This window comes from Nyctibius grandis, chromosome 5 (genome assembly GCF_013368605.1).
Source record: "Nyctibius grandis isolate bNycGra1 chromosome 5, bNycGra1.pri, whole genome shotgun sequence".
NCBI lineage: Eukaryota > Metazoa > Chordata > Aves > Nyctibiiformes > Nyctibiidae > Nyctibius > Nyctibius grandis.
In genome coordinates, this window is record NC_090662.1 from 39,363,518 (window position 1) to 39,492,422 (window position 128,905).

Genomic DNA, 128,905 nt, shown 5'->3' on the forward strand with positions numbered 1-128,905 from the left:
AAGATGAGACAAACTGATATGGTGGGAGGAAAATGATACAAGCTTTTGGCTTAAAACCTTGTAAGTAGCTTGTGAGTTTAACTTGCTTATTTTAATCAGAGCACTTGAGAGAGAAGCTTTATCTGTGGAGTAGAGGAAGTAATTGTAGAGAAGTGTGATCATCTCTTTGAATAACACACACAAAGAGCCCCCCTACATTCATACTCCTGTTGGTTTTCCCATATCGTGTTAGCCTAGACCTTGCTTGGAAAAATCACAAAGGAGCAAAGGATCTGGTTTGATTTACCAAAGTCTCAGTTCGAAGGTTGTAGATCAGAGCTTTAATATCTGATAACTCAGTCTCCTAATGCGCTTAATTCTCCCTTGAAAATGCAGATATATATATATACATATATGGGATCTTATATTTGAAGGAATATACTTACCTACTAATAGTTGGATCATCCAGATAGAGTTTAAAAGGGTATCAATCAAAGTAATGTTTAGTTAGGAAAAAATTACGTAGATAGTTTCTAATTTTTTTTTTGTTATTGTTAATTTGGTTTCCAAGATTACACACACTGTAAGCTTCCTAATCAGATATAAAAATCAGTAACGTTTCTTTATGACTGTCCCAGAGGTTTCCGGGAATTCAGCCAAGTTATGAGTTTCATAAAACTATTACGTATTCACACATAAGATATGATAATTCATTCAGGGTGGACATGCTTAAAATTAAATCTACAGAAAGCATATTATTCTTTATGGTGTCTATCAAAAAGTTACTGTCACTCAACTAGTCATTTATATAGAGAAGAAAGAGGGTCCTATCATCTCTTTTTATGAATTGTGTCTGATAAAAATCTACAGCATGCTTGCTTTTTTCAGTTACATTGACATGTAAGCTTTTTGATGGCTATAAGTATCAGCATAAACCCCAAAATTAAAAGATACAGTTGACCTTGTTAATGTGAGAGTCACAGAAACAAAACAGAGTAGGAGGCAGAAGACAGCTTGCAATTCCCACTTACTCCACAGATTTTGTGACAGCAATACATCATTTAAAGCCCGGCTGGGAGGGAAGGAGAGGTGAAGAGATACTGCCCAGGACCTCTTGCTTTAGTTGGCTTCAGACAGTGTGCTGGATGCTTCCGTGCAGATCAGTTCCCTGATCTCTTCTATCATCCACTTAAAGTCCTACCTGCCTTCCTGGCACACTGAAGTGAAGTTTGCAACTTACAGTTGAGATGACAGACAAGAAAAGCTGTCAGATATTACCCTGACAGATGATGAAGAAACATCTCCTGTGTCTACAGCTAGTTGCTAATGGGAAGGCCACAACCCCTTCTAGCTTTCCCAGCAAGTTAGCACTGCATTATGGAGCGCAGTGTGTTTTTTAAGCGTTTTGAAATCTTTAGAGGGAAGTCAGTATGGCAGGCAAAGAAATCAACTGGCAATTCCACTAGTTTTCTTCAAAAATTATGCCTTCTTCTTTGATGTCAGACTCTGTAATTTCAGGGTATGGTTTCTTATTATTTCTAAGGACTAGTTAATTTGACAAAGAAAATCACTATAAATGTAGTGAAACAATTAATACAAAAGCTATGTTTGATGGAATAAGCATATTCTTAGTCTGCAGGCAAATTGCTCTCTTCAGATTTTTTAGTTCTTTTTCCTCGGGGGGTAAACAAATTGTGAAAACAGTTCCACCGTCTTAGTTCTAATGTTGCATGCTTTACTGGCACCGTGTACTCCTGAGGCATGCAGAGAGACCTGTTTTACTGAAAATAAATCTTGGAATAGCATGGAAACCCCAAAAGAGTCCAAATGTGTCAAGTTTATGACCAATTATCCCGTTAACTAGGGAATGAACTGGGTTACTATATGCCAGGTAGCATTAACATTCATCCTGGGCCAAATAATGTAAAAGCCGATACAGGACTCAAATGATAAAGAATTCACATCAGTCAGTATGGTTTTATGAAAAGTAAGTTTCATTATTTGGGAGGGGGCAGTAATTGAAAAAGAGAGTTGATAAAGATTATAATATAGGTGCACCTAGAATTATTTAAGTGCTTGGCACCTAATTGTCACCTTAAGTATCACATTACTCTCATCAAAACATGAGTGTTATGCCGTATCACCTGATACAAAAGTTTAGGAACCAACCAACAATCTCAAAATAGTTTCCATTAGGAAGTCATTGTGGAACAGGGGTGTTATTGGAGAAGTTAGTGGCACTTGGTCTTAAATTAATGTTTTTATTCAGTGTGTAAAATATTCAGATTATAGCTACAGAAAGTGGGAAGTAGTAAGTACCCCTAAATCCTATGCAGCCCCAGTGGACAAGCAATTTGGCATGAGCTCCCAATGTGAAACAGTGGCATAAGAACTTGTCCTTTGGATACATAAGGAGAAATAAGAAGTTGACTTAATCTTCCCAGGTCTGCGGTAAGGGTCCTGGGAAAATACACCATTTGAGTTACTACCTTTTAAAAGTTAAGACTGTAACCTGGGAAACACTACAGAAAAGAAGTCACAACCCCAGAGTAAATACATTTGCTTTAACAGATATAGAGAATTGTTTTCTCAGAAAGACTACTCAGAAGTGCCTCAATTTGTGTGTGATACCTTACGAGGAGGGAAGTAACTGGATGCAGGGGGTATTGGAGTGGAGAGAAACATTCAAAGAACTAATGGTTCAACACTGAAACCAGACAGTCTGAAAACAGAGATATGTATGGGAGTCTTCTAGGCAATTACTTTTTCACAAGGAGAAGGAAGACACCAGTGGAACAACCAGCAGAGGCAGGTGGTGGGTGCTAAATTAACTCTGAGCTGGGCCCCTTCCCTGGGCTAAGGAGGGAGGCAGCCCAGACCAGTGATGGCCCTTTCCCTGAATGGAAACAGTCTGAGCCATCTGCCTGGGCTTTGAGATCTATGAATCTGTAAATACCCTGTTCTTTTCAGAGGAATGTTCCTCGCTCTTCAGACCTAATGGCACCACTTAAAAATCACTTAAAAGTTTTGAAGGGAGGCTTGAATCTGTAGATAAGTGCTCTGAGCTCAGCATGGGGAAAGGCAGGCCTTCACTCGCTAGTGTTACAAGAATTCATTAATATGGGAATAAAATCCATGCTCTTGTTTCAGGGTAGAAAACAGCATGATTTTTCATCCCTCCTTGCACCGCTGCTACTAACTTAAATCAGGCTCATGAAGCTGTACCAAATCCTGTCCCAATGACCTCTTTGATTTATTTCCATTTCCTCAAAGTGATTCGTCCCCTCAGTTACCGCCTAAACTGAAGCACAAGTCTCCTTTTTCCTTCTTTCTTTGTGATGCTCGAAGACCTCCCTGCTTTTCCATGACAATTTCTGTTAAAGCACAATGGCCGGTTCAGACATGCCCCTGTTGGAAAATGCACAATTCCTCAAAAATGAAAATTAAAACCTATAAATTGTGCAATTGAAACGAGGTCTGCAGCGGGCTCTCAGGGCACAAAGGCATTTTCCAGAACACAGTGAAAGGTGTCTGGAAAGAATGCAGATGAGCTACGCTTGTTTTCAACATCTGTCAATGTTATAAAATACATACTGCACCGTGGGTGTTGTGAAAATGTGTGTGTCGGCTGAGGAGAAAGTCTGCAAACAGAAGGGACATTAATTAGTAACTCTGTATCATCTGTACTTATTAAAAGTAAATACAAAGAACATCCCTTCTGCCAACTCAGATGAATGTTTCTCAGTGGTACTCAAACATACAGTTTAGGGCTGCTCATATAGGAACGGTTTCCTTAGGCAATTTGCTGAATAAGAGGAAAAGGTATTTGGATGCTATTTTACTTCTGCTTCCCCCCCCGCCCCATTCCAATGGGGAAACAGGAGCTTCCACAAACCCTAATATAATTCAGCTGCAAGTGAACAGGTCAGTTAAGAGTTGCACAGCATTGCTACCCTACAGTTGCATTTGCAAAATCAAATAAAATGTATTAGTCATGTTGACTAATTTTGCATGACCTAATAGTTGCTCAATGAATTAAATGCAGTGTCTAAACAACTATTTATTTGGTGAGACTGATGTCCTCTATAATTTTGCCATGTATGATGACGTGGATCCTAAATACAACTTGTAGCGCTGAGACCTAGATTCAGACACATTTTTCAAAGGTGTACTAGGACTGTCAATAATGGCAGTTTGATTTTCACATCTTTTACCAATGAGTTTCTGGCTAGTGACACTATGCATATGTTTTGGGGTTTTACTGTATAATAAAATATTTATATACTAAAAATGTTTTGTTTTCCAAATTCTTAATTAACAAAAATATTGCGAGCATTTTAGATTAATCAAGTACACTTCTGGGCAATAAAGTCAATATAATAATAAAATATAATAATAAAAATATTTGGATTTCTGATGCCTACAATACACAATCATCACAATCAACTGATGGGATGGAGACAGTAGAACTTTCTTCATAAAATATTCTGAATTGTTGAATTAACTTATTTTTAAACCATTTGAGGAAATTAGATGTACATGTTGATTGTATAGGGAATAGGTATAAGAAAGAATGCCTTAGAAGTTGTCTTCAGGAAGTGTAACCTCAGACATTTCTGTAATATTTTTCAGATCAGGTGGCAACGATTAAGAGATAAACAAAAAAGTTTGTAGAACTACTTACTATGGGAAGCATTTGGTTATCCTCTCTATAATCCTTGGATTTCTGTTTGGTTAACGTCATGCTCAGCCTGAGATTGTCATTTAGAAAGCTCATTTTTATGATGTAAATTGATCCCTTGATATCAAGTGTGATGGATTATAATGTCCCGATTTTCCCAGTAGCATTTGACAATATTATTAGAATTTGACAGACATCGTATTCTTTCCTTGAAACAAAAAGCCCACATAGACATACCAATTTATTTAACCAATAAAAATCTTTCCAAAACTTCAGCGAACAAATGTGCAGTTAAAAGCAAAAGGAAACAAACCAGATTTAAGATTTAAATTTCCATACTCCATTCCAGACGAAACACATCAATTAATCCAACATGACTCTACACCCATACGAGACAAAAGCAAAAGAACTGATGGCAAAGAGGAAGAAATTGTGCAGAACTGTGAATGTATGTAAAAATGATGAATCACAGCTAAGACAAGGGCAGGAGTATGGAAAAGCCTATACTGCATGAATAGAAAAGATGAATGTAACGAGAAAGTAGCTGTAGGATACTAATTAGGTGGTGGTAGAGGATTTCAAATACATTCTAAAAAAAAGCAAAGTCCTATGATTAAAAAAAAGCAAATACTGCAAAAGTCACTAACAGGCAACTAAGAATTAAAATCTTTGATAGATGTGGGTTGCCTTGTAGGGAAAGAAAACAAAAGTAATTTGGGTCCTAGCAATGGATTTGACTTCTTAGTGAAAGATACAGAAAACCACTAGAAAGAAAACAATCTAGAGGTGATTCTAGCACATTATTAGGACATTTTGAAATAAGACAGTAATAGAAGAGCCATACTATTTTTTGACATGAGTCCTCACCTAGTCATTATCTAGAAAACTGCAGTTTATGTGTCCAAGTACTGGAAAATGTCTTGAAAGCAGTAGAGGTGTTAATAATGTTGAGGAATAAGTTTACAAAGGAAGGCTCCAAATGTCCTGAAGGGAAAAAAAAATGAAGTGTCAAGTTCTTTGAAACCCTACTGTAACTCTGTCGGTAAGGCTGGTCCTGGGTTTCTACAATCCTGCCTTCAGCAAAATAAGACCTTCAAGCCCACCAGGCATTTGTAGCCCCCATACTAAAGTGCAGCTGAGCTGGTCAGGAGCACAGACCTTTGGTAAAGGACTTGTCAATACTTAGTACATGTTAACTGCTAATTTTATAATTAAATTGTTTACCAGATCTTCTTAGATCAAGCATGGTTTTGCTAGTTAAGACTGGAGCAGGGACGTAATACCCCTGGAAATAAACAGCTATAGAAATCTACTGATGACCATGCTGCCAAAGGGAAATAAGGTCTCAGACTGGTTGAACAAGTTTCACATCCCATTTAATGATCCACTCAGTAGCTCCAGGGCTTGGCTCTCAGCTGGAACAGCAAGTGTTCAGACCTGGAATTTCCTGTGCTCCAGCCAAGAGCGGTCAGCCAAGAGCACATCCATGCATCAGCGTGAGGAGACGGACAAGCTCATCCACCGTGCCCTTGGAGCGGGTTCCAGAAAACGGCTCTCATTTGTGAAATACTGAATACAACTACTAGAAATGCTCCCCAAACGCCAGTATTAACTACGAAATTGCCACATCTATTCATCCTTGGATATGGACGTACCTGCTTGTGATACCAGACAGTTTCGTAAAAGTAGGCCTCAAAGTAGGCCCTAAAAGGCCTACTCTGTGTAACCTTTAGACAGAATCAACTTTCTTTTCAGTAATTTTCCTTTCAGATAAATAACTGCACTTTCTGAAGCTAACTGCATGTTTTGCAGACAGTGATACAAAAATCGTAGATCTCCAAACCCCCTTGCTTTCTAACTTTCCTCACTGAAGTGGGAAGCTAGGTGCGGCTGAGTAAGGAGTCCGAAAGAAAACTCAATAACACCAGAATGTGTTATTAAGCAGGCATTCTTTATTGCAGCGCTGGGCAGCACTGGGGATTATCCACCATGAGTGCTCCACCGGTTTGGCATATTTTCAGAGAATATATACCATAATGTTATACATAGTCATAGGATTTCCGAGAAGTCATTTACATAGCCATGAGATATGCAAATGTCCGTTCGCATGCGCAGTTGTTTTCCCTGGTGGTCGTCGGGGGTCTTCAGATGAAGGCTTGTAGTCTTCCTCACTGTGTTCGCTGATTGACCCCTGCTTCTGCGCAAACTCCGTCTGAGGATCACGTAGGCCACGTCCTTCAAGGTAGCTGTTGCAATTCCCTTATCTCATGCATCGCCCATCCTATGGCCCAGCCATCTGAAGTGAGACCATCCTGGAGCCTCCTTATCTTACAGTCATTACCACTTTTCAAATTGTAAAAACTTCCCTTTGTTTTGTATATCTATGTTAATCGAGTGTCTAAGGTATTTTCAACATCCCTTGCTCTTGGGGACCCCAACTGTTTCAACAGTGTCTGCTTCTGGGACTGATAACGCTGGGACTGATTCTTGCTTGGCTTATTCTTAGAGAATCCAAGGTCTCTGTTAAATTCCTCACTAATTACAAAGAAGGCCCAGAGATAATCAAGACTGTGAACAACATCTTTGTAGTGTCTTAACTGACTTGATTCATAGCTCTGACGCCAGGGGAAGAGAGAAACCTTGTAAGAACCAGAGCAGGATCTTTTCCTCAGAGCCACCTGCATGTGTCAACAGAAAGGCATCAACCACACTTGCGCATAAGTGGGGTCATACAGCGGACAGCATAACTATGGGGGCATTACAACCACCAGAGACCACCCAAGACCCCTTCCCCAATTTAGTACGCATGCGCAAAGACGTTACATAATATATTAGCATATGCATAATGTTTCTTGGAATAGGCGGGCTTTTCTCAGGAATTGTATGAATATTCATTTTTCTATAATGTATATAATGAATGTGCTTTTGTGCCTCGGTGGACATGTTAGGTGGAGCAATCCGCCATATCCCTCAGACGAATAAAGTAATGCCTGCTCGTTAATGCTAAAACCTGGTGATAAGGAGTTTTATTCCTGATTTTGGTGACACTTGCACAGGACCCAGGATGTAGATACATACTATGGTATAGCCCTGCTTTACTGGGAATACGTATTCACATGTGGAGGTGATCTGTATAGTCATTTTACTACGAATGAAAGCATTTGGCTCTTTACGATTGGATTTTTTTGGCTGTCTTCCAAATTCCCCAAGAAGTATGTTCATTCTGTTTATCTGTTTTGAGTCAATCTCAGTAACAAAATTTCTTTCAGACTGCTGCTTGTAAACACAGCCACACATGCAGCCATACAAATATTTATACCAAGGGCAAAGTCCTCTGAATGAAATAAGAGGTCTATGATCTTCATAAAGCAGCAAAGATGAGCGCAACGTATAAGGTAAACCAAGGCCTCTATACCAAACAGTTCTTCATCACTATCTCTTCCATAAGAGATCTCTAGTCCTTATGGTTTACAGAGGGAACTGCCTGTAAAATAACGGAGTGGTCACACTTCAGTTATCTTTGCGAACAGTTGTGCTGGAGGCTTTCAGAAGCACATGGCCACACTGAGTCTTTCCTAGGCTGGTCTGAGATAGCTACAAATTAAGTTGGTCATGCCAGCAGTGTAGCCATGGCAGCATGAGAAAAGAAGAATAGCTATGTAGTGCGCTGGCCTCCATGCAGCTTACATGAGTATAGTGAGTGTATCTATTTTTATAATTATTTTCTGCATTTTGTAGATACACCTGCAATGCTTGCTGTGTAGACAGAAGCCACCCCTAACGCAAAGGACCTAACATCCGTTCAGTATATGGAAACTCTCCTGTAGTAATGGTATCACCCAGCAGCCCCAGGGCTGCAATCTGGAATTATTACCTTAAAGAAGGATTCACCAGAGCCTGGGGAAAGCATCCAGCAGCTTCTCCTCTCTGCTGCTGCAGCAGCCAAAAAGAATTATTTTTACACAGGGGAACACCCTTCTCCTCTCTGGTGTTGCTTTGTGATTACTAGATTGTCTGTAGGCTACTAGGTGTCTGGAAATATTTCCATAATTTTCATACAAGCTGAAGAAGAGATAAAAAGAAAACAATTAAAAAGGTGTAGGGAGGTTTTTGACAGAGCAGAAAAATAAACAGACTGCAGCACAATGCTTATTTCTGACATTCTTGATGGGCATTTTTATGTTACGCATCCTGCAGTCAGAACAAGATACTCTGAGTGTAGCTGATCCACTGTCCACTGCAAGAGCTCTGGATCGAATAACACTGCCTAAAATCACAATTATTTTGCTTCAACACATCTATGCCTTTATTTCTAAACCAAAATTCCTAATAACAGACATGAAGATTGCAGTAAATTCTGATCAGAAGTGCGACATCACTGAAGTTTCTTCATCCTCTGACCGTGACCTCAGACTGTGCTGACTGTTAAGATGGTAGTAGGGACACTCAGCATGGGGTTTTTTAATGTAAACAACTGTCAAGTAAAATCTCCATCATAGTTTTGGCATTTCCTACACTTGGCAGAAAAAAAACGTATCATGAACGCAGTGTGTTACATACCACGCAGGGAAAAATCACAGGTGCTGCCTGAATAGATAGTAATTCCGTTATCTAATAAATACTATTTATTGTGTAAGGGAATGAAAGACAGATTCAGTTTAATGCGCAGAGTAAGGTTTGTTTCCCAGGCCAGCCGCATGTTTCCTGTGTGAGCTGGAAAGGTTATTTAATCTGTCCTGACTCACGCTCAGTTATAAGTATGAAGGGAATGGGAGCTGCTGGTAAGATTTTGTGAATATCATGTATCTGTTTGTCTGTTTTTACACTGCTAGCTCTGAGACAGCAATAAATTAATTCAAGCAGTGGATGGCAGTTCTTTCTTAGAAAAGACATTAACAGGTTCAGCTGATTCAATTACCAGTACTTGAAAGGGCAATGCAAAAAAAAAACCCCACTGCTTTGAGAATCTGTTTGGACAAGATTCAAGCATGAAAAATTGGAAAAACTGCTTTGCTGGCTGGTTACACAAGAGTCATGGAAGCATCTAAGCCTCTGGTTGAGAGATTTGTGTGTAGGCCCTGAAGTGATCGTACTGTAACTCTGTAATAGGGAGTCATTGCTGAGTATCTAATACATGTCGTAGGTCTGACATTTTGGGCATTGCTACTTAACATTTTTGTCAGTGACCTTAAAGATAACGTGACATAATTAGTGATAGTTTGCTAATGAGAAAGAGGATGATTCACTGACAGAGAGCAGCTGGAATTGATTTTTTAGTTGACTAAACAAAATGTGCATTAATTGCAAATATACAAACAAAATGTGTACTAACATGTAAATATACGTTCACACCTACGCAGAAGGGAACACAGGCTAAATTCACGAGAAGAAGAGTTCACACTGGAAAACAAAATATTTTTTAAACTGCTGATAGATCTAACTTCCTCATACAGCCACATCCTAAAGGAACAAGGGCTTCACTTCTATTCCATAAAAAAGAATACCAGGTACTAGAGCGAAGGTTATTACTTCTGCTTTTAACCCATTTGTGGCCACAACAGAAATACTGCCTTGCCCCATTTCTTGTGTCCATAATTTAAGAAGGAGCTTTTGAAGTGTTCACATAGTAAAGTATGTGTGTGGGGCTTCTTTGTGGTTACATAGACCAATACAATGCACAGGTTTTTATAAAGGACTACAGGAATTATTTGGTATTAATTAATCTCTCACTCTCTTTTAATTTGAAATTTAACTTTGCCTTTTGATATCAGTATCTATGTTCAATCTACTATGAGGCAAAATTTTCTCCATCATGACCCTTAGATCTACAGTACAAAAAACCACCAGAGATGTCTGCAAACACCTTTATTTGAGCACACAATTGACGATATTTCATATCCTGAAGTTTGTTTAGTACTATGTATAGAGTCATATCAGTTACAAAAGTATAAAGGAGTGTTAGTAAACTGAACTCCGAGGAAAAGCCACGATTCTTCCCATCAGTGTGAAACCAGTTCATTGCCACAGTGAAATCTGGTCATTTTGCCTCTGTGTAACGTGATGACATAACCCTCTTCTTATACTCAAAGCCTCCAGCTGCATCCATCTACCAGGATGGACTGTAACGAGGAGTGAACACCTGAAATGAATACAGCCGAGTGCTATCCCATGTTTAATGAAATCAAAAGGACTGATGCGCATCATTTGGAATGAACATGAACACTGGTTCCAAGATGGAATTTAATGAATCACAATAGGTCTCATGAACAATTCTATTGGTAATTAGGGCCATAAAGCTACAAGGAATTTAAATCACCCACTGCCCATCACAAAATAACATAAAACTTAATAACAAAGCAAACAACAATATAATAATTGCAGCGCAATACAAAGTTAGCTTAACAGCTAACTAGCGTTTTTAGCTTGCTAGTCAAAAACATGCCCTCAGAGATGTCCACACACACTGCTCAACTTTCTGACTCAAAAGCAACTTGAATTGAAACTGAGGCATTTAAAACATACCAAAAAACAGGCAAGCACTTTTACTCAGGGTTAGGAAAACATGCAATAGTATCTATTGCAATGAAATGCAACTACAGTAAGTCACATTCACAATCAAATCAGTGTCACTTAAAACAATGCTGGCCAGTTTAAATAGCTTAACTGCTCTGGTTTAGCTTAACGAATAAATCTGCTGCATTTACAGAAGGTGTACATCAGAACAGTGAGAAAGATTATCTTGTGTTTAAGAGATCTGCCTGAGATTCAAGCATGTGTATAGTTGCCAATTCTCGTATTCAGTAGTTCTGAAAGAGTTTTCAGTTCTGCAACCACTTGTACGACTCATTTCCAAACCCGTGGGCAATCTTGCTGTATTTGGCTGGCAATGTTGAGCAGACTGAGTGTCAAAGATGGTAGTTGAAAAGATATGTATTATAAGAATCGGCTGGATGGTGGCACTCAAAGAGTTATGGTCAACGGCTCAATGTCCAAGTGGACACCAGTGATGAGTGGCGTTCCTCAGGGATCGGTATTGGGACCGGTCCTGTTTAACATCTTTGTCAGCGACATGGACGGTGGGATTGAGCGCGCCCTCAGCAAGTTTGCTGTCGACACCAAGCTGTGTGGTGTGGTCAACACGCTGGAGGGAAGGGATGCCATCCAGAGGGACCTCGACAGGCTTGAGAGCTGGGCCTGTGCAAACCGCATGAAGTTCAACATGGCCAAGTGCAAGGTCCTGCATGTGGGTCAGGGCAATCCCAAGCACAAATACAGGCTGGGCAGAGAATGGATTGAGAGCAGTCCTGAGGAGAAGGACTTAGGGGTGATGGTTGATGAGAAGCTCAACATGAGCCAGCAATGCACGCTTGCAGCCCAGCAGGCCAACCATATCCTGGGCTGCATCAAAAGAAGCATGGCCAGCAGGTTGAGGGAGGTGATTCTGCCCCTTTACTCTGCTCTCATGAGACCCCACCTGGAATACTGCATTCAGCTCTGGGGCCCCCAATATGGGGGGACATGGAGCTGTTGGAACGAGTCCAGAGGAGGGCCACGAAGATGATCAGAGGGCTGGAGCACCTCTCCTATGAAGACAGGCTAAGTTGGGGCTGTTCAGCCTGGAGAAGAGAAGGCTCTGGGGAGACCTCATAGCAGCCTTCCAGTACCTGAAGGGGGCCTACAGGAAAGCAGGAGAGGGGCTTTTTACAAGGGCAAGTAGTGACAGGATGAGGGGGAATGGTTTTAAACTGAAAGAGGGGAGATTTAGATTAGATATTAGGAGGAAATTCTTTACTGTGAGGGTGGTGAGACACTGGAACAGGTTGCCCAGAGAGGTTGTGTCTGCCCCCTCCCTGGCAGTGTTTAAGGCCAGGTTGGATGGGGCTTTGAGCAACCTGGTCTAGAGGAAAGGTGTCCCTGCCTGTGGCAGGGGGGTTGGAACTAGATGATCTTTAAGGTCCCTTCCAACCCAAACCATTCTGTGATTCTATGATTCTAAATGTAAATGATAAAAAGTGAAGTACACAAATAATAGAACAAAATTTAAACTAAGTCACTGAGATTCAAGTATCAAACACAGAATGGCCTTCAAGGAGGATGGAGACTGCGCTTAACCTAAAAAAACCCTTTTAATTAATAGATATGTTGCTTATTAAAGTAATTTTATACCAAATTTCCTAAGATCCTGAATTACAGAAGGTCTCACCAAATTCACAAGTGCTCTGCTTGGTTCAAAAAGTGCCACAATGTATAAACAGAAATTATGTGATACTAAAAAGTCATAGTAATCTCAACTGTAGAAGCAGATGAAATCCCCCAGAATGCATTGTTACACTATTCTAAGACTAATTTAGAATCCCAGTACTGTGAGTTGGGTACTATTACAGTTGTATGTCCAATTTTGTCTTGACATAGTTAAAGAAGGGTGCTGTTAATCTGCAGAGAGGACAGCGGATGACTGAAAACTAAACACTGGGCTTCATAATAGACAACTAAAGAGCTGCAGTAAAATTTTTTTCATGCATCTCAACAGACTAATAAATCTAAGACTCTATAATGTAATAAGAAAATTATTTTAAGAATCAAGAATGTTAATATTTTTTGCTTATGAGAGGAGTAGTATACAGTCCTTTTTTTCGTGATCTACAAAACAGAGCATGGACCAAACTGAGATTAGTGGAAAGGGTGGAACGTCAGTCAGAAACAGCTTTAAAAAAAATCATGTATGTTACACTTAATAGAGGTGGCAGGGTTGCTATAAAGCTGTTACAAATCTGGAAAGCCTGTAGCATGCTCCCAGTTCTATGCCACTACACACCTGGCATAAGAGAAGATGGATAATCAGCAGGTACAAGCTAATATAATAAAAATAATTAACATCATGAAATGATCTGCTTTTTCTCAAGAAACCATAATTTTACACAAACAGTATAAATTACAAAGAAACAAACAATACATAAAACCTTTCTTCCTAAGAGGTGTAATAGATATATTCCAAAATATTTATCACTACTTTTCTTAAATATTTTTACAATTTTTTACACAATCCTTAACAAAAAAAAAAACATACAGCACAAGTTGTCAATTTTATTTAAATGCAGTAATCATCTATTCCCTCAGTACTTTTACTTCAGAAGTTGGCATTAGTCTGTGAGGAAGAGTGGCCAAATTTACTGCTATGGCTTTGATTAAAGAAAACATCATCTATCTTTCGTATAAGTTAACTTATCAGGCATTCACAATATAAGAGTAGCCCCCTATCCAAACTGCATGTTTACAGTAATCTTGTTTGATCAAACAAAACAGTAAGATTTGCAGGAAATTAGTATACACATACAATCTAATACATACTAATTTGCTTGTTTTAAATGTGTTTAAGCTCAATTCTTTTCACTTGTCTCACCTGTCTCACCATTGTTAAGAGGGAAATATGGCCATATGACAGTTTTCCTCATCTTCCTAATTTTAATTACAGGGATAACTCAAGATGTCCCATTCAGACAAATTCTACCCAAAATACTTGCTCCCTTTTCATAACAAAGGCAGTGTTATAGAACAGTTTACTGACTCGCATTTCACAAGAAATTTCAATCGTTTTAGTTCAGGCAGACAAGCAGATTCAGGGAGTACCAATATGCCCACAGCTCACCACGTACAGTAAATAGGTGGAAAAATCCAAACAACAAAAAGGAAGTAAATCATTAAAGCTTACCTAAGAAATACCTATGCATAGTCAATAATTAATTGACTCATTCTCCTAGCAAATCACCCATGTTTCTTATGAAGGTATTTGGACTGGTCTGTCAATTGTCATCAGGACTGAAGCCCAGAATGGAAGCACTTAGACCGGAAAATCCTTTGGAAAATGCTTATTGGTTAAGCACATAACTAGTTCTACTGAAGACAACAGTCTTGTGTTTTTTTTAAGTAAGCATATAAAAATCAAAGCTTTTGGTAATACACAGCCCAATGCATCCTGAAAGTGTTAACAATGTTACAGAATCATGGGTTTGATTTTACTGAACACAGGGGTGAAATCCTAATTCCTTCTCTGAAGGCACATAAAGTTTGACCACCTAATTCAATTGTGCCAGTATTACATGGTTTTAAAACCTCACATCCATTTATCCAGTTCTGTCAAGTTAAGAGCCAGTAATCTGAAAATGATGTAAAAACAAAGATCTTAAAATAATAAATTACTTAGAAAGCAATCCTGCACTTTTTGCCTCATAAAGCACACCTAAAGATTTATGCCTACAGGTACAGTGTACAATGCTGTGCCAGGGGGAGCCCGTTTACTATCTGACTTGCAATGCATCTCACAGTAAATGAACATACAAGTAGCGATGCTCAAATTTACGAGTTTTTTCCCTTTTTCATTAGAAGATACACACACACAAAAAGATAAAAAGAGATCTTTTCTCTGAGTAAGACTGAAGATTTTCAGGAAAGTCTGAAGAAAAGCCATTATTTAGAATAAAATTATTTCAAAAAGTAAGGCAGTAAAAATTTATTCTCTCTTCTGATTCTTTGTAATTTTTCCCAAGTTTAAAACCCACAGACTGTAGAAACTCAAGAATGTTTTCCAGCTCCCTGGGTTTATGGAAGGGCAACAGAACCATGCTGCATTACAGGTAGGCAGCCACCACAGTACAGGATTTACAGCAACCAGAATATGGAAAAATAATTATTGCAGAGGCCAAAACCTTCATGAGATGTTAACCGTTCGACAATGAACGGTGTCCTCCAGAAGGAAGCTCCCAGGCAGCGTTCAGGCTGCCTAGGAGGGAAGCCTTTGCTATGGCTGAGGTTACACAGGGAGCATTACCACAAGCAACAGACACTGGTTGAAGAGCTCATGCTCATTGTTCCAAGTGCCTGCTTCTGAAATGGATTAAAAACAGCTGGTTGGAAAGCTTTTGGATTTCAGAGGGACACTGCTGAGCAGCTGCTGGTGACAAGGAAGGTACCCGGGACCCCACTGCCCCCTGTCCCCTTGTTTTTGCCCTGTGTTTATCTTAAACTTCTCAACTTTGGCTTTGCCTGGAGAAAACCACGGAAAGCTCCGTACGCACACGGGTGCGAAGGGCACAAACCTTTACTCCTGCAGAACGCAAAGAACTTCACGATTCACAAGGAAAACCTAACAGCCTGCCACGTTTTTTGTGTTTTTTAAACCGCATTCAGCACCGACCTCCCCCCGAGAGCCGGACTGGGAGAGACGGAACTCCTCTCGCCGCTCAGAGGGTCGGGGGATGCTGAAGACCACCTGCAGGTGACCTGCGGCGAGGCCAAGGATCTTCACCACACTCTTCCCCTGCTCTTCGCCAACGCCGCAGTTTGTCCCCCCCTGCTACCCCGCCAGCACCTCGCCGGCGCCAGCAGCCCCCCTCTGCCCGGGCCCCAGCGCCGCCTCCCACCCCTTGGTGCCGGCCCGGCGTGGTTTCAGTGACACAGCGGTGAAGGGTCAACACTCCCCGCTCCGGCCTAACTCGGGCCCGGGAGGCTGGGGCCGGGTGCCGCCTCCCGCCGGGCCGCGGCCCTCCCCGCCCCCCGGCCGTGTGTGCGGAAGCGGCCTGACGCGCGGCGCTGGCGGCGCCCGGGATTGTGGGAGGCGGGGGGCCGCGGCGGCGGCGCCGCGGAGGGGAAGGGGCCGGGGCCGCGGCTGACGGGTTCCGGTGTCGGGCGCAGACGTGTCGGCCGGGGCCGCGGAGCGAGAGGCCGCTGCCCTGCCCGCTCGGAACAGCGCCCGGCCCGGGGCCGGCCCGGCGGCGCCATGTCCGGGACCAGCAGCCCCGAAGCCGTGAAGAAGCTGCTAGAAAACATGCAGGGAGACCTGCGGGGCCTGAGCCTGGAGTGCCGGAAAAAATTCCCCCCCGTCAAGGAGGTGAGCGGGGGGCTGAGCTGAGACGGGCCGGGCCGGGTCAGGCCGGGCCGGGCGGTGGACGCCGCTCCGGAGGGGCTTCCCTCGCCGCGGGGCCCGGCCGGAGCGGAGGCTGCCGGCGTGCCCGTGCCCCCGTACCCTCAGCCCGCTGCCGCTCCCGGTGAAGTCGCTCCTTCATGGCTGCGGGTTGCCGAGCGCTGTCTGTGCCGAGACGTGGCTTTGCGCGTCGTGTTTGTGGGTGGTTGTTTTTAATGCGTTATCGGGGCAGGGGACGTGGGCCGGGCTCGTTCACCTCAGGGAGTGGGGCTGGGGAGATGGATCATCTGTTGACAGGAGCAAAATGGGGGCGGCCCCGCTTCACCCCCAGCGTCCTGCCGGGGCAGAAAGACAAAGTTTGGCTTGTCTGTCTCGGCATCTCCTCACGAAACTCGCCCGAGGCGGGCTCGGTGCTGAGGGTTTGGGCGCACCGGCGGGCGGGCACCTTAACAGGTGCCTGACGGGCCGCGCCTCGGTAGCGGCTGGCCGGCGGGCGAGGGGGGGCAGCCCCGCTGGTGAGGGCCGCGCTCTGCCCCCGCCGGGGCTCGGCCGCCCCTCCGGCCGCGGTGGGGTACCTGGGGGCGGGGGCCTCGCAGGTCTCCCTCCAGGTCGGTGCCTTACTCGTGTAAGCGGCGCACACGGTTTCTGAAGCGCGGCTCCCGAGTCGGCGGACATCTGTGTCGGCCGGTGTTAACTCTGTGGGTCGCTGGTGATGGCTAGTGTGCTCTGTGGTGTGGGGTTATGTGGCTTTCCAGTGGTGTGGTTACAATCGAGGAAGCTTGGGAGACAGAGTTTAGGGTACTTCTTTCTTCCTTTTTAAAAATTCCATTAATAAATTTATGTCAGTAGGGTTGCATGTTTTATTTTTCAAACCTTGGTTTACTCTGTGCAGCTTGAGACTTCAGTAATCTTCATGAGCAGTTTTACTGTAACTGAAGGGAAATTTTCTCTAATTCAAAGTCTACATTTTAACTGTGTATTTCTCTAGTGTATTTACAAGGTCAGTTTAACTTTTTCCTTATCAATAGTTTATCACTTGCCATTTTAAAAATATTTTTTTTCTACACAATAGTGGGAGGAAAAATACTAAATATATTAACTCAGATTAAGCTGCAGAACTAGAAAGGTACCCGGGAAAGTATGGTACATACTCTGTCAGTTTGGAAGAAAGGAATTACATACATAATGTGACTTTAGTTCCAGTTAAGTGATAGTATATTTAATGTTGTATGCAGTATTATACACTTTAACAGATTAATTGAAGCTAATGACCGTGCTTGTTTTGAAAGGCGTGAAGCATCATGCCGTAGCAAAGCAAAGTTGTATACGATTATAGGTTGCAGTGTGTGGAGGAATGGCAGTGTGTTTGAGACATTGTATGTGGTCACAGAAAAACACGAGAAAGTTGTGATCAGTTCTGAGAAATTGTGTGTGGTTACATGTAAATAAGAAAAAGTTGTGGTCAGTGGAGAAGAAATCTGTGTGTGTTTTGGAGGGAGGAGGAGGTGCCGCTTCCACTTTCTTGTGTGCATTACTGTGTGACTCTGAGTAAGTTGTTTGGTCTCGAACAAGTTTCCCCACTGTTTTAATATTTACTTTCTTCAAGATCTAGAAAGGAGATGGGCCATGTAATTCTTAAGCTAGTATTTTTAGCCATGTTTCATTATATTTGCCATGCTGAAGGTTAGAGGAACCACTGCATGTGCAGTTCTTAATACTTGTTCAGCATGTTTATCATATTCTTGCGCAGGTATGACTTTTGTGTTGTTCCCTTTTACATCTCAACAGCAATGTGCATAGCTTCATTGAAAAAACTTAAGTTTTTCACAGTTGTCTGGAGTTTGGGTAGGTTTATGGAATAGTACTGGAAGGTGTTTACAAAGAGGTGAGACTCTTTCTGCTATGAGTTGTGGGCTCTTACAGAGAGGTCTGAGGTGAGAGCAGTCCTCTAGTAGGATGTATGGTACAGTTGCAGGAAATGATCATACTTCCTCACTTTTGGAAGCCATTTTTTTTTGTTCTAGTTTTAAAGGAAACAACTGTCCTTTTCTGTCAAATCTCAACTGCTAAACAGGTATTTTAATTGTGTGCATTTGGTCTGATCATGATTAGATTTGTCTAGAGTGATCAGAGGAAAGGCATGTTCTTCCTACTGATTTGGAAGAGCACCAGCTTTTTAAACCATGTTTAAACATAGGCTTTTTAAAACAAATTCCTACTACTTATAATCTCACTTTTTTACTTGGCAGTGTAACTAGACTATCCTCATCATTACGACATGCAGTGTAATTTGTGAGTTTATCTTGCAGCTGATGTGTATGCTTCCATGTCACTTAATAAACTTATTGTACCTTGATAAAGCTATTGAAAAACTCCATAGTCCAAAATTAATAGTGATGAGCTGTATTGTAGCTGTTAGATTTGGTGGGTACTTTATGAAGGTAAACTGCTTCTAATAATCTTTCCAATTTCTGATGTAATCTAAAATTTTGCTCAAAGCTATTTATTATCATCAGACATTTAAAAAATGATTTATCTATTCTGTTTTTTTGATTTTTATATTAATACTGTTAAAATTCTGCAAAATGAATTTAGCTAATAGGTTTGCTAGTGATAAAAGTAGTAGTGTAGTTCCCAATTCTACTTATTGCTGAAATGATTAATTTGAGTGAATCCTTTTTTAATCAATACTGTAAGGAGTTAAAGTGGTGTGATCAGAAAAATAGAGCCTGTTTTTTTTTTAATTAAATAGGGTTTTAGTTTTCACTTTTTAAAGATTTTTCTAATGAATGTTATTACAAACTAATGCCATATCTATTAGTTACAGAGAGACCAAAACAATATTAAATGATTATTTGAACAGGCAGGTAGATGACACAGCTGAAGAACTTTATCAGTTTGTTGTGGGTTTTTTTGGGGGGTGGGGGGGTAGCTGCAGCAGAAAAGGGGACAGCTGGCTGTGGGACCCCACAGACTGTGAGGTTTAAACCTTATCCTCAGTTAGAAGCTGAAAGCAAAGTCTTAAACCCTTATTGGAAATGGAACTTGAACTCTTCACTGTTTTAAGCACTTTCATCTCATATTTTTCTATTACTTCTGAGCCTGTAAAGTCTTAGTAGGTCACATTTATGTGGAAATCGGGTAGTTGTAAGTTCAGTCACTTACAACAGTGGATTCTGAGGTTTTTGCTGACTCTTTGATAATCTGTTAAGAAACACTGAAATTACTGAGTTTCTCCCAATGTTAAACTTAGGACACAAATATGTGGCAAACTTCCTTCCTCTTAGTTAGAAAGAGCTTTTAACTAAGAAATGACAGAATGTATTGTTAGCCCCAAAGCAATCCACACCTCATCTTTGCTCCATGCGACAAATGATACCTGAGTAGGATTTTCCAAGGTGGTGCCACTTAATACATTGAGAATGGGAACTGCAGAAAGAATCTGTGGGTTTGAAATTGTGTTGCTGATGATGTTTGGGGATTAACTAATGTGCTAGACTTAATTTTCTTAGGAGTGTGGGTAATACCAGTTACTATTAGACTTCAGACCTGTGTCTGTCGCTAGGTGGTTTCGACTGTTTCTTTTTGATAGGTGGATGAATCCTGCGTGATACTTCCTCATATCAGCCTCGACTACAGAAGTATACTAAGCATGAAAGCTATATACTATGACCCAAGGATAATTTGGTGGTTATGTCTGTGATATGCCAAAACTGTTTATATTGGCAGATGTACAAATAGTGACATTGCTGAAAAGTGTATTATTATTTTCCCAATTTATTTCCATTTCCCGATCGTAAAAAATATACACCAACCAGGCATGTGATAGAAGCTCTCAGGGCAAGTGTAAATTAAACAGTGTCTTTTGGAGCTTGAAATTACAGATGATGAAGCAATCTTTGGTACCGGTGTGAGTTGTGCTCATGTTAACTTAAGGAATCTGACATTTCTTCTAGAAAACAATACCACTTGGCCGTTATACCCTTGTTTTTAATATGATGGGCCCTAAGCTTTGCTCTATCATAGAGCATTGTAGTGCTTAACTTCTAATTCTGGACGGAATTGTGTGGCGCACACATAAAGCTCTATAGACTATCTTAACCTGCTTGTGAGTGGAGTTTCAATATCCTGTGCTGGGTGTGTGGGCAGCTGGTGGTGCTCTCTTTAGTGAACTGGAGTAAGAATTTTGTCTTATCACAAAATTGAAAATAGTTCAGTGTGCTAAACAGGTTACCTGCTGTTTCTTATTAGTGAATGAAAATACTGTTCTGTCAGCTGTATCTGATTTGGTTAGATTGTTTCACTGTGTAAGAAACCTTAGAAATACAAGAGGAAAATATTTATGATTAGCAGAAGTAATGGAGTTAAAAGGGAAAATACCCAAAAAGTTGTTCTTAGCCTGAATTCCAGTGATATGTAACTCCTTGTTGTTTACACAGATCCAGTCCAACAGTCTCAGCTTTCTAGTAGGCTCGTAGTCTCTACGTTGACTCAGGTTTTTTCTTGACTTTTAAATAACAGTAAAGGCAAAATTAGCTTAAAAAAGCACATGGAAAAACTAACTCTTACCCATCTTCCTACACAGTTATAGGCACCCTTGTGCTGGTAGGAGGGGAAGGGAGAGGGAGGGCAGGGACTGCATTGTCCTGTGGCAGGATCAGCTTGGCCTGGTTTAGACAGGGTGTGCCCTCTGCTTGGCAGCTGTGTAATGGATTGCAGGTGTCTGGATGTTTTAGGATGTTTGCTGCTGTAGTAATTTGGAATAGTAGTGCTGGAAAAGAAATAGTGTTCAGCTTCCCTCAACCTGGAAGAGCAGCACAGTTTTAGCTTTGAATACTTTGGTCAGTTGAAATGCTCTCTTGAGACTCCTGAAAGATAGCTTTTGATAGCCTCTCTGTACTGTTTCTTTTCCAGACCTTTTTTTGAAACAGCAATGTTGCTTTTGTTCAACTATTTATTGAGTTGTGTATGCCTTTGGCATACAGACATATTTTTGAAACTGTGTTGTAAATTAATTTGATGTATCTAGGAAAAAGAATAGAATCCAATTTTGCAATCTTCTTTTCCTTCTTTTATAAGTCATTCTACTTGCAGGCAAGAAGCCTTCCAAAATTATCTGGGCAAAAGTTAAAGAATCCAGATTTGAGTGACTTTTTGATAAAGCAAACTTTAAATTATTTGATTACAGTAGAAGTGATGTGGGCCAACTGAGCCAAGAGATAGGATTTGCCCTTTCTGAGGGTCTGTCTGTTATGTTCTGTGAACATAGTTTTTATTCATACATTTCTTCCTTTGGAGTCCACTGCTGTCTGCACTGAGTGACATGCGTGACAGTTTATCCCCTGGGTTAAATCATTCTCATTTTGGAGTAATATGCTGATCCTGAACACATCTTAGGGCTAATGCCAAAAAATTAGTTGGGAAGCTTGTCCTTTTAGGGGACACCTCTGATGTAATTGGGTAGCTGTATGAAACTAAATATGAGGATGTATTGCAAAATTTAAACGTATGTTAAAAAGATACAGATGAGTTAATTAGGTTTATAATGTCGAAGTAATTGGGATTCCTAATGCAACTGGCAGGAACAGTTAAAAAAAATTATGTGTGAATATTAGCTGTTCTGTAACAGTAACAACATTTCAAAAAATCTATTGAATGTAGTGCAGTACACAAATTGGAGGAGGCTAAGAAAGAAAACAACATGCTGAAATGCCTTGTGACTTGGGCATTTGAGTCACTTGATGTATTGCTATCATTGAATGGTTTCTGAGAGCTCTGCGTTCATGCTGCTCTTGCAGTAAAAAGATGAGCCAAACGGACCTGGCAAACAACAAACATTTGTACGTAGACCATTTTCTGTAGGAGTAACCAAGTTTTGGGGTTTTCTGCTTTACTTTTTGATTAAAATGGATTAAATAATTTCAATACTATAGCCTACAGGGAACTTAACCTACACTGAACTTTCCAGGTTGGTTAATTTTCAGGTCTTCACAGTATTAATTCAGGAGGATGCAAACACTGTAGAGTTTCTTGTTCTTTTTAACGGGTATTCACTTAACTAATAATTAGAAGGTTCTTTTGAAATCCAGAAACTATGCTCTGTAAAATCCATATTGCCATAATTAGGCAGCTTGCACTCAGGCATGTGTTTTGTGCATGTGACTGGAGATTATTCTGTAGCATTCTTTAGTTGCCAGCCTGTAGCTGAGCTGGTAACTTGAAGCAGGTGATCCCTAGTATTTCCTGCAGTTCCTTTTATAATTCCTGGTCTTTACCAATTGCTGTGTCTGCTAGCTTCGCATTTGGAATTCATTTATTTTTAAAAGTGTACTGTTTTGTTTCTAGGGGACTGTCATCTATTCAAATGTGTTATAAGCTTCAAGATTTATTATAAATCCTAAATTTAATGTCATCATTTTAGTCTTTGATAAGAAATGTCATGTGTTCAAAAATGATTCACATCATGCATATAGACCCAATTTCTCCATCATGTAATACCGTGCAATTTAATGAATAAAAAAATGAATAAAATTTTTGTATCTTAGTCTATCTGTAAACTTTTCAAGTTAGACTTCAGTGCAGGATAAAGGTGCTGAACTTTGTGTGTCTAAGGTCCCTTCATTGATTGTGCAGGCTCAGTTTGTTATGGAAATACTGTCAATAGAGCCACATAGCTATTCAGAGGATCTCATAGCCAGGGGATTGATTCAGTCTGTCACGTACACATTGGATCTTTGACACTTGAGATACATTAGTGTTTCTTCTTTGGCTTCCAGCAGCTGGTCCAGAAGACCATGGGGTCTTCTGCTGTTACCATGTAGTTGTCTCAGATACAGAGGTCTAAGCTTAGACCCCTGTATTGAGCCCCTGCTAGTGGGTCAGCTGAATTAGTTTACGGAGAGGCTTTAAGAATTAAGGAGCATTCAGTAGAGACTAAGTCTCCATTGTAATGGGAGTCTAAATATTTACATTTGTGCATCTTAATCTCTGATTGAATCACCTTCTGCCTCCTATGGTTTCCTGAAGATTATACACGAAACCTGTGGCAGAAGTTGGAAATTCTTGGTGACTCGAGTTGTCAACTAGTGCCCAAACTGTTGACTGTTGTTTTGTTTTACCAGGTGCCAGGCAAACAGGCTTTGCTGTCTCTTGACTGGGTGACTCTGCATATAGTATTTGTGGCAAAGCCTCAGGAGTTTCCTGGTCCTGTCTGTTCTGATCAACAAGCCGAAGGTGAAATTAGTTTGAACTTCAAGTGTAAAACTCCTAAAGCTCTGAAACAGGGTGTTGTGGTTTTTTTTTAATGTAGAATGATGATTGTTGTGACAAAAGTATGTCATGAAAATTCAAGTGGTCTATTTCAGTGATTTATAATCAGTTGTGTTGTACTTGATGGATCAGTCAGAAATATGTTAATGGTAGACATGGACTCTCTCAAGATATCCATACACTACATATATATGTAAAAAAATTTATATGAATTTATGTATATATAATATAGCGTGTATATATAGTTTATATATAATGTAATACGAAATACAGGGTACATCCTGATTCTATCTGACTGTGGAAGAGAAGGATAACTTAAGAATTTGTTGCTAATTGGCTGTGTTTCTTCTGTATCAAGTCTTGGTTAACTTTTTTCTTCACGTCTACATCAGTGCTGTTCAGTAATGAGTTGTTTTATGTTATTCATTCTGATTTGTTCTGTTCATTTATATGTGATGTTTTTTCCAGCTGAGGTGCAATATTTTGATTGCCAAATGAAAACTCCTGATATTAAATCAGGTATTTCGTTATCTTTACTGTCACATTCATGTCAAGTGAGGTACCTCCAGAGGCAGCAGCTCTAAAGTAATTTAGATAACACTGGCACCTCTCCTGGCATTACTGACTATTAACCTTCAGGATTCTGAATTGGCTGCTGATACTGCAAACTGACAATTTCAGAAGATTAATGGACCAGAGAAGTAGTCACTCCTGTCAAGTGAAAGAGCACTTTTAATATGAGGGCAGCTAATATAGTTGCACTAAAACTGGAAATGAATAAGGCTGTGTGTTTTTAAAAAATACAAAAAAAACCAAAACTGCAAGATCATAAATCTTGAGTTGGTGGAGAAAGTGTATAATAGAATCAGTTAATGCTTTTATTTTTTCTCAAAACATTGGAGCTCTGGTAACTGAGAATGGCATCATCCTTGAGTAGAGTCAAGTCTAGCAGCAATTAGAGTTCTGTGTCTTCAAGTGTTGTTGTGATCAGAAATGTACACTATTTATATCCTTCATTGAGCACAAGTAGATCATGATGTAGAATAAACCAGAACAATTTTGCTTCTGTCTCAGGTAAAGTGTGAACAGCTGAAGAAACTACTTTGTATATGAATAGAGACTGACAGTCTGTTTGCAATTTCATGTCTTGTATATGCTAAATAAAGGTAATACAAAGTCAGCAAGTATTTTAATTTCTTGCTTAAAAAAAAAGTTAATCAGGCTGTTCAACAATTCACATAAATCACATATTCCAAACTTTAAAAATTGGAAATCTGTAGCTGGTTTTGTATTGAAGGTTTTGTGATAATGAAAGTGGTTAACCAAAACACAATTTTCAATTTATAGAAAAATTAATACTATTTTACCATGATTGCTAAGATTCTGTGGAGCAAAAATTAAAGTGAGAAACTTGCACAGGAATTGTAGAATATGAAGTGATTTGAAAGGAGCATTATTGCTGTCAGTGTTCCCTGCTTTCTTTCTCTACTTGTACGTATATCCGGGATGGAGCACATATCTGAACAGCGATTGCAAACTGCTTCATGTTCACGACAGCCGCCCTTTAGGAAGCTGTGGACATTAACAAGCCCTCTGCTTAGTCTTTTCTTCAGGCTGAACAAGTGCAGTTCTCACAGCATCTCCTTATCTGTTGTTCTCCATCCCCCAGCTGTCTTAGTAGACCTCCAGTGAACTTGCTCCATCGTGTCAATGTCTTTCTTGCACTGGGGAGGCTAAAACTGGTCATATTACTCCAGCAGCAGTCTCACAAGAGCCAAAGAGAGGGAAGGACTCCTTTCCCTAGACCTGCTGCCCGTGTTCTTGCTAATACATCCCAGCATGCAGTTGGCCACCTTTGTTGCGTGGCTCACTGCTGGCTCTTGATTCCTCTTTGTTGTCCACCAGGACCCTGGGTCCTTTACTGCAAAGCCAGCCCACAGCCTGTATCGGTACATGGAGCTGGGCTTTGCATTTGCCTTTGTTGAACTTCATGAGGTTTGTACTAGCCCATTTCTCAGCCTGTGTGTGTTCCTCTGAATACATACATCCACATGCCAAAGAATGTTGAACAGTACCCTGAATTTTGTATTTGTCCACAGACTCTATGCCTTTATCCAGGCTGCTAATAAAGATGTTAAATGGTATTAAGTCCAGTAGCCATCCTTGAGGAGCACCACTGGTTACCAGCTGGACTTTGTACCATTTGTAGTGACCCTTTCAGCCAATCTTCCACCCACTTTACTGTCCATTTGTCCATATCTCACCAATTTTACTATAAGGATACAACTAGAGATGCCATCAAAAACTTTACACTAGTCAACATATAAAGTATGTAGTGCTCTCTCCTTACCCACACAGCCCATCATGTCATTGTAGAAGGCAGTCGGGCTGGTGAGGCTCATACTAAATTCATGTTGGCTGTTCCTAGTCATCTTCCTGTCCTGCGTGTGCCTAGAAGTGGCTTCCAGGACGATTTGTTCCATAACCTTCCCAGGAGTGATGTGAAGCTGACTGGCCTGTAGTGCCCTGAATGCTCTTCCATGCCCTGCCTTGAGATGTGTGTGGCACTTACCTCTCCCCAGTCATCAATAACCTTCCCCAGTCGCCATGACCCTGATAGAGGGTGGCCTTTCAATGACATTGGCCCTTGGGTGCCTGGGTTTGTATGTGTCCAGTTGACTTAAGTACGTGATTCATGAACTCCCTGCGTCTATCTGCCTTTGCAGCAGGTGGTGCTCCATTCGCAGAGACTGCTGGTGGGCTTTGCTCCAAGCCTGTAGAATGTGAGCAAGCTCTAATCCAAATACATTAAATCATTCAATATAATAAATCCCTGTGAGTGCACACTGCTGTCAGATCAGAACTGGCATTTCAGCAGTTTAAATCACAGGTACAATGAGCATGTATAAAAGAGAAGGGTCTGAGTAGGGATTGTATTCCTGGGGAGGAAGATAAAAATACAGAAGGCAAGTACAGTGCTTTTTCACACAAATGTGGTATACTCGAGTGCTTTCACGAGGTTGATTTAGTGCGGAGCTTTTTGTGAGTGTGTCCTTTTCCAAATAATAGTTTAGCAGTACAGTAATGGTCCAGAATGTGCTTTTGCAAAGCAAGCAAGAATAACAATGAAGTGAGACTGTACTTTACACAGAAAGATCTCTTCTCTAAACTATTGGATATAGGGTTAGTGTTCCAGTTGGAAAGGCAGATAATGATGAATGGGAAAAAAATTGCTCTTTTTATTTCATGTAATAGATGTGGAAGTGACCATAGATTACATGTATTACACTCATCCAATTTTAGTAAAGGTTGGCAAGCAACGTAATGTAAATACCAACACAGACCATCATTCCTGAATGCTTTTCTTTTTAGAAGAGAGAAATCAAAAGCTTGTGTAGTAAGAGCTGCAAACCTTACAGCAATTTTGGTATCTCTGGAGACAGCAGTTTACTCTGAGCGTACAATTGAAACACAAATGGTCATTGAAAGCATTAGTGGTGGAAAGTCTGTATTTTATTACTTTTTTTTTGTAACAATACTATCACATTTAGAAGTTCATGCTAGAACATATATAAAGTTAGGTCAAGCCTTAGCAGAAATTATTACATACCTGCTTGTTACATTAAATATCTTTATGTGCGTATATAATTTTTGGTTTAAAAAAAAAAAGATGCTGACTTCTGGTCCTAATTGTGGGATACCAGTTTCTTTGATGATCAGCAAGTTGATCCTTTTAAAAACCTTTTAAAAATCCCTTTGTTGAAACTTTTAAAAAATTGTTTATACATTAGAGAGTGAGTGTTCTTTTTACTTTCTGAAAAGGGTCATCGCTAAGAGATTTTTGTTTCATATTTCCCTTATGAAAGGTTAACTATCTTGTTATTTTTCGATGAAAGAAGGGAAGCGCTTTCACATTTACCCCAAAGTAAGGGCAAGTCTGTAGGGATTACTATAAAGCAACTGATGTGCTGTCGGATCACATCCCAGCTGACCCTCTGGTACATCGCTTGCCTGTCCGTATGCATTGCCACGTTGCAATAGAGCTTCCATGATGCCTTTGCCTGTGAGAAGTAAACCACCAAATAATTATAGTTACGTGTTCAAGCATATGCTATGCCATTATTCCTTGTGGCCGTTCTTGGGCTGCCAGGTAACATTATCATCATCATGGAGGTAGCTATAGTGGTATCTTTTGGTAATGTAGGCTGCCCGCTGCAGTTGGGTTTGAGAGCTTTCACAGCGTCCTTGAAAGACAGGTTTGAGGAACTGTTGCCTTTCAGATGCACTTAATGCTCTGCTGCTGATACAGGTGTCTTGCCATTACATTGTCCTGACCAGTAGCTAGTAGAATTGGATACCACAATTATCTTAGCACCTCCATATCCTATTTATGAGTTATAGATCTTTATAGGCTGTGTGCACGTACTTTGCATGGAGAAATTTAGCTCTGGGACTGGAATGTTACCTGCTTGTTGGAAAATGTTGATTCTGCTTGAGGATGGGTTAAGTCTTTGCTTGCTGAGTGCCTGAGCAGAAATTACCTCTGTTACCCAGTTGGTGATTTTGGCCCTACACAAGGGTTACAATTTCCAAAAAGTTGGAAGATGTGCACAGTGCATCTAACGACAGGAAGGCTGAAGTTCTTCCTGGTTTGAACTGAGGACGGAGAAATCCGTGAGGAGGGGAAGAGTTTTGGATCTGAGAAACTCTTAAAGCTGAGTTTGAAAGTCTCTGTGAATTTCCACATCCTGGTCTCTTGTGCAGAGATCCTTTGTCTATAAGGTAGCTTTAGGGTCAGGGTCTTGGGGAGCTGTGAATGTTGTCGTCAGACTGTACCTTGAGAGAGGAACTTCAAGGTCAGGAGGCAGATATTATGCCTTGGCTTCTTTTCAGTTTACTTGCAGTGGCACTGTGTGTGTTTTGATTTTTTTTGTACATAAATTCTCCATTTGCCTTACTTTGATTTATGTGAAGGGTGATTTCCATGTAATCAGCAAACACTTGGTAAGTTCCAAGGAAGCAGAAGGATGATGGGGCAAGTGCTTGAGCCATGAGGATCCTGTTGAATTTTGCTGTGAGGTTATTGACTGTTTGTTTAAAGGCAAATCAAAGTATCCAGAAGAGATTGACTTGAATATGTGCTGAGAGTCGATTTCTGTTCTTCATCAATATTTCCCCTCCACAAACTGGGTGCTATAGTTACTTCAGGAGAAAGATGAAACAAACCCAGATAATGACAAGTGTGTGTTTGAGACATGTTATTTCAGTTAATGTCACAGTTATTAAAGTAGCAGAATAGGAAATACAGTTGACTGAAGGTTTCAGGTACACTTGAGCTTTGTTATGTTACAGGAATTACGTGTATTTGCTTCTTTTTAAAATTAAAGAGATAACGTGCTCATTAGGCTACTATTAACTGCAGTGCTAAGGGAATCTCTGATAATGTTACTTTTAAAAGTGGTGACTGCTTTAAAAACATGATGCCTTATATTTGTGTGAAAGTAAATTATCATATTTATGCCCATAAATGCATAGTATGATTCTGGGCATCTCCTTGATGAGCATTTTTATAGGATCCTTTTCTAATGGGGCAATGTCCTGGAGAGTGCTGTAGTATTTCAGATTGATGTAAATTTGTAAACTTAGTGTCTGTTAATATATCTTGTAACTTGCCAAGTTAAATTGATGCAATGCAAATACACTTTTATATTGGTGTATACAGAATAGCCAGATAACTGTTTATAGTCTCATTTTTTTTTCCTACTGGTTACTTATGGTCAACTGAGGCAATTTTTTGTAAATGTTAGTATGTGGTCTTTTTTACATGTATAGTGGAGTACTGGGGTTTTTATTGGTAGGATGTATGCAGTGTAATTAGTTTTTGATTGTAAACGCTTTTAATTGGGATTCTAAATAGAAACCAAAGCATAATGCAGATAATCGTAGAACTTCCTGTATCCCATGGAGAAAAACTATCTGTTATATTCAGAGTGGTAGTAAAAAGTCTAATAGTTGTTGTTTTGTTTTACCTTAGTTTTTAAAAAATATATGCTATTTTATATAAAGCTAGCATGGAAACAGCTAACTGGGAGATCTTATGTTGGAAATAATTTTTTGCTTCTTCGTGTCGAGTGCACAGTGTTTGCAAACGTCACGCGTGTGGGAAGGCTTAATATTTCTTTGCTTCAGAGAGTTCATTCGTCACTCCTGGCAAGAAAGAAATTGATTGCCAGTAGATGTGATGGGGTTTAGTTAGAAGATAATTGAAGTTGGACTGTGACAAATTCTTCATATTCATTAATAGGAGCAATTTGTTGTGACAAGACACCCCCCCTCCCCCCCCAATTAGCTTACAATTTATAACTGAAGAAGAACAGGGATTGACTTAAATTTAGACACTTCAGCACATTAGCGTAATTAAAATAAATGAGAACTGCATTTGGCACTCCTCATTTTAATTATGTGGAAGATATCTTTGCATGTCGCTTTGTGCTCATTTGAGCATATTGTGCGTTAGTTCAGGCACTGTGGATATTATTCTGTCTATATAGAAGCACTGTGTTCAGCAAAGCTTAAATAATGCCCCAGAATTTAATGAATCTCTTCAATGATGATAAGGCAGTATTCAGTCTTTCTGTGTTTGTGTTGGGAAATGAAAAAAAAACAGTAGTTGAAAATTTCAGTTCCACATTTCTAATTTAGCTATTATGAGAAATATATTTATCAAATCTTAATGAAAATATTTTATTTTGAATTTGTACAGTCATCTTAAGCTGACTTTCTAGGAAATCTTGTTGGAGTAATGTTTTGATGGAGGGGGAATATTACTGCTTGGTTGAACTTCATGTACTGTTGCTTTCATATTTCTGCTGCCACAGCTTGTCTGCTTGTCTATAATATGTTTCATATAGTGACAGCACACTTCTTTAAATAGTAGTATCAGAGGAAAAACAGAAATGTTTAGTGTGGGCAGTACACAGAAATACGAAGCTGAAAGAAAAGGGGAAATGTACTTTCAAATTTGGCAGAACAGTATTTTCCAGCAAATTGTGTCCTATCATCTGGGAAAACCTGTTGCATTTATTTTGGTGCACTTGATTTCTTTAATTGTTATTGAACATGATTTCTTTAATTGTTTCCAGAGGTTTGTAGTGTATTAATGGAATTAAAAAATGGAAAGGCATAATTTGCAGTGTTTTTTTGTGTTTTGTACACAACTTGTCAGAAACCGTATTTTTGAAATGCAAATCCTCAATGTTATATTTTCAGTTTGGCTTGATCTCGTTAGAGAACATGACTTTAGTGATTTATGCTGGGAAGCATTCGTGGACAACTGAAGAGAGAATTTCTGTTCTCTCGCAGCAGTACGTGATCTGCTCTGCGGGCTGCTCAGCTCTGCAGCACCTGGTTGGTGTCCAGCCGGTCTGTGCACATGCATCCCCCAACCTGCACGTCTGCAGCCTCGGTCCCGCTGAAGGGGTGCGTGAGGGAGAGGAGGATGCTGATGGTCTGTCAGGTCATACTGTCGGGGAAAGGGGAGGAGCTGTTGGTGGGGATTGTATGACCTGTCGGGAAGAATGGAGAGTATTGTTAGGAAGGCTTCTTTATGGTACTGCCCTGGGACAATTTGTACAGGCCATTTGGGAAACAAAATCCATGGGAAAATGGGTTTCATTCAGATACTTGTTAGTGAAAGTGTTAGCTTTTGAATGGAAAGTACTGCTGCCCGACTGGAAGAACAGTGGTAACGTTCAAGTGTCGTATACCACATCCAGTTTATTAACTGGATTTCATTGCTTAGGCGTTAAGTATTAAGCATTGATATAATTACTGATGTTCTCAGTTTCTTCAGCATTTCAACCCAATGAATGTGACAGATTATGTATCGTGGTAATTGTTTCACAGTTTGACACTGTATAGAGACTATGTAACAGTTTTTTGTTTACTAGTGATTTTTCTTTGCATTCATAGGACTGGAAAGTAATACAATGAGAATCATGATTTCTAAAAATTCTGAACCACAGAATATACCCATTCCTGTGGAATTCCGGAATTCCAGAAGCTACGAAGATTTCACTTCTGCATTAGCTCTGCTTGCTGAAAACACTACAAAAACATTTTTGCTCTGAGACTATACGTTTTTATTTATTTTCACTATTCTTATTTCTTTCCAGATATTGATGTACAAAGTAGCATCTAAACTACTTCTTTTCTTCTCTTCCAGGCTGCTGAATCAGGAATAATAAAAGTGAAAACAATAGCTGCACGGAACACTGATATTTTGTCAGGTAATTATTTGTAATGCAATGGGAAGAATAAACTTGGGTTACGGATCAAAATGTTAAAAAGGTGTCCCAGAGATGTGTAATAATCCTACATGTCTGTTAGTGTGTGCTATATCAGTGATGCTTTACTTGTGGGCACATAGCAAAAAATCCAGTAGCCTGAGGATTTTTTAATACTACTTCTGTTTCATGTTAGTGCTATAGTGATGCTGAGGAAGGTCTCCATTTTCACTTTTGGCTCTACAAAACTAATCACCCACTCTAGAAAAATAGCATGAAATGCTTAGACTCCAAATTCCCAATGTTTTATTCACTGTCTGCATTCACCACAGCTGTTGTTAAATGCTCTGTGTGGAGTTCTGCAGTATGATACTCATCTGTGTGTTTAGTATGAGAGTTTATCTAGCCTTTGGAGACTTGTACCTGGCAGGCAAAAATCAATCTGAGACAAGGTCATTCAATTTAAGATGTACTGTTGCCTTGAGGGACAGGAGATATCTTGTGAGTTGCAGCTTTTTAAGTGCCTAAAACAGTATCTCTGACTTTCTTCAGCTTTATTAAGTAGCATGTAAATTGATGGCTTCTTGACAATTGCTGGTAAAACCTTTGGCCAGATTTGAATGTCCCTGTATTAATACTTGAGTGTCTACCTCAGCTGTAGTCAAAATCCTTAAAATGCTAAATTATTTGAAAGGTTCAAATGAAATAGATGTAAAACTGTTTCTTGTTTTGAGGTATGTAAATCAGATATTGCTGAGGAGGCACTTTCTAGAGTTATTTGAAGTAGCAGTCCCATCCCTCAATATTTCACTTTAATGCCTCTTTTTTTATTTGTTTATTTTCTTTGTTTTTACTGCTGTCATGAATGCTGACATAAGTGGGAAAACTATGCCAGGTAATGTCAGCTATATCAAAATACACAAAGGAACAAGAGAAATCTCTAGTTAGTCATTTGGGAAGCTATCAACATTCTTTGGCATATTACTGTGTAAAGGACTTTATATTTTAGAAAGCTAGTTTGTAATCCTGCAAAATTCTTTGTTTTTTTAATCTTCATTTCAAAGTGAAGAGATGTGAAAGGTCATTGATTTTGGCCATGGATAGGCAGTCTTTACTCTTATCTTTTTAGAGGGAACACTTTCTGGTAGTTGGTCAAATTTTGTAAATACTTGTCCTTTGGAAGATTTAAACTAGAATGTAGTCAGTATTTATTTCGTTCATCAAAAAAACTGTGCAGATTTGTTGTTACGGGGTTTGGAAAACCAGCAGGTCCTAAAAGTTATTGTGATTAGTTAATCTTTGCTAATAGGATAATAACTTTTTTCCCAGTAAGAAACTGCAGAATGGAGGGGAACATATACTTTGCCTGCACATTATGCTAACGTTCCACAGTTTAAACATAATGCCACTAAACAGTCCAAATCCTTTATGGACTTTTGTATTTTTTGAGGTATCAGTTGTAACCTAATTTTGTAGATAAGTTAATGTCACAATCTCCATTGTCTCCTGTCTGCTATTTAAAATTTTTTTTGAGGAAGATTGTATGTACACTTTAGTAATAAGAAAGCTGCAGAAGGCTACTGTAATTGTGAAATCTAGTGAAGTAGGTACTTTTTGACTGCTAGATGATTTAGGAACATCTACTAGACATTCTAGTAATCCAAATAAATATTTTGATCAGGATATGATTTTTCTTTATGTTTTGGTGTAAACTAAACATCTCACTAAAATAGATGAGAACAACTGTATCAGATTGTTTTCAATAAGCTGACAGGATGTTTTCTTGAAGCATTACACTGTGTAGGATTGTAATTATTAGGAAAATAGATGTAATCTTAGAATGACAAATACACAGAGGTAATGTTATGTCTGGCAAGGTATGTTTAACTTGCCAGGACTCTGAGGTCATTGATCTAACTTCTTTCTTTCTCTTGGAAAAGTTAAGTTGAGCAGTTTCAAAGACTTCATTCTTGGCAGTCTGTATATGCTTTATAATTTATTTATGAGGATTTGAGTAATTCCAAAAGAGAAGTCAGCTTGTGCTTTATATCGCAGGAGATATATGTGAGAAATTATTTCCATGTGGCTTTGAGATGTGCAGTTCATACTATTGTTTTAGAAGTTCTTTTAAAAACTTAGAATTATAATCTTGCTGATGGAATAAAGGAGTAAGTTTTACTTTCCCAAAACTTCTTTTTTGATGCAGTTCATTATGATAAATTTCTTTTTTTTAATATATTCTTACATAATTTCGGTAGCAATGGAAGCAGACCTGGATATCAGAAAATTTTTGTGTGTTTTAAGACTGAATCTAATATAATGATCAGTACCAAACCCAATCTACGAAACATTAATTTTTCAGCTTCATAAAGTAAAAATCCTTGTATAGATCCTGTTATGAGATTATTATTTTTAATTGATTATAGGAAAAATACTATAAAAGGTTTAAATTTTTCTTTGTCTTGTTATTTATGAACACTCATGCCATTTTTGCCATTAAGAACTTTATCATGAGTATGAAGGATAAATGTTTTGTGGTATCTTTTTAAAAATTTTGCTTTCTTCTTTCTGCATGATGGCTAGAATTGAATGGTAATTCAGAAATTTAGTTAAGAAACATTTGTGCCCGTGTTAGAGTGATCTCTCTAGGCTCTGTTTTGTTTAGGTGTTCATAGACTATAAAGGCAGCTTAGACATCTAGCTCACATGTAGACACTCACAATTAGATGCCTAAATTACATGTCTTAATTGGGAACAAACTTCCATTTTTTAAGAAGAAACCAATGTTTTGTTTTTAATTTGAAAATCATGGAGTGTTTCATAAGAGAATGGCATTGGTGGATGTGGTTTATACTGTACTTTTTAAAAACAGGTTTATTTGCTTCATAGTTAAGTTAAAAAAACCTATTGAAATCCAAGCATATTGTTAAAAAGGCAGTGAACCTATGTATTTGTTCACAGTTATGCTGACATTTTAATTGTTTTTGATTAGGCATTTGGTGCAACATCAACCTCTGTCAAATGGCCATAGAGCCTGTACTGGCTCTGAAGAGGCTGACAAAACTATTTGCTGTATATGTGTTAATACCAACTATTGCTGTATAGAAAGCTGGCATCTATAATTTATACTAGCCTAGTCTTTTAATAGAAACTTGTTAGTCATGTTAGTGCTTCAGTTGAAAAGTATTACTAAAATATATTTTTGTAGCTTTTACCTTGATGTTTCATTTTTTTTTCCAAATTAGTTGTAGTGATACTTTATAATAAAACCTCTTGAGAGCCAACTTCAAATTGCTCAATAGAAAAAAATAAAGTAGATCATGTTTGCGTTTTTGTGTGAGAATGTATTTTTTGTTTGTGGTAAGATCTATGCTCTAAAAGTGTGTGTGAAACTTTTCCATGAACACATTTCTCTTATTACACATAGACTAAAATACGGTGTATGACATGCAGTGTAAGAACACACACTGAACTTTCAACTGTGAGGAAATTTTTAATAACTGAAATGGTGATGAGCAGATAAAATCTTAAAAGTTCGCATGAATCAACAACCACGCCTGCAAACAGAAAAGCACTCATTGGTCAGAGTCATGCTTTGCTTTCAATTTTCAGAAATACTTTCTTCCTTTTTAGTTTTATGAAGTTTATCTTGGATTTCTAGAATTACTTTTACAGGGAGAAACTTTTTAAAATGCCAGTGTGGAATGTTGTATTCATTGTGAAGTTTTTTCTCCTAAAAAAAAAAAAAAAAAGGTAGTTAATGAAACTTGTGTTTTCTCCTGACGAAGCTTCATTTTAAAAGCTGCCCTTTTTGTCTTCACTTGGCTTTTTCCTGTCGTGCAAGACTAAATCCCAAATTTCCAAGACTGGAGATTGCTTTTTATTAATAGGTATGATTAACAAATTTTCTGTTGTATTCTTCAAAGTATTAAACATTGACTGCTTCCATACCTCTTTTTGAAAGCATTGAAAGAGAACAGCTCAGAGGTAGTTCAGCCTTTTCTCATGGGTTGTGGAACAAAGGAACCAAAGATCACTCAGCTGTGCCTAGCAGCCATACAGAGGCTCATGTCCCATGAAGTTGTTTCAGAGGTAAGATCAGTCTTTATATAAATACATAAATATTTCAGTGTGAGAAATACAAGCCTCAAACTGAAGGTGAATGCTTTTTTTTAGGAGGCTGTTTACATTATAATGAACACAGTCTGCAAAATATTTTACTCAGATCTGTTTAAAAAATTGAAAAGAACACCTTTTTGACCATGAAAAAAAAAGAAAAAAAGAATTGAGGAAACATCAGTAACTTCTAGAAGAAAGTTCATGAGAATTCAAAACAGCTCATCTAGTTTGCATTCTTATAGTGCAGGAACAGAGCATGTAATGGTCCTTGATAAATATAATTCTTAAGGTGTCATCCACAAAATTTATTCTGTGTGGTATCATTATGTATTATGTTTTTATTATGTTACTTTTAAGAATAAGATAAAATGGATGCACATTTCCTGTAACTGTAAATGTCATGATATGTTATGGTACTGCATATATAGCGTGTTAAGAAGCTGGTGAAAATAATACTCTTAAAATATACCTTCAGTTGTGCTTGCATAATGTAAAATTACACAGTTTTTTCTCTGATATGAATGTTTTTTGAGGGTAGAATGTCTTTGTACTGTCTCTTCTATATTTCCAAGTAGAAAATTAAGTGTGCACTTAATTTGGACTATGCATTATAGTTTTCTGCCATGAATTCTTTAAAAATATTTTGGGAAGCTTGTGACAATGAAATTGGCATTATGTTCTCAATGTAGTCCTATGGCACAGACAAACAGGCAAATTCAGTTGTTATATGCATTTATGAGAGTGCTATTCTTACATGTGCACACATGATATACCAGTATGTAAACATCTTAATTGTTGGCAAAAAATTATGTCTTTGTAGGCTGCAGCAGGAAACATTATTAATATGCTTTGGCAACTGATGGAAAATAGTCTTGAAGAACTTAAATTACTTCAGACAGTTCTTGTACTTTTAACAACCAATACAGTTGTGCATGATGAAGCACTGTCCAAGGTAAGAATTTTTTAGTGCCAACTATGTACTTAAAATATCCAAGAGGAAAAACAGGGAGAAATTTTACATATGAAGCATTTGGAAATAATGGAAGAGGAGGGGGCTTTTTTGATTCTGTTGTGTCCCTGTTGTCTTTATATCTAGACTCTGAAAACAGAATTTCTTTTAGCTTCCTTTTCAATCTGTTTTTTAATTTCTCCACAATAATACATTTCTGACTTAATGGGAACTTAAAATAAAAACATTGGGCTAATGTCTGTCCTTCTTATGTGCTAATTTTGTCCTATGCAAGTTTTCAAACTGAAATCAGAGCACATAGCGCAGTGTAAGAGTTCCCTAATAAAGCAAATATTAGAAGCAACTGCCTGCCACCCTTCCTTAAATCTCTTTTGGAAGCGGTCCAGTTATTGCTCTTTCAGTCAGAAGTAACTTTATTGTGTAATTTTAAACATGTACCATTTTGGATATTATGTTTCAACTAAGACAAAAAATAAGGATTCAGATCTATTTTAATCTTAAGTTACAAGATGCTTCTCCTTGAAGGAACAACGTTGGTTACCCATCTGTGAATTGTGAAGTTCTGTTTAAAGTAAGTTCCTCATCTAGATTACATTTTATAATTTTTTCTCTCTGACTTAAGAACAATTTTTTTTGCTTTTGAACAAATAATTCTAAATTGCTGTCTTTATTATGCTCTGACGTCAGTGTATTGGTTTAATATCAGTGGTGGGTGGTTTTTTTTGAGAGAGGGAGAGTAGAATTGAAGAATATTTTTGAAGGCATTCTATTCTGGTAGAAGGTTTTCAGTTTTTTTTTTTGCTTCTGGTTTTAATGAAATAACTTCCTAGCTGGTTAAATGTGTGCATATTAAAATCATTATTAATCTACTTAACCAAAGGAAGGAAAAACACAAAAGGAAAACAAAACTTAAGTTACAAAGGTCTGTTGAAGGCCGGAAGATAATGGAAAATTTGTAAAACCTGTAAATGGCAGAATAGAAATTTACTGAGGATTGAATGGTTTGTCAGGCGGTTCTTTTTTGACTTGAGTAGTCAAATTATGTCAAAGACTCTTCAGCACTGTCTTGTTTCTTTTGTTCCAAATAATGCTAATTTTCCAAATGAGGTGCTATGTTCTTCGGCAGAAGCATGATTTTTGAAGAAAATGGAAATAACCTTAGAAAGCAGGATTGTTAGTCATTAACAGGGTAGCAGACGTTCTTTAACAACCTGCAGTGTTGTTGTTTGATCAAGTTTGAATCTAGGCTCTAGGAGGAGACAGTTCCTGTTTAAGTCCACCATACCTTTCCCTCCTGCTTCTTATCACTTCTCTCATTTATTCTTCCTCCCCTGCCTCCATATACCCTCTCTCTCTCTCCCCCCCTTATTCTTAGTATCTCGGTATCTACATCCTATTTCACTTATGTTTTTTGCGTGTGTCTTCCAAATACATTTTTCAACATCCTTTATTTGTTCATCTCTCTAATGCCTGGAAACTTTCTACTTTTGGACACCAACCACAAGACCATGTGAGCACGGCAGTGTCAAATAAGTAGGGAAGGTCTTACCCAGCATGGGTTTCTCTTGTCTTGTATCCTGAACCAGAAGCATGCTCACGCAATACAATTACTGGAGAACCTAACTGCTGTAGTTCCAACAATTTCCTCAGTGCATGTTAAAATCTAGTACATTTAGAAATGTGTAGTCAAATTTGGGCAGGCTCTGACAAGGTTAAGAAAAAAACATTCCTGACAGAGCAATATCCTGTAAAATTTCTTGGTGTTGTCCAAGGCCTAGAATTGCTAGAGTTTCTCAGTTAACCAAGTATAAGCATTACCTGGCATGGGTAAAATGGTGCAATGGTTTATTTGGGTTTTCCTCCCCAAGATTCTTTTGAGAAATATCTGAAAGTTGGTTTTTGTTTTTTTTTTTTTTTTTCCATGTTGAAAGGTTCTTAGAGAAAATCAGTTTGAGCCAGACATATATTGCATATTCATGTTTCAGCTTGACTGATTTAAATTAAGAAAATTACCGATAAACCATCTTGAAAAGCCCCTTAATACAGGCAGTGTTGTTAGATTAACCTAGAGAATCTTGCAGTATCTTCTGGAAGTCCAGAGGTGTATGATTGTGTTGTAAAATTTCAAACTAATGTGGGATACCATCTGAGCAGAGTCCACAAATCATTTACAAGAAAGAAGCAAAAGAAAATTCTGAATCTTATATGGCTTAGATCATGTAGTGCTATGGCTGGGTGTGGTTGAGGTTCATGCAAGTGCCAGAACACAGAATAAAGGACAAAAGAACAAGAAATACAGGTTTCACTACACATATAGATGTTATTTTTCAAAATTCATTATAGAATAAGTAAGTATTAAATTATGTGTTAGAGGTAAATCAAAATCCAATGGGAAACAGTATTTAGGTCACTGCCAGCACAATGACACATTAAAATACGCACCTTGAAGAGGAATAATAGCAGTTGAGGCAATATGGTTGTGAAAGTATTCTGATTTAATGTAGGAGAGGAATGGCATTTTAGCTTTAGAGTTGACTGACCTTTCTGTGATTAACCGTATAATCCTAATGTTCTTTTGACATTAATATTCATACAAGTTGGTTTATGTGGTTGATGACTGTGTATTCTCCGTATGGTGATTGTAGTTTTATTGGCACATAATACCATGCTTCAGTTAATACTGCTTCTAGATTACCTTTGGGGAGGATTACTAAAGAGGTTTTTGGCTGGGATTATCCATAAAACTTATTCGGGTTCTTCAGATTTAAAATGATTAAACCAATTTTTTTTCAGGCAACCTTTTGACAAACTGTAGTGGAAAGCATTCCTCAATCGGCTATCTTGACTCTTAGCTAAAAGATAAAAATATATTGTTGTAAGGTGATTTTTTTTTTTTTTCCTTCCCTTTCAGGCAATTGTACTTTGTTTTCGATTGCACTTCACAAAAGATAATATCACAAATAACACTGCGGCAGCTACAGTGCGGCAGGTAGTTACTGTCGTATTTGAGAGAGTGGTTGCTGAAGATGAACGATACAAAGGTGGGCATACTTCTTACTCTGCTTGCTTGTATTAGCCTGTTTTTTGGACACATATCAAATGTTTATCTTTCTTCAGATAAAGAAGTAGTAAAAAGTCTATAAAAGTTATAAAAAAAATCGGAGACTTTATTAATTTTTACTGTCTTTTATACATTTACTTGTATTCAAAAGAGATGAAATCCATAGCCATTGTGTCAGTCCAAGTCAATACAGCAATACATAAAAGCTAGATTTTTTTCAAGCTGTGAGAACTGGTCTTCAGATTAGTATTCTGAAGGAATTTGAGGTGAGGGTGTCATTTTAGATGAAGGTAACTTAGATTACTGAGTGTGAAATACCTGGCAATAGTAGTTTTGAAGAAAACATTTGTTGGAAAGAAGTGCTTGGTATTAATTATCTTTGGTATTCAATCTAGCGTTTATTTCTGTAGACATGATAAGTTGCAGAAGAATTACCTGGCCATTTTCCTAGAATCTTTTTGTAAGAACACTTAATGCGTATTTAATTTTCAACAGCTCCTTTGTTCACAAAACTATTTTTTTGTTTTTATACAGATACTATGGACCAGCCAGTTGCTGTTCAAGGAAATAGTAACAGAAGATCTGTCAGTACGCTGAAGCCATGTGCTAAAGATGCATATATGCTTTTTCAGGTAGTTGGGAAGCATATATTTATACAATTGCAGTTATGATTGGGTGCTTCTACATCTCTGTAAGAAATTTCAAAAATTTGCTGTTGGCATATTGACAAGGTCCTTAACCAGAGCCTTGGTCTTTCTTATGTGCATTTATTGTAATTGGCAATGATATGCTGCATCCTAGGGGAATGATTGGAAAATGAAGACAAAGTGACCTTGGAAAATGTTTTACTGTAAATCTTAAATAATAGCTAAGCATACATGTCTGCATTAAATTCGAGATTCTTTTTTCTATGAGCCAAACACTGCTATTATAGTTCAGTCTTGCTTCTTGTGTTTGGTATTGTATATTGATGTCGAGTATATAATGAAAGTAATAGTTGTATTCATCACACCAATAAAAATCTTCTTGATGTAGCAAATTCACTGGTCTTGAGATACTTTTGAGGGCAGGAATGAATACAATTGCTACAAGAATACCAGCAAAGTTTAAAATTTCTTTTAAAAAGTTTTTTGCTTAATAATTCATGTAAAGGAACTATTTGAGGAAAAATTATGTTGAAATTGGAAAATACCCATTACAAAGGGGAGAGAGAGAGTGTAGATTTTGTTGTAGACTCAGAAAACTTACGCCAGTAAAGGACTATGCAGAGAATGTAAATGTTATTGTATTTCTTTTTAAGGATCTTTGTCAGTTAGTTAATGCTGATGCTCCCTACTGGCTCGTGGGTATGACAGAAATGACCAGGACATTTGGCCTTGAACTTCTTGAGTCAGTCCTCAATGACTTTCCACAAGTGTTTTTACAAGTGAGTAGTTCTTGGAGGGAAAATAGGAAGACATTTGTTCACACGTGTAGTAAAATTTACACTTCATTAATTGCTCTTTAATTTAGCATGACTACTGCTTTTCGAAAGGACTGGTAGCTTTTACATGCTAGATTTTTATGATAGAAAAGTACTGTGTGCTTTTTGTCCACTTTTTTTCTATTTCCATACACTTTATTTTGTTTGTGCATATTGTAGAGCGTGTTGTACTCTGTTTCACTTTGTTTTGCCATTTATATCTCCTCCAAAGATGCATTTTCTTATCTTGCATGATTTATGACAGCTCTGTAACTTACTTTGTGGCATTGTTACTTCTACAAAAACATTAACTTCACCCCACTTGCAAAGCAGCAGGAATCATGAATATGAACTGTGTGGATCTACTGCATATAAATGCACCATGATCCTACAGTAACACATTTTAGCAGACAGCTAAATTAAAAATATTAAATATATAATAAATGATGTATTAGCAGCCTATTTCAATTTGCAAAATACAAGAAGAGAGGTGCATGGTATGAACCTGACCATGTCATTTCATCATGCTTCTTGGTAGCTTTACAATGGTGTCTGCTGTTCTTACTTTTTGTTTCCTGAGAGTGTAATTTATACCAAGATTTACATGACTTCAGAGTGCTTGATCATAACAATAAATGTAAATAAGATGCATAATCAGAGCTACTGGTAGCAATTAAATAATATCTGCTTATAATTTGTTCTGTTTTCTTTTTCAGCATCAGGAATTCAGTTTTCTTCTTAAAGAAAGGGTATGCCCTCTTGTTATAAAGCTATTCTCCCCAAATATCAAATTCAGGCAAGGTTCCAGCACGTCATCTTCCCCAGCACCAGTGGAAAAACCATACTTTCCCATCTGTATGCGTTTGCTGAGAGTAGTTTCTGTTTTAATTAAGCAGTTTTACAGTTTACTGGTAAGAATATGTTCAAATTTTCTTTATGCAATTCTGTTTTTCTATGTATATGCCAGTACTGAGATCAGTAATAGTATTAATTAGTTCTTGGGAACGGTTGATGTATACTGAGGGAAGTCTAAATATTCTTTCCTCTTAACGTCTGTTTGTGTTTACATGTTTTCAACATGTATGCTTTTATTAAGCGTGGGCTTCTATAAATTCTCAGAGTAGATTAGCTGTTTTCTTTTCTGTACTTGTCTGCTTTTCAGTTAAGGTTTTGGGAACCTTTTGATCTTACGTTGTTTGCGTGGCATTAGATAATGTTGATTGCTGTGCCTTGTTAATAATGGCTCAGAGGCTTTTGACTTGTATTGCTAAAGCTGTTGACAGAGTGTGCATAAAAAACACATCTTCAGCTGTTCTTACCTCCCAAATTTCAGATATTTTTGCTAAAAAAGATTTTTTTCCATTTCATTTGTTTACTGAAGCACGTGTAAGAACTTCACTGCAATGTCTGTGAGTTTAACTCCTTCAATACAATTGCATATGTGGTGTAGCTTGGAAAAAATACTATGTTTATTAGGTATGTTTTTTATATAATTTTGAATAAATGCTTATTGAAGGGATTTTTTTTTTAGATCCTGTGCAAAACTTGCTAGGATAGGACTCCTAAAGTGAAACAAGTTTTTTTGAGAAAATATTTTGTAGGAGGCTTTTTCTTTGAATCTAATGGCTATAAATTATATCTTCTAGGTAACAGAATGTGAAATCTTTCTGTCATTGCTGGTTAAGTTTCTGGATGCAGACAAACCACAGTGGCTAAGAGCTGTTGCAGTAGAATCTATTCACAGACTTTGTGTGCAGCCTCAGCTATTAAGGTATTAAATATATTGAGTTTCACTTTTACATAAAATCTAAGAAATATTTTTATTTTTCTTTGCTGGAAAATGCTTCCTGAAACATAAATATTTAAGAAACTTAAATGCAATAAACTCTTCAAGATAATTTTTTATAAAGCATTAGGCAATGCTTATTATTCAGGAAGGGCTGAATTATAGTTATTTGAGTATTCCAAACCCTGTCTGTCTTACCAGTGTCAACGGAGCATTTACATAAAACTAAAGTTTATTATTCACCTAAATATTTGCAGTTAAAATGTGCTTTTAGTCTGTAGTTGGAGGCGGGGGGTGGGGGTGGGGGAGTTGCTGTTAAAATACACTTTTATTTCCTAATTTGTCAAATATTTATTACATTTTATGAAATACTTCACAGGTCCTTTTGTCAATCATATGATATGAAGCAACATTCCACTAAAGTTTTCCGTGATATTGTGAATGCACTGGGGTCCTTCATCCAGTCACTGTTTCTTGTACCAAGCACAGGGAACACATCAGCGACACCAAGCCAAACTGGTAAAGCCTTGTCCTTACTATCATTTTAATTTTCCAGCATTTTCTTGTAATAATAAATTCTGATTTGATTCAGTATATACATTTGACTTGATACAGTTCTGTACTTCCATGTTCATTGAGGTGGAAAGCTAGCCTGAGACAAACTAGTGTTTTCAGGTCTGGTACAACATGTGATTTTATCTGCCTGTATTGTGGGGAAGACATAGCCCCCAGTCAGCAGAGCAGTGCTTCTGCATTTGTATCTCTTTCTACAGCTCCTTGGTCACAACTTTTCTGAGGAAAATTCTAAGGGAATTATTTCTGACTGTAACGACTTTGTCTGATTTCTGTCTCCTTGTACGGAGATGTGATTTATGGCAGTGTGCAACTGAAGTAGTAAGACAGTGTGTGTTTGCTTCCTCCTGGGAGGCAATAGCTAATTCTTCTTGATGTTCAGGAACAAAACGGGACTGAGGAAGCCAAGAGGTAGAAAGATGGATCTGTGTTTTACAAGTGATCTTTGCTTTTTGTGTAAGCTGAAAACAGTCACTTACTGAAACTAAACTTGATTGTCTTTTCTTGCAGCCAGGGTTTTGTCATTCCACTAGGTATATTTTTATTTCTATAAGAAGAAATGGTCCTCCTGTTAATGCCTTTGCAGATGTTTACATCTGAGTTAAGGCTCTCTGCTTCTTCCCATGGTTCTGGAAGCAGAGGCTGCAGCAACAAACAACATAAAAATAATTTCTAAGGGTATCTTTTGACATGCCTTCTTAAAAGAGATAATAAACAGTTAACCAAAGTATAATAATTATCTATCATATCTACTATTAAATTAATAAATATTAAAATGTCTGGTTTTAGACTCACACCTTCCAGGGCTCACTCATGAAGTCTGAATTCCAAGTTGATGTTAGCACTGATAACGTGAAGAAATTTGTGTCAATAGCTGTTGTTCAGTAGCTGTCTGTATGGAAGCTGATAGAGCATTTCTATTAGTATTATTTCTGGGTTAGTTTAATCCACTTAAGGTAAATCAGAAAAGCACTTTTCATTGTGTAACACAAGCATATGAGAAGACATTTGAAAATGTTAATTCTCCTGAAAACTTAAATGTTGCCTTCATGTGAAACAGCACTGTGGCAGGGTCATACCCTTAGTGCTGTTACTGTTTCTGTGGCTTATTGTTCCAGTTTGTTTTCTCCTTTACCTTTTCACTTCTTTCTGCCTGAGTGTTTCTCATGTCTCTTTCTCATGCATTTATCTTTCTGCCTCTTTTCCTCCTATGGCCATGTCTAACACTCAAAGAGCAGATCAATGCAACCTAATCTTCAAATTGAGTCATCTTATTATAACCATAGTCCTGTTGTAGCAGGCTGTCATATACACCTGTAGTTGGTTTTTGAGCCTCCGTTTTGCAACGTGGTAGCTGTTTCAGAAGTTGAAAGCTGCATCTACCTAAGTTTTGTGTCACTGTGAGCCTTCTTACCACTTTATGGAGTTATGTTGATACAAAAATAGTTGTATATGTCTGACTGCTCAGTGGGATCACAGAAAATGACACCAGCGTAACTGTGTGTGTGTTAGTGGTGGTGTTTGGTTAACCATTTCCATTTCGCAGTATGGTTTCATTGTTTCAATCTGTTAAGCTTTACTGTGTTGAAGTATATATATAGGCTTCTGAGTGTATTCATATTGCCTAAATTAGTCATAGAGTCTCTCTACATATTAAAAGTGAGCACACCAAAATGGCAGTTGTTATACTGATGTATCAGGTGCTGTGAATCGCCTTCTTGGCGACTCTGCTCTTCTCTCCCCATTGTACGGAGAGAGTCTGAACTTGTGGTACCTACTCCTAGTAAGTATAGACCTCCTTCTATATGTAGGAAGTGTATATATACAGAATTCCTTGGGTTTTTATCTGCTTTTTTTTTTGGCTTCTTAAATTGGAAGCAAAATTTGTTCCCTCCTAGCTGTTGGTTGGCACATTGTCAGCTCTTCCATGATGTGATTTATTTTCTTCTACCTTGGCATGGAACAGATTCAAACATTGCAGTTCTCTTTGAGTTTCTTCTTGTGGCTTTTGCATTTCTGAAATCTTTAAAGTTTGTGATGATCTTTGTTCTTGGAAAGATTAACCTCTCTTTCCTATTACTGGGTTTTAGATGCAACTATTCAAATAATCTTTAACTTTCAAATATCTGTGTGACTCTTCACTAAAATATATGTTGTTTTACTGAGACCATGGAAGTTTAGTTGGTTCACAGAATGTTGTGAATGCTACTATACCTTTCACAGAAACATTTTATTCCGATTGAAAATAAGGCAGTTGCCATCAATCAACTGTGCCTTTTAAACTAATTACTTTGGACATAAGATTGTGTTTTAGACAGCAGAGGGAGCTCAAAAATAGTTTATTGTGTTGGTGGTGGTTTTTATTATCGAGCAGGGCATCTCAGATTAATCCATGTGTCTCAACTTAAAAATTAAATATAGAAAAAGGATGTTAGCTGATCACTAAAATTAGATTGGTTAATTTTATCACTTTGTTTTTCTCAACAGGAAGCAATGCATCAGGGAATACTGGCTCAGTGCAAACTAACCCGGGAGTGCTTGGAATGGGAGGAGGTGCAACTGTATTACCTGCCTTTGAGTACAGAGGCACTTGGATACCTATCCTGAACGTAACAGTACAAGGCAGTGCTAAAGCTACCTAGTAAGTACCTCTATCTTTTTGAAAATGTATGTAACAAATATTTTTATTTCCGGCTTGGTGGTTTAAGGATTTTTTTATTAGTGAATATTGGGGTCTTCATTTCACTGGCATTGAGATATGTTATGGATTTTCTTCTTGTCGGTGCCATGAGCTGTTCTGATTTTTCGCTGTTTTGTCTGAATGCTCTGGATTCTGATCCAAATATCCCCTATGGGTTTAGCATCTGATGGAATTTTTTTTTCTACCATACTTTTGCTGTATTAACTCTTCACTTTTAGGCCTCACTGCAGTATATAATAATTTTAGAATATCTTTTGCTGGTTTCTGTAATGGCAGACATTAGGGGCGTTGAGCAAATGGGACATCAGTGGGAGTGAAAAATAGTTTTCTTACACCAGCTTTACTCTATTTACAGCTTTTATTGAACAGGATATCGTGGTATATGACCTATATATGAAGGTTAGACTGTGAATGCTTCTTAGAATGACCAATTATTTTGTCATGACTTTATATAATGGAGACCGTGCTCTCAGTTTAGAGCTGTGAATACTACCTTACTTTCAAAATAGTGGCAGTTTTTTCATGTCGGTCATTACCATTGAGGGTCAATCTCTTCTAAATTGGAAATTATTTGTACAGCCCATGAAATTTTGGTATACTAATACTCAGTGAAATCAGCAAATAGCCTGGATCTCAGTACTTTTTGAAGGTAGGAACTCCATTATCTGCCTTTGAGATGCAGAAGGACAAATTCATCCTCAGATCTCAATAGTTCAACATGTCTGTGTTGACTTGAATTTTTGTTCCACCAGTGGGCATGAATGTTATTTTCGGTTACCTGACCCCAGGAAATGCAAATTTTTAGCAAAAGTGGATGAAAGCTAGTTCATGCTTTGGCCAGCTACTACAACCTCCTGCTTTTCTTCCTTTTTTCTTACTTTCTGTTCTTAACTGGCTCAAGAACATTGCAACCACCGTCATAGTCTCCTGTGCTGCCCTGAACGTGCTTGTATCTTACCTTTGGATCCCTCCAGTGACTCCATGATTCCCTCCTGAGTAATTTTTGCATTCTTTTTTTCTTCTGTGTAAGATTACGGAATTGTTGCTAGTATGTCTTGTTAGCAGTTTTTCTCCTATCTTGTATTTTTATCTGTAGTCCCTGCATGTAAGGAGATGACTAATTCTAACTGTAGATTTGGGTCACATCCTAGCATGATTCTCTCCTACTGCTGCCATTAGATTTTCATACAATGGCCACATCTTATACTTTTACACTATGATTTAATTGGAGGTATGAACTGTGAACAGAGCTAGCAGAGGTATTTTTGCGGTGTAGGCCTGTCTCTTCTCAGACCACTATGCCTTGTCTTCCTCTTTAAGTAAGTGTTTTTAAGAGGAATAGACAAAGACTATTCAAGATTTTTCATGGCCATTCCCATGTAACTGTAACAACTCACTTCATTTATTCAGTAGTTTGTTTTCCCATCTTGGAAAGTGAGTCACAGGTACATTGTTACTAGAAAACCCTTTAATAATTTTAATTAAAGCCATATATATATATACACACACAGTTATTTGTAGATAAGAGGGTGAAATGTTGACCATTTGATTTACCTATACTGCCTATGCCCCCAGATATCGTAAGGCAGCCATCTTCAAGAAATGAGAGGTAGTAACTGAAGTGTTACATGTTTGGGAGAAGAAAAATCCTTTGTGCAGAAGAGAGAGTGGTGACACCACAGTATAAAAGTGTCTTTGGTATATTGTAGCTGGAATGCCTAGCCTTTTAAAGAGTAGTTTGTAGAGCAAATGATGAAATAGTGGTTGTTGGGGTAGCAGGTAGTTTTTGTAACTGTTTCTCCTTGTGTAGACACTGCTGCTGTGGCAGCTACAGTCTGTTTCCTGTTGGATTTGTAACTCAGCAGTTCTTTATGTGCTTTTAAGGTAAAATATGAAGAAAAGTGGCAATGAGGCTGCAGTTCCAGCATAGTGATGTTTTAATTGCATGGTTTTCAGCAGTGAATCATGTAGACATTTGCTCTTTGTACAAATAACTTGCATTGTTCACCTATGCATGTAGGTGATGAATATTTCATCATATATTATCTAGCTATGACAGGCTTTTCCGGCCATATGGACTCACAGATAACGATAATGGAACGTCTGACTTGTTTTCAATTTGTTATAACTATATGCACACTGTCATGACTTTCTGATCTATTTCCTCTGTTGTTCCTATGTACTTGTGTTCTTCTGAATGGGTTCTTTTGCAGTGGCTTTAAGTAAAATAATAATAAAAGTAGAGTAATTCATTCAGTGATGCTTGCTTGTATGTGTTAATTTTAAAAAATATTTATTTGCACATCTAAATACTGTACTCAGGGTTTGTACCATTTCATTTACTATTTTATTTAGTGACTCATTTACTCTTTTACTTAATGACTTATTCAAAAAGGGTATTTTCTGGAGTTGCTATAAATCTTCAGGGATGATATTTAGGGCCTGTTTGTATCTAACATTCATTTGGAATCTTGTTTTTTATTATTGTTTTTAATCACAGTGGTAGTGTTATACACTAACTTGTCACGCTTTCAATTTTTTAGTTTGGAAATGCTGGACAAAGTAGAGCCACCTACGATTCCTGAAGGCTATGCCATGTCGGTGGCATTTCACTGTTTACTGGATCTTGTCCGTGGTATCACTACCATGATTGAAGGGGAGTTGGGAGAGGCAGAAACAGTTATTCAAACCACAACAGAGACAACTTCGTTACCAGCACAGTCTTCAGAGCAGCAAGACTTGCAGTCTGTATCTGACCAATCAGAGAAAGAACTAGGTATGTAAAATACAGCAGTTTTACATAAAGCAGGATTGAAATAGTTCATGCTTTGTTGCTTAAATTTATTGTTTCTAAACTGTATATAAAAACTTCTAGTGAAGTGGCTTTTTTTTTTTTTTTTGTGATGGAACAGCAGTAGTCTCTAAAAAAATACTTGATGTACTACTTCTCTCCTATAGCACCTTAGCCTTAGACTCCTTCTGGTGTATTAATGCTGTTCTACATGTATGTATGTGGGATGTGAGGGAGAGATAACAGGCATTCTGTTCTCCAGAACCACTGTTTTGCCTTCCTGTGTCCTTGATTCTGCTTAACACTGAAATCCAAGGTCACAAGAGACAACCTGACTGAGAGAAATGTGGCAGTTACGACCACATTGAAAGAAAAATGTATTTCTAGTCACAAGCCAAAAGATGTTTTAATGGAGAGATTTTAAATAAGATGGAGGTAGTTAGGGAAGAACTACTTTAACAACAGAAAGAATAGGAACTGAGGCTTGTATTTGTGCAACATGTGAGGAGTCTGTATATGTATATACAGAAACACCTGGCTCTCAAGAGTGGCTTTGGCTTGTGTACTAGGAAGCGGAGGCTGTAGCACTGAAGGTTGTAGCGAGGCCTCGACACTGCAGAAGGGCGAGGAAGGGGGATTGTCCCCAGCGCTGTCCCGAGCCGCCCCGGGAGCACAGAGCTCTCCGTGGTGCTGCAGGCAGCCCCGGCCCAGCCCATTGGCGTGGTCGAGGGAGGGAAGGAGGGGTGGAAACGATACGGGCACGATTATAGGTCTGTTAGACCTATATTTTTTTCCTATTAAATTAAAGAAATGAAAAAAATACGGAGAATTATAAACACCAGGGGAGAGTATTTTTTCTTTGCTGGAAAATTTCAGTGAGTTTCTTGTCTCACATCTATGCACTTCTGAATCTTTATTTTTACACAGGTTAAAAATAGTTATATATACTTGTGAGATTTTTTTCATGTAATTTAGAATAAGCATTGCCTTGGTGACATTTTTTACTTTAGCAATGTTACTTTAACTGCAGCTGTTTAAATGGTACTAGTGTGAGTGTGTTTGTGTATATGCATATATATGTCTGTGTAAATGTACATATAAAAACACTTTAAAAGATGCAGTTGCAAGCTTTTTGTTTGTGATATAATTGAAAGTTATTAAGTAAAATATTGTGTTTCTGCTATAAACAAGTATATGTATTTTTTTCAAGTTAGCAGAGCTGTCTGGGAAGAAATGGTGAATGCTTGTTGGTGTGGTCTTCTGGCTGCTTTATCCCTCCTACTTGATGCAAGGTATTTGGTCTTTCATTTCTCAAAGATGACATTCCCAGCTATATTTTGAACTGACTTTTGATACTGGTTCAAGTTGACAGTTGTATGAGAGAGTGCTGTTCATGGCACCTGAGCAGACAGATTTGTGGGTTAGTGATGGCTAGACTGAGCGAGGATCTGTTAAGTGTAAATGACACAGAAGTCTTTAGAAGTCTAGTATCAACCTTTAATGTATTTCAATATAGAACAATTAATTACATTTTCAAAGGCTCGCATTTAAGCTATTTAAATTATTTTTATTCCTTTTTACTTTGACTGAATGTTTCAACACCTTGAAGTCGTTCTACCCGTGTTCTGATTATTGTTGATAACAGACTAAATAATGTGCCAGTACTTGTTAGTACTGTGCAGTCTTTGAAGTGGAAAAGCTGTTTACTAGGTAATAACTTTGGTAACTTAATTGTCTATTTGAAAGAGTCTTTTGTTGTCAAACACCATTTTCTGAAATTAGTGTTAAGTAACTCCTCCTAGTCTCCTTTGCCAAATTATTCAGAAATAAAGACCAGTTTTATAGGAAATGTTTCTGAAGGGTTTTGTTGATTGGTTATGCTTGCTCTTCAGTATTTGTAGTGTTGACAGGTTTAAACTATATGTTCTCATTGCTTTCAGTTTTGGTTAGCTGCCCGATTCTGTGCCGTGAATTAATTCTTACTAAACAATGTGTACTCTTTCAGCACTGATGAAGCTGCCACTGAAAATATTCTAAAAGCAGAATTGACCATGGCTGCACTTTGTGGAAGACTGGGTCTTGTAACATCAAGAGATGCCTTTATCACTGCCATTTGCAAAGGATCCTTGCCTCCTCACTATGCCCTTACTGTATTAAACAGCACAACTGCAGCTCTATCCAGCAAATGTAAGTAAATAGGTTCTCCTTAATTGTGTTTCCATGTATTGTCCTCTAAACCCAAATCTTCTCAGGATGTGATTGCAAAGATATGCAACTGTAGTATTTGGCTATACTAAATTATGTTAGAATCCTCAGATAGGATCTAGACTGCCTGCTTTCCAGAACCGATTAGTCTTGCAGCATCTGCTGGGCATCTTTCTAGTCAACCTAAAACTTCCTGAACGCTTAGCATATGTCAGAAGCTCATGTTCTAAGGAGATCTGTCTATCATCCTAAAGATCTGTTAGGATATGTAATTAAGGCATTCAAATTCTGGAAAGGTCTCTGGACAACTCAGATACTTAAAGAGTTGGCTAGAACATTCTGCATTTGTGGTGTACTACAGTCTTTCCTACAGTTGTCTAGTGATGGTAGTACTTACTGCGTAAATGGAAGATCTTAAGTTCTGGGCTCTGTTCGGCTTACAAGAAGTTGAATTTATGCTTCCCACATCCTGAGAGAATGTTGTAATTCGTGGGATATGCCAGTTGAGGATGTACTCTGATTCTAATTTTGAAAATGAATTACTATGTACTGAGAAATGTAACTACCTGGAGCATATGCAGATGGATCTAACATTAGACCTCTTAATATAAACCAAAAATACCTTAATCTGGAAACAAGGACCAGCACCTTTTACTCCAGCCCACAAGCTAAGTGTATTGTTAGATCATAGTCTGTGAAGCAATATGCATCACTGAGCTACAAGAATCTCTACGGAAATAAAGCAGTGAACTTAAGTTATTTTATGTGTTACTCTTTTCTTTACAGGTGAGTTGTAAAATGGGTGTCCTGAAGTCCTGTATTGGAAAAACATCACAACATAGCATTTATGACACCTTCGTTTTCTGAGTGCACTAGTACAGTGGTAGCACACAGTGATACCATTTACGCACACTTACCACAGATAACTGAGTTTTGAGACATAGTCTAATGCTTGTATCTTAGTGCAAGTATTTCAGTCTCGACATAAAAAGTATAAATATATTGCGAGCAATATCTAATAGTGAGAGTGAGTAATTACTGGCTCCTTTAACTCCGTGAGGCAATGACATAATAATCTAAATATAACTGAAGGTCTCAAAGTGAGCTACCTTAAAGCTAATAGTGTGAAAAAATTCTCTGGACTGTCTTTGCCAGAAGGTGGTTGTTACTACAAGTAAGGACTGGATTTTAAATTTAGATTTTTTTTCTTTTTGATTTTCCTCTAGCATACTCCATTCAGGGACAGAATGTTCAAATGATCAGTCCCTCAAGTGAGTCTCATCAGCAAGTTGTAGCAGTAGGGCAACCCTTAGCTCTTCAGCCACAGGGAACAGTAATGGTAAGTACAACTTGTAAATGATCTCATCCTGCTTAACTGCTTCTTCCTGCATCTCACTGTGTCTCAAAAATAGGCACCAGATAAACAGCATTCTTACAAATAATGGTTATCTGAAGTATTATCCTAAGCTTTTAATTTGGAACAGCCCTGGACAGCAAAGTTCTCTAATTGTAAAGAAGACTTACTCTTGGTTTTTAACTTAACTCAGCTCAGCAGCTCCCATCCATTCCATTTGAAAAACCCTAGGTCTCAGCTGTGTTACATGCCTGTGTGTGAAGGTTCACTTATAGGGTTTTTTTAAGGTAGACTCTGCTTTTGTGGAGAAGATGCACTTAAAGCTGGAGTACTTGAACTTGTGTCTTAGATAATAATGTGAAACTGGGAGGAGAGGGCAGTGAACAAATTGTATTGAACCCCAGCAAGATAAGACTGAAAGAAGGAGAGATACTGAACTACTTCTCTAAAAAAGATCCATTGCACCAGTACAAACAAAATGTAATGTTTAAGCTATTTAGTAAAAATTGCAAGTTTCCTAGAAATACTATTATTGTAGAATAATAAAAATTGTGTGGTCATTTTTCTTTTTTTTTTTTTTTTTTTCTTTAGCTGACTTCAAAAAATATCCAGTGTATGAGGACATTACTCAACTTAGCTCACTGCCACGGAGCTGTTCTTGGTACATCATGGCAACTTGTCCTGGCTACTCTTCAGGTATAATAGGAAATATTTATGCCTTTTTTGCCATAATTTGGTTTTGCATTTTTATGTGAGCAATAGAAGAAGCTTTGATTCTACTCATGGTGTACTTTGAATTGTCTTGAGTAAGTACTGTAGCATTTCCCTTGGATTCTGTTTGGCTGAAAGACTGCCGGCTAGCCGGCAGTACAAAGTTAGTTTCCTCTCTGCCTGGAAATAATTTTCTGCTGAAAATGATCCTTTTGTATTTTAGCATCTTGTGTGGATTCTGGGACTGAAGCCTGGTGTTGGGGGTGCATTAAAACCTGGAAGAGCTGTAGAAGGGCCCAGCACAGTAAGCATGATTGTTCATTTTACAGTTAATGATTATGCAGTATTTTCTATTGCAATCTATAAGAGACATTTCTGTCTCTTTTTCAAGGTTCTGACTACAGCAGTTATGACTGATCTGCCAGTTATATCCAACATACTTTCAAGGCTTTTTGAAAGCTCACAGTAAGAAACCTTATCTTATAATTAAAATAATGTGTGTATATAAAACTTGGCAGTGTTATGATAGCTGTTATTTTTCAGGTACCTTGATGATGTGTCTTTACATCACTTAATAAATGCCCTTTGCTCCTTGTCTCTGGAAGCCATGGATATGGCCTATGGAAACAATAAGGTATAAAAAGAATTCTTTATTTTCTTTTTAGATGTTTTTTTGAAAAAGACTTGTACATTTACCCTTTAAACTATTTCTATTGTTACGACAGTAATACATTTGATACTCCAGAGTGAAAAATACATTATGAACCAGAGAATGTCTTGTTTATAATGGTTCATACAGTTACTAAATTCTCTGAACATTCTCATTGTGTTCCTGCTGTGTTTTTTGTTAACTAAGGAATGTCATGTGTTTCCATTAATCAGATTGTGGGTGGATAAAACTTTTAAAAGCCCTTGTAATTTCAGAGGTTAGGGATTCTGAATATTATAGCGAGATGCTAATTTTCGTTTCAATTTTCTTTTATGATATATTTGAGAAAAAGCCTGACAGTTTAGATATTAAAAAACTCCTGATAATTCGTATTTACTTGGGAAAATGACAGTCTTTCTGTCAGCCTCTGTAAACAACCTTTAGCCCAGAAAGGTTAAAGACCCTGTAACTGAGTAAGATTGAGTATACATTCTCCTACTTGTAATCTAATCCCAGAGGAGAGTTTCTGAAAGTTTTTCCTTGATTATTTCTAGTTTTCACTAGAGATAATGAGATGATGATGACAGAAGATATGCTTTATAATATTTGACAGTTACAGCAACAGAGAATGAATTAAAATCATCAAAGTTCGTGTTTAAAATCAGTTGAAAATAAGAATAAAAAATCAGCAGAAATGGGAACAGAGAATGATTCCAGCACAACAGTCATTTTGACTATATGTTGATTTAAAAAATTAAAAGACGCTTATCACAAATATTTGCATATGTATTTGATGAATGGGAAATTTATCATATTCCTGCAGGGCATTTTTGAGGATGATGGAAGATAAAGCATAAGGGGATTCTTAAATGAAATCTTACATTGTTTGTTCATATATAATTTTAACTTTAAAAGTTGTGATGGGAAAAAAGGCTGTTAGTAAAATATGTTCTAAAACTAGATGGAGGGAAGACTATGTAAAAATGAGAGTTTTGAAAGCAATATCAGTGCTCTGGTTATTGTGAAACTTGGAGAAAAGCGTATGAAAAATGATGAAAAAAGTATTCTTCATGGTATGCTGTTGCTACCCCCTTGTGGCTTTTCGTGAAGTGCTGCAGAGGCTGTGGAAACTTCCCAGCCATGCTGCCGAAGCTGTTGTGACAGTACTCACAGCCTATGAAATACTTGATTAGTCGCACCTTAATTTATAAATCATAATGTAGCAAAAGGCTCTGACATTATCTGAGTTACCTCGAAGTCATGTGTTCAAATTCCATTTTATTAAGGAACCATCGCTTTTTGCTGTTGCTAAATTACTGGAAACAGGACTAGTTAACATGCACAGGATTGAGATTCTTTGGAGACCTCTGACCGGTCATCTCCTGGAGGTAACTAATTGCTTTTATCAGTTGTACTAGAACTTAGTTTGTATTAATACAGATCTTGTGGAAATGCATTTTTCAAGTGTAATTTAAAAAAAAAAAATCTAAACTGTATTTGCATGTTTTGGTTTATGCACTTTGTTTTTGCAACTTCAATGCATCAAAATTTTAATCTAAAAGTGAATTTATATATTTTAAATTCCAATATTTTAATATCTTTTACTGACTTTGTCTTTATGGTGCTGTCAGTCTTTATACGTTTTAAACACAGCAGTGTTTAAAATTATCAATTTATTATACTTCATATATGTTTTATAATTAAGGTAATAGAAACAGGTTTCACTTTGGATTCATGTAGTACAAATATCTAGGAAGATTTTAAGATATGTTTTTGTGTCCTTATCAGATAGATTGAAGCCATTAGGTTTCTAACAAAGGGTTTGTTTGTTTTAAAAATATTTAAGCTAATGTTTTGAATGGTCTCTTTAAGAGAATACTGTACAAATATAAAAATAGGTTTCATAACCCTATTTCAATTTCTTAAGTATTTTAACTTCAATATGAAAGAGATGCTTCATCAAGGAAAAAAAACCTTTAATTTTGAATTTGAAACTAAAAACAGGTGACGGAATGTAATTGTAAAGTTTTAATTCTCTACACTGATATGTAGAAGAGTGAAATGTAAGAACAGGGTTTGATTTTAAAATGGATAAAGGAGAAGACTTTTCTTCCTCATTTTCCAGAAAGTATCAGACACTTCCTTAGAACCAGTGCAGTATTTCGGACAGTATTAAGGATTGGCCACGTCTAACCTTATTTATGCAGATCATCTCCACATAATGTTTTATCTAGGAGAAGGAATTTGGATGTTTAGGGGTTTAAAGACTTAAAGCAGAAGCATCTCTTTCTCATGTCTTTTTTTTTTCCCCCTCCAAGACAATAAGGTTCACATCCATTTTCATCTAGTAAGCAGTCTGTTTCAGTCTGTTATCCATTGTGGGTATTTGCCACTGTTTTGTAGGAAATACACAGTCTATTTCAATTTCTTTTAAAGTACTGCCTTATTTCCTTTTAAACCTAAGTCATCGAGGTACAATAGGGAAGGAGAAAACACCAGCTGCAAATTCAATTAAATACAACCTGAGGGAAGAATTCATTCCCTATCTCTGGAACTGATTATCTGGTTAGATTCAGAGCATCATGAAGTAGTTCAAATTCTCTCTTTTTTTATATAGGTAACAAAAATATAAGTAATTCAGGATAGTAGATATTTCTTGTCTGCATTTTTTTAACATTTAGCTAGCTCTTCTGCATTATCCGCCTTTTCAATTTGGCTAGCAGCTGATAAGGGAATGGTCCACCAACCCCAACGAAAACCATCAGTCTTCCTTGGACTTTGGTTCTGGATTCTCACACCTAAGGCTGGAAGGGTGGATGGAAATAATTATGCAGAGGTCATAGACCTTGAAACTGTAGACTTACCTTTATTTGTTTGAGAGTAATGTATTAGATATGGGAGTACAGTACATACTAGGTATCTATGCAATGGATTTTGCACAATGTTTTTAATTTTTCTGTTAAAAAAAAGCAATTAGCAAAACAGGTTTAGATAATTAGGAGACAAAGGGAAAGGAAGACACGCATTTGAAACTTAATCTTGAAATAGTGTTTGCTATTGTTTTGTCAAGTTTTTGAAATAATGGAGTGTAAGGCTTATTGTACATTCACTATGTAGTTACTTTTTGTATTTGAGAATACAGAAGAGCAGACACTTTCTGTGTTGGCTGCTGTCATGCTTCCTCACTTGATTATGTTAATCAGTGCGTGAAAGATGAAACTTTGAATTTTGTAGTAGCTTTAAGGCTAAGTTAAACCTGAGAGTTTCAGGCATTCATTGAAGAGTTGTTTGGTGCTTTTTAATCAATCATTATTTGAATTAGCAGTTAGTATATTCATTTTGGAAAATGCACTGGCTTGAACTGCTGTGATTTTCATTATGTTTCCTTCTCTTTCACTGCTTCCTATTTCTTCCTTATACAGAAGGTATGTCTGTCCAAAAGATAAAAGTTTTTTTACTATTAAACCTAATTTTACCATCTAGAGATTTATTGTATTGTTGTAAAAATTATTATAATATTTTATGTAAATTCTAATATAATTAAAATATCAATTTTTTATATGTGACATATTTTCATATCTTAGTTAAATAAAAGTGACTTTAAACAACACATTGTTGTGTTTTCAGGTCTGTCAGCATCCGAACTCCAGAATGAGAGAATGGGGAGCAGAAGCTTTAACTTCTCTCATTAAAGCAGGACTGACATTCAGCCATGATCCTCCATTATCTCAAAATCAGGTAAAGTAAGTTTAAGAGCAGCTGCTTTCCTCCTTTTCTGGAACTTAAAATGAACAGGAAATCAAAATCTTCCCTAGAGGAAGTTTTGTACAGTTCAATGAATAGGAGGCATTCATAAAGGAACTTTACTATTGAGTTTACAAAGCCTACAGCTGGAACATTCAGAATTAACTACTGAAAATCACCTCATGCATTCTAATGAACTACCCTCCTTCCTTTTTCAAATGGATAACAAAGAGTGGTGATGCTTGCATAGTGTGTCCGTTTGTTAGAACAAATTACAGATCACCTTCATGAGTGCAAAACAATTCCAGAATGTTTAGAAGTATATATGTGATGTGATGGCAGGTAAAAAATAAACTGCCTAACCTTCTAAATCACAGCTAGTCAATCCATTATTAATAAAACATTATAATATTTTCACTGAGGTTCAATGGATAGTTTTTTAAGGTCTCTTCAGTAGGAAGCTGAGTCTAGCCATGCTGGGTGAGCATGAAGTTGCATGATGGTTTTTATGCAACTGTGACAGCATGCTGTAGCTACTTCCTGGGGGACCTGGAGAAGAGGTTGGGGTGGGGGCGGGGAGGAAGAAAAAAATGTAGATTTCCTGCTGAGATCCTTTATAAACAGTTTTTTAGAACATTTAGAACAATTTGAACATTTAATGAATGAGTTACTGAATTCATTTAATGAATCTTCAATTGGTACTGTATGTTTTCACTTATTATACATAAAAATAATTAAGGATCAGGTAAATTTTAGCATCCTTAATATGCTTTATTGTTTACTTTTAGAGACTGCAGTTGCTTTTATTGAATCCATTAAAGGAACTGTCAAACATTAGTCATCCTGATATCAGGATCAAGCAGTTGGAGTGTGTGCTACAGATTTTGCAAAGTCAGGGTGACAGCTTAGGACCTGGTTGGCCATTGGTGCTTGGAGTCATGGGGGCAATCCGAAGTGATCAGGGGTAAGTGGTGGAAATAAAATTTTAAAATCATGTAAGATAAGAATAGTAAAAAGAATTCTGCTTTTATTTTCTTACTTTAATGACCACTTTGATAATAGCCATAATTTTAATTGTAATTTTTAGTTTATGAACAATTTTACTCAACAGAAATACAGCTTTTAATTTTTCCTGTAGCACACTTCTATTTTACTGAATTAATATTTCAGAAGACCAGAGTATTGTTCCACTCTACCCTCTGCTGTGGTCAGCATGCAGTATACATTGAGGAGTACTCCTTGTGCCAGTTCATTTGATCTTAACCATCTGCTGGATGCATCTCTGGTGCTTGCAGATAATTCTGTATGACTTAGCTGTTGCTTACAATTCCTCTGTTGTTTCTTTTTCTTCTTAAATCTTTGGGTAGTCTCTAGTGTGTGCCATCTTCTGAATGCTCTCTCTTTTTGTTGAAGCCCTCCTCCCTAAATGGCTGCTGGTAGCACAAGGATGGGAGATTATTTACTTGCTGTGGGTGAATCCCTTGATTGACTAACACAGGGGACTCTATTGCCAACACAGGGGGAGTGTTACTGGACTGGTCCTCTTGCCCACAAGGGAAAGTGAGAGGTAAAGTTACAAGGAGTTTTTTTGAAATGAGCAGTGAAATTAACATCTGGCCCTGGAATTGTAAGCACCAAGAACTATATCCACACACTTAGACCATGTTATCAAGACTAGCACCAGGATAGGTCAGCAAATAACTCTGCTATCAGAAGAATTCACCTTGGTGTATCTCTCCTTTTGCCCCACCTTAGGTTCTGTCTTCTAGACATATGAAGACCTCCTAAAGCCCCTTCAAATGCTTGAAGGTTTTTGCTCTTGTACCTGTATTGCTTGCTCTGGCAGTAGTTACTCACCAAAATCCCCAAGGGTGTTGGCATTCTTGGTTGTGAACATCCTCTTTTTGGTAGCCGTGGTTCCTTTGGTACCTGCTTTTCCACACTTGGTGCAATGCGTTCTGTGGTTCCTACATGTCTTTTGATTTTCACTGTAGTTGTTAATGGATGAGAACTAACACAGATTCCTTCTCAAGACAGTCTTCAGATCCTTTTACATCTCAAACCCATACCTCACTGGCAGATATCTCAAGATGTTACTAAGATTTTGTGTTATATCTTAAGTCTTCTCCTACAAAGCATATAGAATAATCTACTTTTCTTCAGCTACATAGCACTGTTTGCTCACATCATATCCACTACTGTGGGAAAAAAAAATGAAGCAAGCCTCCTTTTCCTTGGGAAATAACTGAATTTCTTGCCTCACTTAGAACTGTGAGCACAAGATGCAGGCACTATTATCATACTTTAAATATAAACTTATCGACCATGAGACTTTCTTCACAAGTGTCTTCCCTGTGGTCAGTGAACATCCTGGATTCCAGGATAGAAATCCATTTACCTTCCAGGAGAACTTCTTGCCAGGCTGCTATAAATACAAAATGCTATTTTGAGAGCCAGTGATACTTCAGTCACTTCTTGATTGTGCGGTTCTAGCCTGCCAAGCAAAAGGAAGTCTGTCTTTGAAGAATTTTTCAATGGGATGCCCCTGTTTATTTTAAGGATAGATAAAGCCCTATATGATCATAAGTTTTCAAGCTAAGCTTAAGTTTCTTGCATTTATATTTACCTTTTTGGTGGCCACCTATAACATTAAAGACAATTTTACATTTTGAAATTAGAAAGAGAGGTTACTTTCCCATTAACTCAGCACTTCAAAATGAATACTATAACTACACTTTCATTTCCTGCCTCCTTCCCTTCTCTCTTGGAGTCCCTGAAGGTCACATATGTCTGGAACTTTGTAGTGAAGAGGGAACTGGAGCAGTTTTGGGTGTGTTTCACTTTACAGACTCCTGTAACAAATATGAGGGAAAGTAGTGTGTGAGCATTTCCTCCATGAGTATAGCAATGATAAATCCTTTGCTCTTATGTAGTAGGATGGATGTCTCTCTGCAGTGTGCATCATATTAGAGAGTTGTTAGTTATACCATTATTGTCCATGTGAAGTTTCTTGTGCTTTCCTCTGGCTTCCATGACATGCTGGCTGTTATAATACAGTGGAAATGGCCCACCTATGATTTCCTTTTGAATTAATTGAAAAAAATATTATTTTACTTAGGATTCTGAAATATGTAACTGATATATCTGTATTCTGAATTTTTTCCTGGGATATATATTCTGAAGGACACTAAGTTTCTGTATTACAAACCTTTGGAATTTTTTCTTACGTATATTAAACATTAAGCATTTAAAAAAAATATGGTGAAATTTAAATGCAGCTTCTTCATCTACGCTCCACCACTCCATTTGATTCCTTCATTTTGTCTGTCACTAAACAGGGTTTTAGTTATAGATGACCTTGCTGCTTCTGACAGCTCCTTCTCACAAACCTTTCCTATATGACATTTTTATTTTATGTTTATATTCAGAATTTAATTCTGAAGGCAAAGTATTTATTAAAGATGTATTTAATGGCAGATATTTTGAAAAGATTTTGTCTAACATAATATAGTATTGAAGCAAGTAAGACTACCATTACGTACGTTAGCATGCATCTTCCCTAATAAATCAAAATACATTTTGCCCACCTGTTTGGCATACTTTAACTAATTTGTAACTGCTGATACAAGAAATTGTTCAGAACAGCTTACTCTTGGAAGATTATAATGTTCAAACTTAAGCTTTGTTTTGTCTGTTTTAGAATGTTTGCTTTTTTAGAATGTTTTAGCTGACACATTTGAACTAACAAGTCCTAGAACTCTAGAACGGAGAAGTGGACTTCACTATATAAAACTAACCAAGGACCACTGGAGAGTCTAAACTTCAACTTCACTAGCTAGTTAACATGGACTAAAATACTTCATCAGAATTTGAAGCTTCAACTTATATCTCAAAAAACTCTCTAGTTGAAACATTTAAAATGTTGCAAATTCATCTCAAAAACATTAAAATTTTTTTTAATAATTTTATCTCCTGAAGGTATTGTGTTCAAAACATTCGTGTGCTCTTGAAGAAATTTGAAATGAGTGTGTGTGTGTGTGTGTTTTGTTTTTTTAAGAGAGTCCTTAATACGAACTGCATTCCAGTGTCTTCAGTTGGTTGTGACAGACTTTCTTCCAACAATGCCATGTACTTGTCTACAGATAGTTGTTGAAGTTGCAGGAAGCTTTGGACTTCACAATCAAGAGCTAAATATTAGCTTAACTTCAATTGGTTTGTTGGTGAGTTTTGTATTAACCTACAGTGATGCTGCTTCTGCCTCGCCTCTCCTCTCCTCTCCTCTCCTCTCCTCTCCTCTCCTCTCCTCTCCTCTCCTCTCCTCTCCTCTCCTCTCCTCTCCTCTCCTCTCCTCTCCTCTCCTCTCCTCTCCTCTCCTCTCCTTTTTCTCTTTCTTTTCCGCAAGTTAATCTGTAGTCAATTCTACAAATGAAAGCCAAAACCTATTTTTTGAGTCCTTATTGAACTTCCATGCTGTCATTTGGAATCATATGTAAATTGAGTGAGCACAGTTTATCTTTTAATCTGCATGACTCCAGGGTTAGGTAAAGAAATAGTATTGTGTTATAACCATGTTCATCAGTATCTTATTTTTAATACGTTGTTTCCCTTTCTAGTACTTCATGTATAACTGGGGCCTAAAAGCTGCGGCTAAGAAAAACACTTTCTGCACCTTGCAGTATTTATGTGCTGATCTTCTTCCATCAGTGTAGGGAAATTAATATCTTTATGTACTTCACAAAATACTTTTAAATGTGAATATGAGAAACAATTTATTTCATGATCATTAAGAGCATTATAATATTTTTATTGTACAATAGCATATGTCTTATTTATTTTGTAGTGGAATATTTCAGATTATTTTTTCCAAAGAGGTGAAATAATTGAAAAGGAGCTAAACAAAGAAGAAGCAGTGTTGCAGAAACAGGCAGAAGAAAAGGGAGTGATGCTGAATAGACCTTTTCATCCTGCACCACCGTTTGACTGTCTTTGGTTATGCCTGTATGCCAAACTTGGAGAACTCTGTGTGGATCCCCGACCTGCAGTTAGAAAGAGTGCTGGGCAGACATTGTTTTCTACTATTGGTGCTCATGGAACTTTATTGCAACATTCAACGTGGCACACAGTAATATGGAAGGTATGATGTGTAAGCTTCCACTGAAGGTTTTTTTAAATTGCATTGACATTTTGGTAACCATTGACATGCTATTTTAATATCAGTTAACTAGTGTATTAAGACTTTTTAAAAGTAAGATATGGTGGCAGAAATCTGATGTCGTCTTTTGTTTGTTCTTTTTTTTTTCCACACTTTCTTTTCTCTGGCCCTTAAAGCCTCTTATGAAATGTAGTTTTTGTATCTTGACCATTTCTTAGTCAGGAGTTGTGTAAAAAGGCTGCTCCTTTCCTATGAAGATGAATGACTCCTTTGTGTGAAAATATGGTGGCATTTGAGGGTCATATGATTGGATTGATCTGATACTAGATTGAGCTTTACTTTGCACTCTGTTTTGGCTCTCTTATTTGAGAGGATCCGTCAAATGCCCTATTTTAGATCACAGTCGTGTTGGTTGTGGTTTATGGAAAAAGGCTACAGTTGAGTCTGTTGCCTGGTATACTTGTGAGGTATCTGAGATCCACTGGGTTTAGCCTTCTGTTAGTGCTAATACTGTTCTCAGTGGTTTTGATCATGCTGTTTCTAACCCTTCTCAAGTGAACATCAGTTGGCTGATTCTTACTCTTAGTTGTTGCAGAGACTGTTTAGAATAAGGGAATTCTCAAGGTGACACAGTGACAGAAAGGATAATGGAAAAATTACTATTTTTTGTTGTTTTACCATGAATACAACTACGTTATTTGAAAAGTTGCTTTTTTTCTCTTTTTCTGACTATTACAGGTTTTATTTCACCTGTTGGATAGGGTTCGAGAATCTTCTACCACAGCTGACAAGGAGAAGATTGAATCAGGAGGGGGCAACATTCTCATTCATCATTCAAGGGATACAGCTGAGAAACAGTGGGCTGAGACATGGGTATTAACACTGGCTGGAGTTGCAAGAATATTTAATACCAGGAGATACTTACTGCAGCCTTTAGGTAAGATTTATAGTTTAAAGTTATTGACAGATACAGTAATAAAACTTCTGCTTTTGTATATTTTTTTCAGTTAAAGTACTGGGCAAGAATCTTAGCTTAAAAGTGTGTTCTGTTGTTTCTCACCTTAAATGACATGAAAATTATGGAGTTTTTAATTCATACTCCTTAGAGGCAAAAAATGTAAGTACCAATTTCATCTTCCGTATCCCAGTACTTGAGATTAAATCTCACTAGTCACAATTCTGGGTGCCAAATACTTCAATTTGTAGCAGCCGGATAACAATAATAATTTTTCTCTTCTATTGGTTGTCAGAACATATTTTTCCTCTTGTTTTTCTAAGGTTATGCAACACTTGCCTAGAACTCTTCCATGGCATCAGTGGGTCAACTTTTAACAGTGCTCTTACAATGTAAAGAGAATTCACTTGTAAAGTCAGTGAAGTATATAGCTTGGAAAAGAAGAAAGAGAATTTTTTTAATGAACAGATTGGACTTGTTATGACATGAAAGGTGTTGAGATTACCCACTATTTCAAGTGATTCTTTTTCTCCGCTCATGATACTCTTCCACTGTTTGTCTTGTACAGAGATGTTAGTTTGAGTTACTTTACTGTTGTCCCTAATGCAGCTAACTGAAGTGAGTTCCCCTTTTCTTCTTCCTTAAAATCTTACCTTTCCCATTTTGAAAGTTTTTATTTTTCTTCTATAACTCCTTGGTATCTTTATTTCTTTGTCTTCCTTTTTCTCAGGCTCTGATTTTTCCCTATTTCTTTTTCACTTTCCCCTTCTAGAAATTAAACATTAGGTCATTTACCAAGCTATTGTAAAATATAAAACATTACTACATACAATTGAACAATGTAAATATATTGAACTAGATAATATAATTCAGCATTCATGCCTGTTTTGTACAGAAAAAATGTTTTGTTTCAGTTTAGGCTTCTTAACAGAGATGTTCTGATATAATTTCAAAACAGCTTTCATTTCTACTTTGGTTAACTAGAATTACTTAAATACATTACTTTCAAAAATAAAAATGTGATATAAAGAATGTATAGCTTGCAAAGAAAATTCCCCATTACATTAATACACCTTCACCATCCCATAGTATGCAATTAATATATGTAACTGGAAATAAGTTGTATTTTGTTTCATTTTGGTTATTTATGATACAGATATTAACATATTAATAGCTATCAAGAGTATTAGTCATTTGCAGAAATGTAGTAGATTTTAAACTATATTAAACTTGAGTTGAAACTGAATAAAAAATTAAAATATTACAGGGTTATTTTAATTATTCAAACCAGTAATTAGTAACGTAGAAGACTGAAGGTTAATGCTAAATTTAGTGAAAAACTTAAACTCCAAAAATGAAATCTTTCTCCACAGTACAATTATCAGAGCATCTCAAATCAGTTCTTTATAAATGCATATATAGATAATATATATCTATAGATTTGACCTTTAGACTATAGATTTCACCCTTAATTCCTTGTGTGTGCTTAACACTTTTTGAAATCAGCAGGCATCTGGTATGTATAAGAACAAATCTGTTTCACTATCCTGAATGAAGAAAACTTATTTTTCTGGTATGGGATGTGGTATGTCCTTTTTCGCTAGCAAATGCAACATAAACATTGATATATTGTTTCATTCATCATATTTGTGTGTTTCTCTGTCACATTCTTTCTGGTTATGGTTCAACTGATATGTTCTGAAAGTCATTCAAGCCGTCGCCTAACCTCATGAAACTTCTCTCTATTAGAGTAACAAGTACATGAACAGCCTTTTAGAGACAAGGTGGGTGGGAAGCGGAATAGGAAGCCAGTTCCAAGCTGATTTTTTTTTTTTTTCCCTCTCTTTTTTTTTTTAAATAGGAGACTTTTCCCAAGCCTGGGATGTTCTTCTTGATCACATCCAATCAGCAGCACTCAGCAAAAATAATGAAGTTTCCTTGGCTGCTCTGAAAAGCTTCCAGGAGATCTTACAAATTGTTTCTCCTGTCCGAGACTCGGAGAAGCCTGACACACCACCTGCCATCAATGTTTCTGTACCTGTGGTGGTAGGGACAACAACTGCCACTAGTCTTGGCAGATCATTCATGAGAACTGACTCCATAGGAGAAAGAATAGGAAGATACAATGGAACTGAACCACCTGTAGTAACAGATGAGATAGAAGATTTGAATCTTTGGTGGGCAGCCTGGAACAGCTGGTATAGGATCGGTTCAGAAAGTACAAGGCCTCCAATTACTTGTGATAAATTGACTTTCATTCCCAGCCAGCCTTTTCTTACAGCTTTAATTCAAATATTCCCAGCTCTTTACCAACACATCAAAACTGGTTTCAGCATGGATGATCTCCAAAAGCTGGGTGTCATTTTGCACGGTGCTGTTTCAGTTCCAATCAGTTCTGATGCTTCTCCTTTCATCCTTCCATCTTACACTGAAGCAGTTTTGACAAGTTTACAGGAAGCAGTGCTTACAGCTTTAGATGTTTTACAAAAGGTAATAACATGACTTCAAATACATGGTGAAAGGTAAACTACACTGTGTCTCAGTTCTTCTTCTCAAAACTGTAGTGTGGTGACTTAAACATGAATTTTTAAATTCTTTACAATTGCACAGTGTACTGTATTAGAACAAACACATCTCCATTCCTGGTGCAACCTGAGTGCTCTACATTGAAAGGAATGGTGTAATCTTTATGAAATGCACTTTTGCTTGACTGCAGAAATACCTTAAGTGTGGTGCTGTGTTTGTAGCCATTTACTTGTCTATCTAATATTACAGTATTGTACTATTATGAGGGTCTGTACACAGGGTTGGGGAATAGTCCCCCAAACAGTATTCCTTATGTTGCCCAGGTGCTGCCATAAACAAAGTCTAGAAGAATAGTGATCACAAGAACTTTGAGTTCATGCAAAACAAAATATGAGAAGGTCTCTGGCAGATCACCTACCTTCTTGCCTCTTGTTAATCAGTTGTTTAAGGAAAATGCTGCATCTCTGCTTAAGGAATTCTTACTATAGAACTCATCCTCAAAGAGCACCCTTCATGCAAGTGAATCTGTAAAGAACAAATTAGGGTGCCTTTTTTCTGGATAGTTAAAAAAAAGAAAAACGGTATTGCTGCTTTCTTTCTGGAGTTGTAAAACATCTCCTTGCAAAATACATTTTTCATTCGGAAAACTTATTTATTCAAACGAAGCAAAGTTGATAATGAGATGCATTTATATTAAGCACTGCTTAAAAAAAAACAAAACAAAACAAAAAAAAAAACACAAAAAACCTACTTGAGAAATGCCAGAATTAAAACTGTCCATGTGACCTGACTTCATTCCCTTTGGGCTTTCATGTTATATAACTACTTTGCTTAACTATGTGGTCATACCTTTTCTTTTCCCCTTCCCCCTCTCAGGCAGGATCCTGCCTGATTTAGCTCATAGAACACGTGGTGCCTACTTAATAAGCATCAATTCATCATCTTGTTTTCTTTTTCCTTAGTGTGGGTTGACTCATCTCATACTCATTTAAACCCTCCAAGCAAGGCAGAATCGTTCCTTTAGTTTATGAGTTTAACAAATATTCATGAATGTATTTCGAGAACAGAGGTATAAGATTAGAAGTTGGTATTAAATCTCAGTTTTGTATGTGGGGATATAAATAACATGAAGTTTTAACACCAATCATATCCTCTACATTTTCATCCTTTTCCAGTCAGGCTTGACCCTTTTGTACCCTGCCCTTTCCAGCAGCTCAGCTCTGCCCAAGTCCTGTTTTCCCCACTTAATCACTCCATATATTCACCTCAGATGTTTCTGTTTCTTTGCTAGTCTCCTTATCCAGGCATTAGTGCTTTTCAAAGAAGGAGTTACTAAGAGTTTTTAACATGAGGAAAAACTGCAGCTTTTTTTTATACCCTTGTTCTTGTCAAGATGTTAAACTGTGAAGTTTTCTTAAACAATAACAAAAGCAATAATTCCCCATGAGAAACAGAGACATCCCCCTTCCCCTCTCCCAGTCGAAATGGTTAGCATGGCAGTTACAAGCCTTTGCAAATACAGACTTACATAGGATGTCTTAGGTAACTCAATTTATACAGTACCTCCCACCCCACCTATAGTTATATTACTAACAGAACAGTACTGAAGTCACTGAAAAATAAGTTAAAGTATATTTGGACATAGTAAGTTCTGTGAAGTCACATGATCGCTCCTATTGACTATATAACACAGTACAATTCACAGGATAAGGTAGCCAGCCAGTGCTGATGTGGAGCAAAGGCCATCCATCAGATGGTTTTGCTGGAGGCCACAGTATCTTCTTCCTCTGTTAAAATGAATTAATACTCTCAGGAGTACAACAGAAGCTAGTGGAACAGTTAAAGAAGAGTATGTAAATACTTGCCACCTTCTTTTAAACAAAATGTTTCTTGCATGTTTGCATTGTGGGATCAGATTAAGTTTTGTTCTTTGCCGATACAGGAAGATTGGGGTCAGTTCTGATTTTCTAAGAAGTTCTGGAACAACCTTGTAATTGGAATAGCATGAAAAAACCCTGACATTTTTAAGACTAAGCCCCTAACTGGTTTAATAACGAGATTTTACGATGTGATTGCACCAGCAAAGGACATTCCAACTCAAGAACATAGGACTGGAAGGGAACCTTGGTCCTCCTTTCAGACTTCTGTGTGTTGAGCCCATTTTACACGCTTTGTTTTGTTCTTAGTTTTCTTTTTATTCCTCATTAGAAGTTGTTTTCTAGTCTTTCATTGCTGTAGTATAAGTGCCTACTTTGTCACTGTAGCTCAGCTAAAGATTGTACTCCAGCCCAAATTCTCTGATTATTTTCACTGCCTCCCTACATTGACTCTGGGTCAACTCTACAGCGAGCCCGTGGGCTCATCAGACAAAGGAACACAGATACCTACTTGGGGATCAGATACATTTGAATTCTGCCTCTGCAGGCAGTATGGATGCAAACCTCTTGAGTTATCAGTGTGGTAAACTCAAGGCTATATTTACACACACTGGCAGAGATGGTAGAGAATTAGCTATGGAGAGCTGTAAAAAAACCACCAGTAGTCCATGACAATAGTTGCACTGGGAGTTGTTAAATAAATCTGAACTACTAAAAAATGTGAAGGTTAGTACCAGGATGCTTTAAAGTATAAATTTCTGAAACTAAAGTACTGTGTCAGTTTTTACAACAAACGACGATCTGCAGAATATTTTATTTTAGGGTTTGTTTGTGTTTTGTTGTTGCCTGACCATTACTTTTTGATTTATACATGTCTCTTTACTTAAGTATGTATAATAAGTGCACTTATTGCAGTAAATACTACTCTGTTTTATAAGCAGCTCTTGAAGATACTTTCAACATCCTTTGTTGTACACTTTGCTAGGCTATTTTTGAATTTTTCATAACACTTAGATAAAAATTACCTCAGTCAGAAGCATAAACCTCTTTAAAAAGCAATTCTAGTTAGATCAGTTTTCAAAACTAAGTGACCTAATGACCTAATTCTTTTTTTTAATATTACATGGATAATTTTTAGAGTTGAAAATACCCCAGGAGACTGGATAGAAAATGCTTCTATTTGCAAAATAAAAATTTTACAAGAGTTTCATAAAATATGAAGAATAAGAAGCTACTCATGCGCAAACTTCAAACAGGAAGTAGTTATTGCTTTTGTTCACCAGTACAGAAGTAGTGTCTGAAATTATTTCCCACTGATCCTGAAATGAATTATTATAATAATAATAAAAATCTAACAATGTGGAGTGAATGGCAAACGTATTTTGAAGTTTTGCCATTATAGATGTTAAAATAGTCTCTGTGGGTAATGTAAGTTGCATCAGTGCAAGTAAGTTGCATCTATACAAAAGTTATCCAGGGGTTTGTGGATGCTCTCTTTCCCTTTCTAATCCATGTGTTGGTACATAAAATAATTTTTTTTATACCTTTTCTAATAGGTATGTAATCTTGCATTAACCTGTTAAAATTGCAACAGCGTATCAGCTGAAATTGTTTTACATGGTGTTGAATACTTTTAGATCAGCAAAGGTGATACAGGTGGGTATCTAGCACCAAAGCATCTTTTTCAGAGTTCAGTACAGTCTTGAACTTGAGCACCACAAAAAGAGTATGGCTTTTTAGAAGGAGTGCTGCACTGTATTCATAATGTTGATTAAGCTTTTTGAGCATTAGACACACATTTTGAATTGCAGGAAGCTGAGGAAAAGGGAAAAGCCATTGATGACTCATGGACTGCTCTGCTGCAGGTTGTAGATTGCCTGAAAGTGCAGCTAGGTCTTAGGGTGATCTAGTGCTGACAGTGCCTGCAGCCCGTGTTGGCTTGCTCCCTCTCATGGCTGGGGACTCAGGATATTTGCTAGCCCATCGACTGCCACCGCTCATGACGCAGCCCCAGCATGGAGGCTGCACTCGAACAGCTTCAGAGCTGTTGGCACCTTGCGTGAGTTCAGCCACAACTTGTCATGGATGATCTGTGGTTAATGAAAAGGGGGTTTGATTCCTCCCCAGGGAAAAATGACAGTACCAAGCGCAAGGTCTTTTTGTGGAGCAATAAAAAGACTGTTTCTTGAAGCTTTGGGAGGAAAAGCAAGACATTTAAAATGACAGAAAATAATTGGAGTAACTTCATAGAATCATTGTATCTGGCTTTGAAAATAAACGCCCTAAGATTGCCTTGAGATTTATATTGTGACAGGAAATCATTAGCCTATGACAACATGATACTTCATTGACATCTTCTAAGTACACCTTCCTGAAATGTTTTCCATTTTAAAGCAAGATAATGAGTTTCAGCTATACCAAAATCATACAATTCTCATTTTATTTATGTGGCTTTCCATAAGACACAATTTTAACGACTTACGAAAATCTTGTTTGAATTACTTCTGAGATATAAATGTCCCTTGAAGTAGAACTTAAAGAAGATGTGGCTGAGATCAACAGACAGGACTTACATATTTTGCTGTCATGTCAGAGCCGGGTATGTAAAGAAAAGATATCTTTTATTAGACAAAATGAGATAGCTGTATTTACTAAACTATATATGCACAGGTATCTTGCCACTTAATTTACTTCAATAAAATAACAAAACTTGCTTTCCTTAAACTGTTAGAACTATACACTGTCTTTTATACAGCATGACTCTTGCATAGTCTTATATAGGAATTTTTCTTTAGGAGCTCCTTGTACTGAGGCAGATTTTTGTATGTGGAAGCTCAAGATATATATTAAGCTTTTGTATTTTCTTTTGGTGTAGGCTATATGTGTGGGCTCAGAAAGTATGCAGATAATGTATCCTGCAATCTTTGACCAGCTGTTGGCCTTTGTAGAATTTTCCTGCAAGCCTCCACAGTATGGACAGCTGGAAACAAAGCACATTGCAAATGCGAAGTATAATCAGGTAATTAATTAGAGATCTCACTTATTTCACTTAGCTGGTGAACCCAATTCAGCTTCAGATATAGGTTGTTTAGCAAGATGCATTTATTCCATCTGTAAAAACTTCACTGTGCTTGTTGAGTAGTAAGTTAATTTATTAGGATTTTTTTATGTGCTTTCGTTATCTTTGTTTGCTCCCTTTGAATTCTACTTTGCTTTTATACTTTGTATTCCTCTGTGTAGGAAAGGTCTTGCCTGGACACCAGACATAGTGAATGTGTCTGAATTTGTCCAGTGAATTAATCTAAAATACCTTGTCCAACATGTGATACCAAATTTAATAAAAAGACACAATAATTGTGAATGGAGAAAATTCCCTCAAGCTGCAAATTTTTAATTGCAATAATTCTTTTTATCTGTGTACTCTGCTGTTCACTAAGCATGAGCATCTGATTCACTGTAATCGAAGAGGTAACTATTATGTATGTATTAATTCTTCTTATTCTATTTGTCCTGCAACACAATGGAATCACACTAGATACAACTATTTGCACCGGTGAGTTAAATTTCCTTAAAGATTGTCCTAATGTAGTTGTCTTGCCTAGACTGCGACATTTCTCCTACGTAAATGTACTTTACTTCAATGTAGAGTACATTTTCATAGTCAGACTACGTTGTATTTGCAGTTTTGCTGCTTGGACCATGTTCTTAGCAATCCTTGCATGCATTAAACTGAGAGTTCAATGCAAAACATACATTTTCTGTTCCTTAATTAATATGTTTTCACATATAGTTCAGTAATTCACTAATTTCTTTTACTAGGCGGAATGGGTAGCATTGAATTACGTACCATTTGCTGAGAGATCATTGGAAGTTGTTGTGGACTTATACCAAAAGACAGCTTGCCATAAAGCTGTGGTAACTGAGAAGGTTCTTCACAACATTATTAAGGTAAAAGTTTGTCCTGCGTATGCTCTGAATTTAATGAGCTTATATTGAAAATCATGAGTTTTATTTTGAGCTAGTGTTGATAAACACTTTCTGGGAAGCTTAAAGCTTTAGTAAACAAATAGATATTATGAAGATGAGCAGCAGGTAGTAATTTCTTTTGAAGCTGCAAGGCTATTGATTAGGCTATATGTATTGTTCTTTAGCTGGATAATGTCAGCATCAGTATTTCAATGTTAAAATAAAATTAACAAACGTGTTAGGCCACAAAATATTAATCTTTGAAAGTATTATGCACCTGAATCTGATATGGAGGCCTCTTAGTAAATATGGCAATGGAGGCTAAAGACCAATTTCTGTACACTGGCATAAATACTTCGGGGATGTCTGCTCTAGCTATTACTTTTGATTTGCTTTTAATGCCTTTGTGTGTCGTTGATGTAGCTATGAAATGTTACAGGTGCAGAAATGTGCTGTTAAGATGAAATTGCCAAACTCTTAACTTTTTTTGACCTTGTTTCCATTTTAGCAAATAATTTTGGTAAATAATAGTAGTAGAAGTAAATATCTGGAAAAAAGTGTATGCGGCCTAGGTTTGTTTGTAATGACTTGGCTGACATAATGTTGTTCCTGAATAGAAATTTAGAAACCTGAATATAACCACATTATTTGGAATCTGTTATGAATTAAATATTTGTATTTCAAAGTTAATGCAGTTGTTTTCCACTTCTGTTTTAATGGGATAGGTGAAACTGATGTAAACACCACTTTTCTTTAACCTTCACAGTTGATAATAATGTGATTTATTGCAATAGATGAAAATGGTTTTAAAATTATTTTTCATGTCTCTAAAGTCCATGTTGATACTGGAATTAGATTTGACCCCTATGAACAATAGCAGCAGAAGAAAATATTCTGTTTATCTGTAGGGTTAGATCCTAGCTCTCATAACTTTTGGCAATAGAGAGTTAATCACAATTGATTCACTCTTGAGAGCACTCTTTCCTCCCTTTGCTTTCCTCACATCAGATATTTCACTGAAAGTATTAGAGGCATATGTGTAATACCCAAATTGATTCGCTATGTATTTGAAATATAAATTAAATAATTAGTTTTCCAAGATAACTTGGTATCAGATTCTAGTTAGTGTGACTAACAATGCTAAAAGGAATACATATAATGTAAATAGTACATATGCTTCATGTTTTTAAACTCATTAATGACTTTCTTTTATAGATACTGAAGCTGTCTTTCTATCTGAAAGACTTAAAATTTGCTGTGTTTTCATCTGCTATACATTTGAGTTGTATTGCAGCCTTTATCTTAGAATTTCACAAACACTTTTTGCTTTTAAACTTCATGTGGTTTAAGAGTCAGCACTGACCAGGTGTCTTGCAGTGCTTATGTATGTAGTTTGACTTTTGCATGTTAGGAAAAGTTTAAATTTAATGAGGTTTTTTTTCTTTACTGTGGAAGCACTTGGGATAACTTTCTAGGAACAGGATAAACTCCAGAATACACTCATGATAATGAACTGCCTGCAATCTGTTGAATGTTAGGAAAGCCCATTTGTCAGGTGTAGCAGAAATGGTGGATGGCAATACAGAAAAAGAAAATTAGTATGTAACTTGATAGAGTAATTGGTAATGGATCAACTTGGACTTCTAACATTGTACTTAGCAGCAGACCTGTGCTTTGGCCAGCTGGTATATGGTAAATCATCTTTATAATTCTATTTTTAAAAGAGCATCTCATATACCATCAGAAAAGGTAGGGATGTGTACTATCATCTATGACTGTATCTGCCAAGATCTTCTGCAGAAACCAGTCGTATTCTTAGATTTGTCTGAGCAACTATAAATTTTATTTTAACTTCATTTTGCAGACACTAAGAATACCTCTTAGTCTGAAATATTCCTGTCCTTCTGAAAGCACATGGAAGCTAGCTGTTTCTTCTCTTCTCAAAGTTCTCTCTATTGGACTACCTGTTGCAAGGCAGCATGCATCTTCTGGAAAATTTGACAGTATGTGGCCAGAGCTAGCAAATACTTTTGAAGACTTTTTATTCACCAGAAGGTAAACACAATTTCTCCCCCCCTTTTTTTTTTCAAACTGGGAAATATTTTTAATTTGTTCAGTATATGTGTCGGTAAAGTTCAGTAAAAATAGCATTTTTTTTAGAGATATTTGATACCGGAAAATTATTTTAATGAATGAAAGAAAAAAGGTAACCAGAAAGTACTAGAAAAAACTTCATTCAAAAGGTGGAATGTCAGAGCAAGAAAGAGCTCAGCTGACTTCTGAATACAAGGCATAGCCTTTCTGACCAGGCCAAGGAATTCTGTATGGACTCCCAAGTACATTTACTGTAGGTTTGATAAAGAGTTACTGATTTGTACTCAATTTGTTCCTTTTTCACTTTGAACAGGATTGCAACAGTAATTATTTTTAGTTAAGGTGAACACCATTAACTATATGTATTTCTCTTGACTTCTATCTTGAAATATTCCACTTACTATGAATTTTGGAAAACTATTTCTTACATTGCCGTTCACTTAAAGCCCATCGTTATCTTGCGTTTGTTTCTACCCAAGCTAAATTGACTGCACCTTAATAATTAACCATGCTTTATTTATAATACTTTGTGAAAAGTGTAGCTAAATAGTCAGATTTATAACTAGACAGACAGGCAGATATATAAGTACATGCATAAACCCTCAAGAATGGGACACTGTAGATGTGGGCATGTTGAGAAAGTCCAGAAGTGAAAAATAATAACAATCAGAGACACAGTCAATCTGATCTGTTAGTTTGTTCAACCAAAAGAATATGTCATTAGGAAGACATGATAAGTCTTCGGAATATGGTAAAATACTGCTCCAGAAAAGAATTTTTATTTTCCCTTGAGAATGGGTAAAAATTGATTTCAGTACAGCAAAGATTATCCAGGTTAGACATTAAGGAAACCTTTTACTGTAAGGAAGGTTAGGTATTGTAGAAGATTGCTTAGGAGCGGTATGGAATTTCCATCTTCTGTGAACATCTGTGGGTAAGCATCTTTTAGGAGTAATTTAAGTATAACTAATAGTGTCTCAGATTAAAGGACAATGGGGAATATGAAAAAATTAATTCCCTGATTTTCTGTGTGTATGCTGATTTCAGTAACAAATTAATCTTTCTTTTTAATAGAAAATGATAGGGTTCATCTGTACTTAAAACTAGTATGCGATGTATTTGTGTGTGTATATTTTTCAAACACACAAAAATCAGCAACCAAACACAGCTGTATTTACTAATGATGAATAAATAGCAGCTTGCCCAAAACAGACAAAAAATAAATACCCATGAAACTTAATTTTAAAGACACATCCGTTAGTGAAAGTGTTTGTAATAATGAATGGTTTTGGAATTTCATCAATAGGGTTACAGGACAATTGAATGAGAAACCTCTCTTTTGTTTTTGCATTTACTTCAAAGAAATATTATTAAATAGGAGGATCTTAAAGTAAAAAAGTTCATCAAGACTACATAAAAGACACTTTAATCATTCAAGTTTTTGTTTCGATGCTTCACTGTTTCTTTAATTTAAAATAATTTTTGCAGTATGTTGTTTGGGTTTGTTTTCAGCTGTGGTTAGTAGTCCTGCTTCCATTCTGAGGCAGGCAGTCCAGATCAGCCAACACCCTATAATCAATATCATTGATGGGTTTAGAAAATTAAAATTAAGGTTTTTCAGGTTATTGTAGAAGAACGTATGTTCACTTAGAAGTTACTTTGGGAATACATACTGCTATTTGCTGTAAATGAATTATTCCTAGATATCTGCAAACAGATGAAACCTATCCGTTTTGCATGTTTTTAGGTGACCTAGACCAGGCACTGCTACAGTTTTTGGGTATTAATCATTCATAAATCCAGGGAAGTAAGATTATCACAGATCTTCAGTGTAACTCAACATAATCCACTATCATCTGCGTGACCTTTTTGGCTAAATATGTTGTCCGTTTTTCTTAATTTACAGCGAGTGATTTATACTTTTCTTGAAAGTTGTTCCAACCATAGAAATTCCATCTTAATGTGTTGCTTGCTAGAAACAATCTCTGTTGGCGTTAATTCTAGTAGCTTTTGCCAGCTGTCATACATGGGTGAATATTCTCTGGAGGTAAAGGAAAAATAGTACTTATGTGAATATTTATGATGCCCTAAAATTTGTCTTGTCTTTGCTTAAGTCTGTTTTGCCTCTTTAGAGACCAGAGCGTATTCTATAATTTCACATACAAAATGTGTTTTAGGGATCAGCATTTTCATCAGAATGAAAGATGTTCTCAGAAAAGTTATATGAAACTTGTCTGTTCTCTCACTTAGAAGCTTTAAGGTTCAAAAGAATTTAAAATATTAAAAACAGGCTGGTGGTTTATAGAACCATATGGCTACAGCAGGATAATTTGGCCTGTTATTATAATTAATGGCCATTATCATTACTCTTTCCTGGCTTGTTATGAGTAGATGATTTTTGCTTATGTAGTTGTACATTGTATGGCTATTGAACGTCTGTTTTTTTTCGCCCCCTAATGTCCATCTTTTTCTGAAGAGCAGTTTGTCTTCCCAAGTGCATGGCTCTCCTACTTACAGTTAGAGCCCTATCCCTTAGTAGCTTTAGGATAGACAGCCTCTCCATTCCCTCTGTCAGCCTGAGCCTTGTGGTCCTAAAAAAAGTTAAAGCTAAGAAGGGGGTACATCTGCCTCATGCCACTAGTCAGGACAATTAGTAATAGCAGTCATTTCTCCTTTTCTTCATCCTCTTCCTCCTCCCCACAATGCTCCTGAAGCGTGCCTCTCTGGCTGTGATGCAAGGAGGGCTCTAGAGATAGCTGTGGAAATTCCCCACGTTGAGGTAATTCTCTTCTGATTTCCTTTGGTTAAGTCCTTCTGCACTTCTGTGCAAGATGCTGTAAAACTAGCCTTGGCAAATAGGGCAACCTGTCCCTTTTATGTTAGAATTTTCTAAATTGTGTCTTTTAGTGGATTGTAATTGCAGTATAGTCAGTCTCTTAGATTTGTAGTTGTTCCATTTCTAAGTAAATTGAATTCAGAATTTTCAAATTTACTGTGTTGTTTCAATTTTTTTTCTTTGTTATAGTTCTAATAGAAAATATATGTTAATCATAGTGGTGTCTTATTCCAGAGTAATTTGGGAGAATCTATTCACTGTTTTGAAAGTAACAGCTAAAATTTATTGCTGAGTTGAGGTACATGTCAACCTTCAGATTATAGGAGAAGGCAATGCGAATGTACTTTCCTTTCCAACTGTCTATGTTGGTCGTTTATTTTAGGCCAGCTAGGTGGTATAAAAGCTGTTTTTCAGTGTGTTCCCCGATTTATTTATATTAACAATGAGTTGTGTTTTTTAAAACTTTTGGTAGTACTTGGATTTTTGTCTGTATCAGCAAAATCAATTAAGCAAGCCACAGATGAGAAGATGAGAGCCCCCTGTGCTCTTAGATTAGTGACTTGTAAATTTGACTTGGTTTTAGTGACTCTACTGACCATAACTGTGGCTTACTGCAACTGTGAGTCAGTCATCCCTGGTGGCTTTCCAACTTGCAAATATGCCATGCAGGACAGGGGGGTTATTAAGTCAGGTGCAGAAGTGTACAAATCTGGCAGCACTGCTGAAGACCAGCATGGATTGAAAAGGTTCTGGAGCACAAAGAATTTGGAAAATGCAATTCAGAGACACCACAGGAGGCTATCAGTGAGACAGAGTAACAGCATTACTGCATTATCTGGATTTTTACCATTATCCAACATGTCACCCCTTGTGAGAGGAATACAGCTAGATACATTCAGTTGGACCTGAATGCAGTTAGAACTGAAAATTTACTTGCTTATGCCAGCATTCTGTAATTTTTCCTAAGTGCTCTGCTCCAAGGAAACTGAAATGTTTTGTCACAAATAAACTTACTTTTCTTCCTTCACTCCTGTATACCTTTTCATACTCCACACTTTTCACTATTTAATGTTCTACATGTTCCATGCTATTATCTGTCCAGGCTTCATGCAAAGCTAGGTAAATATCTTCCTACCTGCTCTTCCAACCCTTATTCTTCAAAGCTGACTTAGCATTGCTGGGATGGTTCTAAATATAAAATATCTGCATCTCTGTAAATCTTGGAAATGTCTTATTGCGGTCAGCAACGCTGCATAACAGATTTGGCTAGTTTTTCCCTTTAGCATTGTTCATTAAAATATCCCAGTGCATATTGTCTAATTTTTGTACACACATTCTCCAAGTCTCTGCCTGGCTGAGGATAGAGTAGAAAAACAAAACCCTTTCTATTTCATTGATATTCTAAATTTTCATAATTTTAAACATTTTTCTAATCTAACACATAATTCTTCTAATCACTGGGGTTCTAGAAATGGCATGTGTAGATAGCCTAATATTGCTTCCACCAGTGAAACTGAGTTGGCGTTGGTTAGGTAAGAGGTCACTGTGGTTAGAACCCTTAAATTAAAGCTCTGTGAATCTCTGTTTAAAATAGTGAACCTCCCCTGCATGGTCTTGCCTCTGTCTTTTGGAGAGGCACAGGTTTTCAAGCCAGCTATGGGGCTGAATGAGAGGAGGTACTCACTGATGTTTAAAAAGTACAAAGCACAGCAGAAATGGTCTCTGCAGCTTTGTACATAAAGACATTTCAAGTATAGCCAAAAGAGCACAGGTAAATAAAAAAGGAGAATGCTACTCTCACAGAGAATTAACAGCTTCTAAGCAATAAGCTTCGGCTTTTTTTTTTTTTAAAGCAAGCTACAGCTGAGGAGGCTCAGTAATCTTGATTTTTATTATAAATCAAAATGACATTTAAAAATTAATACACTTCATGTAACTTAATTTACACAAAATTGTCTTCTAGTAAGAGCCTGGTCTGTTTATTATTTCATAACATTCTTCTTTCCCAGAGGCTTTCATGGAAGCATGTCAAGCCGTTATATAAAATAATATTCAACCAAAGTGTGTATATATATAATTTACTAGAGCAGAAGTCTGTGCTCACATGAGGGAATTAAATCAATACTCTCCAAAAAGATGCTTCAGAGCAGAGCGCTGCTGTGCACAGCAGGGCTCTGGGTGGCTGTTAGCTCTTTGTTGTTGGCCTCTAAAGCCCTCCTGAGACAGTGGGCAGTGTCTGGGAGCTCTGTACCTAGGAAAGCCTGCACATAGCAACAGTCTGCATCGCTCTGCCTCATATCTCCCCTGGCTCTTGATCCTTCCAGTACAGTTTGGCTGTATCGCATCAGACCAGCAAACCTTTTGGCCCCTAGACAGATGTTTCATATAGACACCTTAATTACAAAAATCTATTTACGTGAGAGTAATTTGCTACATGAACAAGTATGTAGTATAATCTGTAGCATATATGGCAGATCAGATATGGATGACTGGACAGAAAGGTCTTGACACCTCTTTAAAGTAACACTCAGCTCAGAAAGTCAGTCAGCCATAAATGAGGAAGTGTCAAAATTAAAGTTTCCCAGGTATTTCAACATGACCTACATTTGTATGCATCATAATGGGTTACATTACTATTTAAAGGTTTGCATAGTTAACTTCTTCATATGTTACAAAAGGTACTGGCTGAACAGCTACTTATTATTTTATTTTATTCTTTTTATATAACTCCAAAATTCCTGACTGGCTAACACACAAACCAATAATATAGTATTTCATATTTTCTTCTTTGGGTTTTTCCTAGTCATACATGTAACACTTGAGTGTTTCACAGACAGTGGTGAAGTTATCTATATAAAGTCCCTTTGAGGAAGGGAGATATATTTGTTTTTCAAGCAGGAACATTGGCACATACTGTCATAATTGTCAAAACTGAAAATTAGCTGTAGGTGTGCAGACTGAACTTCAAGTGTCTCATGCTAAGCACCCAGAAGTTGGGAGAAAAAAGCCTGTCTTGGAAAAATCTTACCTGACTTGGTCAGCATCATGGAGGAGCACTGGGTGGGGGGACGACACAACCCTGTTAGCTAAACTACCCAGATTTGAATGAGATTTAGAAGCCTCCAAAGTTCTGAAACCTTTCATTAAAATTGGCAATGGGATGGAGAAGACCGGCCCAGATGAGTACCCGTAGGAGAACAAGGCTGGTGCAGGTCCACAATCATATATTTGGCAGCTGCCTAGCCAGTGAGCATGTGCTTTGGTCTGAACTACCTACTGCATGTCTATTGTTTCCTGGGGAGGGATGTGGGGTAGAGGAAAAGCTGGGGGCTGGGGAGAGAGTTTGGAAATAAGCCAAAGGATGCCAGTCTGCTTGTCACTACAATACTGCACCGATTCCTCTGCTTACAGAACAGCTTGGTTCTTTGTTCAGTCCAGAGCTCTCTTTTCCTTGCATCTGGCTATTCTGCCATAAATTAGGCAGGGAATGTTGTGGCAGATTGACCCTATCGTTTTCCTTCCTTCTCAGTAGTGACCATCGTGTGTACTTAATTAGATGGTTTCTCTGGAGAAAGAAAAAAAAAAAAAGCATCGTCTAATTTAAGATGCATCATAACACACAAGCATACACAACAGCAGCAAGTTGAAGTACCACAGGCAATCTTAATTCCGGTATTTCTAACCATTCCTTTCAGGTGGTCAAATTTCCAAACTGTTCCTCAGCTTGAAGATGTTATATAGTTATTTTAGAAAGACAAAAAGTAAAATTATGGGAAAAGGAGAGAATTTAATATATTGACCTTATATGGCACCTTGTCTCTGATTTTTGTTGTTAATGCTACCAGTTATTCCATTAGCTCCAGTAACATGTTACCTTCAGTGCAAATCAGACACTATGGAGAAACTGAACCCGCAATCCAGTGGGTTTTGCAACTGTCTTTAAGTTTTGGAGGGACATAGGCGTGGGGATTCCGACTTCTGCTCTATGTCAGAGAAATGAGAATGGCGTAACTGGATCAGAACAGACACATCTCTAGACCTATGCGCTGTTTCTGATGGATTAGTAGGATACCTAAGGAAGAGTGCAAGGTGACCACATAGTGATATCTTCATGATACGCTCTTTCAGCATCCCAGTTTACGTAGCTCAGAAAGTTCTTGTACCACAGGTTATCATTGGCTCATAATGGATTTTTCTTCTAATAATTTTGCTAACTGTATGTTGAATCTGTGTAGATTTTAGCAGGCAATCCTATGATTATGGGATTATAAGCAAAGTATTTCAGAGTTTATCTATTGTGTGAAGTACCTTCTTTGATCCCCCGCAAGCGCAGTAGAAGCAGATCTGTAAAGCAAAACAGTTCATGATGAGGACCCATCACCCGCAGAGTGCTCACTTTAGGTGTTTTATTTCAGAGTAGCTCTACTCTGGCTTCCTGTCATGCAAGCATCTACGAGAGCTTGGAGTACGTTTTTTTGGTTTAATTTCAGACATGAATCGAGGTTTATAAATGGGGATGTCTAAAAGTTTAACTTGAAAAGCCTATGTCTGATCCAAACTAAAACACTGATGTAGGCACATCAGCTGAAGTAGTTGATTGCTGTCTAAGTAGGAGGCCTTTACTCTTTCTGTCCTGCTGAGGAACTTGGCCCTATTACTCAGCAGAAGCATAATGCAGCAAAGGGAAAAAATTTGAATTCACTGAACAGGTAGTCCAGTAAGTACAAGGAAGAACTCAATAAAGGAGATAAAACTTTACCAGAGAAAACTGTGTGACTGATGGTTGACATAAAATTTCCAATCAAATGATACAAGATTTCCAAATTTACAAGCAGGTAAGGTAGGATCTTGTAAAGTATTGGGTAATTTTCACGGTTGAACCACTTCTGGGACATTTCATCTGTAAAGAAATTTTTATATACAATGGAAGAACTGCAGAAAGTTCTGAATTTCTTCAAAATTATTGTTCGTAAAATGGGTTTGTCTCTTCATAAAAGTCATTAAGAATGAGAAAAAAATATTATCAAGGAGAAAGACAAAGTAGTGTCCCATTAATGAAAAGTGTTTCATTAATGCAGAAGAAAATGTAAAATTAAAATTAAGTTTTTTACAGATGTACTGCTTAAAATCAAAAGTCTCTTATCTTGCTAAGTGAGAGAAAAAAGTAAAATGCAATAAACTGTGTTCCCCTGATGATACCTTCACAGACTCATCTAAACAGATATTGTGACTTTTGCACATGTAAGAAGAGAGATTACTTTGCGATGCTTTGAAAAATGGTGTTGGCGATGCAAGTCCTTAACCAGGTCCATCAGTTGTAACTCTTTAATTTTAGTGTTTGACTACTTTTTTCCTTTGAATCATTTTTATCATCATTATTCGTAAGATTTTATTCTAAAATGTTAATCATTAATATATAATACTACCAACTTGCTGCATGTAATAACTGTAAATGCAATGCATTTTCCCATACTTATCGCCTTACACATTGTGAATTTAAAAGTATAATGTAGTATGTTTATTTTTAGTACACCTCCCGAAAATCTCTCAATTCAAGAATTTCAGAAGAATGAGAGTATTGATGTTGAGGTAAGGAGACTGTAACAAATATACTGTTGAATGTAACAAGATAGTGACGTTCACAGATTGCATTTGGTTCTGAAATAATTTCTTTTAAAAGTTACCCATTTGTTATTTTTTCTGTGATACTGTTTTCCTTTTTGAAAACGAAACAGGAAATTCATAGGCTCAGAATTCGGCTGCTTCAGTTATGCAAAAAGTAGGAAGCGGCACGCCAGAAACTACTCCTTGTCCACTCAAGTTCAAAACAGCGTAGAGTGGCTAAACCAGAATGTGTTTCTGCCTCTAACCCATTATCTGAGTCTTACTTATTATGTTATTGCCAAGCAATTACACAGGTAATTGTAAACCATGGAGGAAGCTTACAATTAAACCTAAAGTGAGTGCTTTCTGTGTTGAGGGGGGGCGTTCAGTCAGCAATGACATTGTTGCCCTCCAGATATGCTCTCAATACTGCAAAGCTTGTGCATAAATGAAGAAACAATGTCTTGTTTCTGCAGTACAGAGACCGCTGTATTTGTAAAAGAGATCACGTTTGGTTGGATAAGGCCAAAGAAAATTAAGAGATGGTGATACTTGGAATGAAGAGGGACTGGTCCCCTTTCACTCCAGGACAAAGAGGTGTGGCAGACCAGGGATTAGGGGTACAAAGGAAAAGGAGTTGCAGAGAAGACATGGAAGTATCTGTGGGTTTGATTGCCTGTCATCTCTCCAGAGTGGCAGCTGGGACACACAGAGTTCTGGATGAAAAGCGGGAGCGGTTCTGTCTGCAGTGAGCAGAACTCTGAGATCTAATGCATTAAGTTATGGAGATCTGACCCCACTTTGTTCCTGAACAGGAGCATCAAGACCTTGGATAGAAAGCATTCCAGTTAATGTGTGTTGCCTTGAGCTTGTTTAGATAACTTACTTGTTCTGCTTTGCAGATGTCACATTGTAAGCATGTGATATATGTGTTAATGTCATAGTGAGGATATTGAATTGGGTGGAGAGAGATTCCTAATGTTAGATCTTTTCAGAACCATAAATTTGGTTTGAAGAATCTACTTCAAATGTCAGTGGAAATCTGAGTGATAACTGCTTCAGAAACTGACAAAAGTGAGGGGAAAAAGTTTATTATTTCAGGTTTAATATTGCATGCAAGACCACAATTTTTGGACGTATCTGCAAATTTTAAAAGCTACCGTTGGAAGATTTTGTGAAGTTTCATTAGGCATGTCTCTTTTGTTTAATGTTTCTGTCTTCTTCATACTAGAATTACAACTTCAATATTCAGAAAACCAATATAAATATATTTCATTTATTTTAGGTGGTGCAGCTTATCAGCACAGAGATACTGCCATATGCTAATTTTATTCCTAAGGATTTTGTTGGTCAAATAATGACTATGCTCAATAAAGGCTCTATACATTCTCAGTCCTCCTCCTTTACAGGTATGGTACCTGAATGACAAAAGCTGCGGTGTTTAAATCTAATGGAAAGTAATGATAATGTTGAGAGTACTTATTCTGATAAAGACTTGAAGTTCCATGGCATGTATTCAGTATAGACTGATATCCACCTTGTCTTTATAAACTATATCTTATTTCATGGAAGTTGCCGAGAATTCCTTGCAATTTTTAAAAAATTATTTCCTTACTTCTTGGTCAGTATCATATATAATATTGTACTTGTGTTACCTTATATTTATACTTTCTACATAGTTTGTTTTGCATTGTGCCAGCTGAAATAGTTCTAACAATAATTTCAGACAATTGTAAGGCAGACATAGTATCCTGATCTTAAAAAGTAAATGACCTTAACGTGACTATATAGTGTACCTAACCAGATACCTTCTCTGCCTTTAAGAAAAAATATTTATAGTTTTATATAGAAAGATGAAAAATATGGACATTAGCCTTTTACAGAGAAAAATGTTTGGATTGTACAGTACCAAATATTAGTACTTACGATGTAGAACTGGAGTTGCTGGGTATTTTTAATTGAAGTCATTTATTTTATTATTAAAAGCAATGTCAAGTAGGTAACACGTTACTGAATGTGTTGCATATTTTTTCTTTTGTTTTTGGAACTATTGTGATTGTTGCACAGTCACCTTTTCTTAGAATGTATTCTTTATATTTGTTCACATCACTGTTAATCTTTTTTAATACTAGAGGAGCGATAACCTTTTTGCAAAATATAATAAACTGATTGAAATGCAACATTTAGCGTATTGGCACACACGCTGCACAATTAAATATGACATTTTACTTTGACAGAAGCCGAAATAGATATTCGAATGAGAGAGGAGTTTTCCAAGGTGTGTTTTGAAACACTGCTCCAGTTTTCATTCAGTAATAAAGTCACAACACCTCAGGAAGGCTACATCTCTAGAATGGCACTTTCTGTGCTCTTGAAAAGGTCACAGGATGTATTGCATCGCTACATAGAAGATGAAAGATTGAGTGGCAAATGTCCTCTTCCACGGTATGTACGTCTTCCTTAGGAAATGAAAGGCATTACCAGTACTTTATGAAGAAGGTTGCATTCAAAATATCACTCAATCATTAAAAAAATATTGTGTGTGGGGGGGTGAAATTTAAAGCCCAGGAAATGTTTGTGGGGAAGACATTTCAAAGAAAATGTTGATACCAATTTTTATATTTTATCAATTAAATAATAATGGTTGTATTCAGTGCTGTTACATAGACAATAGGATGTTACTTAGTAACTAACATTTCAGTTACTGAAACAATGTTTCTGATATGTATAACATTAATATTTCTGAAATGTGATTTCCCTTTGTTCCGAGTAGAGCTATGTATAGTTTCCAAATTGAGAGGCAGAGTCTCCTCAAAAATAAGATAAAATATCCAAACAGCAACATTGTGAATCATTACTCAAGTAATTGTTCTTGAAACAGAAAAATTGACCAAAGTACCAGGAAATTCTTTACAATGGGAACTTATTTAAATTTCACTTAACTTTTGAAGGTTTTGATCATGAATGATGATATTATTTTCATGTTACAGTTAATCATGTACATGAGTATTTTCATATTAAGATGTGTATGCTGTCAGTGTTTCCAGTATCAAAGTTAAAGCTGTCCTAGGTGAGACAACAGCAATGACAGTGGGGAAGGTTTAAGACAAATGATAACCTTAACATCTAAATAGCCTTTTTTTTTGGTAGGCTTCATTGCAGCTGTTTCCATTATGTGTTTTTTTAATGTAAGTTTCATAGAAAACTTATATTCTTGAGACAAAAATGAGTAGTTGACTGTTTGCATTTTTCCCTTTGTAGGCAACAAGTAACAGAAATCATATTTGTTTTAAAAGCTGTCAGTACTCTCATAGATTCACTTAAAAAAACTCAACCTGAAAATGGTAAGTTATTGTTAAACAACATGGTTCTAAAAAAGATAACATTGTATCTGCCACAAAGACATATTTATTCTTTCCTGTAGTAATTTTCACACAAATTGAAAAGAAAAATGTAATCTGTAAGATTCAGTATTTTGTAATTCTCTGTATATGTAAGTGTCAGGTAGTCTGAAAAAAAGCCCACAAAGTTTTTGCAAAGATACATTTAATAAAATAGAAGATTTCAATTTATGATGTCTTTTATTAGATAGAGCTTGGTGTCTTCCAAAAACAAACCACCAAACTTCCATTAAATGTTAATAGAATTCTTAAATATATGTAGTCTTGCTAGATCCTTTTTCTTCTCATTATACCTTTATAGGTCTCTATGGATCACGTTCACATAGGTGCACTCTGCAATTAAAGGGGTGTACAAGTTAAATGCATGGGCAGGCTGTTAGATACTTAAACTTGTGGTCTTGCTTTCCCTCCCTTTCTGCTGTAGTACCTCCTGAGAAAGATGTCTTAGCTCAGTGATGCCCAAGTAAATGGTTAACAGGTGTATTTAGAGGGCTGAATTAAATGGAACACCTCAGCTTCACTTATAATCATGCATCCTGTTCCTCCTGTAAGCTGCACCTACTGTATGCATAGAGAGCTCCCACCAGAAAACTTAGTCAGGAGTCTTAGTTAAACCAGTTGTATTGGACTCTGAAACTCTGACAGAATTGCATATACAACACTTCCCTCTACCTCCCTGCTTTTGATATTATGAAGAACAGAAAAAAACTTTTCAGTCCGGAAACAAACCAACCAACCAGCCTTTCCAGAAAAACACAGGCAGGAGGGTTTCTGGAAAGAGGCAGTGCCTCACTTGCATCATCGCTGAGCAGCCAAATTTATGATAATGTTGTTTCCAAGGTGCATGGTAAAAGGCTGAGGGCAGAACTATGCCAGGATACCTAAAGCCTTTTGGAGAGCCCTGAAGGCAACTGAAGTGCTACTTTGGTGGACCCTTGTCTTAGAGGGGTAGAGTAGCCCACTCAGCTGGACTGTTCCCCACACCCCTCCTCCTGCAATGAGAGAAATTCTTCACCTGGTCCTTATATGGCAGTGATTGCCAGACCTCCTGCATACTTTCTTCTGAAGAGAACCACTGGACAAATTAGAGAATCACTTCACTCCCACTTCTTCTAGCTTTTAATAATTTTATTTCTTTAAGAAAGTTATTAATGTTGTCTGAAATGAGGGTTTTGTTCTCTTTTGAAAACAGAGCTAAACCAGAGATAAGCAAGGAAGTGACATTATTAAGAGTCATGCTACAGTGTTTAATTCCACTTGTTGGACTAACAAACTTTAACATGAATATTTTTGTTTCTTGATCCAGTGTTTCTCCCTCTGCCTTCTATAGCTCTTGTAATCTGGATTGATTTGAAATTAATAGAAGGCCTCATTGCTGACAAGTTTCCAAAAGTGAAATGTGCATCCAATTCAATTTTCTGTCAATAGCTGAGAAAAGCAGGCAGAAAATGTATGCGTATTACAGATTTAATAAAAGTAGTATCTTTAATTTGTCAGTTCTTCATCCAGAAAACACAGTGAATGACTCATATGTAGAACCACAGGTGTGTAGCACCATTTAATGGATATACCATCTGGCTTCCAGCTGCTGCTACTGCAAAAAAGGGTAATGCTCTCCTGCAGAAATCCTACATGATATCTGACAGCCCTGTACAGATGTCATAGTGTCTGTATAGCTCTAGGTACCTATGTTTAGGCAGCTGAATGCGCCCTTATTTATACAGGTATTGAAAAAAATCTATTTTAAGAATTTGGACAGTAGTAAGTGATTCATTCTGTTCTTTTCTTCATTGCAGTTGATGCTAACACATGGGCACAAGTTATTGCCTTGTACCCGACTTTAGTAGAATGTATCACCTGCTCATCCTCGGAAGTGTGCTCTGCTCTGAAAGAGGCACTGGTTCCCTTTAAGGACTTCATGCATCCACCAGCATCCAAGGTACAGAATGGAGAGTCTTGACCCCATAAAAATTTTTTTAATTCTTGAAAGAAAAAAAAAGAATCCAAAAAACATTTGTTACTGGGTGAAGTTTCTCTGAGGAAATCTCTTGTGACTAGTACTTTGGCAAGCAGTGCTGACTGCCTTTTAACTGTACTAACAAGAGCTCAGTAATTCATGAATACAGGCTATATCTCAAAGGTTCCAGAGTGAGTAGCAGTGCAAACCTTTAATAAATTTAACTGAATAGTTGGAATCATTTATAATCTGATGTACTTGCTACAGTATCTTGAAGTGGTGATTGAAAAGTGGGCTTATGTACAGCTTGTTGTGTATGTGTTAATGATGTAATTAAAAATATTTCAATTCAGTCAGATTTATTAGGCTGGTGTTTTGCACCCTTTTTTTTGAAGTACGAATTGTACTAAAATTTTATGCAAGATGGTACTGTAACATTCCATATATCTGTAACCAGCCTTTGTAAACAAAGGGAACTGATATACTTGTGTGTATAATAAATGGTACAGTTCTGTATAAAATAGTTGCATTTATTATTTAAATTCTTTTTAAAATATTGATAATGTTAAATGCTTGAAAATGTATTTATTATGAATAAGTTGTATGCTTGCATTTTTACTTACAGCCTGCCTTCTAAATTGCCAGATATGCCCATTCATATCTGATCATGTTGTTAGTTTTTGCTTAATTGAATGTACCTTCTCTGTGGCCATCAGACATCTAAGAAACGGTCATACGACAAAAGACTGCAGCACGCAGCCAGTAGTCTGGTGGTCTCAAACTTCAAAGTAGTTGACCTGAAATAAGTTTGAAGATGCAGAAATCCACTGTAGCACTTCAACACTACCATACCTCACTTCATAATATATTTGTTTCAAGATGTTTTTTCTACTCAACTCTATCCATTTTTGTAGTTGCAGCCTTGCTTTAAAAAAAAATACCTATTTGAGGGTTGTTAGCCTTTTTTGACTTTCTTGGCAGGTATCACAGTGTTTGAATCATGACCCAAGAAAGGTGATTTCAAATATCTGAAATACTTGGCTGTAATATTTTGTTCAATAATTTTAAGTGCTTTGTTTTGTAATGTCTTTTCAACCCAAACAAATTGTTCTAATCTTTGAATTATAAACTGTGTCTGATATAAAACCATGAGAAGTGTATTTTTGAAGATAGTTATTCATTTAGAAGTGCATTAAAATTTGTCATTAAGTAAATGTGAATTTGTTTCACGTAATACACAATTGAGGCAAAACACTTTCAATAGTATTGTTTTTTAAGTTTGTGACTTAGCACTTAAACTCTTATTATTAAATCCTTAATTGTTATTTCAATAATGTTTTACCTGTATTCACATATTTTTAACCTGTGATGTGAAAGCACAAAGGCCAAATGTAAAAAAAAAAAAAAGACAGGTGCCTTTCTATGGATTTCGGAGCTTACCTTTAGGTTTTTGTTCCTTAAAGTCTTTTGTAGATATTAAAAGAGATTATCATGCATAAGAAATGGTATTATAGATGTTTGCTTTACACTTTCCTGGCTAAAGGGACATTGATTAGTACATGTGAATAGACGTAGAAGTTATAGAGTTGAAGGTGTGATGAACTGCGCAGGGTTAGAAATAGCCTGTGTGAATAATGTTGTACAAGCACGGCTTTCAACAGCTTGCTCCCATAAAGCTCCAGTTTATGGTCCTTTTTAAAAGCTTTCTGTTTCAAAGTGCAGTAAACATTAAAGAGGCTTCAAGATTTTGCAGATTTCTCTGTGACCAAAGTTGCGTGGAACTTGATCGTCAAGCGTGGATAGTTTTTAGAGAACACAGAGTTTACATTAAGGAAACAAATGCTTCCCATTAATAGAATTTATGTCCAAATAGCTTCTTTGGAGGAGCTGTTCCAGTGTACTGCAGAACTGGGTCCCACATACAGATGACAACACTATCTGTACTCTGAAAGTAAAAACCTGGCAACTGGTCTCCTAATTAGTGGAAGATAAATCAAGGTCTATGAGGTCATTAAAGAAACAAAGTGTAGGACAGGAAAGAAGGGTATTTATTTGGTTTAGAATATATTATCTTAACGAGAATTTCTGGAAAGAGGTGTAAAGACCAAACTGTGGGTGAGTTTGTTTTGAATTGTTTTTTCAGTGATAACACAGATGCATTCTGTCCAATGAAGCGAATCTTCAGCTTCATCTCTATTTTAAAAAGAGGGTGTGTAAGTCTTCCCTGACTCTAGAACTTAGAATACTTTACTGCCTATGGACATTAATCTTCAAAAGGTTTTGAAATAAACTACCAATGATCTAACTTTCCTTCCTTTCCTCTTAATTGCAAAATGAATAATATCTGTGCGATTTGAGGCATATTTTGGACATGCAAGCTGAGGCTGACCATATTCAAACCGCTTTCCTGTATTTTGTGTGAATAGTTTGACAACGAAAACCAAAGCTACCTAGTTTAGAAAAGTTTTTTCATTGACTAATTTTGTCTGTGAATAAGAATTATTCCCTTTGCTGTGCCTTCTTGTTCAGCACTCAAATATTTCTTCCAGCTTGAAGTATCAGTTTCTTTTTTCTATTTGTACTTTTTGCTAAATGTTCTTAGGGCTTCTTTGATGCAAACAGCATTTTTGAATATTTAAATTTCACATTTTTACATGTTTCTAGCAAGGTAAATCTTGTTCCTGAATAAATTTAATTTAACGTTACCTATTGAGTAGACTCATGTCCAAGTTCTTCCCAGGTCTGTAGAGTTGCTTAGTCATGAGAAGTAAAACGTGGACATTTTCAGGATTGGGGTCTGCATCGTGTCACTGAAATCAGCTAGAAAAGGGGTACACCTGACTGTATAGAAATGTGTCAGCTGGAAGTTAGCAGATAAGCATTAATTGTTTATTGAATGTAACCACAATCTTCACCTTTTTTCTTCTTCCCAACTTTAAAAAAGACGTGGATTGGGAATCCAAAGAGAAAGCGTGAGGGTCTTACAGATTATTATAAGGTTCATATTGAGATTTTGGATTACTTAAGAAAACTATGTCTCAATGTCATGACCATTGCCTTAATGTACACAAGGATTTAAGATTACACAGTAACTCTGATTAAGAAAAAGGAACAGATGCCTCAAGCTGGGAACTTCTTATAAAAAGTCTTATTCTTAGAAGTAACCTACAGTAGTGGTTTGTTTTTCATCAGAGATGCTTATTTAACTGGACATCTGTTTTGTTCCCTTGTACATGTGCCTGCTTCCCTACCTGTTTTATTGGTGAACTGTGGAATGTTACTGGACATTAAGCTACATGAAATACATGGTCACTGTTAGTTATTTACAAGGGCAAGCAGGAGTATGTCTGTGAAACTTCAGTAGTTTATCATCGTATTCTGCAGATGGGGTATTTTTTTCACCCAGGCTGAGTTGTTGTTCTTGCCAAATGGCAAGCCTTCTCATAGCTGGCCTTGAACTCTTCAGGCAAGATATTTTTAGTGAGGTTATGCCTGCCTTTTCCTCAGTCCATGGCACAACGTACTCTACAGAAATTAATTTAGTAGTTCAGGATACTGCTGTTCTTAGGGGGGTAAAAAGCATGTTTTCTCCTCATCTGTTTCTGTATGGCTCAGTTCTTTGTATTTCACTAGTTGTTCACCTCAAAATTGTAGCTTGCTACTCATTTCCTATGTGGGCAGGCATCTTCTACAACATCTGGAAATTATCATTAGCAGAAATGCCCCTAGTTTCCAGGGAAGCAGAAATTTCACAAAACAAAATCTACTATGTGTATTTTCTGTCCATCTGTTCTGATCTTTCATTCTGTCATTGCTTTCCATGTCACCTTTCAAGGGGTAAAGGGAATATCGTTTGCGTACGTGTGCATAGTAGGTGTATAGCGTTGTGAAGGAGTCAGCTATGAAAATGTGACTTGTGTGGTACCAATGAATAACATTTTTCTTCCCCCTATAGCTTGAACAGAGACTGTGTTGCTTTAAGAATTCTCAGGAATGTCTTCCAGTTTTATTGATAAAAAACGCTAAGATAATGTATGGTTCTCATTATGAGCCTGGTTTGGTACAAAAAACCATTCTCTCTTAATGACTGGTGCTTGCTTATGCAAGTGAGATTCAGAATTTCACCTCTGCCTCTTTAGGTAAAAATGCTTAGGTAGGGATGTAAACTGTTTGAGACCTCACTGATTCCTGCAGCCTACTAAATAACTCTGTTTATTACAAGGCTAACAGGATATGGACAGTTTTTCCAGCTGCAGGTTATGAATAAATTTAGTGAGTGAGGTCTGTGCAGTATTTAGTTTATCTCAAAGTCTTCAGGAAAGAGCTTCTCAAACAGAGAGCTTCAGTAGGACTTTGCCCTTGTAAGCATGCTTCCCAGATAAGAATACTTTCCTCACATGAAGGTTGCGTCATATTTTAAGAACTCATCAAATGTAAATCTTGTTTCATAACTGAGTTGTAGTGTTCAGATTTATGTCATCTTCAAAGTATCTGACTGCTGTCTAATTTAGGACAGACAATGTTTCACTCTCTAGGAACCAGCTCCTGGGATCAAGAATGACTACATCAGAAGTAAGGGAGGAAAAAAAATTGATGGTTTAAGACAACTGCTGTAAGAAAAATAGTGAAATTAAATATTCATGATTCTTAGGGTGGAAGGAGAACATCAAAATAAAAATCACTGGACTTCAAGAAGTGATCACAAAAATTACAGACTTCAGAAAATTGGTAGGTAAGATCTCACAGAAGACAGGTCTGAGGTAAGAGAGGAATTGAGGAGATAAGACAGTTCCTTGGAGATGCAAAGGTCATGACTGAAAGTATATCCCAGTGCAGGTGATGGAGATGAGCTGTAATAAGAGACCTACTCAGTTAAACAAGGACTTTAATTGACTTCAAACACAAGGAGGGGAGGCCTACAGAAGGTGGAAATTCAGATACCACCAAAGAACAGTGTTAACAGATAAGGATGAAAGTAGATGAGATACAACTGTCAACTGACAGAGAGTAAATACATAAGTAGTAAAAGATTTGCACTAACAAAAGTGCTGACTATTTAAGAGGATGGCTGTTGACTTACCAACTGATCATGTGTTTAGTTCAGATTTGCAATTTGTGTGTTGAATTTTTTGGTTTGTTATAGTGATGACTGATGCAAAAAGTCAAAAATCAGCTGCCGGTGTATTGCTCGTGCAATTGATATGAGTGACGAAGATTGAAGAAGCTTACCTAGGAAAAGGAAAATAGGATAGAAAATCATTACATGTTGTCAAATTGACTGGGCCTATAGAATTTCTTCCTGGTATTTAAAGAACTTATCTGAGGAACTTCAGCAGTTTTAAGATCATCTTTGAAAACTAATGTAAGACGAGACGTACCAGATGACTGAAAATAAGCAAAACCAGTGCTTTAACTTTTTAATGACAAAATGGAGGAGAAGATGGAAATTATAGATCAACTGGCCTGCCACTGATTTTTTTTTTTCTGACAAGTAAAAATTAAAATCTGTTGTTAGCATCAGCAAGATATCCATGACGTGCATAACAACCGATAAGTGTTTGCTATGATTAAGTCACATAAACCCAATGTAATCTCTATGAAAAAGTGACAGATCTTGTGGATGGGGATAAGAACTAGTTGCTAAATCTTGATTTTAGTAAGGCTTTGGACACTGTTTCACATGACTCATTCATAAGCAAACCAGGCAAACAAAGTCTAGCCGAGCAGACAGGACTCTAAAAGCAAGTATTAGCTGCTCAGGGTCAGAGTGTGCAGACTGGGATTCTACATGTAGCTTCTCTGAATACCATATAAGGATAAGTGAGCGTGCTTACTAAATCGGTAGCAAATTGACAGATGTATTACAAGTATGCTAGAAAACAGGATTATAACTCAACGTCTCAACTGGCAAAATGGTCTCCCAAAACCCAGTCAGCTTTTTCTGTTTAATTTTGCCAGCTTTCTTGAATAGGAATGCAAACAGCTGTCATTAACACCATCAAGAACTAGATCTGAAAACATGTTTTGCAACAGTTTCTAAAAATAGAAGTATAAAACAAGTCTTAGTGTCTTTTAAGCAATTGAAAATTAAAATTTGCTATCAACTTTTTAAACTGATGAATTTCTGTGCATAATTCATAATTTTATAACATTTAATCTGTACAATGATTGTGTAGTTGTCTTTAAAGCATCCAGTCAAAACTTAACTGAAAAATGAAGATTTATTTAAATAATGTATCAAACACCTGATCTCTACTTATACTGTTTTAAATGATTTCAACTAACAATGTATGTTATGTCTTAAATTCTTAAAGAATTAAGGTGTATACTAAAGACAGGAAGGAATTCTTGCAATAAAAACAGTACTGAGTGGCATTACCAGCAAAATAGGATTTTTGTATTGCATTGTAGAATGCATGAAATAGAAGAACTACAATGCAGTAGTTACCATCCACTTTTCTGATTCAGAATGTAATAGTCCTTGTGTCCTAAGAGTTACCCATTAACATGCTAAAAACTGATCCTTGTATTTGAGGGCCTTATTTAAGCATTTATGTCTTGATTATGAAACAGATTTGATAAAAAGGATAAAAAATGTTTACTGTGCTAGCTGCAGTGTTCCATTAGCAAGAGATGAGTGTGTTCATTGCTCGAATTTCCTTTATAATCTATGTTTAGAGGACTTCTCAGATAAGCTTATTTTTAAAATCAGTATGATATGCTTTTCTCTCCATGTTAACATGTTTATTCCGACTGGTGGTCCACATGCCTACCTTAAGAACTTCCTAAGGAATCTCCTTTGTCAGCATGGTAATACTCTTTTCACCTGAAGCACCTTCCTTACGGAAGGGATGAGTTAAATACAGCTACTATCTTTTTCTTCAATCAAAAATACTGCTATGTTGAAACATACTCAAAGGCCTCAGCCCGTATGGCCCATCAGCTTAATGTTGTTGAGGGTTTTTTGCTCTGTTTTGTTTTCAGAAGGGATTGCCAATGGATAAATAAGAAAGAAAATCCCTTGTAAGTCAGGTATTTTTTTGGCATCTTCACAGTTTTGTTATTGAAGACCCTGCTCTTCAAACTGGAATTGTAACTGCTGCTCTCTGGGTACAGAATATCTGCCTTAGACTTGGTATGAGTCTCCATGACCAGTGATATTTCCGAAGTTAACAGCTTCAAGACTGCAGAGGCTGGTGAGGATGAGAGACTGCTGGAAACTTGAAACTTGGCATCGCCTGGTCTGTTGTTTTTAATGTTAACTGTTTCTTACTTGGAAGTATTAAAGTTCCCAAGGAATTGCTTATGTTTCTGGCTTCCTTGCCGGAAGACTCGCACTTCTTTCCCCCATCACGTCACAGACTAATGCCTGGTCATGAGGGGAGGGACTGAGCAGCTCCATAGAAAAATTGCAGCCAAAACTGGAGTGGCACCAACAGAGGGCCTTTAAAATCACAGAGAGCAGTCTGGTTTTGATCAGCCTCTCTTATGAGAAAACATGGAAGGGGACAGGAATATTGTGTGCATAGTACTGCTGGCATGTACATGTACAAAAAAGTGGATTGTGGCATACATCACAACTATTACTTGCAGATCTACTTACTGAACATTTGTTCAAGCCTCAGGGCTTGGCCTTGTAGCACAATATGGTACTACCTTACCACTAAAATGAGCCACAGAGTTTGCACATAGTACTGCCCTAGAACAAATGAAGAAAGATAGACATTTATTTTAAAAAGACTGATTTAAATTAAATATTTTCTCTTAAAATATGAAATCAATAACCTCTGTTACAGCTGTATGCACTGTAATCTCTTTAACATTTTAAGCGGTTATGTGTTGCCAAAGTCTTGAGGAGAATGCACTGAACTGATGAATGGAGTAGCACAAAACCCTTCCTCTTTACAGAGTAAGAATCAGGAAGCAAGTTTTTGAAGTGCTAAACCACAGTCTGATAGCAGTAGCTGCTTCTTGCAGTTCTATTTCACTTCAACCAGCTCAATTCAAACAACTAGTTCAAACTTGGAAACAGATTAGGAATGGAAAAAGTTTGGGTTTTTTTTCCCCTTCCATACATAGGATAGATCTGTGAAGGTAAAATCTACTGTGTCTAAAAGCTGAAGGCAGTGCCAGACAGAAACAATCAGTTCTGTCCTCTTTGTTAACAAGATGTATTTCATGAATGTATCCAATACATTTAAAACAGATCAGTCTAAGAACAAATTATTTGAATGCCATTTTTTGTATTATTCTACTTTGCATCCAAAGAGAGCTCTATGGAAACTAATGAAGTGTTAAATAATCACAAAAAAATGTACTCAACCATTTTCTGATAAAATAAAATGTAACCATTTAGCATCCAATAAGGTATAGAATTGTTGATTATGTAAAATGAATTCCCCAGTTATAAAAGGCTGCCAATCTTAATGCAATGACTAATTGCAAACAAACGCTTAAATAATTGCTAATGAAGTAATAAAAATAATGTTTTGGGAGAGATAAATACAGATGCAAAATAAGGTTTAAAACATAGTTCCCTGCTTATTTAAATCATTATTAAAAACAAGTCACTTTAGACAGAAATCATTCCTCCTGTAATCAAACTTATGGAGGCAGTATGGAGTATTTGCTTTGAGAGGCACATGTTGGATTCCTCTTCTGAGATTTAGGTAACTAAAATTTTGAGGTCTACCCCAAGATTAACTAGCCTGGCTTTCATTTGCAGTTGGGAAAGACAAATAGGCAGGCCTAGCAGGAGATCCCTTCCATCCTAAAAGAGGTCATGTAAGTTGCTATGTGGAAGTGCTGGTTCTTGCTATGGGAGCAGAGGACAACTGCTTTAGGCTTAGGCATCTGGTATTTTGTGGTTTCTTTTCAGTTTACTTTAGACATCTCAAAATGGGGAAGATGAATCTGTCAGTGGCTCAGCCAGCCACAGTAAATACAACTGACTTTGCTATTGCAATGTGTTGATGGTGCTGTAGTTTTTCTGAGCTCCCCTAAGAGCATTTTCTTTGTGTTTTTTTTGCTTGCTTTTTGTTTTTTTACATGTCCTTTGCAGGGGCCTACTCTGAGGTGTGGCTGGGATTTTTTTCCCCTCATCGAGATCATATTCAAGTATTTATTTGTTGCATCCTGTCTCTGCTAGAGACAACATGCTATGACTGCCTTGTAGTCATAGCATTCAATACTTAGATGAAGACTTAAGAGCTCAACAGTTAGTGTAGAAAATAGTCTTTTTTGAACCTTAAATTCTCCTTGCTACTGATCTGTCTTGGTTTTCCATAGGTTCCCCAGTTTGGGTGGAGTACATGATGTTACTGTCTTCACGAACTCAGTAAACTGAACTAAACACTTCCAGTCCTGCTACACTTTTGTGCACTCCTGATCAGAGAATTTTTCTGTTTGTTTTTTATATAACATTTAACTGCTGCTTTCTACCCAATTGTTTCAGGTCAGCAAGGTTACAGTTGCTTCTGATACCTGTAACTTGGTGCCTGAATGCTTATTTTTGGCATTTGAACTTCTCATCTATGAGGAAAAAGAGAAAATGTTTGCTAGTAAGCATGACTTCTTCAAAAGTTGTTGCACATTCACATTCTCTGTAAAGAAGACTTGAACTACTGAAAGTAACTAAGGGTACCAATCCCCGAAAACTTTCAGAGCTTTGCATTACAGGGTGTGGGACAGCGTGAGGGAATCAGCAAGGTGGGTGGCTACAACAAACATTAGGGTCTGGAACCTTTCAGATTGGTACCTGCATCCATCTGCAGCCTTGCACATTTCCTAACCTTTTAGTTCCTTTTTCATTGTTTTCCAGGATCTACTGTAATAACTTCTTGGACTTCTAGTTTTTAGATAAATGCATATCCAAAAAGAAAATATCAGTGTAGATGTTCTGATTTGCCATATAATAAATTGTGATGTATGCTGAATATCTGCCATTAGTTTTTAGTGATGACAATTTAAAAATAACAATTTCTGCCTATACATGATAGACTACAAATATTTCAGTTAATAAAGTTACCAAACTTCCAAGAGGAAACATCATCCTACTATTGTTTATCTGCCCCTTCTGATAAATAATTAAATTCATCCCGATGATGCGGTTTAAATTTACATTTTACTTTCATCCAGAAGTGCTGATTTTCCTCATATAGAAATTGCAAACTCGTTGTCCAAGAAATTTACTAAATGTACTCATGAAGATAGATTTCAATCTGTTAAGGAATATGAGAGACCTTAATTCAGGAAAACAAGTCATTGAGACATTAAATACTCAGTCTTATGTAAAAGTTGCTTTACATTATATAGTCCAAGTGGCCTTAGAACAGAAGGGAGCACAGTAAAAAAAAAATAGGGGTAAAAAGTAACCCAGAATTAACTAAAATTTCAATATTCTGACTAAGCATGGAGGATTTTTTTCCACTACTAATACCTCTTGTAATATAATCTTAGTTTAAATAAACCAATCTGAAATTTCTGATTGGAAAAAAAGGTGTGAAAATACTGGCTTTTTGCTCTTTTTTTATATATAAACACTTAAACGTTGCCAATTTTAGATTGTATTTCGTTTTCAGAATTGGGTTTTCACATGTACGCCAACTTAACTGAGTAGGAATGGAGCATACATTTCCATGGTGAATCCGTCTCTTTGTAATACTTTGCCTCTCCTGAGTTGACCTCACATAGCAGAACAATTAAGTCTTACTGTCCCTGTGAGAAGTAGTATTACATGGCTTTACAGAGGAAAAAGTGGTCTGAAGGAGATCAAGCAGTCCTTTCCAGAACCAGAAGCAAAGGACTCGTGAGTTACTGGATGCTTCCATTTTCTCAGCTGTAGAATGTTCTTTTAACTTTTCAGTCAGTATCAAAAACATATGTACTTTATAAGCGTACAGAAACTCTTGGCACGTTTCGTCCAACAGAATGTCCCTGATTTACATGTCTTTTAAACAAGCAATCAGTGATATAATTGTGCTTGATTCTTAATAAAGGTAGCAACTTTAAAAACAGGGAACTATACAATCATAAAGCATTTTATCTTTGTCTCTTCTTTAAGGTGGCAATGTTTTGGCTGCTTTCTAGTGTGACTTTCTCAACTACAAGTTTGTCCCAAGTTGTCACTAAAGACATTGCATTTTATTCTCAACCCATGTTGTAGATAGTTTTGCACTGGGAGGTCCAAGACTATTACGTTTACTTGAGGTCTGGCTGCAGGCTGGGTTATTTCCATATTCTGCATCACTTAATGTTAACAGTCTTTGTAAACTGAACTATACATTTTTTTAACTCTTGCAGCCTAATTCTTCTTGCGTATCAGTAGCTGTTTTTTCAACAGTTTTGTTCATAAGATCTGTTGATGGTGAAGACTAAAACAAACTTGACAAAAATGCGTTTGTAACTTTTGTGGATTTGTAATGAGGTTTAATGTCTTTATTTCTTCGAGGTCAGTTTCTGATGTGTAGTAGTTGTCCTGGGCTCTACTTGCACTTGGAAATAAAAGAGCTTCCAGGTTTTGTATTTGTCTTTGGAGTGCAAAACCGGATTAATTTTAAAAGTTAAAGCCCAGAACCAAAGAATGCAGTGTTTACTTTGTAGTTTTAAAGCCAGTGCTCTCTTCTTTGCCTGGCACGTTGCAAGGAGGGGCCGTTAACTCTGCCCCCGCGCCCAGCGGTATCCCCCCTTCGCTCGGCGACCGTCACGCTGCGCGTACGGAAGAGCCGGTGCGAGCTGCGTCTTTACTCCTGTGACTACAAGCCACATGTTACCAGAACGCAGGCTGCCATTTCAGTGCCACCCTGCAGCTTTCAGAGCCTTCTCCGCCTCGTCCCGCCGGCCGTGGCTGCCGGCGGCGGAACCTCCCCTGCCTCACCGGGCGCGCCCCAGCCACCCACTGCCTTAAAGGGACGAAAAGCCCGTTCCTGGTGTTGCGCTTGTCTCAGAACGCTTTTCCAGTGAGAAATCCCCAGTTTAAGGGCGCCTGTTCCCCCGTCGCCCCGCCCCGCCTCCCGGGGGCCCCGCTGCGGCCGCGGCGTTTCCCGCGGCTGTTTCGGAGCCCCGGATCGAGAGCGGGAGATTCTCCCCCTCCCGGCACCCCCCCGGACGAGCGTAACACCCTCCTGCGCAGTCCGGTGGGAACCGACTGGAGAGCTGCAGCGGAGTGGCGCAGCGCCCGTCTGTGAATAGCAGCCTGCCGCCGTCCCGCGCCATCTTGAATACTAGCAGGGGGCAGCGTTCCCCCTCCCTCTTCAAGATGGCGCCGGCCGGGTGAGTGACATGTCCAGTCACGTGGGCAGTGGATGAGCCCCTCTCTCCCCCCGCCTTAAATGATCTCTATGGTTCAGCCGGACACACAGGCGGCGGCGGCGGCGAGGGACGGAGCCGCGGCGGGAGCGGGGTCCGCGGCGCCCGCCCGGCGCCTCCTTTGTCTGCGGCCTCGGCAAGGCGAGCGCTTCCCCCTCCCCGGCCCTCCGGGCTGCGCCCCGACGCCCTCGCCTGAGGGCTCGGCTCCCTCCTCCCCACCGGGAGAGGTGGCGGGGGCTCCCCGTTGGGGCGGCCGGTCCTTTCCCGGCCCCCTCGCTGCGGGCGGCGGCACGACGCGTCCTCGCGCGAGCGGGGCTGCGTCCGGAGCGCCCTGGCCTATCGCCTCCGCCTCTCCGGGTCGCGGGCGGACCGGCCTGCCGGGGCCCGGCGGGCGGGGGCGGCGGGAGGTCGGTGGCGGCGGCGGCTGCCTCGTCGCCCCGCACCCCTTTCCTCCGCGGGCTGCCCGCTGCCGGGGCCGCCGTGCTGCAGGGAGGGGCGGCGCGGGCAGGTCCTGGGCCGCCGCGGTTCCTGCGGGGGGTGGGCGAGGAGGGCGGCTGGAGCGGGCTGGGGGGGGTCGGGGCTGTGTGTGTATGCGGGGGTGGGTGACTGTCTGTCTGCTGTGTCTCTCTTCCCCCCCCACCCCGTTTCTCTCCTTTCTCCCCTCCCTCCCTCCTTCCCCTCCCCGCCCCATCTGTTAGAGGCTTGCGGAACTGTGGCTGCTTGAAATTAAACGTGGTCTTTACTGTACCAGCTGGGGTCTGTAATGTATCTGAAAAATGAAGCTCTTCCCGTCGGTTTCAGGTCATGCAAGGAAAAGGGCAAAGCTGGGGAGGGAGCTGGGCGGGGTTTCCCTTTGCTTTTCACAGTCAGGCGAGAGGAGTCTGGTTGATGTCTGCAGCAGATAGAGGAGACAAGAGGATCATCAAAAGACCCCAGAGCCCTTTTATCTTTCTGCTGTTTTTCCCTCTAATTTCATTTATCGTTGCTGTGTTGTCTGTCTGCTTGTTTCCCCCCTTCAGAAGGGGTCGGGTGCACCAGGGCCCTGGCTGAGGTAGTAGTTTGTGCTGTTGGTCGGGTTGTGACATTGCCCGCTGTGGAGATAACTGCGCAAGCTACTGCCTTGCTAGTGCTGGTGATGATCAGCTGCAGATGAAGACAATGGCAATGGGAATCCCCTTTGTTTTCCCGGGATTGCATGCTGCTGAGGTGGCAACAATTCCTTCTCCTCCTACTTCTGCAGAAGGAGTCTAGCCTTGGCCATTGAGATGTGTGGGGTTTGACCCCGTCAGTAGGATGCTGCTTCTTTCGCAGAGCTGGATGAAAACCCGTTAGTTTTTCACACTGTTTGGAGGGCACCTGAATTTGGGCTGAAGAGCAAGTGTCTGCATTTCTTCTCATGCTCAGACGTTATTATTCACATGGCACCCTTGAAAGAGGTGGATTTTCTATTTTGTGAAGACGGAGATCAATGACTGACTTGTATTTTCTGTGTTCTGAATATGCAAAACTCGTATGTGTGATTTTAAGTGCTCTTGTTTGAATGGTAAAAAATGCTGAATATTTATCTAACAAAAGCGAAAATATGTAATTACCACTTTCCTTACATTGATAAGATGGTCTTTTTACAGTATAGTTGACTAATTGTACTGCTTGGTGCTAAGGATTTTTTAGGTGAGCTTCTGAGATATTTTTCCTGTATCTTTTGACTGATTGTGAAAAGCAAACCCATGAATCTGCTACTGTGAATTAATTAAAATTGCTGGTATATTTATAGTGATGGCTAAGGGTATCTTTTTGATATGAATTTTAGTGTGTTGATCACTTGTTACAATGGCTTAAACTTGGAATATATTAAAACATTTACAATAAATGCACATAATTGTCTCTTACATTTTTTAAAATGAGAGTTATTTTTTCAGTCTTTATAAGACCTAATTATGACCAGGTTGTGGTTAATCTTTTGAGTTCATAGTGAAAGTTAAAGCTCTAGCTAAACACTTGAAAATAAGTTGGTGCCTTAGTACTGCTTCTAGTTCACAGATCTAATGTATTTATTGGGAAGAGTTGGGCAAACTTAACAGATGTTTAACCTTGCCTCTTCTTGTGAATTGTTTGAACTCATTACGTGTTTAGAAGACATGCAGAGGTTGCCCTTGTTCTTGCATGTCTGCTGAATGTAAAGTGCCTTGCAGAACATAGGGAATGTCATACTTGCTGACAAGTTAAATCTGATGATACTTCATTTCTACACTGTGCAATGTGTTATTCTGGTAATTCAAGCTCTGTCATAAACTAAACTTTTTAAAAGCTGAGAATTCTTATGATCACTAATAAACTAACACATTAAGTGTTCTTACTAGTATATTTTCTTTGAAGTAAAATAGTGATCATAGTTGTTGACTGTCCACAAATTTAAAACATACCCTGCCTTTTTTTTTCCCCCCACCTTAATTGGAAGGGGCAAAAAGAATGCAACAGCTGCCTGCTTTTCATGTCCGCAAATTGGCACATGTCAAACAGAGCCCCTTGAGGTGTAGTCTGGAAGTTAGGGTGATACTTTCACCATCTACCTTAAGGCATCTATTTTAGCTGGCTGATCCACTAGTCCCTCTCCAGTGGAGAAGGCAGAGATGGATCCCTGCTGTAAATCATGCTTTCAAGTGCCTTAGCATTATTTGATCTGAATTATCCTTTCAGGGAGCTTGTCTCTGTATGTTGATTGTAAGGGAGGTGAAGGAGCTTCAGCTAAGCTAAGTGCCTGCAGGTGGGTGGTGTGAAATTGTCCTCTCTGTTGCTTTCCCTTCTTATGCTCAGGCAACTTGGGTAGAATTAGAACTTGGCTCCCATCCTAGCTTTTTGGGTTTGAGGGAGAGAATCGATGGGAGAAGATGTGTTCAAGTATACTACCATTAAGCATTTAGTTTTTTATCTCCTGTGTAAAATATCTCCCTTAAACTTCACTTGCCACCTGAGCAATCAGTTCTTCGTGCTCTGGATGGTGACTTCAGAGTTCAGAAGAATGTTAAGAGCCTGTACTAAAGAAAGATAGTGCTACTGAAACAATGCAGGTAGTGGGGCTACTGGTGAGATGTGTAATGCACGAGCTGGTTTGTCCTCATGTCCACATAGGTCTTGGTTATGTATTGCTTGGTAGGTTTTAGGTGCGTACATGTGAATTACTTCCTTGAGGAGCTGCATTGAAGATGCTTAGCTTTGCTTTAGGCATATCCATACGTTTCTTAGTTCAGAACACTTCTAAGTCTTGAATTCAAAGTATAGAAATTAGTACAGAAAAGTTCCATCCTTAGCATTGTCCTAGTCTCAGTCCTTAACTGCTTAACTGTGCAACTTACATGCTTACTTATATGAAGAAGGTTGCAACATCATGCTTTGAGGCAAAAAGATTAATTCTTTAGTGAAATGGAGAGCCTTATCTTAGTGATGTTGTAAAAGTCAAAGCTGGTATTTCTGAAAATACTGTGGAAACCTAAAATGGAAAGAGTAGCTCATATCTTGTAAATTCAGTGATCCTTTATTGTGATTTGATGAATTAGTTTGGAAAGAAAAATTGCATCATGCCAATTAAAAAGCTGTACTACTGGCATGTTATTGTCTATGGCATTGTCTCTTGCTGAAATTTTTTCCCCTTTATTCTTCAGAGGTTTTACTCAGTCAAACTTCTTGTGTGAATTTGCTATAGAAACATTAAAATAGGCACATGGCTGAGTTGATGGAATTTCTGTGCAAAGTTATTAGTTTATAGTATCCCTATTGTGGATTGTTTGCTGTGCTGGGTGAGAAAGTACAGCAAGAAATGTTCCTCTGTAGCTTTTCTGAGCACTTCTTTTGACTCATGGAATAATAAAAATGCATTGAGATTCACGGCATAGTCGATTAAGCTTTAGATGCTCTTATTCCCTGGTTTGATGTCTTTTTGCGCTATTGTCTTACCTATTTTGTGAAGAACAGTCACCAGCTGCTCACCCCTCCAGCTACTGTCTGTCAATGCTGCTTCTAAAGATACTGGCACACATCAACCTAAAATCTTAGATTCAAGATAGTTGCTTCCCTGCAGGGTGCAGTTGCCCTCTCTGTCACCAAGGAGAGTGCTGTGTTCCCATGCTAGAAAAATTGGTATTTGAGAACTTGTCTTCACTGGGGGCTGGTTTGGTTCTTCTACTTTAATAGATCCTGGGCCATGCATGTAATTCGTGAGACCTCCCACTTACACGGGAAAGCAGCTTAAGACAGTAAGAGGGAATGCAGGTTTCTAGAGAGTTGTGTTTATAAATACATAAGCACTTACTTAAAATACATCAATTCATTTAATGAGTTATACGTGTGGCTTCCTATTGGATGCTTTCCTTGCTCTGTAAGAATGAGCACTAAATTAACATAAGGAGATGCTTACACTAGTAATTATAAATGAAAGTGGACTCTATTCTTCATATTTAAATTAGTTTACTTGCATCTTCCACTGTCCTGTGCTTAAGTGTTAGTGAAATAATAGAAATTGGTTCAAGAACATTGCTTCTAGGGGAGATTTTATATATATTATACCATATGAATATATATATATACATATATATATGTTATATATATACAGACATATATATGTATGCCTCTAGAGAGATTGTAGCAGAAATAGAAGTGTCATTCAAAACAAAAGTGTGAATGTTTGGGAAACTGTCTTAAATATCCAGATTCTAGTTATCTAGAATACCTTGAATATTAGTCTTCTAATATATATTTGGATCATAATTTACACAAATTTATAAATTTATTTTTGAGAAAATACTCTACCTTTTTAGCTGAGCAAGCTGAGTTTTTAGCCGAGAGTGTTTTAGCCTCTCAACTGCCTTAATGTACAGCCTTTGTGAATTTCTGTCAAAAAAGAACACGTGTCCTGCCACTGAAGGCGTTAAAGGTGGGGAAAGACTGCAGAAATATAACAGGAAAAGTTACCTTTACTGTGGATTTAGTGAAGTGAAAGGCTCATATTTAATGGGAAGGGGCTGGAGTGTGCCCTCATGCACAGAAAGTGCTACATCATGGTGAGAGTTACTGCGTTTGGTCTGAGAAGAGAGACTGAAGACTGGGAGCGAACTTCTGTTTGTTCTCCTTATCCAAGACTTTACCTGCAGAAAGGGCTCTCTTACCTGGACTTCCAGTTTCTCTTCACAAGTTTGCTTATTTCTGCTGTCTTTCTGTTTCCTTTATACCTAAAGTCCTCACTCCTGCCTTCTTAGTTTGTGTACCCCCGCTTGCCTCTGCAACCCAGGCAGAACTGCCCATATCTTTGCAGTTAATAACTTTTGAAGTTTGCCTGCCTGTTTTAGGCTTGTGGTGAAGGTTGCAGTGGCTGCTGCAAAGAACTGTCTTGGTGCAACGGATTAACAGCATCCAGAACTTAGCGATGCCAGTGTGCCAGTACACAAATGGAAAAAAAACCAGTCTTGCACCATCTTTCTAAATGCTGTTAAGTCTCTTGTTCCAGGTCAGCTAATGGAAGGAAGCAAATGGAAGATAAAAGTTTAAGTTAAGTTTTTAACTTAAGCTGTTTAAGTTCTTTCTGGGATTCTTCAACTTTTATCTTCCATTTGCTTCCTGGAACAAGAATCTTGTTCCAGGTCAGCTAAGAAAATAGCATCTGTGGTGTCTGATTGTCAGATCCTGTCCTGGTCCCTGATCACCTTATTCCTTCTTTCTGCTCTCTTCACAGTAACTTTTGAAGCCAAGAACTGTCTTCAGCCACTTGAAAGAAGATTGAAGTTTTAAAAGAAAATTACGTTCTTCTAACTTACATGAAAATATGTTTAAACATCTCATTGCTGAAGTGGTGTGATATTTTCCGATTTCCTCTTTCACCTGAAGACACTCAGAGTATGCCTCATCCCTTTCTGGAGGGTGTTTTTCTGCCCTGCATTTCATCCTTTGCAAGAAGCAAGGATTTTGCCTTGTGCGTGTCTTAAGCGTTGTCCCCCCGCCCCCACACACACACAAAAAAAAAAAAAAAAAAGAGATGAAGGAAGTGGTGTGAAAATGCTGGCACTGAATGAGGCAAGGTCATACTTACCTTCTGTGTGAAGGTTTGTGTGTGTTGGAGCAGAAGAGGGGATAGTTTTGCTGTGGGTTGACTTTTGAAGTACCCCATTAGGAGGGACTATGGAAGTGATAGCACAGTGACCTAGTGCTGTGGCACATGTTCCTGGAAGGATCTGTTACTTTGATGCCAAGACTTTTGGCCAGAAAGGCAAAAGTGTCCTTTGTATGCGACCTGCAAGGAAAAATAGTAGGTGTGGAAGCAAAGAAAAAAGTATGGTGATAGACTTCCAGCTGCTTTAAAATCTACTTTTTTATCTGGCTTCTGGTTTATCCGGTAAAAATCCGTGTGGTTTGTGTGTGTGGTTTTTGCTGAGGCCTTGTGTTTCAGGCTGAAGCTTCGTTTTCAGTCTAAAACAGATCTTGCTCACTCCTAGAGTTTCTACACCATGGTCTTAAAGGGCAAGTTGGTCCAGTTGAGGAGCTTCCAGAAGGAAGTTTCTGGAAGACTGAAATAACCCTAATAAATAGTACATTTTAATTATTATAAAAAGCTTTGGTTGTGATAGTGAAGTATGTTTCAGGATTTGGAGTATGAAGTGGTGCCTTTTTTCTTAAGTAGATGTAAGTGAAAGCTGTGTGACTCTTGTCCAGCAAAATGGTATTTGAGATGAATTGTGTTTCTGTAGAGTTCCATGGGATTCATCAGGTAGTGACGTCTGCAGCTGCTACAGACGTGTCCATCTCTCGTGCGGTGGCAAGTGTGGTTGTGTGCCTAACAGAAATAACACAGAGGGGCCAAAAGTGAACTCTAAACCCAATACATTCCTTTGAGAGCCTCTGTGGTGTTTCCACTCCTGTTATTGGTGCCCAGGACCTTCAGAACCTTCTGAAAAATGTATTGCTATGTCAATGACCTATGTAATAGGTACTAATTCAGGTAAGAAAGCCACCACCTGGATCCATTTTTCCATTCCCCTATGTTGACAGGACAGATCCCACTATTGTATGTTTCCTTCAATGATTTTTAGATGTGTTGTAGCTGAACCCTGAGTTACACTAGGAGGAAGATGAGGCCAAGGAGGTAAATGTTTAATGGTGTGTGTTCTTTTTGTTCTCTCTGTTCCTAAATTGAACACATGTATTAGAAGCTGAAGGAGATGTAGGGCGAAAGTAAAGTCCCCTCTGTGAAACACTGTGTCTGTACGATAGACACACAGGCTAAATGGTGCAGCCTGACTCTTGTTCATGAAGCCTTGGGCTTCTTCCAGATTAACGCGTCACCTCTGTGCTGCAAGTCAGCAGCTATGCTGTACGGTATGAAACCTGTTCCTAAATTTCTTGGCAATGCAGGCTGCTGTAGTGAGGGGACTGTTCATCCATTGCATACCTAAGGGCTACACCAGTATGCATAATGTATGTAAGGGTCTTATATAAACTACAGCCCTTCAGCATGTCCTGCAAAGTCTGTTCACTGCTGTACTGCATCTAGTTCTTGCTGCTTGCATCTAGCAAGGACTGCTTCAAGGCCATCCGTGTTACACGGGATGGAACGTTGTCGTCTGCAATGATCTGGTTGGAGTGTGGATCTTAGATTTTCTGTCATCCTAGCTTTCAAAAGTTTTTCTGTCTGGAAAAGCATCTCCTTACAGGTCTAGGTCAAACTCTAAATTGCCCCTCATTGAGGAGAGGTTTTGGCTTGGGTGAACAAGGGGGAAATTGCCAGCAGATCCAGGACAACTGCATGAGTAGACCTGTTTTCAGGACTGTGGGTGAAGAGCTGTCACTTCCCAACTGCATCAGTACAACTCTTGTCAAGAGGGCAACTACCCTCTGTGCAGCTTTGTTGCATTCAGTTCTGCTCACCTAGGGGACAGTTACTTCAGAATGGGTGAATCTGACATCTGAAACCACATTATGGGGTGGCTTACATCATGGGGATGCAAAAACTTACCATTTATTGGGGACTACAAACAGGATCTGCTTTGCCACGTGATGTCTTTTCTAGAGATCTCAGGCTAAGCAGAAGAAAAATCACTTCCTTACCTGTACTTACCTACCTGTCTTACCTATGTATACAGTGGGCTGTACTGAATATGCACTATCTGTGCTTCCTGAAGTCTTCTTTCCCAAGGTGATAATCATAAGCATCATCAGGATGTACACATGCATTGTCACTGTCCATATCTATCTTGTGCTGCTCTGTGTCACGTAACCCTATCTGATTTACACAGTGATTTCAGTCAGATGCCGAGATTCTGCAGCCTAGAGATCTAGCGTGGCAGCATAATAGTAATCCTTTGAGCTAAATTCATTGCTGGTGCCATTGGTGTCATTGTGCCCTTTCATGCTGCCAAACCTGAATATGGACCCAATAAATGCTTCCGTCAGAAAGGATGCAGTAGGCTGCTCTTGCATAACCTCACATTGGTTTGGCTAGAATGCCTAGATGTAAGGTAGGTCTGAAACGGTACGTACAAACGTACAATATGAGAGCTAGCACTGCTATACACATTAAATGTTTATAGGTGTGCCAGTCTGCCTTCTATTGATGCCATTATTTTCCAAGTCCCTCAGGTTTCTTCCCTCTCTTGCGACCTAGCTTTTCCAGTACTCCCCAGCCTCATGAACGTCTGTCTTCTTTCCAGCACCTGAAAGATTGCTTTCCAGTCATGTTAGTCCCTGATGTCGCACAGGGTCTGTCATGCATCCTGTACCCAGCTGCTGTCTTCACTGCTTTAGTACATGGTTATAGGCTAGAGTAGAAAAGAAAACAGGGAAGGATGGCAGAGGAAGCTAGTGCTTAAGTAAGTTTACCAATCCTTTTTTAATGGTTGAAAAGTGAAAATGGTCTTAATAAGGCAAAAAAATTAAAGGCTTAAAGTAGATAAACAGTAGTGCTACTGATCAAAGCCCAAATAAAATGATCAGCGCAAGGTCTAGTGGGAACAGAGGTCCTTAAATATTTATGCAATATATTCTCCCTTCCTTTCCCTAGGCTTGTACTACCCACACCCCCGCTGTTGTAATAATGTGATGGTGGAGCGTTTAGGATATCACATGACTCCTGACAACCCCCAGCAGCCACCACACGAGCTGCAGCTAGCTGAAGTTGAATTTGAAGGCAGCACGAAAACAGTTCAGGTGCTGTTAGGATCTTCTGCTTCAGGAAGCCCTAATGCGGGTGTCTCAGCTGGTCACGATGATCATGTGTAAGTCTGGCCAGAAGGTTGTGGTCAGCTCATGCCAAGGCCAGACTTGACATTTGCCCAGAAAATCCCTTGTGGTAATTCTGAGGTCTTTGTGGTACCCTCCACAGCCTCCTATTGACATGTGTGGCAGGAGGAGTTGCAGGCAGCTGTGGAGCAGCAGGGCCCACCTTCAGAAGAATCAACAAAGGCAGAGAGAGTGAACCACTGGAACTGAGCCAGGTACGGGGCTGTTTCCCAAGGCCCGTCTACCCTGGCACGTGTATCCCAAGGCCAAAATTTGCAATTCTGTATATGGATGCTAGTATTGTTCAATCCAGTTATCAATGCTCAAGAAAGTGAAATACCATCCATAATGATAGCTGCAAATGCCACAGTGATTGATAGGACAGTACACGTGGAGCATGTACTGTTAGAAAGCAATCCAAAATGTTTCATTAGTCACAGTCCAGTATATTTAATACTGTCAATCATGGAGTACCACATCTACTAGCAAAAAAAGTAGGCTACATCCACAGGATGTGTTGTATAGAGACCTAAAAGTAGTTTGAGGTAACAGATGGCAACTCTTGGTCTGTTACATAAAATTCTTTGTAAACGTCAGGGAAAAAAATAAAAATAGAATTAATTCAGTCAAAAATTCCTGCTGCTTTAAAGAACATACTGAGATTATATCTGATGGGTAATAAGAATGTTTGACAGGAAGATGATTTCAGTGGACCCAGTGTTTTGAAAATTAAGCCTAGATGGTGGAAGAGGGGGGGCTTCCTCTCTCTTCATCTCCTTTGGAATTCATTGTGTGAATAAAAAGATGTGCAGCTTTTACTGGCAAAGTCAACACCAGTGTGGGTCACCACACTTACAGACTTCTGGGTTCAGTCATGATGCATTTAAATCACAAAGTCCTCAGACCAAGCCAAGGCAGCAAGGGCTGAGGTGATCTTACCATCTTTACTGACTCTGCTCTAGTCCCAACCACCACCCAACCTCAAACCTGGCTACTTTTTATTGCCCCTTTGTGTTTTAGTTTCTCCCTCTTTCTTTTCTAGTCCTTCTGATTTTTACCTGTATGCTAATCAAGCCTTGTTTAAAAAGCTTGTCTTCTGCAACCTTGTGACCAGGTAAAAAGCTGTCTTTGATGTGGTAATAGTTTTGGCAGAGCTTGAAGTGACTGAAAGATAACACTTATCTTTTCATTAGTAGTGGTTGGTATGGAAGAACCTGGCAAGACCAAATGACATTTTCTTATTTGTTTAGCATTTACATTCTTTTCTCCCTTTCTCACTTATGTTTGCACCTCCCTTTTGGCTATGTGACGTGAATCTCTAGGCTATTTCAATTTGTTTTCCCATCCCTAAAAGCACTGTTAACATTATTATCAACATTTTAGTTTGTCAAGACTGTCAAAACAGGAGTATTTTTTTAATTCTATGTTTTGTGTATCTAAAATAATGGGAAAGGGATACAACTGAAGATTTAGGTTACCCTTCAAATGGTTTAACTGGGTAGGATTTGCTACTGCCTCCCCCACATTCTTTTTAAAGGGCTTATATGTTTCTAGTGTGGTTGTCTGTGATAGAATTAAGAAGGATGAGATTGCTGGGCTCATAACTGTGACATTTAATACAGTACAAGACATCATCATGTTAACCACTTTGTAATGATTTTGGCAGTATACATAGACCAAGGTAGTCAGCACAGGGACTACATCTCATTAAGCAAAGATTTAGAAAAGGGGCTGGTGTCGTTGTAGTCCTCTCAAAGTGGACTTCTGCTACAGTGCTTCAGTATACAGAAAGCAAGTTATTAAGCTGAACAAAGTGATCTTCCCTTCATATAGCACTTGATCATTGTATATTGCTGGACTGTTCATCTTAATTCAGAAAGAAAATGAGACTATTGGAGAGAATTCAAAGAATGAAGTGTTTGGGGAAAAAAGTCTCAAGATTCAAGCCATACATGTATTCAGCAGACCAAAGAAAAGGATGGAAGGTAACACAGCACTTGCATATGGCAAAGTAAACTGATTGTGGGGAACTTTTCATAATACATAGAGGCAGAAGATGCAGTTGTATCTTATGCCATTAATTTCTACAGTTTGATTGCTAGGAGTAATTAAGCATTTGAACAATTAATGGGGAAAAGTGATAGAATTGAAACACGCTATAGGTCTTACAACTGCCTCTTTAAACAACACACACTGATCCATGTTTGATGTTTGACATTTGAAAAAATTGTACAGAGCAAGTGATGACAGTGGTACTGCTAGGCCAAATGGTACCTGGGAATGGCTGTCTACAGCATCAAACTGCATGTCTACTCAATGGCTAAGCTTTCGCAATGATTTCCAAGCAGGATTCAAAGCCGGGTCATCAAAACAGCAGCACTTTTTACTTGATGCTGTGGGCCCTGGACCTCTCATTTGTAGGAGTCAGTAATTCTGCAATGCTTACTGTACTGAAATTCATCAGCTCCATTGAGTCCAAAAGGACAATGACCATGGTAATGGTCCTTCTCTTTCTGTAGTGCAAAAATCTCAGAAAGTCTATGGCTATTAATTGAAAATTCAAAGTCAGCATTTTCCTTCCTCTTCTCCTCCTGTGGTCAAAAAAATAAAATAATTAACAATGCAGTGTTGCAGTATTGTACATCACTGTTTTCTCTATGAAATACTGTTATTGTGTGCCTGTCACTAGTGTTTCCTTGGCTTCATAGCCTGCTGCCTTCACCATTCCTAGAAATGCGAAGCTTATGTTCCTGGTTCTGGTTCACAAGGCACATGTCCACCTCTAGCTTAGGGACATTCTTTTGGCCTTTGGAATGAGTTGCTTCTTTCTGTGACCATAGAGAGTCATCTTTAGTGTCATCCTTTCTGCTGGATGTAACTCTTCTGATGGTCATCTTAACGTATCTGACAGATATGTTGGTCATGGGATGTGCCCAGAGCTGTCCAACCACCAAACCCACTTCTGGGTCCTGTCTTCTGTGAGGAAGACATGCAGGGGCATCTGGGCAGCCTTCTGCCCTCCCACTGGCAACAGCACTCAGCCATAGCTTCGTCTGCAGAAGCCTGGGGTCCTTTGGTCTCTTTTCCTTCTACCTGTAGCAACGTCTGCCCATCCTAACCTGTACAGAGATAGGAATTTTCTTCCTTTAGCAGCTACAGAACTCATTGTCCTCTGCCTGTCACCAAAAGCCAGGCTTGGCCCATACTAATAGGGTGGTAGTGAGTGAAACCCACTACCTGCCATGCTTGGCCCGTTGCCCGTTGCTGCAAACTTACCCAAAAGGTTAGACAACTACTGCTGCAGTGGCCTGGGAAGGATGAGGAGCGGTGGCTGTTGTGAAAGCACCACTCCTGTGCATTTTTACACAACCCTGCAGCTCTTCATGCCTGGTTTTATATGTTGGAGTGTGAACAGACTCAGGAGGTGCTGTGCTGCCACCTTGAAGGAAAAGGGCTAGTCAGAAAAACTGCAAGCCATGGTCTTTGCACCACTGATTGGACTGTAGTTGGGGTGGGTTTTTTGGTTGTGTTTTTTTGTTGTTGTTGTTTTAAGCTGTCAGTGGCAAATAACTAGTCTAAATACTTGTTGGTGTTATAATTTAACAACACTTATTTCTTATAAATGGAGAGTTTGAATGCTATAAGAAAAACTTGCTTGCCTGCCAGAGGAACTGCTTTGGCAAGTGGAGTACAATCATTTTAGTGTTATGGCATGGCTGTGACAGGACACTTCCTTCGCTTTCACTGGACCTTAGATTCCCTTGCTATCATCATTGGCTTTGGTTGAGAATAGCACATTGCTTCTCTTTGGATGCTTATTCAAGCACTGCTACTGCGAAGGGTTTTGTTTAATTTTTAAACTTTGGTTTGAAAAAACAACCACCACCAACAACAAAAAAAGTCCCAAACAAGATCTCTGCACCAAGGAAGTTATTCTTCTCAAACACTTTTTTTTTATTTTGTTCTCATCTTTCTTCCAGCAGGTTTTGTTTCCAAATTACTGAAAACAGAAACTTCATTCAACAGTGTGTATTTCACATAAGTCATTTTTGGCTGTAGAAGGCAACTGGGGAATTGCTGGATCCACTGCTGGGTATGGTCAGGATCCCTTTGAAGTATCATATGCTCCATTTACAGAAGCATCTGAGCTCCTGCTACAGCAAGAAACTATCACTTAATGTGGGCCATCAGATCAGTCTACATTATGGTCTGCTTGTCACAAAAAAAGACCTGAGAAAAGCTGTGATAAAGGCTAATTTCCTTAGATTCCTCATTCTTTTCTACATGGATGATACATTTATTTTTAAGCATCTGTGTTTGTGCCAACAGTTTTTTCTCTTAAGCTAGTGCTGAGAAATTGCTCTTCCTCTCCAAGGACACTCCTATGTGCTCTACTGCAGCACAACCAGCTAAACTTAATCTCTGCCTTGTTCAGCACTTGAAAGGAGCCATTTACAGAATTTTTCAGGAAACACGGACTGAGATTTTTCAGCTGCCTTAAGTGAACTTGGGGAATCAGCGAGAGAACTAGGACTTGAACAAGATGGTACACAGATGAGTCTGGGAGTTTGGAAGAAGCAGTCATAAAGTATGCTAAACATGACTAAGCTTTTCTATTGCACCTGTAAGTATTCGTTTGAGGAGTCTGCAGCCACCTACCACAGTATTGTCACAGACTGGTGCAATGGCTGCATTGTTAGGTGGTACTTTTTAAAAAAATTCTGATGTTGAACCTGACCCAGAACATGGTTTCCTGTTTGTAGTTCAGGTGCGCTGCTGTGTAATACAAGTTGTTTAGCTGCCTTTGTATTTCTAGTAAGTGCCTGTAAAGCTCTACTTGTCTTAAAACCTTCAAGAAAAAGATAAAGGAGCAAACGAATTTCTGTCTCACTGTCATACATGAGGTTATCAGAAATGCCTGTGCTTGGTAACTACAAAAACAAAAGAAGGAACTGCTTGAAAAGCAACATGTGGTTATATTTTCTCCCCCTCTCACCTCCCTTTTTATATCTAATATAACCTGAATTTGGCAGTCTGCAGGATGGGTTGTAAATAATTGCATTTATGTTGATATTTGCAAATGATGGACTTAGTGAACGAATACTGCTTCATGTAAGAACATGCTACTTTATATCAAAAAGTGTATAAATAAGCAGTCTTTAATAGCTGCACAAATGTAAGATGAAAGTATGATAATTTTCTCCAGCAATAATTCTACTTCTTTATTGAGTTTCTGGTTTTGCTGTTTTTTCTTTTCGTCTTTACAAAGTAACTTCCATTCTCCTTCAAGTGATTATGCAGTTTGAAAGAAGGACAGATCTTTACATACATATGGAAAATAATTTTCTTAAAATGAATGCATCTATTCAGGCACTTTTTCACAACTTTGCCTCATGGATCTTATTTTCCTTTTTTCTTTTTTTTTTTTTTTTATTTTGACCATTCCCATGTGACTGTTTTCATTAGCCTTTTCAAAAAATGTACAGTACTAGAGAGAATCCTAGGTCTATGACTGAAATCAGACCAGTTTCAAACATAAACTAATGACCTCATTTGTCTTGCATAAAATACATGTTTTTTATTTTTGTTGGAACAGCATTACCTTACTATGTAATGAACATAAAATATATCTCCTGACTCAATGTTCCTGTAACTTAACCCCTTCCTCCTTTTTTTGGTTCCTTCTTCCTATCAGGACTACTTCACATCTCTCATGATGCTTTTTTTTATTTCAGTTGACTTCTTTATTTATCAATATGTTATTGAATTTGTAGTGACTACATTTTTGCTCTTTTCCATTTCAAATGATGCTGGTAAGAATCTTATTTTCCCTACACCAACCCACACTTGTTAATGAATACATAGAGAAGTGTGTTGCAGGAATGGATTCTAGTAGAACACGTTTCTAAATCTTCTTTCAGTTAATACTAACACCAGTGCATTTCTTCTCTCCATTAGGTTTATTTCCGTGTCAAAGAAAACAAGTTTACTTAATTGTACTTGAGTTCTGATGATTGCTGCTACTTAATTATTGTCCTACTGGTGCTTGAAATTCTGGCAGTAAACTTAGTATTTCATACTAAATATAATAATATAATACTAAACTGTAAGCCCTTATGCACGTATTTTGAAATAGTTCATGGACTTGCCATTTTCCAAAAGCTCTCTAGCCTCACCTAACTTGATTATGTAGAAATAATGGTGGATAATTCCAGTTAAATATTGCTATTTCCTTTACTTCTCTATGAGCACAGATCTCTTCTAAAAGAAATTCTAGCTACAGCTTGTGACAACAACATAAGTTTAGGTGGATTCTTGAAGACAACAGCAAGATGGGCGAGAAAGAGGAGAAGATTAGATGGGTGACTTTTTCTAGGTATTTACTGAAAGAGAATACTTGGAAAAAAAGGCAAGCAAATAGTGGAAGTGACCTTTTGAATAACTGATGCACAATTCAAATTGATGAGATTGGCTAGTGAAGGAAAAATAAAGTTGCAGAACAAGTTTCCTTTACTGCAGGAGAGAAAAGAGAGAAAGAAGGAAGAAAACATAGTAGCAGATGGGTAGAGGAGAGAAAGCAGCATCAGCAGAAAGGAAGAAAAAATTGTGATGATAGTGTCTGGTGCCCAAGGAACAGTGGACATGATAAATGCCCTGTAAAAGAGAACAGATGACAGAATGGTCTGCAGACAGAAGAAAGAAAAGATGGGGAATCTAAGGAAGATGCATTTAGCATCAGAAAGAGGATAGTACTTCCTTCTGAAGAAAAATGGGTAGGCTATCATGAGAATGGATTCAGAAGTATGTTTGCTAAGATAAAAATTACAGATTTGGATCTGAAAACTATAATGATCCAGTGAACAAAAGTGTACAGATTGCCTAGAAACTTAAACAGAATTTTCCCATTTCCTGAAGAAGGGCAAAGGTGTGATGATCGACAGATGACTAAAGAGTTGGTGCTAAGATTGATGGATCACTGAGATCAGTACAGAAAGAGAGTATTTCTTAATGGATATGCTAGTATTATGGATACTTCCTGAGATTCCACTTAGATCCATGCAGGGGGCAATTAAGTTGAGACAGAGCTGTATTTACACGCAATCCATGCCTACATGAACAGAAAGAGGGAGGAAGGGCATAGGATATGAAGGCTCATCACAGAGCATGGCATGGAGAAAGACAGACATAGTGCTGTTAGAGCAATAGTCATCCTAGACAGAGTTCTGGGGTCAGGAGAAAAAAAAAAGAAAAAGTCTAGTTTTAAGAAAGCATTTTGTAAACTCATGAGAAGGGTTATGCGAGACAGTTGCAAAACCAGCAAGGAATAAAGTCTGGGTTTCCAAGAGCCGTGTCCTATTGTATGTTCTTAAATGTTTATCTATCTAGATTCTCCAACTGTTTCTCTTGATCCTGTCTTATGACAACTTTTTTTTGTTAACCATTATTTTGTAGTGTCATGCCACAGTTATGCACTTAACATTGCAGCTGAGTAGCTTTTAAGCATTTCAGCCTTCCCTGTGTCTCTTGAAACAGGAAGGTAAAACAAATCCATAGTCACATGCTCTGTTGTTGTTCTTTCTTTCTCAAAAGCTTGTTCTGCTTTATGAGATAATTTCACTTGCTTTTTTTACCAATTACTTTGCTATGGCTGAACACTTTTAACCTGATTTTCTAAGAAAACAAGGTTTATGGGATTGTGCATCTGCTAATCTTCCCTTATGAACCTTGAATCCACTGGCCTATTCAATCCAGATTTGACCAACAGGAAGAGAAATTATAAATAATAAGTTTCTGAAAAAATGATGCCTTTATCTAGACAGCTGGCTAAAGAAGAGAGCCTGCTAGTGGAAAGACTGTAAGAGCTCACGCTTACCAGTTACCTTAAAATCCATTAGAAGTCGTCCTATAGGCACAAATCCAGAGGAAACCAGGCTTGACTGGTTCAGCTCCTCAGATCCTTCAAACTTCCCAGCCCCTGCCCTGTGGTGGCACCAGGTGGTGGCATTCATAGGACTTTAGCTAGGAGAACTAGTGTTCTCAAGACATGGTTGAGATATACCTCAGCTGACAGCCAGATGCCTGAACTATTACTGTAATGCTAGTGTAGATATGGTGCAGTGCTGGGACATTTAATGGATATGGCTAGCATAAATGAAGTCTTTGTGATTGTGCTTTTGAGCATTGTTACCTTCCTCAGCTGTTCTATGGTTTCTGTCCCTGTTGTCCCCCAGCTTCTGGTGGGTTTCATCTCCTGGTTTCAGAAATGTTGCTACTATAACAATACTCTCTTTTTTATGTTCTTGTATTTCCTGGCAAATCTTGGTTTCACTGGTTCTGCGGTTTCCATATTTAATTACTCTGATGCGAGAGAAAACATGATGAAGACAGAAAAAGCAATGTAAGGAAAACATATGAAACTCAAGAGCTTTGCTAAACTAATGGGATACATGCATGAATCATTCTTGGTCCCAGTATTAAAGGACTACTGCTCAACCCCCACCTAAGAAAGTATCTACAGAAAGCATGCTAAAAACTAGCATAGGGTTTCTCAGCAGTACTGAATGATGAACATATATCCAGTCTCTTTTCAAAAATAACATTTCTGCTGTTAGTAGAAAAGAGAACGTGGTGAGAAAAAGAATTTTTCATGGTGGTTCTTTCATGAAGTGCAATTTTTAAGAACATAGGGAATTATGTTGAAGTTATGACTTTGGGAATTTTATTCTTCTGAGTAATTTCTTGAAAACTTGTGTGTCTACCTTTACCTGTCAATGCAGATGACGGAAGGTGGCCTAATGCTAGCCACAACAAATGACATGATGGTAGGAATAATGACATTACAGATGAAGCATGTTTCCATTAAAGACTGAAATTTAAGTTAAATAGCTCTGACTATATGTACCACTGATGATAACGAGCAGCTAGTTCCTTTCCATAGGAAGGAGACTGAAAGCAGGAAATACAGTATTCAGCATTTTTCTCTTACACAAATGCATTCCATTTAAACAATCTAGTTCCTTCTTCCCATCTAAAAGGCTGCTTTTATGTGTAACTTATACATATATTCTGCAACACTTTTATACCTGTAGGTAATAGCTGTAATCCAGAGGATGGTGCTTTGCATATGAGGTGGAGTCAGCGCGTTCAGCCTAAAGATAAACACAATTGATCGTAAAGCTTTGATCTCACAAGCTCTCACTTTGATAATCCCTGGCCAGTTGTGTACTGCTTTCCATCTGTTGCAACATCATGCGTTTGCACACTGCAACTCTCTCCAGCAAAACTCCCAGTGACCCCTCCTCTCATTTATCCATTGATGGCATCACTCAGTGTTGGACAAAATTGCCATTGACTTTGTGATGCATGCTGTGGAAGCAAAATTGAGGTTTGCAAATGGCTTTCCTTATTGCAGTCCTGCAGCTTCAAGACTCTACTTGGAAGCTTTCTCTTACCTCTGCATTATAAGCAATATGCTGTACACCTGACTAATAATTAACAGCTTTTTTATGAGTCTGGGCAGGTTATTGGAACTGATTCTTTTTCAAGGAGATCCCAAGTAATGTTAAATCTGCAAAAGTGACCAAACACCCACCCACCCACACAACTTAAGTCAGTTTTATAAGCTTCATTCTAGCAATTTTCCTAGCACTGAAGCAAATATGAGCACAGCGTTCATTTCGGCTGCCAGAGTTAGCTCTCAAGCTTGGTAGGCAGAGCAGTGCATCTCCGACCTGCCGTGACAGGCAGATTTGTTTTGAGGTTGCACAGTTTGTGTGGTTCCTCTCCTGCCGGTGCTGCTGTCCCCCGCGGTGGTGGCTGGTCTCCCGCAGTGGTATTTGCCTGTGCCTCTGCCTGTGCCGCCGTGGTGTTGGGTGGGCTCATGCCTCTGCTCGTGTTCCCGCAGCGCTGGGGGTCACTGAGCACAGACTCAGCTTTTTGCGGGCACTGACCTCGCTCCAGACGCTTCCTCTTGCCTGCAGCCTGTCTGCGTCCGTGAATGCAGCGCACTTACCTCACGATTTTAACTGTCACGTGCATTTTATGAGTTTCTGTGGACATTTTACTTTGCTGTAAGATGTGCAGCATTTTATCTAGACCATTGTGGAGAGATGCTCACGAAGCCTGTTCTATTTATGCTGTCTGCTCCTCGGGCAGAACTGGGCTTTTCCAGGTCACACCACATAACTTGAGGCCAGCAAACCCCCAAGCAGTGCCCTCTCTTAAGCTATGGGCGTATTTAAGAGACTTGCAACACCATTTTTTTGTTGTGTTTTGTATGCAAACATCTAAAAGTGGCTTTAATCACAGCCTTGGGCAGTCGATGATTTCCTTCAAGCATGTTTTAAGGGAAGTCTGCTTCTGGTCTCTGTTGTAAGGAGCAGGCACACCATAAGCAGGAGTGGGAGGGTTGTGGGGATGATCCAGAGCTAGGAAGGGCAACGCAGTATCAGGGGAAGGGGCTGTCTCTTTCCTTGTTTTAATGGTAAACACATTGGCACTTCAGCATATTTGTCTGCAGATCGCTCTTGCAGTGATTAAAGACACCTTTTCATGCGAAGGGTTCTTAGACGTTCGAAGGAAAAAAGGAGGAGGACATGTGAAAAAATCACCTCACCGGGCTCGTCAGTTATTAGAATTTTCTTCAAAGTTTCTGTCGTCTCAAATGGTCACTCTGGTTCTTGCTAAAGCAGGAATATTTTTGCAAATATAGTAACAGAAGCTTTTTTATTAAAAAAAAAAAAATAGAAGCCAAATGTGATTCTGTATACTCTAGTCCTGAACTGCTGGTGCTTCAGCAGTCAACAAGTCACATAGTTTGGACCCTGAGATGCCAATTAAACCATCCTTAGGAATTATAAACAAGAGAACTCTGAGACAAACAGTATTCCAGGATGTCATGTGGAATATAGCCCCTAAAAGACTGTCTTTTAGGTTGTGGTTTCTGTGATGATAAATGAAAAATAGTTGTACTTTTAAATTAACCTTGTAAGGCTCATTTACAGCTATGTATGTAATAGTGTCAAGTGTTTGTTAGAATGGAGTCAGTGGTAAATTAAGGGATCAACAAAAAAAAAGGCGATCCAGTTGGTAAAAAGCAGTCACTGGGAGGTGTTCGTGACGTCTGTGCTGTTGAGAACGTGTATTTGTTATTTTCCAGAATTAGATCTGAACCCATCCAGAATGGGCTTTAAGTGGGAAGAAATATCTAGCGTTATTTTGGGAGGAACAAAGATTTGTTGGTATGCAGGTCAGTACTTGTAAGAAGCAGCTTTATTTTATTTATTTAGGAGATTCTTGTCATGGGTAGAAACAGCGTGTAGAAATATTTTAGTGGGCTCCTCACATTATTGATTAATTTTTTCCCCATAAAGTTGAATTTAAATAAAGTAATACTACACATAATTTATCAGATTCTCCCAATATCTCTATAGTGTGCTATAGGGAACAACAGAAGATTGATGGCAACACGAGATGATGGCACAAAGATGCACAGGCTGACATCCAGCTTTTTGCATTCCTCAGGCCCATAATGTGGGCTTCAGCTTTGTTTTATTTGTATGGGGTTTAGGGCTTGTTTTGATAGTTACCATTGCCCCCCAAACCTTTTAGTGAGATAGCTAGCTGTTCCTGAATTTATTCTTCAGTCTCTTGGTAACATGTATGAGATTTTGTGGGGGCTTTTCTACATATTTCATAATTTATTCTATTTTCTTATGTCGTCTTTTCACTTTTTAAAATAACTGTTATTATGTCATGTTTTGGAGGGCTGAAATATTGTTTTCTGCTTTTTTCCCCTGTTGTATGGAGATGAAGCGGACTACCTTCGTTTCAGGTCAGATAGATAGCTGGCATTTCATCAGGACAGCGAAATGACTGTAAGCATTCATCCCCCGTGGATGAAATCCTAGCCTGCAGCATGGCTGTCTCCCACCTGGGAAAGTGGCAAGACAATTACTGAGATCCTTGTAGATGGGCTTTAAAGCTGGGCATAATCCAGCAGTGAATGAAATGCAGAACCATCGAAATCAGTGACATTTAACCCAACCACACATCAGTCCAGGTGGCAAGATAAATGGGTACTCAACTGTTTCCAGCCCATTTTCCTGGTTAGTGCTCTAAAATACAAGAAACAGTTTTGGCACCTCCTGTGTGATTTTTGTGCATGTGCGCACACTTGTGCAAACACACTTTATTCTGCATTCAAATTTTCTGGTGTAGGTAAACTTTTAAGGCATCTGTATTTCATTTCATGCTTCTCTTAAAAACAGTTGTTCTTTCTCGAGAGACAGCACTCACCTCTCCCTTTGCCCTTCATCCTTTCTCCTCTTATTTGTGCAAAGAAATTGCATCACTTAGTTGTGAGATTTCACTAGTGGAAGCTACACTCAATTTAACCAAAAGCATATTCTTCTGAAATAAAACCTAGATATATTTACTTGTCAACAGATACACTCTATAACTTCCATAAAGAGGACTGAATGATAAAAACAGTAAAATATGTAAAGTGTTTAGGTGTTTCTGAAATCTACCCTTAAAAAGAGCAAGAGCCAGCAATCTCTTGTGCCGACCTCTTTTATCTCTTCCAAAGCTATTTCTCATTTACTGTAATGCTTAACAATTCTATGTCACAGCATGCTTTAGATTCCCAACAACAGCAAAAAAAAAAAACCAACCCCAAAAATTACTTAAGAAAAAACAACTTGCAAATCCAAGACCAGGCGTCTGTTTGTGTGCAGTTCTAAATGAAGCCTTACCATTTCTTAACTAATGAGGATCTCTTCCATGTGGAATAAATTCTTAGTACTTAGCAGCATTAGTAATGCCTCAAAAAAAAAAAGTATTTAAAATGGTTCAGTTGCCAACTGCCTTTGACTGTCTCAGTAAGACATTGAAACAGACCTTCTGCTCTAAATTAATAAGGCCAATCACAGCCACACAAAGCCCAGAATGACCGATCATTCTTCTGGTGTCCTCGCTATCTTTACCGAGGTCAGATAAATCACTTTCAAGCTGTTAAATCAATGATCATAAATTAGGGCTCTGTTTTTACAGCGCCTTGTGGGAAATTCTCATGGTTAAATTAATCTAACAGCTGCAGTGAAGAGCACCTCCCACAAGATCATGTCAAAAGTTCTCCCCCCCCCCGCCCGGCTATTTATTTTTTAAAGGGGAAAAAGGACCGAATGATTTGTTTTTACCTAGCGCACAAAATGGAATCCCTCTGTCTACCCCTGCTAATTCGCGTTTCGATTGTACCCAGCTGTTTAAATTGCACTGCGCAGAGATTGCCTTGATCCCCAGGTGCTGGTACTCCATCTGTGCTGCTCTCAGAGACTATTTACAGCAGAGGTTAGGCCAGCGATTGCCGGGATGGAAAACTCATTTCTCAGCCTGGCTTTTATTTACACTCTTATTAAAGATCCTTTCACTCATGTTGGAATGGCAGCTAGTGGCTGCAGTGAGCGCTTGGCATCGAGCCAAGCAGCAAAATTACCATGTCGATGAAAGATAGCCTGCTTCCATTTTAACCTTTCACTGTTCTCCCTTTCCATCTATATTTGCATGAAGAAGGATGATTATTGAAAGAGATAGTGGGACAAAGGGATGCGAGAATCCTTGTCAGCTGAGCTTTTCAAGGGATAAACCAATGGTTTGTGACCAGTTTGGAAAAATCTTAACTGCCTTATTAATTTCTTACTCCTTTCCCTTAATTGCTATTAGAGTTTATTTTCACATGAAGCAACAGAGCTGCTCATGCTCTGCTCACGTCCTTCCCCCACTGCTTCCCTGTGCCTTGTGGGATATGTCTGCAATGTTGAGGTTGCTACTTCATCCCCGATGCAGGTCACACAGAGCCACAGCAACACCCTCAAAGCATTTTTTTTTTTCCTGCAAATATGCCTCCAAGAAATGAATCACCTTCCTGGGAGCAAGTGGCTCGTTGCACATTGCATGTTATATTACTGGGGGAGGGCAAGGGAGAGTATGAACAATTGCTGGGGGAGGCTGGCGTGCAGTCATCATGTTACGGACCTAGATGCGTTTACAAAATAAAAAATAGTAACTATTTCTCCAGAAACCTCAGCACATTTGTTTTTAGAAGCAACACAGAATTGGTGAAAAGCAACAAAATCCACCTTAGCTGTTGCGAGACAGTAACCAACATTGTTGAGTGCCAACTATAGCCCAGCACAACAAGGAAGAAACCCAAAAACCTCAAACCTCACTATCAAGCTCCACTTGTGAGGCAGACCATGACCTTAAGTGCAGCAGCAGCAGTGCAGGTTCTTGACTGCTAGCAAAGCCATGCTTTTCTTTCTCTTTGCCTGCTTCCAGGGCAGAAGGAGAGATGAGTCTATTTTCCATTTTCCTGAGTGGAGGAGCAGTGACTCTACTGAGAGGTTTACAAGGGTTGGTGGTCTTGCTCCTGAGCTATTTTGGGTAGTGTGCAAATACCAGCTTTCATAAAAAAAAACCCCACAACACCCAAAAAAAACCAAACCAAAATAAAAAAAAACCTGGACATATCCTTAAGGATTTAACCCTCTACTTAGACAGGTTGTGTCCTACTGTTGTTTAGCCACTGCTTAACCTTGTAGGTCCCCAAGAATCGTCTCCACTAATCACCAGGAGGCTCAGGTGCCTGCTGCTGGCCAGGGGCAGGCAGCTTCATGGACCAAGTCGTCTGATGGTGCAGACCCAGGACTTGCAGGTATAAGAAGCTTTTCAATACAGAGGCAGCTGTTGACTCCTCCAAAGAATGAACAAAAGCTGAGTTATTCTCAGTTTTGTTCCCATTGAGAATGAGGCACCTGGAGACAGGGGTGCCTTGCCCTTTCTTCCCCACTAATCCTCTGAAAGGTGGAGGGTTTGTTAACAAAAGCACAAACATACAGTTAGCTGTATTCTGGGTAACTGACAGCTAAAAAAGGTGTATTTACAGACCACTGCTTGCTTTCAGCTCCTGCAACAGGCACAAACAGATCACATTTTTTCCAACATCTTAGTTGCTGTTCAAAGTTCCTTGCCAATTTTTTCCTATATACATGCATATATAAATATATATAGTTATAAAGTTATATATCCAATGTTCTACAAGTGCTTATTTATCAGAACTCAGTCTGTGCCACATAGCTAACTTCAGGACTCCAGGTTAGTTGGCTATTTGTTGTCTTCCCCATTTCCTAATTGACTCAGTACCTGAGTCCCATGCTACCTGCTTTCCTAGTGAAGCCAGCACCAGGGAAATCTTGAAGGAGCGGCAGCAGAGAAGCACTACTGGGAAATTTCACATAACTGTAAATCTTTTTTTTCTTCCCCTCTCCTTCCTTTTTTTTTTTTTTTTTGGCACTAAACAGACCTACCCTAAAACACCATTCTTAGAAAAATGTAACCACAGCAAGATTTACTGTCTGACCATTGTGTTTAATATTTTTGCCATTCATAAAATACTTGTATGTCTGGACATGAGACTTAGTTTGAAGGGTGTGTTTTGATTCTTGTCTGGCTTGTTTAAACTGCTTCTATGCTGGTGCTCAAGCACAGAAGGGGTAAGAATGATGTTCCATCTCTTCTAACATGTTCTAAATTCCCAGATGTAAAATTCAATTGCATGAGTGCTGGTGAAAAACAAGCACTAAGAGGGGGCACAAAGACCAGCAAAATAAATTTAAATTTTTAATGGGGAGCAAAGCGAACTCAATCCTCAGAAAAAAGCAGCATAGGAAGTTGTATTTGGAGCTTGTTTGGGGAGTACCTCGATCTCAGCCAGATGAGATGCAGTTGACATTTGGCTGACAAAGCTCTAGGGAAAGCTGGAGGATGGTAAGAAATAAGACATTTGGTGCAATTAGCTGCAGGACCAACCCAGGAACAAAAGTAAACAAGGACAATGCGGGGACAAGAGGATCTTTCAGAATCAAGGTCTAAACTGCTGGAGGATGTAGCAATTCCCCGCTCTTAGTACATTCTTTGGCAATGCCTTATTTGAGTAACTAACTGGTTTGTCTGCTTCTAGATCCTGGAGAACTACAACTGGATTTGGCTTCTTCTTGTTTCCCCTTCCCCATCCCAGTACGTGCTGTGATACTGCACTGTACCATGAAACAGCTGCCTCAGCCCACATCCGCTGAGCCGCTCCAGCTGCAAAAGGGCTGCAGGATGGAAAGTTAAACTAAACTAATACACATTGAAGAGACCTGGATGGGCAGACTCAGTCTAAATTTTTGAAGAGACTGAAATGACTACAGGTGTATCAGCTGCTTTTACATCCCTGTGCTTTACTGAATATTATACTGGACAGAGAAAGGGTCTCTGTTTAGGAACAATTTGTGCTACTTGATGAGGTGACTGTCTGGTCATTTGTCGTCAACAGTTACTCTCATGGGAAAACAATACATTTTCTTGTAATTTTATTCATGGATATCTCTCAGAATGTCCATATTCTTAAGTCCTACCCTCCTAAAGCAAAAATAGCAAAATTTCAGGTTTGTTTGCTTAGCCCCCCAAAAGTTGCAGCAATAATTACAGAACTAAGCAACAACTGTCACATCAGAAGCTAAATGCTGCATCTGAGCTTCTGTGATAACCTTCACATCTTCTAGCCAGCTCCTCATTTGCTGACAAGTAGTTTCCCTGAAGAATAGCTGAGCCAAAGAACTGGGGAAACAACGGTGCAAAAAGCAAAATCCTCTAAAAGCAACTTTAAACCATCAGTTTTCACTTTCAAGTAGGAGAATTCACATATTGCATGCAATTTTTTGAGGCAATGCGCAATGTTAGGTTAATGAAGAAATCATAGAATCATAGAATCGTTTTGGTTGGAAAGGACCTTTAAGATCATCAAGTCCAACTGTTAACCCAGCACTGCCAAGTCCACCACTAAACCATGTTCCTAAGCACCACATCTACACATCTTTTAAATACCTCCAGGGATGGGGACTCCACCACTTTCCTTGGCAGCCTGTTCCAATGCTTGACAACCCTTTTGGTGAAGAAATTTTTCCTGATATCCAACCCAAACCTCCCCTGGCGCAACTTGAGGCCATTTCCTCTTGTCCTATCACCTGTTACTTGGGAGAAGAGACCAACACCTACCTTGCTACAACCTCCTTTCAGGTAGTTGTAGAGAGCAATAAGGTCTCCCCTCAGCCTGCTTTTCTCCAGGCTAAACAGCCCCAGTTCCCTCAGCCGCTCCTCATTTCCCTCTGGCTACCAGTAATTCCAGCATTGCTGGTGATGCTGTCTGTATCAGCACCTATAGGAAGCGAGTGCTGGCAGGGAGGTGGTTGGCCAAAGGACTCAGTGGCATGTCTGAAACAGCAGTTAACTACTCCAGAATGTTTTAAATCAAAGACGAGCATGGTAACAAGAGGAAGGAAAAATGTCACCCGTAGCATAAATGAACCAGAAAGATGCTCTGTTGGGGTACAGCCTGTTGGGAAAGGCCTTGATTTACCACAGAAATAAAAAAAAAACCAAACAACCATCAACAGACTGGTAAATCCAGGGATGACTGCGAAACTCAGGGATGATGCTAAACCATTACAGCTAGTTGTAGTGCTGTCTTTACAGCAGAACGCCCGAAGGGACTGCCTTCTGCTGCTTAAGGGAATAAATACTCAGGGGTAAAGATCAGGGGCATTTTTGGCTCTTCAGAGCGTGAGAAACTATGCACTAATACACCAAGAAAAAGGTTGTCATTCTAATCTTAGGTGGCCTAAAATTCATGAAGGTTCAGAGATCTCATCTGTCTATGCATCTAAATAATCAGTCTTAAATTATCTGCACTAAAGATCTAATTACTTTTTCTACACAGCTTCCTCCCTCTCCCCTTCGTATTTTGTGGCAGAGTGCTGTAGACTATTTCTGCAGCTTCAAATTTATGATTAATTGTTCTGAAATTATTAAAGAGTCTCTGAATCATCTGCTCTTTATCTACCTGAAGACACATTTTGTCTACCTCAATCATACTCCCTTTTATTAACCTTGTCATCAAAGCACACTTTCTCCTGAAATCATTTTATGTCCCCAAATGTTACGGCATCCTTTGTTTTGCGAAGTGGAGGATTTTTAAAAAAGCCTTCGTCCTTCCTTCTAACAAGAACAGGATGTGCAGTAACTTTGGTTTATATAAGCCTTCCTAGAAAGCATGAGAGAAACTCTGGAATCAATAAAAGCTGCAGCATAATAGCATAAAGAAGTAAACTTTTTGTGAAGGTACGTTGTGCTACGAGGATACATTAAGAAGATGAAACTTCAGGCCTCGGTTTTACAGTAACTGTACAAAATACAATAAATTACTGGGATTGTTCCCTTATGTCGCTGTAGTTAACTGAGTACATTCAGTTGAAAAGCATGAATATGTTATTTGGCTTAGCACTGATTTCTTGCCTTCAAGAACGATAGAAACTGATGTTCAAATCTGAATCTATTATTACCTAAAAAATGAAAATAACAAGCTGTACTTGACCTACAAGCTTACAGAATTTAGGGCATAAGAGATGCAAAAGCAATAGGATGGCGTGAGGCAAGCTCCTTTAGGTTCACTTGACATGCAACAGCTCCCATCACTGCATGCTACCAACGCTTATTCATTCAGCTGATACCAGCAAGCCAGGCAAAGCTGTGCTGAAGTTTATTTGCACAGCAATTTTAAACTTGACTCAGTGGTCGGACTGCAGTAACACACTGTAGGACTTAATGGGAGGGTGAGA

At 38.2% G+C, this 128,905-nt stretch overlaps 1 protein-coding gene and 1 long non-coding RNA gene across 6 annotated transcripts; both read left to right on the forward strand.

Moving 5' to 3' along the window:
• The first annotated feature begins 16,334 nt into the window (after positions 1-16,334).
• Positions 16,335-114,293, forward strand: MON2 (MON2 homolog, regulator of endosome-to-Golgi trafficking). 5 transcript variants are annotated; one of them, XM_068400428.1, is made up of 36 exons: positions 16,335-16,544; positions 32,071-32,134; positions 36,096-36,223; positions 37,071-37,202; positions 40,132-40,261; positions 40,816-40,913; positions 41,582-41,707; positions 42,460-42,654; positions 43,390-43,514; positions 43,909-44,048; positions 46,590-46,743; positions 49,347-49,579; positions 50,805-50,886; positions 51,600-51,781; positions 53,026-53,138; positions 53,745-53,849; positions 54,088-54,168; positions 54,256-54,329; positions 54,408-54,498; positions 55,800-55,901; positions 58,141-58,251; positions 59,046-59,221; positions 62,315-62,477; positions 63,098-63,391; positions 64,148-64,346; positions 66,226-66,854; positions 71,643-71,786; positions 72,303-72,320; positions 72,587-72,715; positions 74,598-74,788; positions 83,192-83,252; positions 84,553-84,676; positions 85,505-85,712; positions 86,529-86,611; positions 88,465-88,607; positions 114,173-114,293. In XM_068400428.1, exons 1-36 carry the CDS (start codon positions 16,434-16,436, stop codon positions 114,191-114,193), a joined length of 5,160 nt encoding a protein of 1,719 aa, XP_068256529.1. In that variant the 5' UTR covers positions 16,335-16,433; the 3' UTR covers positions 114,194-114,293. The 5 variants fall into 5 exon arrangements, with proteins under 5 accessions (XP_068256529.1, XP_068256532.1, XP_068256530.1 ...); XM_068400431.1 differs by lacking the exon at positions 114,173-114,293 and adding an exon at positions 106,654-106,723; XM_068400429.1 differs by lacking the exon at positions 114,173-114,293 and adding an exon at positions 95,681-97,725.
• On the forward strand, positions 100,989-102,810 carry LOC137664362 (uncharacterized). The gene is made up of 2 exons (XR_011048284.1): positions 100,989-101,072; positions 102,172-102,810. It is a non-coding gene; the product is annotated as an uncharacterized lncRNA (long non-coding RNA).
• Positions 114,294-128,905: the final 14,612 nt, after the last annotated feature.

Coding starts and splice junctions, on each gene's coding strand:
- MON2 (XM_068400428.1), top strand. CDS start 16,434: ATGTCCGGGACCAGCAGCCCCGAAGCCGTGAAGAAGCTGCTAGAAAAC. Junction 43,515..43,908: donor GTGCAGCCTCAGCTATTAAG/GTATTAAATATA, acceptor AATACTTCACAG/GTCCTTTTGTCAATCATATG. Junction 53,850..54,087: donor TTGTCCTGGCTACTCTTCAG/GTATAATAGGAA, acceptor TTTGTATTTTAG/CATCTTGTGTGGATTCTGGG.